General features: G+C 57.2%; 7 protein-coding genes and 2 long non-coding RNA genes across 25 annotated transcripts in view; 2 read left to right on the top strand and 7 right to left on the bottom strand.

The window, feature by feature from the left end:
- Positions 1 to 1,487, bottom strand: part of POLR2J (RNA polymerase II subunit J) — a 4,598-nt gene extending 3,111 nt beyond the window's left edge. The window contains exons 1-2 of the mRNA XM_047714189.1: positions 1,332 to 1,487; positions 65 to 154 (exon numbers count right to left, since the gene is read on the bottom strand). Coding sequence (XP_047570145.1) covers positions 65 to 154; positions 1,332 to 1,384 — 143 coding nt within the window. The 5' untranslated portion in view covers positions 1,385 to 1,487. The remainder of the gene's footprint in view (positions 1 to 64; positions 155 to 1,331) is intronic.
- Positions 1,488 to 3,087: 1,600 nt separating this feature from the next.
- On the bottom strand, positions 3,088 to 24,308 carry RASA4B (RAS p21 protein activator 4B). Of its 3 annotated transcripts, none has more exons than XM_047714170.1 (21): positions 24,120 to 24,306; positions 18,918 to 18,974; positions 17,514 to 17,627; positions 16,896 to 16,957; positions 15,633 to 15,762; positions 13,918 to 13,999; positions 13,260 to 13,391; positions 12,993 to 13,084; positions 11,566 to 11,683; positions 11,167 to 11,317; positions 10,826 to 10,890; positions 10,441 to 10,553; positions 10,023 to 10,215; positions 9,734 to 9,871; positions 9,043 to 9,187; positions 8,604 to 8,770; positions 8,237 to 8,374; positions 7,095 to 7,230; positions 5,635 to 5,755; positions 3,857 to 3,921; positions 3,088 to 3,730 (listed from the first exon to the last, which is right to left on the bottom strand). In XM_047714170.1, the coding sequence occupies exons 1-21, from the start codon at positions 24,182 to 24,184 to the stop codon at positions 3,609 to 3,611; spliced, it is 2,406 nt and encodes an 801-aa protein (XP_047570126.1). In that variant the 5' UTR covers positions 24,185 to 24,306; the 3' UTR covers positions 3,088 to 3,608. The 3 variants fall into 3 exon arrangements, with proteins under 3 accessions (XP_047570126.1, XP_047570128.1, XP_047570127.1); XM_047714172.1 differs by lacking the exon at positions 24,120 to 24,306 and adding an exon at positions 23,958 to 24,027; XM_047714171.1 differs by lacking the exon at positions 9,734 to 9,871 and having other exon boundaries at positions 24,120 to 24,308.
- On the top strand, positions 18,440 to 20,195 carry LOC125090929 (uncharacterized). Its single transcript, XR_007124523.1, has 3 exons — positions 18,440 to 18,771; positions 19,677 to 19,741; positions 19,960 to 20,195. It is a non-coding gene; the product is annotated as an uncharacterized LOC125090929 (long non-coding RNA).
- Positions 24,309 to 38,542: 14,234 nt separating the features above from the next.
- Positions 38,543 to 44,794, bottom strand: LOC125090927 (uroplakin-3b-like protein 1). The gene is made up of 8 exons (XM_047714190.1): positions 44,489 to 44,794; positions 42,647 to 42,942; positions 42,469 to 42,485; positions 40,934 to 41,168; positions 40,520 to 40,739; positions 39,961 to 40,037; positions 39,589 to 39,709; positions 38,543 to 38,804 (listed from the first exon to the last, which is right to left on the bottom strand). The coding sequence occupies exons 2-8, from the start codon at positions 42,765 to 42,767 to the stop codon at positions 38,696 to 38,698; spliced, it is 900 nt and encodes a 299-aa protein (XP_047570146.1). The 5' UTR covers positions 42,768 to 42,942; positions 44,489 to 44,794; the 3' UTR covers positions 38,543 to 38,695.
- An 8,549-nt stretch (positions 44,795 to 53,343) lies between these two features.
- Positions 53,344 to 57,670, bottom strand: UPK3B (uroplakin 3B). 4 transcript variants are annotated; one of them, XM_047714147.1, is made up of 6 exons: positions 57,519 to 57,670; positions 56,949 to 57,075; positions 56,487 to 56,724; positions 55,205 to 55,284; positions 54,285 to 54,414; positions 53,344 to 54,022 (listed from the first exon to the last, which is right to left on the bottom strand). In XM_047714147.1, the coding sequence occupies exons 1-6, from the start codon at positions 57,627 to 57,629 to the stop codon at positions 53,752 to 53,754; spliced, it is 957 nt and encodes a 318-aa protein (XP_047570103.1). In that variant the 5' UTR covers positions 57,630 to 57,670; the 3' UTR covers positions 53,344 to 53,751. The 4 variants fall into 4 exon arrangements, with proteins under 4 accessions (XP_047570103.1, XP_047570100.1, XP_047570101.1 ...); XM_047714144.1 differs by having other exon boundaries at positions 57,510 to 57,659; XM_047714145.1 differs by lacking the exon at positions 57,519 to 57,670 and adding an exon at positions 57,245 to 57,475 and having other exon boundaries at positions 56,949 to 57,098.
- Positions 57,671 to 59,795: 2,125 nt separating this feature from the next.
- DTX2 (deltex E3 ubiquitin ligase 2) lies at positions 59,796 to 96,449 on the bottom strand. 6 transcript variants are annotated; one of them, XM_047714133.1, is made up of 12 exons: positions 96,295 to 96,449; positions 94,961 to 95,126; positions 87,354 to 87,420; positions 82,229 to 82,585; positions 79,458 to 80,094; positions 72,961 to 73,061; positions 68,055 to 68,195; positions 65,042 to 65,115; positions 63,507 to 63,665; positions 62,770 to 62,931; positions 61,447 to 61,536; positions 59,796 to 60,431 (listed from the first exon to the last, which is right to left on the bottom strand). In XM_047714133.1, exons 4-12 carry the CDS (start codon positions 82,494 to 82,496, stop codon positions 60,204 to 60,206), a joined length of 1,860 nt encoding a protein of 619 aa, XP_047570089.1. In that variant the 5' UTR covers positions 82,497 to 82,585; positions 87,354 to 87,420; positions 94,961 to 95,126; positions 96,295 to 96,449; the 3' UTR covers positions 59,796 to 60,203. The 6 variants fall into 6 exon arrangements, with proteins under 6 accessions (XP_047570089.1, XP_047570086.1, XP_047570088.1 ...); XM_047714130.1 differs by lacking the exon at positions 87,354 to 87,420; XM_047714132.1 differs by lacking the exons at positions 87,354 to 87,420; positions 96,295 to 96,449 and adding an exon at positions 96,054 to 96,188.
- An 88-nt stretch (positions 96,450 to 96,537) lies between these two features.
- Positions 96,538 to 101,243, bottom strand: LOC125090913 (uncharacterized). Its single transcript, XR_007124519.1, has 3 exons — positions 101,130 to 101,243; positions 99,661 to 99,809; positions 96,538 to 96,899 (listed from the first exon to the last, which is right to left on the bottom strand). It is a non-coding gene; the product is annotated as an uncharacterized LOC125090913 (long non-coding RNA).
- Positions 101,244 to 106,400: 5,157 nt separating this feature from the next.
- Positions 106,401 to 113,545, bottom strand: ZP3 (zona pellucida glycoprotein 3). The gene is made up of 8 exons (XM_047714143.1): positions 113,240 to 113,545; positions 111,529 to 111,647; positions 110,571 to 110,674; positions 110,314 to 110,491; positions 110,108 to 110,225; positions 107,273 to 107,364; positions 106,992 to 107,134; positions 106,401 to 106,621 (listed from the first exon to the last, which is right to left on the bottom strand). The coding sequence occupies exons 1-8, from the start codon at positions 113,543 to 113,545 to the stop codon at positions 106,401 to 106,403; spliced, it is 1,281 nt and encodes a 426-aa protein (XP_047570099.1).
- Positions 113,546 to 118,270: 4,725 nt separating this feature from the next.
- SSC4D (scavenger receptor cysteine rich family member with 4 domains) lies at positions 118,271 to 133,016 on the top strand. 7 transcript variants are annotated; one of them, XM_047714137.1, is made up of 13 exons: positions 118,293 to 118,373; positions 120,140 to 120,294; positions 123,012 to 123,210; positions 124,804 to 124,839; positions 125,108 to 125,413; positions 125,931 to 125,975; positions 126,081 to 126,158; positions 126,936 to 127,250; positions 128,633 to 128,710; positions 129,279 to 129,353; positions 129,465 to 129,776; positions 130,773 to 130,850; positions 131,472 to 133,016. In XM_047714137.1, the coding sequence occupies exons 3-13, from the start codon at positions 123,045 to 123,047 to the stop codon at positions 131,786 to 131,788; spliced, it is 1,806 nt and encodes a 601-aa protein (XP_047570093.1). In that variant the 5' UTR covers positions 118,293 to 118,373; positions 120,140 to 120,294; positions 123,012 to 123,044; the 3' UTR covers positions 131,789 to 133,016. The 7 variants fall into 7 exon arrangements, with proteins under 7 accessions (XP_047570095.1, XP_047570093.1, XP_047570097.1 ...); XM_047714139.1 differs by lacking the exon at positions 120,140 to 120,294 and having other exon boundaries at positions 118,271 to 118,373; XM_047714138.1 differs by lacking the exon at positions 118,293 to 118,373 and having other exon boundaries at positions 119,973 to 120,164.
- The last annotated feature ends 1,505 nt before the right edge of the window (positions 133,017 to 134,521 follow it).

Raw genomic sequence — 134,521 nt, 5'->3', positions numbered from 1 at the left:
ATGTGTGCTTTGCCTCAAAGACCCCCAATAAACGCTTTCCAAGAGCCTTTGACGTGGAACTTACGACTTAATGATGTTTCCTAGCGTGTGGTCTTCTTTATTGATGGTGAACAAACAGGCATTGGGTACCTTGGTGTCCTTGTTAATGGTAATCCTGGGAAGAGGACGAAGCAACAGGTGAGGACACAATCTCTTCAGCCATAAAGACCTCTCGGACTCAGAGCAGCAGAGGGGCTACACCCTGATTCTGCAAGACCCTCACCTGCTCTGGACTGCTCCTTGGCACCAGTGACATTTTAGGGTGGATAATTCCACTCTGTAGGGAGCTGTCTTGTACACCGTAGGATATGAGCACCATTTCCCGGTCTGTACTCACGAGCAGCACCCCCTTTGTGACCATCAGAACTGTTGGCAGACATTGAAAAAGTCCCCTGGGGAGCAAAATGGCCCCAGATGCCAACCACTGTTCTCAAGGACGACGAAGAGGCTGGCAAGGGCTAGACCGCAGAGCCCTGCATACCAGGCTGTTAAGAAAAAGCCAGCGTTGGGGCATCTGGGTGGCTCAGTGGGTTAAGCCTCTGCCTTCCACTCGGGTCATGATCTCAGGGGCCTGGGATCGAGCCCGGCATCGGGCTCTCTGCTCAGTGGGGAGCCTGCTTCCCCCTCTCTCTCTGCCTGCCTCTCTGCCTACTTGTGATCGTTCTGTCAAGTAAATAAAATCTTAAAAAAGAAAAAGCCAGTGTTTCAGAGGGTCTTCTGGTGCTGAGCCCTGGCCTAAGCACTTTCAGTAAATTACCTCGTTAAGCTCCCCTCGGAGAACATCCTGTGATTGAATGCAGCAGGAAGCCTGTTTACCAGAGAAGGAAAACACGCCTCGAGCAGCTTAAGTCACTTGCCCAAAGACATGGAGACGTTAAGTGAGGGAGCCAGGCGGAGAGACCAGGGGACCACATTCCCTTGCTCGCTGCAGGCAAGGAGCCCCTGTAAGCTCCTCACAGGCCACTGAGGATCGGTCGTGAGCCGGAGAGCCAGCCCTTGGCTTGCAAAGGCGGCGGCCAGGAAACTGCCGGATCCCACAGGGAAAGCACTGTGGCGCCGGGCACCCTGGTTCCCATACACACCGCCACTTCCCGTGGGCCCAGGCAGGTCCCTAGCCTCTTCGCGCCTCGGGTTCCTCCTCTGCAGCACGGGGCCACTGACCACCGCCCCGCAGGGCTGGCTCAAGTCCGCAGACACAGTAAAAGCTGCTTCCGTCTCCCCGCTGTGGACGAGCCCGAGAAGCCCCAGAGTCCGCCTGCGACCCCGGCCCACCCCTCGCCGGCTCCACTTACTTTTTCTCGCCCTCGAAGAGCAAGAACGACTCGAAGGCGGGAGGCGCGTTCATCCTAGCGCCGCACCAACCTCCAAAGTCGCAACAGCCGCCACCACCGCCAGCAAAGCCCTATAACACCACCTCTTCCGGGTTAGCGACTGCTTCCGGGTTGCGGCTCCGCACGCCCCCAACGCCCTCCCCACCCGTGAAGTCCGGCTGCTTGCCCCCTAGCGGCCCGGGGGATGTAGTGCAGGCGCGAGAAAAGCCCGGGGACGGCGGGGGGGCCGGTGGTTCTGCGCATGGGTGAACCGGGTTGCATCCACGCGTTCGCCGCCCGGTAGCTGTGCTTGGGGTCCCGCCGGCAGCGCCCGGGACTGCTCTGTGCGCGGTGCAACGGCCTTTCTCCGCTCCCCGTGATCATTCTTTGGAAATGTGCCCTTGGAACACCCAGCGCGGGGCCCTCAAGTGGAGAATGGAGCCGCGGCGCAGGGGGACCGGCGCGGGTGGGGGAGCCTCGTGGGCGTCCGGGCCCCGATCGGGGCGGGTGCTGTTAAACCCCCTGCCGAGGCTGCCTGCCACCAGAGGCCCCCTCCTCCCCGACCGTGTTGTCGCCGGCTTGCCCAGTGGGCAGGTGGCCTGATGAGCCGCTTTGTCGCTTGTCGGGCGGACAGTAGGTGAGGGCGGAGGTCAGGCAGGTGTACCCAGCGGGGAGAGAGGAGCTTGGAGGGCCCAGTGTCGGAGCCCGCTGGGAATGGCGGGTAGTTTGCAGACTGCAGTTTGTAATCAAGGCCCCACCGCGCTGTCTGAAGGAAGGGACTGGGTCTCCCGTTAGCTGCTGGAGCCACAGCAGCTGAGGACCCGCGAAGGAAACCAGAAGCTTCCACACCACTTCCTGAGAAGAGCCATCCCCTACTTGAGCCTTGGGCCCTGGGCCGAGGAAGTGTCATTCCCCCTGAGACCCACACCAGCCTTGACTCTCCAGGCCAAGTGGTGGAGGGGGGGGGCTCTTTAACTGGGAAGGGACAGAAGGCACTGAGGGGATGGTGCCCTAGGGCTGGAACCTCCACCCTCTGGGCCATCCTGGCCAAGTCTGGGCCAAGGATGCTATTAACTGGGCTGGCTGGGGGGAGGGGACCTCACTCTCTGCCTGGTAGAACCCAGGGGGCAGCGGGGGGTACATGGGCAGCAGGGACAGTGCCAGGCACTTACTATAACCCCTCTTCAGGCTGCAGCGGCCACCCCACGCCAGGACCATTCTGGAGGAGAGGGTGGAAGGTGTCGCCACTGGGTGGCTGTGTGTGCATCCCCATTCCGGCTCCAGTGGCAGCCCCATAAAGGCACGCCTCTCTTGTCCCTTCATGTTCTGTATTAGGGCGCAGTAGACCCTGGGGTCTGTACTTCCTGACCACAAGGTCCTGGAAACCCAAGGAGGCTGAACAGACATGAGGGCTTGTGTGAGGCCCTGAAGAAGGAGCCAGAGAACAGGGTGTTGTTGGCGATGGGGGAGGGGCGGTGCAGACTCAGCAGCCCCAGGGCCAGGAAGGGAAGGTGAGGCACATTCAGGCTCTACCCTGTGAGGGATGGAGCAGTGGGACCCAGGGATATGGTGGGGACAGCAGTTGGGGGGAGAAATGAGACCCCCTGCGATGTGGGGAGGTGGGCAGATGGGATACACAAAGGCTAAGGCTGTGGTGCCGGTCGTTGGCCAACCCCAAGGAGCCACGGGAGTCCCCAGGCCCAGGCCCTCCACCGACCCCCGTCACAAGACCCCAGAGCCCAGCAGTCACAGCAGGTTTATTGTCAGCAACAGAGCACCAGCGAAGCTCTCCCAGGGCGCCCAGCTGGTGGCTGGAGGGGAGAGGGGGCGTGGCAGCCAGGAGCTAGGGGATGCTGAGGTCAAGGCCTGGGCGCCTGCGCTCCGTGTTCCCTTCCACCTCTCTGGGTCCAAGGAGCATCAGTTCCCCTGGGTTCGGGCCATCCTAGGGGTGGTTTCTGGCCAGGTCTGCCCTGGGCAGGAGGGAGGGTCCCTGGAGAGTCTGGGCTAGCGCCAGCGACGCCCACAAGAGCCGTGGGGAACAGCGAGGCTTCACAGAAGAGCAAGAGCACGCCAAGTCCCCTAGAGACTTCGGGCAGCCAATGACGGGCCTTCTGGACCCCCTGGACCTCCAACTCACCCAGCCCATGACAGCCCTAAGCCCTGCTCCCCCAGGAGTGGGAGTGAAGAGCCAAAAGCGCACCAGGGGTCTCCAAGCACCCGGCAGGGGGCTCGGCGAGGGCACAGGGCAGGGGGCAGGCCTCACGTCTGCAGTGGCCCGGGGCGGTGGGGCTCTGAGGGCGGCAGGCTGGCCGGGCCGGAGCGGTGGGCCTCCTGGAGGTCCTGCAGCACCTGCAGAAGCTGGGCCAGTGCGTCTTCGGGGGCTGGAGGCAGAGGCACGATGAGGGCAGAGCAGCCAGGGCCAGAGGCTCCCGGGGGGTGCGGCCCCGCCCACAGCACCCCAAAATGGAGCTCAGGCCACTGTGGGAGTCCAGCTGGGAGCAACCTACCTTCCCCCGGGCCAGTGTGCACAGAGCCTGCCTCTGTGCCCGCACTCAGCTCCCGGTGCTTCTCTCTGCAGGGGAGGACAGAGGGACAGCTCGTGGAGCCCTTGCCAAGAAGGCCAGGGAACCCCATGTGGGCCTCCTGAGCCGGAGGGGATTCTGGGAGGGAGGGGCTGACCCCTTCAATCTGGGGGTAAGTAACAGAGGCCCAGGTCGTGGTCCCCCGGCCACCTGCCACCTTCCCTCTTCCAGCCTCCTCGGGTCCTCCCCACCTCCGCAACAGTAGGATGGCGGAAGGCGCTGTGGAAACCAAGTTCGAACCACAGAGGATCCTGGGGGAAAGGGCCAACTGGGGCCCGAAAGTCCCCAGTATTAACTGGCCGTGAAACGACTTTCATTCTTAGGGGAGTAGGAGACAATGACAATTTAAGCACGATTCCTAACCAGGGTTCACCGGAGATCCCCGAGCCCTCTGAGGTACGATCCTGGGAGCTTACATGAAGGGAGAACCAGCAGCCACGGGGACCCCAGGCTTGAAGCTCCTTACTTAGGAATTCTACTGGCTTGGTCCTTTGGACGGTCTCCCTGACCCGTTTGGGAAGAGCTGTGTCCCTCTGCTAAGATCTAACACGCTCCTCCTCCCTCAGATGCCTTCTAGGCTGTGGGGTCGGTCCCTGACCCGCTCCGCTCATTTGTTAACTCAACCCTGACTGCAAGAGAAGACATCTGGGTCATTCCCAGCCAAGCGTCCAGTGATCAGTTACAGCAGCCCCAGGCCACTGCGTCAGGGGACCAGATGAGCCGGTGGGGCAGAAGGGCCGGGCCAGACGCTGCAGGATGGCAAGGAGGTGAGGCCAAACGAGAGAAGGGGGCCAAGCGATTCCATAAGTGCGGAGGTTCTCAAGGCACGGGGCTGTGGTCAGGCCCATGGCACTGGGCCCATGGCACTGGTCCCATGGCGGGAACCACCTGAACCCAAGGTAGCCTGGGATCGAGTCTTTGCTCTGCTGCTTCCTGGCTTAAATGGGGGACACAACTGTGGGTCCCCAGAACAGAGCAGACAGGGTGGTGGCTGTATCTGGTAGGTGGAGGACGATGTCCCCGAGCCAGGGGGCCAGACGAGGGGTGGAGAGGGGGCCGGTGACAGGAGTGACCTGGAAGCTACTGGACACTGCGGCTCCCAGGGGAGTGCGCGGTTCTCGTCCGACCCCATGAGCCCCAGAAGGGTTTCTGAGGACGAAATAACGCCCTGGAAAAGTGGATGAGGAACAAGGACAACAGCCACCACCCCTCCAGGACGCAGGCATGAGGGTGTACGACAGAAAACCGCCCCAAGGGCACCTGGGTGGCTCAGTAGGTTAAGCCTCTGCCTTCAGCTCGGGTCATGTTCTCAGAGTCCTGGGATCGAGCCCCACATCGGGCTCTCTGCTCAGCGGGGAGCCTGCTTCCCCCTCTCTCTCTGACTGCCTCTCGGCCTGCTTGTAATCTCTACCGAATAAATAAATAAAATCTTAAAAAAAAAAAAGAAAAAGAAAAAGAAAAAGAAAAGAAAACCGCCCCGATCCCAGCACGCTTAGGGAAGCAGGGGCTACTCGGAGGTAAGCCCACACAGCACTGCGCCTCCAGAAATTCTGAGTTCGTGGGGGCGGCCACAGGCATTCTGGTTGTTTCTGTGCGGGAGCCAGTACCTCCTCTTCGTCCTGATGTACAGCAGGAGACCAGCCTCTGGGCCCCAGCTCCTGCCCTCTCCCGTCACACTCCCCAGGCCACACAGGCCTCCTCACCGCAGTGCGGCCTCCACGCCCAGCAGGTGCCGGCAGATAAGCTGGGCCTCCAGGTCATGGTCCAGAGGGTCATTCCACTCCTGGAGGGTCACCCGCGACCGGGTCTTGTCGCAGCCCAGATCTGGGGACACAAAGAGGGCAGGGTTGCAGATAGGCCCCGTGAGAGCTTATGTTCAACTTCGTGGCAGTACAGGTGGGGACACCGAGGCCTGCAGAGGGACAGGAACGGGCTCAGGGGCCCCAGGAGGGGCAGCGGCTCATCTCTGTTGGGGGCAGCCCCGGAGCCCAGAGATGCACAACGGCCGAGCACGGGAACCACACAGGAGACAGCTCAGGGGGCTGGACAGCTTTCCCGGTGGCTGCCGGCCTAGAAGGAAGAAGGGAGTGGCCTGGGACAGTAAGACCATGGGGACGGAAGCTGGAATGAGCTGGTCTTACGACCTTGGCAGAGGCATTGGCCCCTCCATGAAGCCTCCGTTTTCTCCTCCATAGAATGGGTTACCAGACCCTGCCTCCTAGTGCCCTAGGGAGCCCCCCTTACCAATAACAAAGGCCATCGCCACAAAGGTCAAAGCCAGCGGCCAACCAACCAGTGACACTGTTGTACAGAGCAGCTGCTGTCCCCTCCCAGACCCGGGGCCGGGCTGCAGCAGGTGCGGCGGCTTCCCAGGGACTCCCCGTGTAGCAGGCTCCGGGGGCCGGGTCTCTTCTGAGACCAGGGAGCAAGAGTTTTGCAAAGCAGATGAAGGTAAGAGAAGGTAGGTCTTAACTGAGCTGTCCCACAGGGAAGCCAGCTGACAACATAATGCCACTTAAATGCAAAATCATTAAAATTACATAAATTAAAACGAACTTAAGTCTCAGCTCCTGGGCCACACTGGGCACACTTTAAGTCTGGTCACAGGTGTTCGTGACAAGCACACGCACAGTCCTGGGCACCGCTGCCACCATCACGGAAAGTTCTAGCAGCAGCTTGTCTCCACCGTCCCTCTGGTGTCTGGGGACCACCCCCACCCCCGCAGCTCCAGCATCAGGCCGTCAGGTGGGAACGTGAAGCTCAGGGGCCCTCCTGTGCCCGAGGCAGCAAGGAGTCCCTACGGTGTGTCCCTAGAAGCCCTAGTTCACAGACACCTCCCTCCCTGGGCAAGAGAGGGTCCCTGTCATGTGGGCGAGGGAGTGCTGCGTTACACAGCGTGACGGAGGGCACTCCAACTCGTTTCCAAGCCTCCTCAGAGCCTTTGATGAACACAAGCGCGGCACCCTCACCACAGCATTTCCCAAACTCCTGTCCCGGAACCCTTCCCGCCTGGAATCCCTGCAGGGACCGACCTGCCACCACTGACTTCCCCCAGGTGCACAGGTGGCCCCCCAGCCAGGCCAGCCAGCCAGGGCTTGGAAGCCCCGTGCCCCGGCCAGGGAGCCCAGGTGCCGTGTAGGGGGGCCCAGGCCTCCGCTCCCACCTGACTTATCCTTCTGGTGGCAACAGCTCCACTTGTCCCCGCGGAAGACGCCAGGGTGGTAGGAGCCCAGCAGGCCGGGGTTGCTGATGCTCACCTTCCGCAGCGCAGACAGCCACTGGTTCAGCTCGTTCACACACTGCAGGGGTGTAGGGGGGACATCAGCGTTCACCTCCTCCAGGAAGCCTGCCCTCCCTTCCTGGAGCTCCCCGGCACATGGCCTGATGAGCAGAGTGGCAGGTGGATGTCAGCTGCCACTGCTCCCCATGGCCGTGCCTTGAGCAGTGTACAACCTGCCAACTGTACAGGGTAGGCACCATTTTACCCTGTGGCTCTGGACAGTCCCTCTCGGGGATAAGCCAAACCCCTCTGACTTCAGCCTTCCTTCTTGCTCTCCGTGTGCTGCCCCTAGATGTTTTTCCCTTCACGATGCCCCTGCTCAGAGGCCACCTGCCAGAGACCCTCCCACCCACACTTTAGAGAGTAGTAACCCCCTACTGAATGCTACTCTGTCCTCTCCCTCTCCCCTTTAGTCTCCTCTGTGCCCTTCAAGGCGCTGCCACCCTCTGACATGTGAAGTACTGACTTAGCGGTCCATCCGCCTCCCTGGGAGACAGCCCCATGAGGGCAGGGCAGTTTCACCTGCTGCTGTACCCCCCCACCACAACCCGCGCCTGGAGCCTTGTGGGCGCTCTGCAAATACTTCTCAGATGAATGGATGAGTTAATACATAAAGAGACGAGACTTGGAGAGCATGCACCCAGAGTCACACGCCTGCACGAACGAGATGACTGCGTGTCGACTGCACCGCAAACACACAGGCACCAACAAAGATACTCACAAAACCAGTTTCTAATGAACATGCACAATGTGTGACGCTCCGACTGATGGGAACGTACACGTCCTATACCGGACCATGCAGACCTAGATGTGGGTGCTTAGGCTCAGGGAAAGCCACGGGCACAGGGCCCCAGGCCCCCCAGAGCCCACGACACACACACACACACACATCAGATCTCACACCTGCTGGGCCTGACAGAGCTGACACGGGGTAGTAGGCTCACCGGGGCCTCCTTCTAGCTGCGCCCCCCCAGGCGGACATTCCCCCAGCAGCCCTCCCCAAGTGCGCGCCACACGGCCCCCACCTTGCACTGCAGGTACACGGTCTGGGGCTTGCCCGCATCGTCCTCATAGATGACCTGCATGACATGCGAGCTGCCGAAGCTCTTCTCCTCCACCTTCTCCGCTGCCCGGATGTTGGCTAGCTTGATCAGGGCACTTTTCTGGAGTGGGCCGAGACAGGGAGACTCAGGGTCCAAGCCAGGGCCCCTCTATGTCCCAGTTCTGGGCCTTAGTCTCCCCTTCTACAGCCTGGGGAGTTAGCATCAGGGACCCGGCTCTGTAAGTGACCCCAATGACTCTGTGAGTGACCCCAGCCACACAGAGCACGGGTGCTTCCTAGCTGTTATAAACCCCTCTCATCCCCACTTGCCCACCTCCTTCCTCACCCACCTTAGAGCCGGGCGTCTTGGCGAAGCTGAGGGCCTCGGTGGTAAGGGAAAAGTGGAGTTTCTTGAAGGAGGACATGAGGGGACCCTTGCCCTTGGTCCTGTGGATGAAGAGCGGCCCCTCCTTCACCGGCGGGGCCTGCAAACTCAGGGTCCGCTGCAGGTCCAGCTCTGCGGGGCCGGGAGGGGGATAAAATGTGAGCCCAGGGATGTAGTGGGAGGTGGGCAGAGACGCAAGGGGAGGGGCACAGGCAGCAGGTGGGCAAGGCCGTGCAAGCAGATGAAGAGGCTGTGGGTGCGACCAAAAAGCCACAGAGATAAGATAAGTGGGGGCCTGGGCCAGAGGACAGAGCAAACTGGACAGGGAGGCTGTGGGCGGGGCCATAGGAGGGGCCAGTGTGGGTGGGGCCGCTGGGGGGGCGGGGCAAACCGGGAGTGCTCACCCTCCTTCTCCTCGATGTCCACCAGTTTCGTGATGAAGTCCTTCAGCTGAGCTACGCCCTGGCGCACCGTGGGCTGCAGCGGCTCCATCCAAGCCTCCTTGGCTCTGGAAGCCGGCGTGTCCATGTTGCCCACGTTCTGGACTGCCTGCAGGGGACGGCAGCAAGGGCCAGGCCCTGCTGGGTCAACCCCCCCCCCGCCCCCACAACCTCCCCCCGCCCCCACAACCTCCCCCACCCCGCCACCAAATCGGGTGCCACTCCCGTAGTAGAACCCGAGGCAGCAGCAGCAGCAGCACAAGCTCTGCTCAGGGGCTCGTTCCATCCCTACTGCGGCTCGGGGCTGAACCGACACGGGGTGTGAGGCCTTTCGGGACCGGACGGTTGAGGCTACTTGAGACCAACCCGCCGGCCTTCCTCGGCAAGTTTAAGAGGAGACTGCTCCCCTGGGTACGCCGGCCCCAGCCTGGGGGCCGCCTGGGAATAAGAGGCCGATCTGGGGGCTAAAGGGCCCGCGTTCACACACACACAAGCTCCGGGGCCGAATCTCCTTCCCCGCAGGGACCCGCTTCCTTGTCCATGGGCTCGGGTGACCACGAGAAAGCTTTGTCCAATGTCAAATGTGGTGGCACAGGCGACCCTGGAGCCAGTCGGGGACACACTGCCGTGCGGACGGGGCCCCGCGGGCACCCACCTTGGCCAGCAGCAGCAGGGTGCGGCTGGTGCGCGCGTCCGCGTGCCGCTCCCGCAGGTGGAAGAGCTTGGGCGCCATGATGGCGGGAGACAAGAAGCGCAGGCACAGGAAGCTGGTGACGGCGATGAACGGCACGTTCTGGGGGGCGCGGGAGAGCGGGGCTGGGCTGCCCGCGGGCCTTCGGTGCTGTCCGGGCCTCTGCCTGCCCCCTTGCCCCCGCCTGCGGTTCCAACCAACCCCGCAACACTGCTTCCTTCCCTCCGCCCGGCCCCACCGACAGGGGGCGCACCTCGTGCTGGGCGCCGGGGAAGCGCTCGCGCACGCGCCGGAAAAGCTGCCGGAAGGTGGCGCGGACCACGGCGGGGCAGGCGCGAACGGAGCGGCTGAGCGCGCTCAGCAGCGCCCCCAGGTGGATGCGCAGCGTCTGCGCGCTCTGCTCTAGCACCTCGGCCTCGGTCTGTGGGCGGTGCAGCCCGGAGCACCTGAGTGGATCCCGCATAGAGGATGGAGGTCAGCGCCCCTGCACGGGACTCTCGCGGGGTTCCCGGAGACAGGCGCAATAAGGCGTCAGCAGAGGCAGGGACAAAGGCAACGCACAGGTGGGCAGAGCGACGGAAAAGTAGACCCGGGCAGAGGAGCCAAAACATCCACTTGCAAAAAGGACCTGGCACCGCCGCCCCCGCCCCAGGGATCACATCCGGCCTCACCCTACGTCCTTGACCTCCACTTTGCTGGGGTCCAGCTCCACGTACTTCTTCTCCTCAAACACCCTGTCGATGATGGGGCCCAGGACGCCATGCAGATACCGCATCCCCACCACCTGGGGGCCGTGGGGGGTGGCATTGGTCCCGCCTCCCGCCTCCAGCTCCCGGGGGGCCGTCTCCGGGCAGCTGGCCTCCGCCCCCCCCCCCCCGGGCGCCATCTGCCTGCTGTGTCCACTCGGGGTAGAGCCAGGCCCACAAAGGGGACAGCGAGACCAACCGCTGCTGCGCGAATGAACACGCGAGTAGATGCATGAACTTATATCTCTTGGCCCTTCTGAACCTCGGTCTCCTCATCTAGGCAACAAAGACGTATACCACTCAATCTCACCTTCAGAAAAGATTCCATGGACTTTGAGGCAAGAGAGTTGCTCCGGAACAGGGTGTTAGCCTCACCTGCAAGCAGAGGTTCTAGTGGGTACGGGGTTGGGGAAGGGAGGACCACGGGGCTGGGGGCCCTGAGCTGGCCCCTCTGTAAGGACCTTCCTTGCCCCTTCCCAGCACACTGCCCCACCTATGCCTTTTGCTCTTTCCTTTGCCTCCTAATCGGACCCAGCAGCTTCCTACAGGAAGCCTTCCCAGATTTCTCCGCTCTCAGCATCTCTGCAGTCCTTGGCTCCTGGCCCCCTCTCCACCACACCCTCAGACAGGCCACCCCCTCCCAGGCCTCACTGGTGCGACCCAGCTCCAGCTGGAAGAGCAGGTCCAGGAAGTCTTTGGCCAGTCCCTGCCCCAGGAAGAGCTTGAGCAGGTTGGTGGCCACCTCCTGGCGGCACTCTGTGCTCGTTGTCTCCTCTATAAGAGGTATCAGCTTCCCTGGGCCCTGCAGGAAGCAGCAAGGAGAGACAGGGTTGGAGGACCCACAGGGGAACCCAAACCCTTCACTCTGAGGACCTCAGAGGACCGCGGGGAAGGGAGGTGCTTTCCCAAGGGATGGCAAGGGGCCCTGGGTACTGGCTAGTTCCTTACCGTCCTGAGAACCGAGAGCTTTGCTCTTCAGAGCGGGTGTAGGACAGGGAGGACTGGCCTACTGGCCCCGGACCCTCCCACCTTCCCCCGGGGCCCCCTCACCTGGGTGCCCAGCTTCACCTCACGGCACAGCAGCTGCACCAGGGGCTGGTAGCAGCCGGAGGGCAGTACCGTCTCGTCCCGCAGCCGCACCTCCAGCTGCAAGGAGCCCAGGCTGCCCCTGGAACGGGCAGCCTGTGACCTCTCCACCAGGGACCCAGGCCGCCTGCGCCGGGCCCCTCCCCGCTGGCTCCATATTCCCTACTCAGGGCCAGCCTGTCTCTCGGCTCGTACCCTCCACCTGCCCACCCCCTGCATGGCCCAGCTCCTGTTCTTTCCCCCCAAGCTGCTTTCCTTCCCTGCTGGGCAAGCCCGTCCCGCCTCCAGCCATCTCTACCGCCTGGCTCCCTGCTCCCTCTAGACCCCTTGGACTCCGAGCTTGACCCATGCGAACATGCTGGGCTGCCCAGCCTCAGATCTGTAAACTCTCAGAGAACAGCTCCTTCGTGTACACGCTTTAAGCTGGAAGCAAGTCCCCAATGGTTGTAACAACCTGCCGGGGCAACTGAGGCTCGAGCAGGCTGGAGAACTTGCCACAACAGATCTAACTGCCAAGCTCCCCTGCTCGGATCCCTCCTGGCGGATCCCTCCTGTCGGGGGTGCTGACCAAGCCTCAGCAGTCTCTCAGCGGCACCCCCCTTCCAGAAGCACAGTGCAGTTCACTAAGTTTGCTGCTCAGCACGGCCTCATCCCCAGAAGCCCTCCAAACGGTCCCGGCTGGTTCTCTGGATATGCCTTGCGGCTGGACACAGCTGTCTGCCCCTGCCCCCGCCCTGTCCATGGTAGGGATGGGGGGTCTGGGACTTTCTGCAGAGAGACGGAGCTGAACCATCCACAGTGGGGGACACTTGACCCTCCACTTCCGGGTTGAGTGGTGGGCAAGGAAGCCAGAGGGCTACCTTGATAGGGTTGCCACATTTAACCAAAATAAAACTACAAGACGCCCAGTGAAGTTTGAGTATCTTTAGCCTAAGTCTGTCTCCGACGCTGCACCGAAGTACCACACGGAAAAATGATTCACTGTTTGCCTGAAATCCAGCTTTACGTGGACATCCTATATTTTATCTGGCAACCTCATTCCTGGAAAATCTGGGGGGGGAGTCAGACCTCTGGGGACTTGAACCCTGGTATGAGGTCTGCTGGGAAAGCCTTAAAGGGAAAAAGTCTGATGGCCTATTCCAGAATCTGCCAGAAGGTAGAAAGCAGGAGACCTGTACTGCCTTGGAGCTTAGAGGACAGGGCCAAGTCCACGGCTGCGAGAAGGGCCAGGCCGCAGGACCCGTCAGGATAAGAGTCTGGCCCGGAGGGCAAGGGTCTGCCCCCCACTGTGCAGCCTGCCTGCTGGAGCCAACTGTCAGCTCTCCCCGCCCCCCACCCAGCCCCCTGGGGCCCGGAGCCCACCAGCCCCACTGCCAAGCCCAGGCACTCACTCTCCCCGCCGACTCTTGGATTGGTCGGGCTGCAGCCGGAACCAGCCCTCCTCCTGCTGGGCCGCCCACAGTCTCTGGACATTGAACACCACCTGGGGGGTAAGGCAGAGTCAACTACTGTTCCTTTTGGGGGAGTCCCTCCTCGGGGTCCCTGAGCACCAGTGGCTGGTTCTGGGGAGTGCCCCTCCGGGGCAGTGGGGGGCAGGGGGAGACTGGGGGCGGTGCCGGAATGGAGGCAGGTGCAGCCCGAAGGAGTGGGGCACTCACTTTGCCCAAGAAGTCATTCCGGCTGACAAGGTCCCAGTCCCAGGCTTCCACACACAACGACCCCGCGGCCCCCTCTTCCAGATCAAACTCAAATGTCTCATTCCAGCGTGGGTAGCATGATTTCTTCACAATCTGTCCAGAATGGGGTGAGTAGAGGTGGGCTGACCCCAAGGGGGCCCCCAAGCAAGGCCCAGCCAAGGGCACAGCCACTCCAAACACCCCACTTGGGATCCCTGCAGGGGCCTTCCAACAGCAGAGGTATAACCTTCCTGTCCAAATTCCTGCTCATTTCTCCAGGGGGGAATGGAGGCCCAGAGTGGGCAAGGTACTTGTCCAAGGCCACACAGCACAAAGGTAGCAGCAAACTGCACTGAGAAACCAGGCCTCCACCCCTGGCCCACCCCAGGGCTACGCCCACCACCCTGGCTGTTTCCTAGGGGAGAACAATGCGGGGGTAGCTATCGGACTGTGCAGCTGAACCCCACACCGGCTGTCTTGGGCCAGGAGGCCGGGAGTGAAAGGCAGCTGGGGCTGTAGGGGTTGGTGACCTGCTATGCCCCAGGGTCACCCAGCCTTTCTTAAATCTCTTCTGTGAGACCACAGTCCCAGCCTGACCACCCAGCTGATGAGGGCTCCCCGCCCCCCTCAGCCCCCTCACCGAGGTCTCCTGTGTCCGGCCGTTGTAGCGCACTCGGACGAAGGGGTCAGATGCACCGTTCCGGTCCTTGGGGGCCAGGTCCCTGGGAGGGAAGCAGGGCATCCACCTCTCACACTCCCTCCCCAGACTGTCATCTGACCGCTGTGGGGTCACCTCACCGCGCTGGGCTCAATCTGTGCCCAGCGCCTCTCCCCGGGATGCTGATTCCCCCAGTGTTCCCCCCACAGGCCTCTACGGGGCACCCACACCAGACAAGGCCCCCGCCATGGCTCCTCTGGGTTGACAGCCGCAGGTGGGCTGTGAGCTTATGGTCTGCTCTGGGGAGTCAGGGAGGCAAGTACATCGTGGAACAGCCCGGGCTGTGTCCCCCACCCACCCACCCCCAATTGCCACGCAGCCCTGAGCTGGGGCCATCTCTCCAAGCCTCGGTTTCCCCTTTGCAGAGTATAGAAGATAACCCCCACAACTGAGATCACGGGCTTCTAGAAGGCCTGCCCCACAGTGGGGGAGGTGGGTCTTGGGGAGCAGTCCTGCTGGGCCATCCTGCCAATGCTCTGCAAAGCCCAAACCCGCTCACAGCACCCTAGCACCCAGCTCGGAGCCCTTCGTGGGGCAACAGCAAAGCCCACCCCTCTTCTTTTTGCTGTAAGTACTATTTTCTGCTCTTCTCCATATTTTTAGTTTAAAGCCTCTTGTGCTGGCTTTTCTTGCCTCCTCAGAGCCAAGAGAATTCCAGAACATGAACTTGAGAATCTGCCCAGAAAGATGAGAAGAAACGTTCTTTCTGCACAGACAGCTTCTCGGGCCTCCAGGAATGCCAGTGGGGTCTGAGCGGGGGGCGGTGGGGGCCGAGACCCCCCCACGCTCCACACAGAGGTCTGGACAGACGGCTCCTCCCGTCCAGGCACCTGCTGAGTGGAGGCCAGGCTGGGCCAGCCCCCGCATCCCCAGGAGTGTCAGTAGTACGTGCGTGTGAGCCAGAGAGCGGGAAGGGCCGAGTGTGAGGGTGTGAGCGGCCCCTGCCCAAGTCTGCACATTCTCCCGCTGCCTCCTCATCCACACTCCAGCCTCAGGACAGGGAATCCGGCTGGGGAGCCACCGTCCCCACCTGCTGGAGAGAGATCTTCGCCACCCTGCTCCCCCTGCAAGCTGACAGCCCTCACCCCCTCACCCCTGTGGGGACCGGCTCCCCCACAGGCGCTGGCCCGGCCCTGCCCTCCTGCCCCAGAGGCAGCCAAGGGACCCTGTGGAGGCGGCCTGGAGCCACAAGGGAAGGAGCTCCTCAGGGAGCGTGTGTGACTCACACTCAGGCCCCAACGGGAGGGGAGCCCACAGCTAAAAATACCGGGGATGGGGAGGGGAGGGAGGCCTGTCGTAGGTGACTCAGGCCCACCTTTCTGCCCAAGTCACTGTTCCTCCTGGAGAGAACCACACCCCATCCCCCGCAACACACACACACACACACACCAGGCCAAGTTCATACTGTAGTTAAACCCCAGGGGAAGCCCAGGCTTGGCACGGGGGCTGCATGTGCAGAGCTTGGGATCTCCTCTCACCTGCTACGCCTCCTGCTTTACGATGCCCGAAGTCCCACCATTAGAACATCACCCTGTCCCTTAAGAGACATGGCATCCTCGGCCGGGTCACCCAGGAAACACCTTGAGGTCAGGCAACCTCCCCAGCCCGCCCACCCGCAGGGGCCCCTCCCGTCTCACCTGGCCTCGAGCACAGAGCAGCGCAGCCGGCCAGCCGGCGTCCCCGGGACCACCTCAAGGCGCAAGTGGATCTCTCCTTGCACCTCCTCGTCAGGGTCGACCTCCGTCAGGTGGGCCCAGCCACTGAAACCTGTGGGACTAGCGGCTCAGCCCCGCCGGGCACCACAGCGCCCCTGCACCGGCCGCTCGGGGTCGTCTCCAACTCCGGGGGGGCAGGGGCCATCGTCCCCAGGGACAGATGGGGACACGGGACAGAAGCTGAGCAGCGGCTCTTGGAAGAAGCTTGATGCGAACCCAAGTCCAGCGACCCCTGTGTCCTTCCTCTCGTGCCCCCCGCCCCCGAACCTAACTTGTGATAGAACCGCTTTCTCTGGCCTCAGTTTCTCCATCATAAAACAGCGGCCCTTGCCTGGGGCTGCCGGAGGAGGGGCCGAGCCCAGGTGGGGAAGCATTAAGGGCCCAGCATCCCCTGGGCCACTGGACCCCGAGGGGCTTGCGGGGGCCTCGGGCAGGAGAGGCCTCTGGGCCTGGCAGGGGCGGAGAGGCTCCATGAGTCAGCAAAGTCCCCCACCCCCGCATGCCCGCCCCGGCCTCACAGACAGGAGCAGGTGTGTGCTGGGAAGGCCCGGGAGGAGTCACGGGGGCTGCACAAGCCAAACCTGAACCGCCTGAGAGTTCCAGGTTGGAACCCTCACTGGCAGCCAGGAAGCCAGCCTGGAGGAGGCAGCAGCTACCCTAGGTCCCACAGTGAGGATGGGGCAGGGCTGACCCCTCAAAACAGTGTCAGCATCCCAGCCATCATCCAAGGGGCCTAGCCCAGCCGCAGGCCCACCACTTTGGCCGGGAGGGCTTAGGGCAGAGCAGCCCCGGGGCCCAGGCTAAGGGGACGCCAAGGGTACCAGAAGAGCCAGCCCGATGGCAGGAGGGGTCTCTGCACCTCTGCAAGTGTGGAGAGGCTCCTTCTTGTGCCTGCAGAGGCCTCAGATCCCAGCACTGGCAACCTTTCTTTGCCCTAGAGGCACGCAGTCCCAGCAGGGGACAGAATGGGGCCCAGGACATTGAGGCCAGGGCCAGGAGATGGGCCAGAGGCCCTTCTAGGGAGGGCACACATGGCTTTCCCTGAGCATGGGCTGTGAAGGAGCCTAGAGGAAGCACCTCTGAGTTGGGGGAAGGCCAGGGATGGGGCCTCCAGTAAGGGGAGACAGGAGGGAGCGGGGGAGAGGAAGCAGGAGCAGGCCGTGGGCTCCCTCCCAGGAATCTTACCCTTCGGGTGAGCAGCCAGGGTGTCCCTGGTAAGGCAGACCTTCCCGATAACGTCGTCCCGACTGGAGGATGGAAAGGGGGCCAGAGCTGGGCAGGGCTCCGCAGGGAGCCTGGGACCCCCCCCCCCCCCCCCCCCCCCCCGCCCAGTTCAGGGGCCCTGTGGGAAGCAGGGAGGCTGACACGCCACTCATTTGCAGGAGCCGATCAGAGCAGGACCCGTGACCCTCCTGTGGGCCCTGCATTCTGGACACGCTCATGGGCATGTGCTAGGTTGCTACACGTGGACAGACACACGGGCTCACATATATGCCAAGTTTGTCCTGGGTTCCCTAGCTCGCACGCCCCCACGCACAGCCCAGCACACCTGTGCCTTTACTCCCGCACGTGCACAAGGGTGATGTGGTGTGAGCAGTGTGAACAACTCCGCCCCCATAGACCCCTGCTCACTCAAATCCTGAGCCCTTCCAGACCCTCCCAGGGCTCCCCCCAGCTCCAGGCCAACAAAGAGGACACAAAGTGACCGGCAGGTCCGGCAGGCCCAGCAGGCCCAGCAATGACATGGGCTGGGGGGTCAGCTGGCAGGGTCAGGGCCCCATTTGAAGGGTGGGGCCCACCCACCTGAGGGCGTCCTCATCCATGATGTAGAAGGCCACTGCATGGAAGGTGGGAGGCAGGTGCACCTGATACTCCTCGCCCCAGAATGGACACAGGGTCTTCCACACAGTGGCTGTCCTACAGCAAAGGACCCTCAGTGCCTGGCCGGGCCACCCGCAGGCCCCAGGCCCACCCAAGGGATTTGACAATTCTCCTTGTCCTCGACCCCACTGCCCACCATCAGCCCTTCCCTCCTGACCGTCCTCTCTGCCCTGGGTGGGGCACAGGGCTGCATCTAGCAGGCCATTTTCCATTTGGGGAAACTGAGACCACAGGGGGCCATAGCTAGCCTCAGGTCACATGAACAGGACGGTGGCAGAGCCTGACCCAGAGCGGTGTTACGTGGCCAGACCCAGGACAGAGCCTTCAGCCCAGGGGACTCAGCAGGGAATGCTGGGGGCTGGGGAGCCAAAACCCCCAAGGCGGGCCAAGGACCCGGACGAAAGCTCAAATAATCACCTTGACCCCAAGCACTTCTCTGACAGGCGACTTGAACGCTGGGGCCTCAGTTTCCCTGTCTGTCACAGAGACAATCAGAGCTATCCTGCCCACCCCCCTCTTGGTATCGTGGTTTGGACAAAATGTGGAAGAAGGACCTGGGGTCCTATTTGCAAGGGGGAAGAACCACGAGCCCGACAGCCTCGGCTGGCCGTCAGCAACGGGCATTCCGGTGGGCAGAACTGCGGGGCAGCTCTGGTCATGAAGTTCAAGGTCGAGGCCAGAGACACAAAAGGAACGGGACCTCAAAGAGCCTGCCCAGAATCGTGGAGCCCAGGGACAAAAGCACATCCAGGGAAAGTGGCCCTTCTGGGTACAGGCTGGGGCCCCCTTGCCTGAAGCAGCCTTTCCGGGGTATAACCATGGTGGGCATCTCTCAGGGCACAGGAAACCCGAGGGAAAGCCAGGATAAGAGAGGGGGACGAGGCTCGGGCTTTGGGGTCAGCCAGATTTGGGCTCCAGTCTGACTTGCCCTGAGCAAGTTACCCTCTCTCAGTCCCCGGGTTCCTCCTCCTCTGTAAATGCAACTTAATAAAAGCACATCGAGCTCCTTGCAAGTTATGAATGGGCTGCGAAAGGTTCAGCACAGGGCCCGGCGGGGCCTCCAGAAGCCACAGGCGCTGTTACTAATCATCATCCTGTCCCTTCCGAGGGCCGTAAAGATCACAGAAAGGAACAGCGCTGGCGAGAGGCCCTTGGATCCAACGCCTGGATGGGCGCTCAGGTCAGTAATCAGCAGGAGGAGTCAGAGGTGGGTGCGTCAGGGCAGGGGGCCGGCCTGGGGATCGGCTGCTCTCGGAGCCCGCCCCCTCCCCTACCGGGGTGTGAGCGGGAAGCGTGGGGAGGAGCAGGTGCTGGGGGGGGGCGTACCGGATGATGGGCTCATTGTCCACCTTCACGATGCAGTAGGGGTCACTGCTGCCAGTGCTGTAAGACACAAGAGCAGGGCGGGGCTGGCCGGCAGCCGGCGGCAGGTGGGGAGAGGGTAGGAGCGCCCAGGGGCTCCCAGGCAGCTCGGCCCTCGGTGACCCCAGGGAAAGGACAATCAAGTCTGAGGCAAGGGGGCCTGGGCTGGGGTCCAACGGCTCAAAACGTGTACCCCGTGCCCTCCATCTGTCTGGGAGGCCGGTGGTAAGCAAAAGGCAGGAAGCTGCGTGAGGCCCCCTGCACCAGGGGAGCAAGGGCTCCTGCGCCTGCTCCTGCAGGGGGATAAGGACGCTCCTGCCCGCCACCCCTTCCCCCCCACACCCTGCTATATGCCCCAAGGAGGACAGAAACAGCCCCAGGCCAGGTCCAGAAACCCCATCCTCAACACCCAAGTGGGCGCCTTGTTCTCTCTCCCTGGAGCCCTTGCTCCTGCTGCCCGCCCCCCCAAGCCTTGGCCCCGGCCTCTCAGAGCCCGGCCCCGCCCCAAAGGCAGGGAGTACGGTCTCCTCTGCGGGCCCAGTGCCTGCAAACTCTCTGTCTTTCCCTCCATCCCAGGTCTGCTAGCGATGCACTGTCCTCAGCTGCCACCACCGTCCCCACACCACCTGAGGGAGGGGCCGCTTCTGTGTCTCCAGGGTCTAGGACAGGGCACAAGACAGGGGGTCCGGGGGTGTTTGCTGGATAAATGAACAAATTTAACAGGCTGGCCTCAAGCTCTTAGCCATCTGGGAAAGAAGGAAGAGGAAGACGAACCTGGGACTGCTCAGGTGCCCTGGTCTCCCTGGTCTCGGTTGGTAGGGGTTCCTGGGGTGGGTTGGGGGGCACTCCCAGCCGGGCCTAGGGCTGGTCCCAGGCAAGAAAGGAGGTAAGGACTGTTTCCAGGAGTGCCTTTCAGACTACGTCCATAAAAAGGAAATGATTTGCATGTGGGAGGCTGGGGAATTCCAGGCTCCACTTCTCATCTCAAAAGGGGTTCTTCCTACAGAGGAAGCCCTGATCTCTGAAGGTCCTCCCGATGCTGACCAGAAACTGACCTGACTGGAAACTGACCAGAAACGTCTGCCAGGACTCAGTTCCCCACACAGAGCAGTGGGGCACGGAATGACCACCCACAGGGTGGCTGCCCTAGGTGCCCGGTCTGACGGGAGGGCCTGCCCATGACAAGTGTTCAATAAATGTTCGCATGGCCCTAGACTCCCTGCTCTTCTGCCTGCCACCCCTTTCCCTGTCACTTAGGAGCCCTCTCCTCCAGAAAGCCCCTTGGGAACACCTCAGCTTGCATCCTACCCCCCCAAATCTGGGGGACTCCGGACCTCCAGCAATCAGGCCCCTGTGCACTCCCAGAGCTGGGCTGGGTAGCAGGCCCCAGCAGCTGCACGCATATTTGCACAAGGAACTGGGAAGGAAGAAGATGTCCGTGCGCTCTGAAAAGTGGTGGGGTGGGGGTGGGGGACGGGCCTCCTCTACCCTGCCGCTGGCACCCCTGTGAGCCCAACTTTGCCCACGGTGCAGCTCTCACTCAATGAATGAATCTCTGAATGAACTGTGAGGTTTGGACTTTGGGTTCGGGGCCAGGTCACGGGGTGGGCAAAGGCCCAGAGGCAGGAACAGACCTGGGTGTGCAGGGGCTATGAGAAGCTGGGTGGCTGGATCAGAGGGGGGCAAAGGGGACAGTGTCAGGAGCAGGCTGAGGCCAGAGGCCCACCCATGATCCCCGGCCAGCTGTTGGGACCTGTGCCCCTGCCTAGTGCCCTCTGTCCTGATGAGGCCCTGGGACTGGTCCCCTGCCCCACTTCCCCTTCCCCTTCCCCAAGCCGCTTGGGGAAGCCAGCCTGGCTACTTGCGAGTCCTCTATATTTAGCCCCTTGGCAGTTTCCAGGCTGTGGAAGGGGAAGGATCAGGGTAAACCCTGAAATAGTCCTGGGCCCGTCCCCAAGGCCACTGGGCGTGGGAGCCAGTCGGTCACCGGTCATTATGAGACTTAGCTCCTGTCTGGCTGATCCAGGCACGCAAGGATGGGAGACAGTGGATGGCAACAGAACGGGAACAGGTGGGCTCTGAAAACGGTCAGTGACAGGGAGCACAGCTGTGCTCTGTGCCCTTAAGAGAACTAAAAGCCCATGAGTGGAAATGGCAGCTGTGATGATGTGTCCCTCCTCAGAACTATCTCTGTTGAGATGAGTCACTATGAAAGGTGGTGAGCTCCCCGTCCTCAGAGGTGTGCAAGTCCTGGCTGGAAAGAAGGCTGCTCAGGAGACAGGATGATGAGGCACAGTGAGGCAGGCCCACCCCCTTCCCAGCCTCTGCCCCCTTCCCAGCCTCCGGCACCCAGTGATGGCCTCCTGGGGTCTCTGAACCCCTGCTGTCCCTGAGCCAAGTGGTCTGCATGGCATTTGCAAGGCTCAGTCCCCACTGAAGCCCATGGTAAGGCTGCAGCCTCGGCCCAGCTAGGATTCTCGGCCTGTCAGCAGCAGAAAGAGTGGGTTTGAATCCCAGCTTCTCTCCCTAAACGCTATGTGGCCTTGGCAAGGGACTTACCCACCCTGAGCCTCAGTTTCCCCTTCTGCAAACTGAGCATATCTACCTTGTAGAACTAATACAAGGATTGAATGGAAGGGTCCTCCACAACCCTTAGTCTCCTCTGCCACGAGCCAGGAGCCCCCCCTAGGGCTCCTGGAATGCCAAGACGAATGAGTCACGGTCCCTACCCTTCATGGTCACACAGCATGGCAGCGACTGCTACCAAGAGCACCCTCCTGACTCCTGAGGGCACAAGACGGGGGCACGAGAACCAGTGCTGCTGGAGGGCACCAGGGAAAACCCTGGAACACAGCCTAAGTTTGAGAGGGGTCCTGAAGGATGAACAGTTTTCTGGAGGACTCCGAGTGGGAATGTCTGAAGACAGAAGCCCCTTAAAACTGTGCAAAGGCAGGGCTTCGAATGTGGGGGGTTGGGGGGGGAGTTACAGCTGGATTTAGGAACCAGGTGACAGGAAGCCCTCTGACCAGAGGCTTCAGGAGGTGACAGAGGTCAGCAGGCAGGGGGCCAGGCCATGAAAGGCTAAACCAACAGGACTTAGTGGCGACCCCCCAGGGATGGAGCTCCAGGGTCCCCGGGCTGGGCAGAGGCGGGCTGGGCCGAGACCCTGGCACCTTGGCTCCCAGGAAGACCCAGTCCTTGGCTTCACTGCCCCGGGGCTGGGGAAAGCCTAGAGCCAGGCACTAGGGCCTGCGGGGATGGGGAGGGAGGCGACAGACGGAGGGGCTGCTCCTCCCAGCAGCCACCAGCCAGAGGAGGCCAAGCTGACCTAGTTAGCAGTGCCAGCCTGGGGGGGGGGCTGCTTAGAGGCTGGGCCGGGAGTCTGAGACCCTCCTCAGAGCTCATCCGCCTGGCTCTCCTGGGAGACCGCATTCCCAGCGTCCACCCCACCTAGCCCCGAGACCAGAAACCCACCAGGAGACAGCCTGCCCAGCCCCCTCCCTTACCCATTGCCATAGCAACTGCTGAGCCTGGCCTCACCAGGCCCAGGGGGCCTTGAACTAGAACTGCTCAAGGCGTTGAGTGAGAAGGCTAACTCACAAGGGCCACTGTCCGGGTGAGAGAGACGCCCTCGCCCTGGCCTCCTGCACCCCTCCCCATTCGCCACCTCTTGGCATCCAGGAGCCGGCTGAGAAGCCCTGGGCCGGCAGGGGAAGGGCGTGGGGGGGGGGCATTCCAGACAGTGGACTTTGGACCCTATGCAGCCTCTGGGCTCCCCTTCCCCCATTCCCTGCTCCAGGAGGCCAGTGCACCTAGAGCCTTGTGCTCAAGGGATTTTTTTTTTTTTTTTTTTTTTTTTTTTTTAAGGATTTCAGGGGCATCTGGGTGGCTCAGTCGTTAAGCGTCTGTCTTTGGCTCAGGTCGTGATCCCAGGGTCCTGGGATCAAGCCCCACATCAAGCTCCACATCAAGCCCCACATCGGGCTCCCTGCTCCGTGGGAAACCTGCTTCTCCCTCTCCCACTCCCCCTGCTTGTGTTCCCTCTCTCGCTGTGTCTCTCTCTGTCAAATAAATTAATACAATCTTTTTAAATAAATAAATAAATAAATAAGATTTCATTTTTAAGTAATCTCTACACCCAACTTGGGGCTCTAACTCACAACCCCGTGACCAAGAGTCCCATGCTCTACCAACTGAGCCAGCCAACATCCCTGTGCTTAAGGGATTTTGACCTCCAGTCTACAGAAAGGCAAACTGAGGCTTCAGAGCTAAGATGCTGCCTAAGGCTGTATACAAGCAAGCCAGGGATGAGATGGGGAACCTCAGCTCTGGGACTACTGAGAAAGGCGCTGGGACAAGGGGCTCGGGAAACCTCTTCAAATCTGGCCAGGGACCAGGGAATGCCCTAGATGTTGGCGGGCGTTAGGAGCTCTGGCCCCAAGCCCTTCCTCTGCCATTTGGAGCTGGCATTTTCAGGTCTCCCAGCCTCAGTTTCCTTATCTGTAAAATGGAATGATGAGAACTGCCTTGCTAAATCCTTGTGAGGAGGTAAAGCCACCGCAGGGCTCAGATAAAGCCCAGGGCACAAGGAACAGCTGCTCCCCGGCCACCCCATCTTTGCACGGTCCCAGCCTCCTGACCTACCGGTTCACCCTTCACTCCGGCGCACAGCTGGAAGCCCCGGGACAGGCCCGGCCCCCGGGGGCTTTTTTCAGGTGCACACTCTCGGGTCCTAAGGTTCCGGAACTACCGAGGAAGACCCCTCGTTTCCCAGGGGCTTCCCCCACCCCTTCCAGCCACACCCCCGCAGTTCACGGAGACATCTCCCTGCGAGGTGCCCCCCACGCTCAGTCCCTGTCCTATTAAAGCCCCTTCCCTTCTTGAGCGTCGTTCGCTAGTTCCCTGCTAGCTCATGCCCCTTACTGACCCCCGTCCCCTCCCCTGTCCACGAACCTTCCTTGTCCCCCCGCCCCACCCCCGCCCCGTGCTCGCAACAAATCTTACCGTCCCCATTCCCTTCCAGTCCCCCACGGCGGCCACACTCGCCACACCCTCGCCGCTGCTCCACTTGCGGGCGGGCCGTGTGGACCCTAGAAAGGTGTGGCTTAAGGAAGGGGCAGTGCCCCTCCCCAAAAAGTTGGGGCCCCCACCCCCGGCAGCGCTCACATGTCCTTGGCGGGCAGGTTCTTCCCCTCCACGATGCGGATGAACAGCGAGCTGCGCTTGGCCATCGCGGGTCCGCGACGCGGGGTCGGCGCCCGAGGGAGCCGGACCGCAGGGTCGCGTGCAGCCGGCGGGCAGGCGGGCGCGGGACTGGGCGCCGCGGGGGGCGGGCCGCGCAGGGCTCGGGAGGTAAGCGCGGGGGCGGGGGAATCGCTTCCACTTCATTCACCCCCGCCCCCGCCCCACGTGCGGGGGCCTCAGCGCCGGGGCCCGCCAATGGGCGGCCGGGGCCCCCGGGTGGGCGGGGCCGGATCGGGTCGGGGCGCTCATTGGCCGCCTGGGGGTAGGGGCGGGGCCTGCGCCCAGGGCTGTTACCCTGCTGGCTCGCCGCGGGCTGGTGGTCACAGTGGGGTGAGGGCGCGACGGCCGGCGCGCGTGGGCGGCAGGCGTGGTCCCAGAGTGCCAGTCTCCAGGTGCACGGGGGCTATGGGCCCTAGTATGTGCTCAGAGGCGTGGGCAAGTGCGGGGACACGCGGGCCGGGGACGCGCACGGCGGACCGCCCTGGCCACCTGAGTCTGGCGCGTGGGACACCCTGCGTAGGTGTAAGATGAATGAATGCACAATCGGACGCACTTAGCAAACAGTATGTCTGTTTGTGTTAGAGCCACCTGGACCCAGAAGGAGGCATCGAGAGCCAGGGCAGTTCAGAGCTTTGGGGACCACGCTTTTGAGTCTGAAAGATCGGGTTTATTTTTGGGAACCTGCCCCGGAGGAGGAGGGGGCTTTCTCAGTTGTCACCTCACTTAGGCCTCCTGCCTTCCCAGCAGTGGGAATTTGGATGAGGCGCTCAGGTTCACAGAGGGAAAATCACTTGCTAGAGGTCACGCGTTTTGCGGGATCAGAGCTAGGCTTGGCCTCCCTGCTACTCCATGAGCACCGGCCTTTCCGTGAGGGGCACCATCCTTCTCCTAGACTCAGTGTCCAGAGCTGGGTTTCTAGGAGCAACCCCTTCGTGGTTTTCTTCCAGATGGAGAGGTCACAGTCCTGAGGCCCACCCAGCCACAGCTGGCCCTAGGCATCTGTCTGCCCTGGAAGGCACTGCCCCAAACATCACTGCACACTTGGGTCCCAGACCCAGCTTCACCACTCCCTTGCCAGTCACTCACTCTGAGTGGCTTTCTGATCTTCTATGAGCTGAATTCATTTCATCACCCGCAAAGAGGGAGCAGTGGCACCTGCCACTGACATCCAGGAAACACTGTATGTGTGGGTGCCTAGCACCGGTTCTATTTTTCTCTTACTTTCTGTTTTCTTTTCCTGTTTTGTTATGTATACAACACATGCACACTTGGCTAAATGCAAAAGATATTAAATGTTTACAATGTTTTCAATAGTTACTTAAAAAAAAAGTGTGCCTGGCTGGCTCAGCATGTGACTCTTGGTCTGGGAATTGTGAGTTCGAGCTCCACCTTAGGTTTTTGTTTTTTGTTTTTTGGGTTTTTTTTTTAGATTTTATTTATTTATTTGACAAAGACACAGCAAGAGAGGGAACACAAGCAGGGGGAGTGGGACAGGGAGAAGCGGGCTTCCCACCAAGCAGGGAGCCTGCTGCGGGGCTCGATCCCAGGACGCTGGGATCATGACCTGAGCTGAAGGCAGATGCTTAATGACTGAGCCACCTAGGCACCCCTAGAGGTTACTTTTAAAAGATGCTTTTGGGGGCGCCTGGGTGGCTCAGTCAGTTAAGCGTGTGCTTTCTGCTCAGGTCCTGATCCTGGGGTCTTGGGATTGATCCCTACATGGGGGGGGTCCCATGCTCAGTGGGGAGTCTGCTTCTCCCCCTCCCACTGGCCCCCACCCCCGGTTCGTGCACTCTCTCACTCTCTTTCAAATACGTAAAAAATCTTTAAAAAAAAAAAATAGGGGCACCTGGGTGGTTCAGTTGGTTGGGCCTCCGACTCTTGGTTTCGGCTCAGGTCATAATCTCAGGGATGGTGGGATGGAGCCCCACGTGGGGCTCCCTGCTCAGTGGAGAGCCTGAGTGAGATTCTCTCCCTCTGCCACTGTCTCTGTCTTTCTCTCAAATGAATAAATCTTAAAAAAAAATAATAAATTTTTAAAAGTTAAAGGATGCTTTCAGGGCGTTTGGCTGACTCAGTTGGTAAAGTACGCAACTCCTTTTTTTTTTTAAGATTTTATTTATTTATTTGAAAGACAAAGATCACAAGAAGGCAGAGAGGCAGGCAGAGAGAGAGGAGGAAGCAGGCTCCCCGCTGAACAGAGAGCCCGATGCAGGGCTCGATCCCAGGACCCTGAGATCATGACCTGAGCCAAAGGCAGAGGATTAACCCACTGAGCCACCCAGGCACCCCTAGTATGCAATGCTTAATCTCAAGGTTGTGAGTTCAAGCCCCACACTGGGCACTAGAGCCTACTTTATATATATAATAAAAGTAAAAAGTAAATAAATGTTTTCAATGAAAAGTCAGTCTCTCGTCTCTCCCAGCCACACACATTCCCTCCCCCAAGGCACCCACATGCCCCGATTCCTTGCACAGCCTGCTGGAGACATTCTCTGACTACAAGGCGAGAGCAGACATATGTGTCTGCCTTTTACATGCAAATAATGGCTAACGGATTCTGCTTACAGTTTCTCTTACTTTATCTTGGAAAGCCATACATATTTATACATTAAACAGATTCTCATTCTCTGCCAAACTGCCCCATTTTCCAGTGTGGGGACGCACCCCCATCCCTTCCACAGCTCTGCCGTGCGTGGATGGGCTGTTCTTTTCACCAGACAATAGCCTGGCTCACACATCATTTCATATGTTAGCAAATGCAGCCAAGGATAAATTCCTAGAAGCGGAATCCCTGGGCCAGAAGATGTGCGTACGCGGGATGCAGATTTCTGGCCACGGTGGTGGTTCCGAGGACACAGGACCTCCAGGAGCGTGCCGGCTCCCCCTTGTTGTCGCCAGCATGCCCCGTTATCAATCTGTGATCTTTATCTGCATCATCCATGGGAAAATGATGGTTTCTCAGGGTACCCAAGGCTATGTCTTCAGGTAGTTTATCAGGGACATCTTCAGTCTTCATGGTCACTGAGATTTGCCCCCTCTGCCTTGTCATTCTTTAGGCGTGTTCCAACCCCCAGGTCACCTGGAGAGTGAGAAGCAGCTTTGTTGGCTTCTTGGTAGATGGGGGTCTCACTCCCTGCCTTCCCCACACTGTGGGCTGTTATGGAGACCTGGTTGGTGAGTGGTGGACAACGGAGCTTCTGTCAAGTCTGATGTTTGGGGGCTACTACAGGCTGATATCTCCCCTACCCTGGAGACCCACACCCTCAAGCGGAGCCAGGGAAGAGGCTGGGCTCTTTTGTCCACTTCAGGATCCAACCTTGTTTACCTCCAAAACTGGGGAGCTCACCTTCTCCCGAGGCAGCTCTGTCCATCTTCAAACTATTCCAGCTGTGAGCCAGGCCTGCCACCGCCCTCCACCCCACTAAGCTACCAGAGTGGACTTTTGGAGCCTAAACCATGGCTGTTCTCCCCAGAGCCTTCTGCCTACTCAGCTCCAAGCCAGGCTCCCTTCTCCTGCCATGAGTTCTAGATCCCACGCTGACCTGGTCATTGTCCCTAGAAAGCCTCCAGTTTGTCACAGGCCTTTCTGGAGTGTGGCTTCTGGAGAAGGGTTGAGCCTCCCTGCTGTGCTGTGCTGCACAGAGCAAACACGAACAGACCAAACCCTCCTTTTGTCTGGGCACTAGACCTTTAATGATGCCACCCACAACCCCCTTAGCTTTTTTGGGCCACGCTGCTCTGGTTTCTGGTTCCAAGCAACAGAAACCAGCTCTGACTAATTTAAACCAAAAGGGATTCTTTAGAAGGCTATGGAGTGTGTCACAGATTCTCTAGGAGGACAAGAACCAGGCCCAAAGGTTGTACCCATCCAAGAACAACCTCTCAAAGCAAATGCCAAAAGTGGCTTTGTTAGGACACCCCCGGCACTGGCCCTAACCACGGACCCCTTATTTCAGGCTGACACCGGATGCCAGGGTGTTGCTGTCACAAGTACCTCTCTGTGGCATCCCCCCCACTGCCCTGCCCCATCAATGCAGGGTGAGAAGGCCAGTGACAGCGCCATCAGCACCTGCGCCGGGAGGGACCTACCTCAGAAGATGGGGCAGGGGAGAGGAGGACAGCCCCGGATAGAGGAAGCGGGTTCAGGTGCCGTCACCCCCTTTTCCCTGAGCTTCCCATGGCATCTCGGGAGGGGAGGCTTGGCATCCAGCAGTGAGCCCCACTTTGCAGGAAGGCAGAGGCTCTGTGGGGGCTGCAGCTGGCTGGCCTCGTGCTCCGCCTTCCCCCTGCCATTCTGCCCCCCTCCCCACCTACGGTCCCTGCCGCAGACACATGAGCACTCCCCCCAGCCCCCAGCCACCACTGTCTCGGCCTTGGCCATGCACCCTGGGAGCACTGCCGCTGAGCACTGAGACTCCCCGGGAAGAACATGGTCAATAGAGAGGATTCAGCCAGGGAGGCCTGCCAAGCTGTCATTGCGTTCCCAGAAACCAGTCTCTGGGGAGGGGTGAGTCAGAGGGCGGGGCCATGAGGGGTGCCCAGCCCTGGCTCCACCACCCCAGGGTCCAGACCCTTCCTCTGTGGAGGACGGCAGAGCAGACCCCTTTACGGGGCCCTTGTGTTTCCTATGCTCCTCGTTCATTTGGTCCTTTACTCAGCCACCTGCTTATGGACTCAGCACTCATTGAGCACCTGCTGTGTGCAAGGCCCTGGTCCCTGCCCTCAAGGGGTTCACAGTCGAAGGAAAGAAATGTGCATAGAGGGGTGGGTAAGTGCTAGAGCACGAATGGGGAGTATGGAGGAGGGAGGTGTGCTCAGGAGACCTCACAGAGAAGGTGGCATTTGAGCCGGGTCAGGGAGGACCGGGAGACGTGTCTGCTATGTGGTCGCAGGTGGGAAGGCAACACTCTCCATGCGGGGAGCAGCCTGAGCCCAGGTGAGGAGGTGTGATGAAGCCTGGAATGTTCTGGAAACATCCAAGAGGGCAGAGTAGGAAGCGAGGGCCCAGGAGACTGGGAAAGCAGATAGGAAGTGGCCGGTGGAGGGCCTCAACTGTGGGGAGAGCTCTGACGTTTTCCTGGGCAGGGTTTGGAGCAGGGGAGTGACATGGGTGGTCGTGGGTGCTAGAAATACACAAGGTTGACATTCTGAAGTGTTAGCAGGGGGGTCTCCTTCCCACCCTAAACGTACTGTACCCCCAACCCACCGGCTCAGTTGAATGGAGTATCTCCGCCCACGTATTTTTAGGGACCCACAAAAATGTTTTAATTTCTTTTTAATCAGACAAAAACGTGAGTATAATAGTGAAGAATATGAAACAAAAGAATCCAGCATGGGTTGTACTCATCGTTATACCAAAGCAGCAGAAAATACAGGGTGCAATCCTGACCCCCGCCAGTCAGAAGTGCCCAGGGCTCAGGCAAGCCAAGACAGGGGCAGGTCTTGAGTTCCAATTCACAGCCGGCGGGTCATGTTGGTAGAAGAATGTGTTGGGAGTTACAGGGTCTGGGTCTTCCAGCTTCCAGGGAGCCTTGGCAGGGGAGGCAGGACCAACAACCCCTCCAGCTCCCTCAGGGATGGGGAAGGAGCCTTGGACAAGGATGAGCCCCTTGTGTGCTACCCTAGGGGGGGGACTCAGAGGTCATACCCACCGTCCTCACTGCAGTTAACAGTACCAGGCTGTGTGTTTTTAAGTTCATAAGAGAGTAGATCTTAAAAGTGGACATCACAAGAAAAAAATAATTACGTGAGGTATACACATATATCAGATCGTCATATTGTACAGCTAACACTAACACAAAGTTCTAAGTCGATCGTATCTCAAGAAAACTGGAACAATGGGTGTCTCGGTGGCTCAGTGGGTTAAGCCTCTGCCTTCGGCTCAGGTCATGATCCCAGGGTCCTGGGATTGAGCCCCGCATCGGGCTCACTGCTCAGCGGGGAGCCTGCTTCCCCCTCTCTCTGCCTGCCTCTCTGCCTACTTGTGATCTCTCTCTCTCTGTCAAATAAATAAATAAAATCTTAAAAAAAAAAAAAAAAGAACAGAAAACAGGGTCTTGTAAAGATATCTGCACCGCCATGTTCACAGCTGTGTTATTCACAATAGCCAAGAATTAGAAGCAACCTTAATGCCCATCAATGGTGAATGGACAAGATAATAGGGTACACATTCACGCATGCGCAATGCCGTATTACCTTGCCTTGCAAAAGACGGGACTCCTGGGGGTGCCTGGCTGGCTCAGTCGGTAGAGCATGTGACTCTTGATCTCAGGATCCTGAGTTCAAGCCCCAAACTGGATGTTAGTGTTTACTGGAAAAAAAAAAAAAAGAAAGAAAGAAAAGGAGGAAATCCTGTCATGTGCTACAGCATGAATGAAGCCTGAAGCCATCACGTTCCGTGAAATAAACCAGTCGCAACAAGGCAAACACCGCATGCTTCCCTTTTACATGTGAGACCTCCAGTCGTCAGGATCTTAGAAATAGAAAGCAGGATGGTGGTTGCCAGGGGCTGGAGATGGAAGGAGGGGGCATGGGACTTGTTGTTTAGTGGGTATAGAGTTTCAGTTTCGCAAGAAGAGAAAGTTCTGGAGTGTGTTGCACAACGGTGTGAATGTACTTCTCCCTGCTGAGCCGTTTCCTTAAAAACTTATTTGGATGGGGGCGCCTGAGTGGCTCAGTGGGTTGAGCTTCTGCCTTCAGCTCAGGTCATGATCTCAGGGTCCTGGGATCGAGTCCCGCATCGGGCTCTCTGCTCAGTGGGGAGCCTGCTTCCTCCTCTCTCTGCCTGCTTCTCTGCCTACTTGTGATCTCGCTCTCTCTCTCTGTCAAATAAATAAGTAAAATCTTAAAAAAAAAATGCAGATATACCCCAACTTCGTATGTGTATTTTGGTCATAGGAACGTTTGAAAACGATGTTCTAACTTAGCTTCTGGAAACCATTTGGGTACCAATCACTCCTATGATTTGCTGCTGGCCTAGATTTTTCTACAAACATCATGCATTCTTGGGAAGCTTGGGAATTTTTCCCAAGTGAGAAAATGTGACCTACAAATTGTTTTCGTGCCCAGGGACATGTTTTAAAACACTAAATGTAACAGTAAGGGAAGCTGATGTGGTGTGACATTTAGAAGAAATTTAAGTAAACCTTTGTTATCTTTTTACATTTGGGGGTTTTAATTTTTTTTTTTTTTTTTTTTTTTTTGGCCCCAACCGGACCATGTGCATTTGTGCATTTTCCTGAGCTGGAGGCCCCAAGCCCACTGTCACTTGGAGACAACTGTTGCTGCCCAGAAGAAAGGTCTTTTCGTGACACCCTACCATCCTCCCTGCTGAGGCTGTGACTGCTGGTGCCTGTCCAGTCCACTGGGAGGTGACAGGCCGGGGGAAGGGGGCACTAAGGCATTACCATTAAGGGGTATCAGAGAAAGTGGGTCAGAGGAAGGAGCAGGGAATGGCAAGGCAGCTTGGCAGATGTGCTGAAGGAGGTAAGGACAGCCCCCACACAAAGGTTAGAGGGGCCCAGCTGCACCCCCGCAAATTCTGGGCACAGGACCCTGGACTGAACCCGGAGTCACCAGGAGCCCTGGCAGGCTCTGGGCTGGGTGGCAGCAGTGTGCCGAGAAATCTGGACTTGCCAGCTGTGAGAAGCCCAGAGGGACGGACTAGGAGGCCTTCGCAGGCCAGATGGGGGGCTCTGTCCCCAGCTTCCCCCTGTCTCCCACTGGTCTTGACACGCCACCCCCCCCATGCAGAAAGAGAGCACTAACCACAATTTTTAAAACCGAGGCCCACAGTGAAGAGGGTGGGTCCTAGAGACGCGACGCTGGGTTCAAATCCTGAATCTGCCGCTCCGATAGGATTTGCTGTGTGGTTCTGGGCAAGTAACTCTGTCTCTCTGGGCCTCACCTGCCTAATGTATAAAGTGCACCCCAGAGAGTGTCACTCTCTGTCCCACTCATCAGAGCAGGCTGATGTCACCAAATGTCTGGAGGCACCTTCGAAGGCTGAGCACACGAGGGCCATTCTCTGTCATCCCCCCTTCCTGGCTGAGGAAAGCTCAGAGTGAGCCCCTGCTGCGTGAGGGCCGGCCCTTGTCACCCCGGGTCCCCTCCATGGAGCTGCCCCCTCCTCGCATGGCCCCCACCTCCCTGAGGGGACAGAGAAGAGACCCCACTCAGAGAGAAAGACAGAGAGAACTAAGTAGAGAAAGAAGTGGAGAGAGACCGGAAGTCAGAACGGGAAAAGACAGGAACGGGGGAACTTCCTGACCCCCGGACTGAGGTGGGGGCAGAGGGAAGGAGAATATTGTCCCCCTACCCAAGTGTCCCCAGGGACGCCTTGCTGGGAGGTGAAGGGACAACAGCTTGCAGGCCTCTCTGGGCATCCCCAGGTGGCCAAGAATGGTCTTGGGCAAAAGTCAAGGTGGGCAGAGGCAGGCATAGGGCTGGTGACAAGTGTCCCTCAGGTGCCCTATGTGCACGGGGGTCCCAATGGCAGCAAAGGGTGGCTGCCAGCAGGAAGGTCAGAGGCCCCTTTCTGTTAACCCCCTCAGCCTCCACCCCTGTGGGTGAAAACTACTTTTCCGCCTCCCCAAAGTGGGAAACTGAGGCATGGCAAGACAAGTGAGAAACCAGGAGCTCCCGGTGTTGAAAGCTGCAGGCAGGTAGTGCACTGCCTTGGGTCTGGGAGCAACCAAAAGCACAGCCTTCCTATGGAGGGTAGAGGTGTTCCTGGTGGGCTTCCTGGAAGAGGTGGCCCGAGACTGACCTTGAAGAAGTGGGGATAGGGCCAGGAAATGCGGGTGAAGGGGCCAGGCTCAGGTCTCAAGCAGGGACAGCCCAAGGCTGTGGGGAGAGCGTGACTGCAAGGAGACCCTGGCTCAAAGGGCCCTGACGGGGCCTCTCCGGGCTCTGAAGGGAGAAAGGTGTCGTGTGAGGCAGGGACTTGGCTTGAGAGCAGCGCGGCGGCAGCCGGAACGTAAACCTGCTGTGGCTTCTGGCGCCACCGGCTCCCGGCTCCAGCTCGGCACAGGCCCAGGCCGGGCTGACAGGAACCAGGAGTCCTGGGGGACAGGACGTGGGGGCAGCTCCCCGGTCTGGGCCTGACTCCTGCGCAGAGAGCTCCCGCACACCCTTCACGCGCCAACGCCCCTCCAGGCAGTGCTCCCCATCACCCCTCCTCCACTCCTCTAGCTCGGGGGGCCCTGGCTTCGGCTCACTGGGGTCCCCTGCCCTAGCAACCCCAGAAGGACCCCCACTGACCTCCTACACCTTCTGTGTGACTGTCCCCCCTTCCCCTGCTGGACCCCCACACACTCTTCCCAACCCACATGTCTCCGGCCTGTGCCTGGGCAAGGGGCAGCCCGGCCGATGGGGTGAGCAGGGCGGGGTGGGGGGGGACCAGCTCCTGTCAGGGCAGGGCCTCAGCCTGCTGGCCTGTGTGTCTGTGATGCTGCTCAGTGCGGGCTCCTTGAACGCTCACGAATAAAAACAGGCCCTTTCTCAGGCAGTAAAACACACACGTCTTAACTGTACAGCTGGAAGGATTTCTACGCATGCTTACACCTGGGTAACCTCCGCCAGGCCAAGGTCTAGAACATTCCCAGCCCTGAGCTGGCTTCCTCGTGCCCCAGTCCAGTCACTGCCACCCACCATGGACAACCTCTGTCCTGACAGTGAGTCTTGCCTGCTTCTGACCTTTATCTGGATGGAATCTCACGGAATACAGCCTCCGTGCCTGGCTTCTCACGATCTCCTTCTCCCATGGCCCGTGCAGGGACCCCTGTGCTGTGTTCAGCCTGGGGCTGTCATGGATAAGACAGCTGTGAATGTGAGTCCTTCACGTGTCTTCTGCTGGACACTCAAGCTGCCTTCTCTCAGGGAAATACCTTTGAGCAGCATCGCGGGGTTCTAGGGTAGAACCCTGAACAGGTCAACTCTAAAGGCCCCTCCCCGGGCATCGCACACCTGTCCCCACCTCTCCCCAGTGGGCCCACCAGATGGCCTCTCCACCTCCCTCCAATGGCCCAGTAGAGGAAACTCAAGCTATTTCCACCTTGTTGGGCAGAGCTGATCTGATCTCGCCCCCACCGTCCTGTGGTCCAAGGGCCCCCCCACCCCCGTCATAGCTGAAGGGCCCACCAGATGGGTCGGCAAACACAGAGCCCTTCCTTACCCCGAACAGGACACAAAACTCTTCCCTGAGCACCTCCTGTGGCACTTCAGGACGGTCTACCTGGGGTCTGTCTACTTGGGGTCTGTCCCTCTGTCCTGGCCACCCTCCTTCGCATAGGACAGGGACTATGGCTAAGCTGTTCCTGCCCCCAGTGCCCAGCACACAGCCTGGGGAGGACGACAGACATCTGGGGACAGGTCTGGAGACGAACGTCTGCACCTTGGGGACCAAGCCTGAAGATGGAAACTCGAGGTCCAGTCTGCTGCTTTCAATGTCCTGGGTCCCTTTTTTTTTTTTTTTTTTAAAGATTTATTTATTTATTTGTTTGACAGACAGAGACCACAAGTATGCAGAGAGGCAGGCAGAGAGAGAGAGGAGGAAGAGGCTCCCCGCTGAGCAGAGAGCCCGATGTGGGGCTCGGTCCCAGGACCCTGAGATCATGACCTGAGCCAAAGGCAGAGGCTTAACCCACTGAGCCACCCAGGCGCCCCAATGTCCTGGGTCCTTAAGGCAGGCCTGGCATCCCTCTGGGGTCAGAACCCGTTCTTCCCTTCCACCTGCCAACCAAGCCTTAGGCTCAAGGCTGGTGAGTTAGGGACCACCAAAGCCATGTCAGCCCACCTCCCAGCAACCCTGGTTGGAGCAGGTGAGCCATGGGGACAGAAGAGGTCTCTGACATTTTTGGAGACTCCCCAGTTGGGGGGACGTGCCCCTGACCAGTGGGAGGGGCCTGGCAGTGGCCCTAGGGACACGGGCAGTCAGGTTCCGTGACCAGAGGTGCCCTCGCCCACCCCACCCTTGGCCTTCAGCCCAGACCATGGTTCCTGACTTCCCAGAAGTGCATCTCCTGAGTGGAGTTCCGTGCTTTGCTCTCATTAACCTCCTGAACCCTGCAGAAAGGGGTGGAAACGCCCTGCTTCATCCTCCCACTACGGAAGCTGGGGGTGGGAGCTGAGGGAAGGTAAGGGGACCGTCCAGGCTGCTGTCCAGATCGGAGGCAGGGGTGGGAGGGCTGGGCACCCCTGTCTCCCCTCCGAGAGCCCTGTGGCTGAGCTCTGAGACCCTCTCTGCCCTCCCCCCAACCCCTGAGCTGGGTTTCCTCCCCTGATGGCCCTCATCATGCATCTATTTCTTCATCTCTAAAATGAGGCTATCACAGCCTTGCCTGAGGATTTGGAGGTTCACATGTGAATTGTTTGGTAGATACTGTGTAGTAGGTCCCGTGCAAGAGTCAGCTGGTCCTCTGACTCACTGTGCCCTCCATGTGTGGCATCCGATGGGCTGGGCTGGAGGGGCCGGGGGTGGCCGACAAGGCTGTGTAAGTCTCCCGTCTGTTTCCACCACTCCCCATCTGTCTCTCCTGGCCCCTTCACCCCACCAGGGGTGGATGGGGTCCCCCCGCTTTGGGAGCAATCAGGAGATATTCTTGGAGTACTTGAGATTCAGCGGAGGGACAAACTTGCCGTGGAAGGGGTCACAGGTGGCCAAAAGGAGAAGGCAACATTTAAGCCAAGCTTGAATGACGGGGAGGGTTTGGGCTCCCTGTGAAGCTGATGGGAGGTGGGACTAGCAGCAGGAGAGCAAGGGGAACATCATATGTGAGCCCTTGGCCCATCAAGATGGCACGGGGACCTTGGATGTGACTCTGGGCAGCTCAAACCCCGGCACCCCAGCAAGGAGAGATTTTGGCCCCGTAACAGCACGTCCCCAGGGGGACCCCAGGAGAGCCTGCTTCTTGGCCTGGGACTCACCAATGGGTCCTGGGACAGTGGAGGAGATGACCTCCTTGGCTGGACTGTCTTCCTGGAGAGAGGCCTCCCAATTAGGTGGGTGGGATCCCGGAGAGACCCGTCTCTCAAGTGGGGTTGCATTTTTGTGCCCCAGGATGGAAACACCCCCGAAGAAGCTTAAGTTGGTGGGGTCAGATACAGAAGCAGCCCACCCCCGGACTCCAGGACTTGCTGATCCCTTCCTCTCCAGGGCCTCATCGCCCTTCCTGCCTGCCTGACTTCTGGCACACCCCTCTGTGTAAGCCAGCATTCCCAGCAGAGCCCTAGGTCCCACGCTAGGAACGGGGTACAAATGCACACTTGCAGGGAGTGGGGGGTGGAGCCCCCTGATTTCCCATGACTGTCCACTTGGCCCCTTGGGTTCCTGCTGCAGGGACAACCAGGGTCTGGATGGGGCCAGGGCATGGAGATGGGGAGGCTGGAGGCTGCAAAGGGCACTGGGAGCAGGGCCCGTGGGTGAGGGGCTCAGAGGAGAGGCTCTGAGATCATGACCTGAGCCGAGATCAAGAGTCAGACGCCCAACCGACTGAGCCACCCAGGAGCCCCGGAACATCTTATGTTTTTGTAACATGTTCTTGTCAACCACACCTGAGGCCACGCTGATGGGATGACCTTCATGAGAGGCTGGAAGTTGAGTTCCATCACCAACGGCCAATGATTTCATCAGTCCCACCTCCGTGAGGGAAGCCCCCACAAAGACCCTAGCCAATGGGTTCAGAGAGCTTCTGGGTTGGTGGCCCCACTGGGAGGGCGGTGCGCCCAGAAAGGGCATGCAAACTCCACGCCCCCGCCCCTCCGACCTCTCCCTATGCATCTCTTCTAGTCTGCCCCTGAGTTGTAGCCTTTATAATAACCCAGTAACGGCAAGGAGACTGTTTTCCTGAGTTCTGTGCGCCCTTCTAGCAAGTGACCCAGTCCGAGAATGGGACCATGGGAATCCCTGCATCGTAGCCAAGTCGGACAGAAGTGGGGGTATCCTGGGCACCCAGTTCTTGTTACCACTGTCTGAAGTGGGGGGGCAGTCTTGGGGTGCAGTCCTCTGGCTTCTGGTTCAGTGAGGGGTGCTCACTTCCTCACTTCCAGCACCCTTCCTGCTGGAGCCACCAGCGTGAGGGGTATTTCTCCCCTGCCCCCGCTTCTGGTGGTTGCGTTCTTTTATCTACAGCCCCTAGTGCTGGGGAGCAGACCCTCCCCCAGGACTCCTGCTCACTGGCTCTGGAAGCACCACTCCCTCCTGTGGGCCCCTCGGGTACGGGAGGGCTGGGCAGCCCCAGTCAGGGCCCTCTTCTGTTGGCTCCCTTAGCGCGCTGACCTCACCTTTGTAAACATTTCCTGCACGACAGCGTGCCATCTGTCTCCTGCCAGGCCTGACCCTACAGGACGTTGATCTGTGCAGTGAAGAACTTAGTCGCCCAGCTCAACCCTCCCTTTTTACATAAGGGAAAACTGAGGACCAGAGAGGGTAACCAATATGTCCAGAGTCACCCAGCCCCGGGGTTGGGGCTCATGGCTGCTCCAGAAAGGCTCTGGCGAGGCCAAGGCTGACCTAGGCAAGGTGTGGAAGCCCGTTTGCCCCCCTCCCCTCCCTGCCCCTCTCAGCCTGACTCCCCCATGGTCATGTGAGCACTTCCTCCAGAGCAGAACCCGATGTGTCTGCAAGGGCTAGTAAACCAATTAAGGCCATTCGCACCTCCCCTCCCGGAAAGAGGCACCTGGGAACCCAGCCACTGCCTTCCTTCCCTGCCTCCAGCCCCCAGGGCAGGCAGCACAGGCTGTCCTCCAGCCTCCCTGCCATCCCTTACCCTAACCTCAAGCCACCCAAAACCCGCCCATCCACCAGCCCCTGGTGGCTCCCAGGGCTTTGCATATGCTGTTTCTCCCACCTGAGCACCCTTCCTGCATCACCTGGCACAGGGCTGCTCCTTCTCCAACGCTACACATGCCCAGAAAGCCTCTCCTGAAGCCCCATCTGGATCTCTGGTACCTGCGTCCCCGCCATTCTTGAAGGGCTGGTGTCCCTCTCCTCCCAGTACAGCACGGGGCATCTTGAGGGCAGGACACTGTGTGGGGCATCTCCTGCCCTGGGGAGCCTGGCACAGAGTGGGGCTGATGGTCACAAATGCGGGACGCCCCAAAACTCAGTTTGGAGCCAGAGTCGGCTTCACTTGAGTACCCTGCCCCCCACGCCCAGAGTGAGCCTCGGGCTGGCCGGCAAGCTTAGAGGTTCTGAGCCCTCCAGCCAGAGGGGGGCCACAGGGAGGACGCTGGGAGGATGGGGCAGCCAGTGCCAGACACACGCAGCCTCCCAGAGAGGCTGGGGACAGGAGTTCAGGGGGACTGCTCAGCCTCTCAACAACTCAGATGAGCACGGAGATGCTGGGGACATTTATTTCTGACAAGGACAGGCCCAATTGGGGGCCAAGGACACCTCCCCCCACCCTCACTCTGAAATGCTCTCTTCCCAGGGCTCCGGAAGAGGCAGGATCTGTAGCCGGGACCAGGGCGGAGGCTGCGGGGTAGACGAGGACTCCTCAGGAGCCCCCCGTGGCCGGAGGGCTGGTCACGTGGTGGGTGTCATATCTTCTCATGCACACCGACTGCTCTGGGCCCGAAATGGGAGTGCTCCCGCAGGTGTCATAGCTTCAGGGGAGGGGAGACGAGATGAACTTAGGGCCCAATCCAAGTCCTACAGCTTGGAGCTCTAGGCATAGGAGCATTGGGGAAACTGAGGCTCCGCTGGCCAGGCTGGGAATACCAAAGGGAACCAGGCTATTCCTTGAAACTTCACAAATCCAGCTGTGCCCTCCCAGCACCCCATTCTCCTCTACTCCCTGCACCCCAGGAGCTGCTTGTCTCCCCTGATTGAAGCCCACCACTGGCTCCCTCAGGACACAGCTCTTTTTCTCAGCGGGGAATCAAGACCCCTGCTTTCCTGGCTGCCAGAAACCGTCCCCCACCAGGCAGCCCCTCTCCCTCCCAGAACTGCTCTCCTCCTCCCTTCCCCAAATCCAACCCACACCGGCCTTCCCCTTTCCTCGAGGAAGTTGCAGGCACCTCCGGTTCACCAGGCCCCAGCATCCGAGCTCCAGATGAAGTTTTGAGGCAAAACTCAGGACTTGGACTAAAAGCAATTCTCCCCTTGGATGCATCCCACTGGGGTGTCTGCTGCGAGCCCCCCAGTCGCAATTCCGGCTGCTGCCGCCAGGGGGCGAGTGGTGCGCCCTCCAGTGTGGACACGCCCCTGCCACTACCGTCTCCCACAGGGCAACAGGCCGGCAGAGGGGGACAAAGGAGGAGGGGTTCATGCCGGCACACACACCCCCCGCCACCTGCGGTCTTCTGGGTAGGGAGGGGGAGGGGCATAAGAGGTGGTTCCAGCCAGAGACCCCACCCCTCCCAGGGGGCCGAGACCCTGTCCACTTACCAGGTGTAGATGAGCACAGCAAGGAGGGCAGTGAGGAGGACAGCCAGCAGGACAGACAGAATGGCGATGATGACCACGGTGCCCGCGCTTTGGGGCCCTGGGGCAGCCTGCAGTGCCTCAGCTGAGGGGCGTGAAGAGGGCACCCCAGGGAGGAGAGACCTGACCTGAGCAAGGGGACCTGGAACAGCCTCCAGACCAGCCCTCCCTCTCCCCAGCTCCGGGCTCCCAGCACCTGCAGACAGCTCAGTGGTAGTGGTGCCTCTGATGGGGGGCTGGCCCACTCTCCCCAGCCCAGCCCAGCCTTGGGAGCCCCCCTCGGGCCCCGCGGCCCCCAGCCCCAGTGTTTGACCTGCTCATTTGGCTCCCCCATACCTTGCTGCAAGCGGGTCTCGCTGGACCACTCCGTCTCAGCCACAGGTCCCCTGTCACTCATCACCAGGAACTTCACTCTGAGAAAGAGACCCAGGATCGGGGGTGAGGCCTCTGGCCCCTGGTACCTGTCCGTGTGACCCCTTGACTCCCAGGGCCTGGGGACTGGGGGGGAATAGGAGACAGGACCTAAAAGCCAGCCTTAGAACCCTCCAGAAGGGGCTCCAATTCCAGCTGTGACATTTCCCAGCTGTGTAGCCCTGGGTGCCTCCTTCACCCTCTCTGGGCCTTTAAAGTCCTCACGTAGGAAATGTGTGTGTGGAATGGTCTAGAGCGCCAGCACTCAGCATCCATGACTCAAGCCCCAAGTGAGGGGAGATGGGGCTGGGGCACACCCTGTCTGGACAGAGAAACTCCACCTGCCGGGTCCAGAAGGCCTGTGGGGGCAGAGGCTCAAGTGGGGGGCCCTCTGCTGGAGAAAGAAGGGAGACTTTCCCCAAGACCTCCCTGCGGACCACTGGGAGCTGCCCCAGGCTCAGGTTAGGGCCCGGAGGTAGCTCACCGGTAGGGGCCCGGGCCTGGCAGCGGGGCGTTGCAGCCCCGTTTGCCCAGGGAGCAGCTGGTGTCATTGCCAACGCGGAGGACCCGGAGCTGGTTCCCAGTCTGGTTGCCCGGATAGAGGGCCCGGTGGGCCATCAATGTGAGGTAGTAGCCCCTCCGGGTGAAGTCGGCAGGGGCTGGGATGTCCTCAACCCTCTGTGGGGCTGTGAAGCTCTGGGTGGCTGAGGGTAGCCGCCGGTCAGATGGCGTGGGCTGCCGTGGCAAGGGGTCCACCCCCTCCCGCCAGGCCAGACAGCCCTCCTGCCACATCCCACCCCCAGACCTGCCTCCCCTCCCCCCATACCTGCGGCTCCTCCCAGGCTTCCTGCCCATCTCACAGAGGGAAAACCAAGGCCTGTGCCCCCGCAGCACCCACCATTGCTGTGGGCCACCACCAGCCAGATGGCGTCCAAGTCAGAGATGTTGAGGCGACTGAACTGGCCCTTTGGCTGCTCCAGTGTGAAGGTAGACTGGGTGAGGGTCCCTGCCAGGCTGGGGCTTGCGAGCTGGGGCACATAGCGGATGCGCTCTGGGGCAGACAGAAGAGTCTCAACAGGACAAACAAGCTCCCACAGCCCAGTCTGAGGGAGGAGTCGTGGTCCTGGAAGCCCCTGTCTGAGGGAGGAGTCGTGGTCCTGGAAGCCCCTGCCTGAGGGAGGGGTCGTGGTCCTGGAAGCCCCAGTCTGAGGGGAAAGGCACAGACCAAATTTGGGATCCCCGATCTGAGGGAGGCCTGGAGGCTTCTCCTGGAAGCTGCGGGCAATCACTAATCGGGAGGGCTCACCTAACAAGTCTGTGCCCGTGGGACACAGGTGGGTGGCCTGAGTCCGGCCCCTGCCCCCTGCCTTGCTGGCTTACTAGGGGTAGGCACAGCAGGAGGCCAGGAGGGAGGTCCTGCCCCACCTGTCACTGGGGTCCCTGCCTCTGGTGGGGCCTGGGGAAGGCTTGGAGGCACAGGAGGCCCCGCCCCCAGCAGCATACACAGTTGTGGGGAAGGGGTCTTAAGCCTTGTTGGGGTGAGACTACAATTTCGGGGAGCCTGAGCCTAAACCCTAGACTGGACTTGACAGGGTCCAGTGACCTTGAGCTCTGGCACTCTCTGGGTGTCCGTTTACCGGCCTCTCCAGTCCCTCCAGCTCCAGCCCCATGATCCGGGCTGGTTTGCTTGAAGAGAGGAATGAGTGGCTTGGGAGGGTGGGGGTGACACAGGAAGGTCCCCACCAAGACCCCAGGCCCAGACGCGTGCCTCTGGAAGGTGTCCTGCCTGAGAGGGAGGATATCCTCTTCTCCCCACCCAGTGCTGTGCCACGTCCCACCCCGCCCCAGGCACCGTCCCCTTCTGGATCTTATCCTCCTCTCAGCCCCTCACAGCCTTGCTTGGGGAAGGGCAGGGAAGCCTGGGCCGGAGATGGGGCGGCGGGACTCAACCTCAGTGCCCAGAAGGCTCCCCTGAGGGCACTGCCCCTCCTCTCTCCAGCCCCCAACACTGGAGGGCAGCAGAAAGGGGAGGCGACTTTCCCGCCAGTCTCCAGAAGCCTCTCCCTCTCTCGGTTCTGTGTGATTCATTTCCACTTCATTCTGCTCCAAAGGGTCAAGGCCAGACCTCTCCTTCCTCAGAGCCCCCGCTTCTGTCCCTGAGGTCCTGGGGGGACCCTGCATACAGCAGGCACTTACTGTCCACTTAACGAGGGAGAAGGAGGGGAGAAGCCCAGATGGGGGGGGGACTACCCCTCTAAGCCCCTCCAGTTTAAGAGCCCACAGTGACCTGCACCCCAGGAAAGCTTCCTTGGGGGCGTTGTCCTTGTCTTTAAGTCTCCCCTCAGGGACAGGAAGGAGGGGAAGGAGAGGTGGGAACTGGCGAGAATGGATGGGGGTTCAGGATGCGTGGGGATGAGAACCCCAAAAAGAGGCAGAAAGCATTGCCCACTCTCCCGTGGGGACAGGTGTCTGTCTTGTGACCTCTCTGGTGGGCCATCTCCCCTGACCCACCCAGGACCCAGTCCCCACACTTGGGGCTCGGGAGGTGGCTGGGGGAGGTGGGTCTGTCTCCTGAAGCCAGAGGCACCGTGCCCTGGCCCCCTTCACTCACCCAGGCCTGTCCCCTGATGGAGGCGGGCCAGCAGCAGCAACAGTGGCATCAGCGACCAATACGGACCCCCACTGAGCCCCATGGGCAGGCTGAGCATCTGACCGGCTGTCTGTCCCAGCATCTGTCTCCGGCGTCCCAGAGTCCCAGAGCCTCGGCTGTCAGCTAGGGGATGGAGGAGTCTGCTTCTGGCACTTTCCACCGCTCCTCCCAGGTGCCCCCTCTCCCCAAACAACTGGTTGGACAGGTTCGGGGGCAGAATCTGCTGGCCCTACGGATCTGGCATCTCAGGGAGGGGTCTGAAAAGAACAATCAGCAGCTGCAGCCCAGGACAAGCCCGGACCCTCCCAACCCTGACTCCAGGAGGGCCTGGCCAGGGAGGGCCCCCAGGAAGGAGGTGGTAGCTCCCTGTAAGGGAGCCCCAGTGACAGTCCTGCCAACAGTCCCAGCCCGGCACCTAGAGCGCCACCCCCCACCGTGCTGAAGGGAGTTACCCTCTAGGGGCATGTCCAGCGCGGGGCAGAGCCTGGATGGGACAATCACACCCAAAGGCAAGCTCGGGGGCACTCCCTGCAGTCCGGGCTCTGGAGGGGAACTCCCCAACACCACCCGTCCTCCTCTCCTTATCCAGGTGACCCGCCCTCTCTTCTTCCTCCAGTTCTGGCTGCGGCCAGGACAGGGCAATTCTTCCCGGGACAGAAGGGTCCCAGATGGGGTCTGGGGCAAGGAGAGCGGGTGAGGCTGAGCGCATACTGACCGTCTTTGATCCGGATTGGAGCAGAAGCCCCTTCATGGGGTTCCCCTGCCCCAAGCACCAGCCCTCTTCAGCCCAACCTCTGCCCCTGGACAGAGCCAATGTCCTAAAACCCAAACTCCTTTGGGGACTGCTTTAAAAAACATTTACTTATTTATTTATCTATTTTTTTCTCCTGAATATTTATTTATTTATTTGAGACACAGAGGGAGAGAGAGAGAGAGAGCGAGCACGTGAGCATGAGTGGGAGGGGCACCGAGAGAGGGAAAGAGAGAATCCCAGGCAGACTCCACACTGAAGCTCCACACAGGGCCCAATGCGGGGCTCAATCTCGTGACCCCGAGATCACAACCGCAGCTGAAACCAAGAGTCAGACCCCTAGGCAATTGCAGGACCCAGACGCCCCTCAAACACATTTTTGAAACAATTATAAATATTCTCGAGTTATTATAATGCATTTACATGCTATTGGATTGCCAGCCCACATACCCTATTTTTTTCCCCCAAAGTTCTTACATGATGTCAATTACCTATTACGGTGAACTTCACAAGGCTTAAACACTCCTACCAGCTAAGTAATTGCCTGCTGGATTTTTTTTTTTAAAGATTTTATTTATTTATTTGACAAAGAGAGAGATCGCAAGTAGGCAGAGAAGCAGAGAGAGAGAGGGGGAAGAGGCTCCCTGGTGAGCAGAGAGCCCGATGAGGGGCTCGATCCCAGGACCCTGAGATCATGACCTGAGCCGAAGGCAGAGACTATAACCCACTGAACCACCCAGGCGCCCCAAGCCTGCTAGATTTTTTGTGACCACCTCTACTCAGACATGCCAGCAGAACGTTTCAGACTTTTCAAGATTTGAAATCACAGCATTTCCATTCGTGATCGACTCAATGCCAGGAAACTGGGGGCCAAAACCAGAGCAAAAGCTCAGGGAAGGCCGAGGAGGGCAGGGTGAGTCCGGGTGGGCATGGGGGTGGGTATCCGCCGAAGGGCCACCGAGAGGACCTCTTCAAGGCTCCTACCACTCAGCCAGTCTCTTCCCCCAGGCCCTGCTACATTGCAGATCCCAGCGACCTTCAGTTCTACTTACCCCAGGAGTTGGTGCTGCCAGAAACGAGCTCTGGTTGGCCTTGGCGTCTCCCCCAAACACTCACCTGGCCCCAGGCACGCATCTCCGTGTCTTCCAGTCGCTGTGAGGTCACGTGCTGTTAACCTCAAGTGCATCATCACTGCATACACCTGTTCCCTGCTCCTGCTTCAGGCCCTGGCCCTCCCATACTCGAGGGGTGCAGGGAGGGAAGGGGAGAGTGGGGGGCCAACCTGAGGGTCTGGGTCAAGACCCAGCCCTGGGAGGGCTTTAAGTCCCCCGCTTTTTATTTTTGTAAACTTCTTTTTTCTTAAGATTTTATGTATTTGTTGGACAGAGAGAGATCACAAGTAGGCAGAGAGGCAGACTGAGAGAGAGAGGGAGAAGCAGGCTCCCCGCTGAGCAGAGAGCCCCATGCGGGGCTTGATCCCAGGATCCCGGGATCATGACCGGAGCCACAGTCAGGCTCGCTCTACCTTTTAAAGGCATTGAGAGCAGACATCGTAACGGGGAGAGTTTGCTTTATCTTCTTGAAGGCGACTCATCTCCTGGGCTCCCCAGAAGTGGGCAGGGCGGGCGTTCTGACTGATCTCATTACACAGATGAGAAACCAGGGCCCAACCGAGAGAGAGGCCCTTCCTGCCGCCCGGTGGAGACTGGCCCCAGGTCCAGGTCCGGCCGACGCAGGACTCTGTCCCTTTTATTTTTTTTTTATTTTTTTTTTTTAAGATTTTTTATTTATTTATTTGACAGAGAGAAATCACAAGTAGGCAGAGAGGCAGGCAGAGAGAGAGGAGGAAGCAGGCTCCCTGCTGAGCAGAGAGCCCGATGTGGGGCTCGAACCCAGGACCTGGGATCATGACCTGAGCCGAAGGCAGCGGCTTAACCCACTGAGCCACCCAGGCGCCCGACTCTGTCCCTTTTAGATCTGTGTTGCCCTGGGGGACCTGTGGGAACGTAGTGGCCCATACTCTTTACTGCTCTGCACGTGGCCCTGAGCTTCCTTTTGTATTTTCCCTCTTCCTACCCGTGTCCCTCCCTCTCCTGCCCCTACCGCCAGGCCCCCTGTGTCCTTGGTTTGGTGTGTGTTCCCATATCACTCACCTGTGGCTGCTGGGAGATACACCGTGGTCTTGGTCTGTGGCGCGCCACACAAAGAACCCAGAGGGGTATCTTTGGTTCCCTCAAAGAGCTCTGCCGTGGTAAACGGGAAATACGCTTCTGTTTTTCATAACGAGCCCCTCTCAACCAGACCTGAGTTTATGTCAACAAGGTGACATTTGGAAAGCTCCTAGGGAACCCCAGGACGGGGGCTGGTGGCCCAGGGAAGCAGCCTGAGGAAAGGACTGGAACTTTCTGCCCCTTCCTTCCTACTCCCAGAGAGAGGACTTGGGCTGGTGGTTGAATTAATCCCCAGTTGCCAATGGCTTAATCGATTATGCCTACGTAATGAAGCCTCCATAAAAACCCCCAAACTGCGACGCCTGGCTGGCTCAGTGCATAGAGCACGTGGCTATTGATCGTGGGGTCGTGAGTTCAAGCCCCATGTTGGGTATAGAGCTTACTTTAAAAAAAAGAAAAAGGCAAAAACAAAAAACAAAACAAAAAAGCCCAAACTAGAAAAACGTGCAAAAAATATTCTTTTTCCCCTAGTGATTTGAAATGCCATTTTTCTCATGCACCAAGGACAGAGGCAATTCTCAGGGTCCCCTCTCAGCTTAGCCCAGGACAAGCTCCCATATATACCAGGGGTGTCCACAGCCCACTTGGGGTACCACCGGCTCACTTTGTCCTGCCAAGCACAGGTATGAGGTCCCGATGCAGGGCTGGATCCCAGGACCCTGGGATCAGGACCTGAGCCGAAGGTGGACGTTTAACAACTGAGCCACCCAGGCGCCCCATCTGGGCATTTCAGCCACAGCAACTTTACCCTACATGCTACTCGACCACAGTATAAATGATTTCCCCCAACTATACTAACTGTCTGTATTGTTATTTGATGGATGCATCTCTTCTCCGTTAATGGTAACTCCCGCACCATATCCCCAGCGCCAGGTCCGGGGTTTGGCACCGTAGCTGTGCTCAGTGGTGACTTTGACTACAAATATGGAGCCCTCCCTGCTCTGTGTACCCGGCCAATTGGCCCGTGGGTACCATCTTGCTTTACAGGATTGGACTGACAACTACCATGTTGTGGCCTCAGGGTAGAACCCAGCTTCTCTGCTGTGTCCCCGCTTCCTGGTCCAGATGTCCCCAGCCCCTGTGAGTCCTAGCATAAAGGGTGCGAGCCCAGAATGCCCAGAGGGACTGGGCGGGGGTAGGGGGGCATGCCAAGCCCAATCGAATGGTCTGTTCCCAAGGACCTACCTTGCCTTGTACCTTTGGAGTGACTCATGGGACGAGGCGGGTCTTCCTCCAGCCCCCCCAGACACAGAGCAGCCCACCCAACTCCATGTCGCCAAACAGGCCCCAGCTCCGTGGCAGCCATCACAGCCTGTCCTGTGGAGGTGCACAGGGAGAAGTGGGACCCTTCCAGGGGCGGCCAGGCTCTTCTCCGCCCTCCCCAGCAGAGCGATGCCCCAGTTAGGCAGTCTGGGGCTTCCGCTGTGCAGACAGCGGGAGTGCAGGTGACCCAGGCCCTTCCGCCTGCCCCAGCGTGCCCTTGGGGCCAATCAATGAACGCTGACAGAGACCCCTCTGTGCCAGTATCACAGGGGGGAAAGACCCCAGAGTTCATTGACCCCACCCTGGTCCTGAATCTTTCTACTGCCTGGTGGTCCAGCCCCTCCCAGGTCTGCTTGAACACCCCTCAAGACAGGCAGCTCACCACCTACCAGGGCTCATTAAAGCATCACACACCTGCAATCATAAACCAGAAGGCTCTTTAAGAAGGGGAATGCCTCTTCTGAGCGAAATCTCACAATTTGGGGGCCAAGAGGCCAGCGACCCGGGCTCATCCCTGACCCACCTAAGCCTTGGGTCAAGTCCTCCCTGCTCCGGGCCTACATCTCCCCAGCCTGTCACAGGGCAGCTGGAGGTTGGAAAACTGGGGCCTTTTTAGTCACTATGTTCAGTGCACCTGCTGCACTGTTTACTGAGGGGCTACTACGTGCCAGGACTGCTGTGGGCAGCAGCTCTAGAGGCAAAGTGGGGGCTGGGAAAAGGGTGGGCATCTTACCCACTCCTCCCTCCAATAGGCCATCAGAAGACCCCACTCAAAAGAGACACCCGGGGATGTCTGATGACCTGAGCCCCCTCTCAGCGCCCCATCCCTCCTGCCCATCCCCCCCACCTGTACCCCATAGCACTCTGTGCCTTTGGGGCTCTCCCACTGCCCCGGCTCAGACAAGGACGGGGTTCCAGGCACAGGGGTCGGAGGTCAAGGCTGAGCCTGGGGGTTCCATGAAACTCTCGTAGGGGCTCTGAGCCGCCTCCGCTGGTGAGCAGAGGGAGCAGGGCTGGAGACCAGGAGGGAGAGGCCAAGATGACTAATGAGGCATTCCTCTCTGTCCCTCAGGGAGAGAAGTCAGGGAGAAGAATGGTTGTCAAGGGCAACACATTCTTTCCCGTGGGTAACTCTAGCCTGTGTCACACACAGGGAGTGGGGTTTCGGGGAGGCGGACTGGATGGAGTGTCTGAGCCTAGGAGCTGGGAGGTCTTCACTCATTTTGTGGAGGAGAAACTGAGGCCAGAGCAGGGCTATCTGGTAGGGCTCCCCCAGTAAATTCGGCAGAAAGGAGAGCCCCGGGCTTGTGTTTCGTGCTCTGGGCTCTGCCCTGGGAGTCAGGGGCGTCCAGGCGGGGAGCAGTGCAGGGATGGAAGGAGAGGGACGGGGCATGGCTGTAGAGGCTTCTGGCTTCTGTGAAGGTTGGGAGGCCACCCAGGAAGCTGGGCCAGGACAGTGAGCAGGCGGATCCCGGCCTACACCCAAGTGCTCTACCTCCACGAATGTTCTCGCCCACCAGGCTGCATGGCGGGGGAATTAGTCCTCTCGGGCGGCTGTAGCTCGATGCTGCAGAACGGGGTGCTCCAACAAGACTCGGGGTGCCGGGCCGGCCCAGTCCGTAGAGCCTGCCGTCCTTGTCTCGGGGTTGTGAGGTCAAGCCCCATGTTGGGCCTGGAGCTTACTCAAAACCAAACACCGAGTATCTGTTTTCTCACTCTGGAAGCCCACGCTCCAGGGGACATGGCTGGGTTCTCTGGAGATCTCGCTCCTTGGCGACCTCACGGCTGCCCACTGGGGGCCTGGTCCCACGGTCTCTCCTCTGCACATGCACCGCTGGTGCCCGTGTCCTCATTTTTTTTTAAGATTTTATTTATTTATTTGACAGGCAGAGATCACAAGCAGGCAGAGAGGCAGGCAGAGAGAGAAGGAGAAGCAGGCTCCCCGCTGAGCAGGGAGCCTGACGTGGGGTTCGATCCCAGGACCCTGAGATCATGACCTGAGCCGAAGGCAGAGGCTTTAACCCACTGAGCCACCCAGGTGCCCCCGTGTCCTCGTCTTTTATTGAGACGCCGGTAGGATTAGATGATGTCCCAGTCTAAAGGCCTTACTTAATTCCCTCTTTAGAGACCCTACCTCCAAATACAGGTGCATTCTGAGGCACTAGGGCTTACAGCTTCCACATAAGAATTTTCCACAATTCCGGCTCTCAAGTGCATGCGCCTCCCCTGCGTGGGGGACACTCCCTAAGGACAGGGACTGGATCTGAGCCCTCTGTATGGCTTGGAAGGGGGAGGTCTCTGGGCTGGGTCCCCGGGGCCGTTGTCCTTCCCAGAAGTGGGGACTCCAGTAACCACCCCCTCAGTCCCCACACCACTCCCCACTTCCCTGCGAGGGAGCGACTGGGTGGGGTAGGCAGGCTGCGGAGTGAGGAGAGAGGTGTGACAAGTCCAAGGGCTGGACCCTGGGGAGGCCCTTGCCCCCCCGCAACTGGCCCTGGGGGCCCTCCTAGAAGGCCGACAGTCACGGAACCCAGCAAAGTTCCAAAGAGCCCCCAGCGTATAAAGCACATCCCCCATCCGCCTGGGGCGCAGCCGCCTTCCTAGAGTGACAACTGGCTGCCATTCTGTCTGTCTAGCTCCTGCCACTCCCTTCGTATGTCTGGGACACTGCCTTTCTCCTCTTTGTCCTCCTAGACCCAGCCCTGGAGAGTTCATGAAAAGGTATCCCTCCTCCACAAGGACTCGGTCAGCCCCTCACCCACACCCAGGCCCGCCAGCATGGCCCAGGCTCCCAGGCAGCCAGGCTGCCCACCAGCCATGCACCCACCCCAGACAGAGGAGTGGGTGTCGCGGCGAGCCCTTCCGGCCCAGGCCGCGGCCGCTATGCCCAGCTTCTGGACATGACTAGCCCAGAAGCTCCCACCAGAGGACCCAAGGAATGTGTTTGTTCTACACTGGGATTCCCAGCATGATCTCCAACCCTGGCTCCTTCAGGGTTTCCAGGAGCTTCCTAATCTCTTCTAGAACATTCCTTCCCCACTGAGCTCGCCAAGGTTGGTTCCTGCTCTTTGTGGCTGAGAACACGCCGGGGCCTGGGGGCTGGAGAGGGGTTTCCAGGCCCTGTGGAGATGGTTTCCTGGGTGGGTGAGAGACCCCACTTTTCCCACCAGTGGAATGTAGTTCTACCCAGTGAAAAATGATTAAGAAGCGATTTATCCAAATGAGAGGAACAGCGAGTGAGGGGACCCGTGACAGGCAAATAAATGTCGGGACTTCTGGTTTTCTTCCCCCCAAATTTTGCCAGTCACAAATTTTTGCTGGTCACGGGGTTTTTCAGGATGATTCAAATGTTCTGAAGTTGGTTCTGATGCGCAACTCTGTGAACATGCTAGAAATCAGCAAACTGAACACTTTAGGTAGGTACATTGCATGGGATTTGAATTATATCTCAACGAAGCTGGTATTTTTTTAAAAGAAGGCAAAGATTTATTTGTCTTTTACAAAGTGGTCAGTCAACAAACATTCATTAAGCACCTGCTGGGGAGCGAGGCACTGTGCGAGCTCTAGCGGTGCCACGGTAAGCAAACCAGACACACGGTCTCTGTCCTGGAGTTTCCAGTCCTGTGGGAGAGGCAAAACTCACCCTTTTAAATGTCTAATTATAAAATAAAAAACATGCAGCGAAGGGAAAGAACAGGAATCCCAAGATTGCTGAAGGGTCAGGAAGAGCTTTCCTGAAGAGGAGACACGGGAGCTAAGGGATGATCTGGAGGAGCAAAGGAGAGAAGTGTTTTACACTGAGAGATGAAAGCAAGTGCAAAGGTCCTGTGGCAGGAGGGCTAACTAGACACCCATGTGTCTGGAACACAGGGAGCAAGGGATGGACTGACGGGGTTTCAAAACCGAGATGGTGTATCTAGATTCTGGTCTTGCAGTGGGAAGACTCTGCAAGTTTTGAGCAAAGGTGGACACAATCAAGTTCATAGTCCGGCCCCTCTGCATGCTGGGAGGAGGATGGGTGTGGAGGTCAGGAACACTGATGTGGAGAGACCAGCTAGAGACGGGGTGGCTGGCTGGGGGATTGCAGAGATGATGGGCAGGAACGCGTGGTTCAGAGGCAAAGAGGAACAAAGTGAACCTAGAGGGTGAGAGGGAGCGCTGGTGCCCCCCTCCCCTGGTTTCCACCTGCTGTCATCCTGATTCCTTTGATTTTTGGCCTCATGAGTCATCTGTGAGTCATCATCCCCACAATCTCCGCTGTTTTTTCCTTTTTTAACAATGAACTTGTTTTTAGCCACTGGATTTGGAGGCCTTTCCTCAAATACAGTCCTGGGGACAATTTAAAAGGCCATTTAATAAAAGATTCGCCATAACATGGCTGTCATTACAGACTCTGCTCAAGGCTATCATGGGCTGGCCTGTGCAGTGTGGGGTCCAGCTGGCGACCCTCTCTGGAGCATGACTAGGGGGCCTGGTCTTGTCTCCCCGGGGCCCAGTCAGGTGGGGCCCATGCTGGGCCATGACCAGTCCTGCTTCCCCTTCTCTACGTGGCTTCTGCGACACCCTGGCATGCCTGCCGTCACAGCCCTGAGCCAGAAGACCACCGTCTGCAGGGCTCCCAGGAAAGCCTCCCGCTGACCTGGGGTAGGTGGCCATCCATGTAAAATATTAACTTATGAACGTTCTTCTGAACTCCCCCATTTGCTAAGGTGGCATCCCCAGAACCCCCTTTTTTGGGGGGTTTGCTCTGAGGCAGGCTGGGGGGCAGAACCCCTTGTAGGACATAAAGCGCGTCCATTTTGCAGTCACAGACCCCCTACCCCCGAAACCCAAGAATGGCCTCTCCTGCGGCCTCTCCTTCATCTACGAAGTCCCTGTTCCTCTGGCCACCTCCCGAATATTCTGGAATCCACCCCCTCCTTTCCAACTCCCTTTGTCTGCCCTGGTTCAGGCCTGGTTCCATGTGCCTAGAACACCAGGTCAGTCCCCCTCATCCTGGCCTCCAGGCCCCTCATCCCTGCTGCCAGCTGCTGCCCCCACAGGATGAGCCCTTTTACCCCTGGACTCCCTGACTCTCTCACTCTCTCTGCCTCCCTCCTTCCGCCCCTACATGACTCACTTCCATGTGCCCCTCAAGACTCCTCTCCAAAGCCACCCTCGGGAAGCCCCCTTGACCTCCAGGTGGGATTGCTTTCTTCCCCTGGGCTATGCGTTACACACTGTGCTGTGATGTGTGCCCTGGGCACACATGGGGCATGGCTGGGGCTGTGTCTAGGATCAGTATAAGCCATGAGAGGGCCCTGGAACACATAAAAGCTTGGGGCCGGGCAATTCCTGTTCCTGCTCCATCCTCCCGCCCTAGGCTGGCTCATTCCCGTCTTCCTCCTCACCACACCCACCCTGGGCAGGCCCTGAGCTGGGTGTCCGAGCGTAGAGCCCCTCTCCCTCTGGTGTTGGGAGCCAGGCCTGGACAGGACAGTGGGAGGCGGGCTCTGCCGGACAGAGCTGGTGAGCGTGGGGGGCACTTTGAACCCTTCTCCGATTCCAAGAGCCCCAGACGGTCCCAGGTTCCACAGCAGCAGAATTTCAAAGGGGCTGCCCACTATGGCCCATGTCACCCAGGACCCTGGAGCCTGAGCTCCTGACTGCATTTGAATCCGCTTCTGCCTGCACCTGGAGGAGGGCTTGCGGCTGGTGGGGGTGGACGAGTCAAGGAGCCCCGACCTCCGGGGACCCCACTGAGTGGCGGCTACTCCGACACTGCCGCAGCCCGCCAGCCCCTGTCCCGCCGCTCTGTGAATGGGAGCGCGCAAGTGCGGGGCTGGACGGCTGCGGCGCGTCGGCGCCCCCGTGTGGCCACAGCAAGAACTACCGGCCTCGCCAACAGCCGGGCGCTAGCGGGGATGCGGGTGATGGGGCGGATAGACAGAGGGAGGCTCAGGCCCGGTACACTCTGTGGGCCCAGCCCTGTCCCCTGCACAGAGCAGAGCAAGGCTCCCTGCACCCCGCTCCCGGAGCCTGGAAGCTCCTGGTCAAGGCGGCCTCTGCATATTACCTCTAGCCTCTCCCTGATCCTCGCTGGGGAGGGCGGAACAGGAAAGGCAAAGGCGGGGCCGCTAGCGCTGGTGATGTGGGAAACCAAGGCAGAAGAAAAATTATTAAATTTCCTTACTACTCACAGCGCACTGACAAGTCCTTGAAACAGGCAGAGTGAGATTCCTGTGGGGCCCCAGCTGCCTGGATGTTGACATTCTGCTAAGGGCAAAGGGCAATCTTAGCTTGACCCCCCAGGACCCCGTAAGTCTACTTCACGCATAAAAATTCATTTGGAAACTTCCTTTATCTCTAAACCCTCAAGATACATGTTGGCAATTATCCTCCAAGCATATGACGCACAGATACACATCGAAGAGTCTTGTGACGGTTTTTACTAAACAGTAATAAATGACCTTTTCCTAACAACAGCTGGCCCCCTCAGGACCCTGGAGACCTTGCTTCCAAAATTCCTGAGAGACTTACGCTCTCCCTAAGCCCTCCCAACTCGAAAGTATATATAACGGGCCACTCCTCACCACCCCAGTGCTGCTCTTCCTGCCCATGGGTCCTGTCCCTGTGCTTGAATATAACCACCTTTTTGCACCAAAGACGTCTTGAACCCTGACATCTGTCCTACATCAGTGGGACTGTAGGCAGGGGTGGGGAGGAGTGTGCAGGGCCTGGGAATGACCACCGTGTCCTTGCCCCCCACAATGGCCGCAGCCGCGCCCCAGCCAGAAGGGCCAGGCTAGGGGCTGAGGCTGGGGAGGGGGTCCAGGCCAGGCTCACAGCCCACGGGCAGGGTGGCGGCTTCGCTGGGTGGGATGTGGTGGGTCATGTAGCGCTTCCCCATGAAGGAGCCAATTCTCAGCTGCTCCGGGGCCTCCTCCGGCCACCACAGGCTGGAGCTGGATGGGGAGAGGAGGCAGCACTGGGTCCCCGGTTCTCCCACAGTCTCTCCCTTTCCTTCCTTCTAGAACCAGCTGCTGGCCCACCTCCTTCCAGGTGGTTGCCCTGACTACCCTGGTATCAGGTCTCTGAAGTGACGGAGGGCTCCTTGGAGAGAAAACAAGGCCCAGGAGGAGAAAGGCCGGGGGCCAAGGGCACAGTGAAGGGCGGGGCAGAGGGAGGTGACCCCTTCTCTGAACCTGGCTTCTGAGGAGCTGCTGGGCCACCTCCCTGTCCTCCAGGTGAGGCAGACTGGGGATGGAAATTCCTGGAACATCCCTGGAAAAGGGGGCGTCCCAGGAGCTGGGACCAGTGAGAAGAGAGGGGCCCCCTGGGGTGGGGGAGAGGCCCCGGGGCTATCAGCACTCACAAGCGCGCGGTGGACGCTGCCAGGAAGGCCAGGAGCAGGAGGCCGGCCAGGGAGGAGAGAATAGAGGTGATGACGATCATACCACCACTGCGTCGCCCTGGCCACGTGTCGATGGAGGCTGGCGACTTCCCTGCGCACAGCAGCCGCTCAGAGGCTGCCCCGTGACCCCAGGGCAGTCCCTTCCCCACCCAGGCTGCCTCTCAAGGCCTGAGAGCCTCCTGAGCCCACCCTTCTGTCCATCTCAGCCAGGCATGTGTGCCCTGACAGCCTGTACCCCCCACGGCCCCGGCCTCTTAGTCCCACCTTCTAGGCTGTTCCTGCCAATGTGCCCGCCCGCGGCCCTGCCCATGGCAGCAGAGCGCAGCAGACCTCAGGACCGACCACGTGGCTGCCCCGATCCCTGGAGCCTGGCATTCAAGGCCTTCAGACAACAAGACCCCCACCCGCTCCGCTCCCTCTCCCCTCCCCCTCCAACACCCCTGGCCTCTGCAGCCTGACTCCCAGGTGTCCTTCACAGCGGACACTGGCCTCCCCTCATGGGCAGTTTCCTTAGCCCAGTGAATCCCGGGTCCTGCTGAGGGAAATCTCCCAGAACCCACCGCCCTGACTCTGAGCCCGGCCTCCTTCATGTCTCAGCCCTTCTCCACCTGCAGGGCTTGGCCCAGGGCGTTGGAGGGGAAGGCTGCTTCTGCCCACGAGTGGGCTGGGACCTGGGCACCTGAGCGTTGACCAACATTTGAGCATGGACAGACCCGTTGTCTCTGCCAGTGGGGCTGACCCAGTGCCCCGCCTCCCCTGCACAAGCTTTCCGCTTGAGGGGACGGGCTGGACTTGGACACTGCGTCCAGGACCCTGGTCTCCCTAGTGTTGTGGTGGCAGGGGTAGGCAGGAGCCAGAGCAGTCCGTTCCCCCAAAGCTACCTTGGTGAAGAGCGATGGGGTCGGACCACCTGGTCTCGGCCTGGGGTGAGCCCCTGGCGTCCATCAGGAGGAACTTCACCCTGTGGAGAGGAGAAGAGGGGGAGGTCAGAGCCCCGGCTGCCTGCCCACAGCAGCCAAGCTCTAGGCGGTTCTGGGCCAGGCTCTTCTGGGGCACATTGGGGGGGATCCTCTGAGACCGCTGACCACAGTGACCCCGGCCAGCAGGTCCCAGTGTGTCTGAGCAGCTGCTCTCCAGAAACCCCATCCGGTTTAGGGGGACCCCAGTCAGTAACTGTCACATGCAGAGGCCTCAGGGTGACTCAGCAGGCCAGATGGAGCTGGGAACCCCAGGACTTCCAGAGAAAATGGCTGGCCAAGTGGCATCTAGGAAGCCATACAAGGCTCCCCGGTAGGCTCTGGCACCCTAAGCAAATGTCCAGGGAGAGAGGGAGGGGTGAGGTCAGGGAGCACTCAGAGCCTGGGATCCCAGGGAGGAGGTGGGCTGAGCACTGAGGGCACCAGAGGCCGCGCATAGGAGCTCAGGTTGTATCTTTGCTCCAGGAGGAGAGCCGTGAAGGCGTCTGAGCGTGGAGGGACCCAGACCGGCAGGCACGGAGGGCAGCCGGCTCTGGTGGCTGCTGGGGATGGGGGCAGGAGGTGAGAGGAGGCTGAGCCAAGAAGATGGCAGCGGGGAGGTGGGAGGGCAGTCCTGTCAGGGCGGGGGCCTGGCGGGGGCCAGGCAGGGCCAGGCCACAGGGAGGCTGTGGATGGAAGGGCCGGTCCCGCTCGCACCATGCCCATCCACCTTCCCTGCGCCCCGAGCTGGTCCTCTCGGCCCGTTTGGACTCCCTGAGGACCCCGGGCAGCCGCCATCTGGACACTTGCTCTCCCACTTTGGCTCTCCCCGTGACCCTGGCAAACCCTCGCTGCCCTGTGTCTCAGCTCCTTCACCTGAAAAAGCGGGTGCTGGTCTGCTTGCGCGCCTCGTCCCCGCTGACTGGGTCTGAACTCAGCCAGGGGCCCGGCGCCCGCACCCAGTCCCCAACTCTGGGCCTGAGACCCCAGCCTGTCCCCACCTGTCATGGGCAGGCCTCCTGGAAAAGCCACATTTTGCCTGCCCCCAAGCTGGGATGAGTGCTCCTCGACCCCACAGAGGCCTAAACCAGAGCTTGTGAAGGGGAAAGCTCTGGGGAGAGGCCGGGAAAGGCAGCTCACCTCCCCGCGACCCCCCTCTCCCCCAGCACAGCCCCTGTGTGTCCCAGGATCCAGGCAGGTAACCCACCTGTAAGGCCCGGGGCTGGGGAGCGGGCTGTTGCAGTGGGGTGGCTGGAGGAGGTCAGCACGGCAGCCGGGGTCATTGCCCACCCGCAGCAAGGGGACGTCCCTGCCGCCGCCCGCGGGGTCCTGACAGGGCAGCTGGTCCAGGGACAGGGGCAGTGTCATATAGTGCCCCTCCGTCAGCAGCCGTGGGAAGGCTGGGATCTCAGCTCGTGTCTGTGGGTTCTGGAAGTCCCTGGAGGCTGCGGGAGAAAGGGACAGACAGGTGGGGCTAGGGAGCCTAGCCCCTTGCTGGGTCCAAGGCCCCCCCAAAACCTGGCCTTTCATGCCTCAGGGCCCAGAGGCTCCCTCCAGGCACAAACCAGGTAACTTTGTCACCCTCTCAGAGCCCGGCAGGATAAGGCCCAATGCCTGGTCCACCACCGTGGACTCTCCTCCGCCACGCCAGACCCACACCATGACCCACCGTTGCTGAAGGCCACCACCAGCCAGATGGTGCTGGCAACGCCGGCAAGCCCGTCCAGGACACAGCGAGGCTGCTCCAGGGAGAACGTGGTGGCTGTGACCTTTCCTTCTAGGTCCCAGGCTGTTATCTGTGGCGTGTAGGGGATCAGCTCTGTGGCCACAGAGATAGGCATGAGGGTCCCAGAACCTGCTCTTCCCCGTTGGCAGGGGTGGGGGGTCCCAGGATCCAGTCACCCCAGCGGGTGTCCCAGCTCCTTGGGTCCGGCCAAGTGAATTCATCCCAGGACCCCCACTCACCCAGGCTCATACAAGGCAGGGGCCAGACCAGTGCCCCCGCGAGGAGGAGCAGCCGCGATAGGCCAGGCTGCCTCTGGGGGAACCCCATGATGGCCCCCAGAGCTCGCCCTTCTCCCACATCCACAGCCTGGGGCTGATCTGGCTTCCTCCTGCCACACCCCCACCCCCAGTGCCTGGAGAGCTGGTTAGTCCGGCTGCAGAGGGAGGCTGGCTGAGGCCTGGAAAGACCTGAAAATGTAAATGTGCCCCACCCTCTTCCTCTCATCCAGCCTACCCTAAGGGAGCTGGGCAGGCCTGTAGGGTGCTTCGGACCAGGGCCCAATGCCAGGACTGAGGGGGATGCCCCCAGACCTCCAGATGCCAGCCAAGCCCCCCAGAGTCCCATGTCTGAATTGGGGTCCTGGCCAGCCTCTCTGCCCCAGAGAGGACCCAGTCTCTGGAAACTTGGGCACAGGGCCACATGCCTGAGATTCCCGCACCCCAGGTGCCAGGAGCCGCCCTCTGGCCTTCTATCCCCACCCGGGGAGTGAGAGCAGGCTGGGGGATGCAGAGGCCCCACCTGACCTGTCCAGCTCCAGCCCCTTGGCCAATCCCCCTGCCCTCCTTGCACAAGGCCACGTTCTTGTCTAACAAGAGTCTGGAGTCAGCGAAAGGCCCTTTGACAGCTGACAAGCCTCCCACTTACTTGACTCTTTTTGGTTCTATTTTTTTATAAGAGAATTTAAAAAAAAAAAGATAATTCACATAAAACTCATCCGTTTAAAGTGTACTGCTCAGCGGGCTTTCACAAGGTTGCGCAAACACCACCACTCAGTTCGGAACGTGCGGATCACCCCGAGAGGACACGCTGTACCCATTCAAAGTCCCTCCCCATTCCCCGCTCCCCCTGCAACCAGGCATCTGCTCTCAGCCTCCATGGACTTCCCTGTCCTGAACACTTTGCAGGGACAGAATCACACCAGTGGCGAGCTGGGGATGGCTTCTTCCCCTTAGCGTCCCTTTGTAGCCTGTGACCAGCCTCTGTTCTTAGGGTTCCAGAACTTTCCCTCCACTGTACGGAGACCAGGCATTTTGTTTCCCGGCTCCTCAGTGGACGGACAGTTGGGCTGTTGGCTGTTACAAATGATGCTGCCACGAGCGTTCATGTACAAGTTTTGTGTGGACCTGTTTTCTGTTCTTGGATACACGCCCAAGGGTGAAATCGCTGATTCATAGGGTAACTATCTTTTTTTTTTTATAATCTTAGTTTTAAGTCATCTCCACACCCAACATGAGGCTCAAACTCCAGATCCTGAGATCAAGAATCACATGCTCCACTGGCTGACTGAGCCAGCCCGGCCCTACTGCCGCAAAACTCAAATTTATAGACGGAAGAAAAATGCTTTTGATGAGGGAGCAGGAGGCTGGCTGAGGACAAAGCAAAAGCTGGCACCGTGCACCCCGTCTCCACCCGCTCCCCTTGGTAATGTGTGTCACATTCCTCAGGACCCCTGACTGCCATAAGCGAGAAACAAAGAGTTAACTTGCAGAGATCACAATCCTGCAAGACTGGAGTCTCCCTTGGTTTACAAATGTCCTAGAGATCTACAAACAAAGAAGTTACCTTATCAATAGCCCAATTTCCAGAGGCAAATAACTCAGTTCCTCAAGCCCTAATGTCACCCCCTTCCCTCCATAAACAAAACTGAAGGAGGCTGAGGTAGAAGGGAACGTAAATATAGTTAAATCTCTTCTGAACCTCAATCTCACCAACAAAGACGCTTGATAGCAGGATTGTGACATCCCACCAAGAATCTCCCAACTATCTTGATGTGAATGGCTGGCCAAAAGATAACATTGATCAAGCCGCAAGGCCTCAGCAAGGCCTCCAGTATCCCGGCACCTCGTAGGCCCTCTTTAGCATATGAAAACTCCATTGAAACTCCCTTCCCCTCACCTTTCCCCCAACCGCAGGGTCCATAACCTGCCGTCTCTCACAACCCGGGGCAAGGGCATCTCCGTCTGCCCACGGGTCCTGTCCTGTCCGGTGCTTTAATAAACCACCTTTTTGCCCCAAAGACGTCTTAAGAATTCTTTCTTAGCTGTCGGCTCCGAACCTCACCCCACCGAACCTCACCTAGGTTCTGGGACTTCATCACTTTAATATATAATATACTCATCTTTAGGCCAACACACAAAATAGACTTCAATTGTTTTTTTTTTTCTTGTGGAGAAAAGGGGATTAATGGAGGCAAAAGTACCTCTGGCCCACTCAGGATGCGGCCGGTGTCCCTGGAGCCCCAGGCCACAACCCAGGTGGATGGCAGGCCGGGGTACTGGATCCTCCTAAGAGGATCGAGAAATTAGAACTTTGAGGATGGGGTTAGGGGCCGGGGTAGCAGCCCAGCTGGGTGGGGGGGTGGGCTCTCGGGCCTCACCGCAGCCTTGGTCACTGGGGCATGCGGGTCGGATGGGCAGTCGGCGGGCTCCCTCCTGCTCGGACGCAGCAGCACACACGCGCGTGTGCACACGCGCAGCCTCTCCGCCGACAAACACACCAGGGCCTGCTGACTTTGGCTATAGGGCATTTATTGCAAACAGAACATCTGAGGTATGAGAAGCTGACCCGGAACCACGGCTGCCCGGGCTACGATGGGGCAGTCTCGCCTCACCCCACGCTGGGCCCCCAGCACTACGGACCCAAAGCAGCCCAAGGGCGGGGCCCCACGCTCTGAGGTAGCTGCATCTTAAGCCCCCACGAGTAGAACTCCCAGGCTTGCCCAACTCCCACGCAGATCCAGGCCTGGAGGGGAGGAGGGGGGCGGAAGGCAGGCCCCCGACAAACGCCGTAGCCTCCGAGGAAAGGCACCTTCCGGCCTGCCCATCCCAGGGACAGCCCAGCCGGCAGCGCAGAAGGGGGCCGCTGGTGGCCGGAGGCAGGCAGGTGGGGCAGGGTGGGGCCCGGCCAGGCTTGGGGGGGTCACTGCTGCTCCAGGCAGTCCTCGGTCACCCCCTGGGCCGCCAGCTCAGCCAGCACATTCTGCAGGTAGTTGGGGTCAGGGTAGCCGTGGCCTGTCACATTGCGGTCCATCTCCGTCTTGTGGTGGATCTCATTCCACACCACCGTGTCCGTCTCTCCCGTGGTGCTGGACGTCCCCACTGTGAAGATGAGTCGCCTCTTCCAGGCCACCTTCAGCAGCTCCAGGACCTGCAGTGGGGGAGGGGAAAGGAGGAGGGGCTAATGAGCGAGCCCAAGCCTGTGAATGGTTTTCTCACCCGCGGAGCAGCAGGGGGCCAGAATCCACTGGCCGCTCCCCTTCCCTGGTCTGACCTGCCCCACCAGTGGGGACCAGGGAGGCATAGCGGGCACCTGCCCGGTCTGTTCGACCTGTACCGTGAACCGCTGGCAGGGCCCGGGCTGGCCGCTCTCCTAAGTGACCCGATCCAAGTGAGCCCCATCTGCTGGGGTCCCCAGCCTCCAGCTCCAGTCCTGACGCCCCTCCCAGAACTCCCCCTGCTGACCTGATGGCCCAAGAGGTCCCCCCCACATCGGAGGGTGCCGCCTTTTGCTGCTCAAGCCGCACCTGGGGCCAGGCTAACTCTGCCCAAAGTCCAGTCAGGGAACCCCCACCTCTCCGTCCCCCCCCCCCCCCCCCCCCAGCTACCTGCAGGCCGAGCTCACAGCAGCCAGAGGGAGCATTTTCAAACCTCCCATCGGCAACACCCAGGGCGGCCTAGGGGCGCCTGATGCTCCACTGACTCCACACCCGGGCTCTGGTCCTCCCCCAGACTCCTCCCAGCCTCCAGCCGGGCCCACCGGCTGCCACTCCCGAGCGGTTCCGTCTGCGGGGAATGCTCCCCCTAGTCCCAGTGCCAGAGGTAGCTCCACTGCTGTCCCAATCTCCCAGTCCTCTCCTGTCCCTTCCTCCCCTCCACCGCCCCCACCCACCAATGTCGTCACACTAGCCTGACTGAAGAACAGGTGACCTGGCCAGAGAGGTTGCTGGAAAAGGCCTCCTCTCCAGTCACCTCTCCCGGGGGAGCGCGCCCAATGCACAGAGACCCATGGGAAGGAGGGGCCAGCACCCCAGCAGCCCCAGAAGAAGAAGAAGCAGATGAGCAGGGCAGAGCTGGCATGACCACCAGGCTGGGCCCTCCCCACCCACCTGCTCCAACCGCCCACAGGCAGCCGGGCCCCTACCAGCCGGGGCACCCTGCCTCACCTTGCGGCCCTGGGCATTGTCTGGAAGGTAGCACTGGCGGGGAAATCCCCTGGCGGTGAACGGCTTCCCAGGGTTGGGGTGTTCCGGGCCCTGCAGGAGGAACAGAGACACGGCCTGGGAGGGTCCTGAGAGGTACCCAGCAGCCCAGCCCACCCTTTGCCTCTCTGGCCAGGGCTATTCGTACACCCGTGACCAGCCCAATCCGTGTCACAGACCCCGCCCCTCAGAGACCCAACGTGACACCGCATCCCCCCAGCGACCACCTTCCCTGACCCCGTGACACTCGATTTGGCATCAGATGCTCCTGCTAGTGTCCCACCCCTCCCTGATGAGATGGGGATTCATCCAAGGCCAGGACACACACTCCCACCCCACTAGTGCCCCTGCGGGCACTGGGCTCTGTGGCCATGATGGCCGGGCCTCCTTCCGGATGCCCTTGCTTGAGATGGGCCTGCAGCGGGGCACGGGGCAGGGACCGCAAACAGGACGGAAGGGGAGCGCGCGGTGATGGTGGAAGGTCCTTGCTCGTGCCCTCTGCCACTCAGAGGCACACCACACACACCTCCACACTCCCCCTGCTCTGGGGCTCTGAGGCTGTCAGGGATGTTTTTAAAATTCACTATGACCCACTGATAAGAAATGGAGGGAAACCACGGGAAAGCAAAGCACGTGGTTGAACAAAACAGGGACACCCCACCTGTCACAGAGAGGCCCCCGTGGGTCCTAGTCTCCACTGCCCTGGACCGTGCCCACCTGCCACCAGCTCTGAGGGCAACCCAGGCCCAAGCAGGAGACTGAAGGGCCTAAGGCTCCTATTTGGGTCTCTACTAGGACCCTGGGACCTTTTGCTCGGGTTCTTGTCTTGCTCCTGCCATCAGAGCCGGCACCACCACACCCAAAGCAGGCCTGGATCTGGCCACTGAGCTGGCCTCCCAAGCTGGCCTCCTCTCTGCGGGCACCTCCCTGCCCTGGGGGATCCCCCGTTATTCAGCCCAACACAAACATACTTCCTGCTTTAGACACTTGGCCTTCTACCCAGTACAAGTGGAGCTGCGATGTCTCCGCCTCCAGGACGCCCTCCCTGCATTAGGAAAGGGCTGAAGGCCACCTCTTCGCTCCCGCGGCTCTAAGAGCTTGTTTTAGCCCCAGACACCGGTGCCTCCTGGTTCCTGAGAGCCTGAAATCGGGAGACTGGTGCCTCCCGACTGCCCCAGGGGCTGGACTGCTGAGAGAGGGGCAGCGTAGGAAGAAGAGTGCCCCAGACCAAGAAGGACCCATTCCAGAATGGTCCAAGGAGGCTCCTCTCATGCCAGGGCCCTTTACCTGGATGCCGTGAGGAATGTTGTAAACTATGAGTATTGTCCCGCAGTCCTCATGGCCAGGGAGGGACACTTGGAACTTGAACACCTCCATCTTCCCCTGGGGCTGGGTCCCAGTTTTCTCCCCGTAGATGGTCTTGCAGGAAGGACACTGCAAACTTCCATCCTGAGACAAAGCAGAGCACCACAGACTGAGCCAGTGGCCCCGAGAGAGCGCCTAGCATGGCCCCCTACATCAGGTCCCTGGCTCGCCCCCCCAATTCCCTCCCAGCACAGAAACCTAACCGCTTCCCTGGAGCGGTGGTCAGCACAGGGGCGAGGTACTGGGAGACCAGCATTGAGGAGGCAAATCGGGTTGGTGCACAAAAGTCTTCATGGTGGAACAGGTTTCAAACCCAACAAAAGATCCCAGGCCCAGCCCACTGCTGGCACAGGCCCCCTGGCTGGCGCAGGCGGCCCAGGGGGTGCTGCAGGAGAGGCCACGCCATGCCCCGAGGTCTGCCTCCCTGTCCTCCCAACCTCTGTCCATTCCGGCTAAGTGCCACCAAAGGACAGCGACCAGGGGTCACTTGCCACCTCCAGCCCTCCAGCAGCCGACCTCCATCCTGCCACGGGCCCAGGCCCACAGACAGCTCGATGCTGCCTCCGAGAATATCCTGGGCCCCCCGCAGAACAGCAGCAGGAGCGGGGAAGGACTGTGGGCAGGTGACCCCGCTCCTGCGGGGGCAGACGTGCAAGTACCTTATTCCCGTTACAGTACATGGCCAGCAGACACAGCAGGTGGAAGGCATGGCTGCACTTGGCAAGGCGGCCCACGGCCACTGGCCCAATGGTCTTGCTGTCGGTCACGTCGCTGTAGCCGGACACCACAGCCAGTTTCTCCATACAGATGATGCAGTCCTGGAGGGAGACCAGCACAGGGCACGCTCATTGACGGCCCACTGCGCCACAGGGCGGTGGCGGGGGGGGGTGGTCCTAATAGGAAAAGGCTTTTGCTGCTGAAACACCAGGATTAAGGGCAGTCAGTCCTTCAGTCAGCTGGTCCAAAGGCAGGAAGACAGATGAGTCACCAGGATCTACGCCCTCAGAGGGCCCGTCACAGCAGAGGGGACGACAGATGGCCACAAGCACAGGGGCCACAGGGGCCGCAGGGGCCTTAGCACTGACAGCAGCACAGGCCAAAGACAGCAGACACGGGCCAGAAGACAGGAAATAGCAGGGCAGGAAATGGAGAGAACAGGGCCACAAAGCTGGCTGTCACAGGGGAAAGGGGCAAGGTGGACAAGGACGGGAACGGACACAGCAGGGAAAGGGAAGAGAATGTTCTGAAGCAGAAACCAGATCCCGAAGGCTCTGATGGCCGAGCTCAGGAGCAGGACTTTGTCTCCCACATCAGGGGACCCTGCCAAGGGGTTTCAAGGTGCAGCTACCAGCACTATCACAGCTGTCTGGAGGCTGTCCAGCTGGCAGCCCGGAGGCCAGGAGGCTGGTGCAGAGCAGGCAAGTTATGCCAGGGGTGGGGGGCACAAGGTGAAGGTAAGAACAGAGACTGGTGTGCTGTCCCCTGGGGGCACAGACAGCGCTGGAGGGAGGGTGGGAGACATGGAGACGACCTCCAGGTTACTAACCCTTTACCAGCCAGAGCTGCGGGAAAAAAAGGGGAGAAGCCTCCGTTCTATCTTTGCACGACTGCCCTTTAACCCACGACCCACCCCACCCCTCCCCGCCCCAGAGTCCTTGGGACTCTTCACTCAAATCAGAGACCAGGGGCACAGCAGCCCCCAAAACACAGCTCAGCACAGAAGCTTGGGTCCAACCGAAGCTGCTATGAGGGTCTGGCAGGCCCCATAATGACAGCAAGGCCAACCGGTTCTCCCCATAGCCAGAGGGGCAGGACTGCTATGGGGACAAAGCCTCTTCGCTTTTCCCCAGCTCGGTCCTCGGACAGTGGGGCGGGCTCTCCCATCCCTCGTCTCCAGGATGGCACAGGGAGAGGGCGACGCGGAGGCCCGGTGAGGAGCCCTGCTCAGAACCACCGCTCGTGAGTGGCGCAGCTAAGATCAGAATGCAGGCCTCTGAGGCCAGGCCGCCTCCCCTTGGGAAGGCCTGCCTCCTCCGGGACGCGGGAGATCACACCACAGGACCCGGAGCACGGCCGGCACCCAGCGGCACCTCGGTCAGTGCCCGCCCAGCAGAGAAAAGGCTGATACCCTCCTGCGGAGCCACCCCTCGTCTCCAAAGCAAACCAGAAGCAGCACGGCTCCCGTGACACGTGCCTCATCTGGGGCCGCTTTCAGCTCCTCCGTGTACTTCTTTATCACCTGCTCAGGCTCCGGCTTTGGAGTCCCTCCTGCAAGAAAGAAGAGCGTCAGCGGTGTCCCGAGGAGGACGCACTGGGGTCGTGGAGTCCAGAGAGGAAGGAAGACAAGGGAGAGGCCCAAGCTGCCAGGAGGGACCCGGAGAGGGGCGAGTGTGCAAGAGGAGAGACGCGGCGTCAGCGCGGACGCTCGGAGCTCGGCCAGGCAGAGCCCTATGGGTCCACCCGTGGGAGGCCCGGCCCCAGGAGCCCTGGAGGCGACGCACGAGGACCAGGGACAGCTGCTGGGCCCAGCCCTCAGGAGCCGCGTCCTGGGCCTCCACCGCATCCCCGCGCACATTCGCTCGGGAGGCTGGGCCCAGGCACTTCCGAGGACACACAGAGAAGTCAAACGGCAGCTTCGACCACAAACTGCTCCGGAGCATGTCCCGGCACCACCATTTCACCCAACCTCCGTTACTCCTGTGAGAAAGCCAAGGCGAGAGAAGGTCCAGGAGCTGAACGTGCAGCGGGTGCCTGCCCGGCGGGCGTCTGTGTGCACTCCGACTGGGGACGATGCCACACGGATACGGTCACGACAAGCCTTGGTTTTCTCTCGCCTGGCCCTGGACTGTGGGGTCTCAGCGACACACCAAGTCCGGGAAGGAGCCCCGATGCAGGAAGAGGGGCGCCCTGGCCACCCCATTCTTCTCGAGAGCACCCACGTGCACAAAGCTGGGAGGGTGGCCCGCGCCGGCATCAACCCTGAGCCTGGCCCCACACGGGCACCCCCACACCCCCAAAACGAGAGACTCCCCCAGCCAGGGAGAGACCTGGGCAGACCCAGGGCTTCTCCAGCCAGAGGCAGCGGCAGAATGACAGAGAATGGCAGCAAAGCCGTGCGGGAGCAGAAAGGATGGCCAGGGAAGACCAGTGCAGCCAGGGAAAGCTCCTCTTCCTGCCTCGGGGTCGTTGGGCAGGTCCAGCTCTGAGCCTCTGTCACCAGAGGGAACCTGGCCTGAACTTAAGCTCAGAGCCACAGGGTGTGGCTGCCAAGACAGACAAGCCTGAGGGCTCCACAGCCAAGGGCCCTCAAAACCAGAGAAGGCCAGGGGACACCGAGGAGGGGAGCGGAGGCTGGGGGCAGGCAACGTCAGGTTTGATTCTGGCTGTCACGCAGGGACCAACGCATATCACCTGAACCTCCCCTCACCTAGAAATGGAGACGTCATCCTGACCCAGAGCGTGAGTGTTGTGAGAGGCAGCTACAGACAAAAGACCACCCCCCCACCAACACAGAGACAACCCCCCGACAAACATCTCCCCAAACCCTCACACCCCCCACAATGCACCTCCACCCACCTCACACACATACCCCCCACACAAGCATCCCCCCACCCTGACATATATACCCCCCTCAAAACACACACGCACACACACACAAATGTCCCTTCACCCCATCAGACATGTATCCCACACACACCCAAATGTCCCTCACACATGTGCCCTACACACCCCTACACAAACATCCATTCCAACCCCCTCACACACACACACCTCCACACAAATGTACCTCCATCCCTTCACACACATAGCACACACACACACATCCCCCCATACTCCCAACACAGAAACGTGTCACGCGCACACACACACACACACACACACACACACACGCACCTTTCCCCCAACACATACACACAGATTTCTAGGCCACTGACTGGTCACTGGGGAGAAAGCCAGGCCAAAGCACAAGGACCACCAGCTACTGGCAGCCATCCCGGGAGCTATTCAGAGTGAGGGGAGAAGCATTTCAGAAAAGCATAGGAACCCCAGGACCCCATCTGCTAGGACTAGCCACAGGCCCACCTCTGGTGGGGTCTAGCTCAGCATCCATTTCCACGCCACTTGTCCTTGCCCGGACAGCCTTTTAGAACCCAAGGTAGCCCAGGAGCCACACTTCTCTTAAGGGGGCCAGCCAGGGGACCACCAACCCCAAGAAAGGGACATCTGAGCCCAGGAAGGAAGATCAGAGTGTCTGCCAAGAGCGTGTGTTCTTCCCAGGCAAGTCAGAGTGTCTCCGGAAACTCCAGGCCCGCCCTGCCCAGCTGCCGGATAGGGGTGAGGTGGGGAACGGGGTGTAAAGCCCCGCCACTCCCTGGCCCTCCCTGCCACCTGTGGGGCTCGGGTTAGGCAGGCAGTGGGCATGATCAAAGCCCGCCAATGACTACATGCTGGACGCCTCATGTGTGCCCTTCTCATTCCGTCCACTACCAACCTGCGAAGCAGGAGATGCCAGCTCACGAACAGAGACACCGGTGTGGGACATGAAGCCGGAACCAAGACCAGAACCCAAGCCGGCTGGGCCATGGCCATGCTCCCTGCTCACCACACCCACACTCAGGGTCACAGGGCTTTCCATGCTCTGTGCGTCTCCACCCCAAGGATGGAAGCATCAGCTTTCAAAAAGGCAGGTTTAGAACTCACTACCCACAGGCCCCTTCACGTAAGTCTGCCTAAAACCCACAGCACCTGCCACGGTTCTGAAACCCCTTCCTCCCCAGGCGTGTGATGGGCAGGGCAGCGCCACTGCAGGACCCCTCCGAAGTAGCCCTTCGTGGTGGCCAGACGGCCGGGGCCCTTTCCTGAGATGCATGCTGGCCCTGCTGAGAGGGAGAGAGTCACCCCCTTCCCGAGCTGGCCTCACCCCACACTTGTGTTTATACAGTCACAGAGTCCTTAAGAACAGGCCCCTCACACTCCAGCTGTGCCAGAAGACAGGAGCTGAACTCTGGGTTTTCGGGGGAAAGTGGCTTCCAGGGCCCACCTCTGCGCCGAGGGCAGGCAGAAGGGCCACTGAGCCCCTCCCCTGGGGTAAAGGAAGCAAAGAAGGGCCATGGGGGTCAGAGAAGAGCGATTGATGCAGGAGAGTCAGAGGCAGCAAGACTCGGAGGCTTAGCAGAGGCCAGAGAGCACTTGTGAGCGGGAACTACCTTTCATGGGCATTTTCCTCAATCTCTTAACTGAGCTGTGACTTTTAGAGGCCAGACAGGAGGCGGGAGGGCTGGCGGGCTGGGGTGCGCGGCTAAGACACACAGGGAGTCCAATGGCTGACAGCAGAGTACTCGTCATGCCTACACGGGGTGCGAGATCAGACATGCAGAGAAGGGAGAAACGTTAGAAGGAGTCATTCGGCATGTGACGTCCACAAACCCCGCTGAGTCCAGGTGGCACCGTGAACGGCCAGCAGGACCCACGGGTCTTCCCGAGGAATTGGCCGCTCGAGGCTCGAGGCAGCTGAGCCCCAGGCCAGGAACCAGGGAAATGCCTGGCTCATCAGATCCCCACAGGGGTCTGTCCGAGCCACCAGCTGGCCCGCGCTCCGGGCGTCGGGGAAGGGGGCGGGACGAGGCCTTCTGCTTCAGGGGGGCACGATGCCATTCCAGGTGGGAGCTGCCGGTGCCAGGTGCGAGGAGAGCAAAGGGGTGATGTGGAAGGATGCGGGCAAGCTATGGAGACACGGACAGAGTCTTGCGCTCAGTCCTTCCCCTGTGCTCCTCCTGGCCATGCCCTCTGGGCTCCTGGTCACCCTCCCTCCAGTGGGGTGCTATCTGCTTTCCATATGGCCCTTCTAGATGCTTCCGGTGCCGTTGCTAGGGTGGGTGAGCCGGAATACTGGCCTCGGGCCTGCTCCCCAACAGGCCTCCCCGTGGCCTCTGTGGCCGCTCCTCTGGAGCAGCAAAGGTCTTGGGCTGCCGCTCCCGTCTCCGCCCTCAGTCCAGGCTCGAACAGTCTGCTCTGTCCTGGAGGGCAGCACCGTGGGCACACCCACGGGGGTAGGCCTCACTCCTCAGCCTGGTGTTCCACACACACCCTAGGTGGACCCTCAGGCCTGCTGCTCCCTTGGCACTCTCCGAGGCCCCGGTGCTCCCTGGAACACAGCACAGTCTCCCACGGGAGCCCCGGCTCCTGCCACACCCTTGGCCTGCCTCGCTGTGCAATCCCCCTGCCACCCGTCCCGCTCAGTGACACCTCTGCCAAGGGCTAAGGGAGCCTTTCCGAGCGCTCAGAATCAGGCTCGGGCTCTGGGTCCCGAGGGCAGCCTGGGGCAGGAAGTGGGGACCCTGGGTGGGCCCGGCAGATGGCGCTGCCCACGCTGGAGGTGATGCAGGCGGGTAAGGGGAGACCTGCCCCTGGAGCCCCATCCAGGCCTGCCACCACGGCCTCTAAGAGCAAAGACTCCAAGTGGCGAGCGCGCCCGGTCAGGGACGGAAGCAGAGGCCAGCCAGCGGCCTGGGCGGCACAGCGCAGTGGGGCAGGGTGCACGGCGGCAGCCACTCGCAACAGACCCCAGAGCACCCGCCAGAAGAGCAAGGCTGCACGCCAGGCACCTGCTCATGCAATGCCACCAGCGTCTCCACGTTGCTCGCTCCTGAGCTCAGAAGTGGGTTTGAACTAAATGTCAGGCAGACCGCAGGACAAGCAGGCGAGGGAAGAGGGCCGGGAGCACAACGATGGAGGGGACAGGAGCAATGCTTGCTTTAGTTGAACCCTGGCCTTGGCCCTGACTGTGACCTCCTCCCCCAACACTCTCTGCTCCACTTCCGCCAGACCCCTCCCCACGCGTGAGCTACAAGGCAGCCCTTCCCTGACCGCCCCACCTGAAAGGGCCGCGTCCCCTCCGTCTGTGTCCTTTACCCTGGTTAGCTTTCTTACTCCCTGAAAGGACTCGCATATGGGTGTCGTGACAGCTGTCCTCCCCGCGCTGAGCACCGAGGGCAGGGCCCGGTCACAGCAGGTGCACAGAATCCGTCTGCTGGGGAACCCAGATACCCCCGAGCACTGCCGGGTGGCCTCGGTGAGGCTGGCACGAACAAGGCTTCTGCCCTCATCAGTGCAGGGCTCGCCCTCGAGCTCCAGTCACAGACACAGAAATCTCAACAGAGAAGCCTGCAGAGTAGGGGCCCCTGCTCCGCGGGTCTGCCTTCCTGGGAGCAAGTGTGAGAATCCCCCCACACCTACACTTCGCAAAAGCAACACCCAACGGACAGGATGGCTGGGTGGGAACGCCAAGAGCGGGCCGTCATGTCTTCCCAACAGCAGGGCTTAAGGACAGCCCCCCCAAATCCCAACATCCTCAAATAACTATGGCAGCCCGCACAGCCACAGCTCCCCCACCTGTCTGAGAGGGTCCCACTTATCCGCTGGACCCCCAGAGAGAGCAGCCTCCGCAGCGGCCGGATGTGCAAACACCTCCTTTCGGACACCGGGAGTTGGCTCTTTGTCTAGTGACGGGGCTCTGGCCCACGCCCAGCCTCTGACAGGTCTTACAGAGCTGCCTCCCAGCTCCACTCGGCCCTGGCTGCCTGGCCTTGGGCAGGCTGTGGCAGCATGAAACACAGACACTCCAAGGACAGGGCTGGGCCAGACAGCAGCCAGAGAGGCTGTCACCCGAGGCCCTGCCAGCCTGACCTGGAGGCGGCTCCTCTGTGACCATCCTCTGCCCGCACAGAAGGGTACCCAGGCCCTCCACAGCGTTACCTTTGGTTTGTAAACCCACCCGCAAAACCCTCCCCGTCCACCTCATGGAGGCTGAGTATTCCCAAATCCACAAATGTGGCTCAGGGAAAGAAGACATTCTCCAGACCCTACTTCCTGGGCTGGCTCGGGATGTCTCCTTCCCCGCACCTCAGATTCCCACCAACAGGTCCAAGGCAGAGCCTGTGTTAAGAAAACGCGGCATCTGGCCATGGGCTCCGGTCTCCACTCCTTGCTGGCCAGGACCGTGCTCCCCAATCTCCGAGGTCTGTTTCCCCAGTGAATAAAATGGAAGTTAAAAGATCTGCCTACCTCCAGGATTGATGTAAGAGCCAAGGGGACAGGGGACATGGAGGACACCCTGGGATGCAGGCTAAGAGGTCCTCAGCCTTGGGAGCAGAGGAAAGGGAGCAAGTGCTTCTCCATCCCGGACGGCTTCTGAGCTGCGCTTAGGAAGGTTTTTATAGTGTCTGTATTTAAGTCTCAGCGATTACAGAGCTGAATGGAGCTTAGCCATGTGCCGGCCACGCCTGGTCACCCACAACCTCTCTCCAGTGGTCACCAACCACCCCACACAGAAGCCCACAGGAAGACCTAATTGGGCAGGAACTCTGCAGTCACCACATCTCTGCCCCAGCAGAGGGCTGATGGCTGAGCGCCTGAAGCAGGGTCCAGAGGGCCCCACTCTCCTGGCTCCTACCACCCCCTTGACTGATCCCTCCATCTCCCTCCAGGGCCCTCCCGGCATCCCACCCGCAGTCTCTGTGAGCTCATACACCCACCCCAAGGGGGCAGAGGCCACCCCAATGCACCCTAGACGGCTCTTCTGAGCTGCACATCCAAATGCCCACTGCCCCCAGGGCCCGGCCCTGCTACAACCTAGCAGCACCCCTGCCCCTCCCCATGCTCCCCCTGCCCCTCCCCATGCTCCCACTGGGCTGGGAAGCGACACAGTGTGACACTGCTGACAACCCAGGTCCTGGGGCCCGGAATGCCTGGGGCTGAGTCCCAGCTCTGCCAAGGGCTGGTCGGTTGATCATGAGAAGTTTCTGGAACTCTCTGAGGCTCAGTTTCCTCAGGTATAAAATGGGAATAAAAGTTCCTACCTCGAAGAGCTGGTACTGGGAAGAAATGAAGGAAGATACACGCAAAGCCCCTCCTGAGTGTCCCAGTAACGTTGACAGCCACACCTGGGCCTCAACCCATTCCCCCTCTCTCGCGACCCACCGACCCACCCAGTCAGAAGCTCTTACCGCCACCAGTGCCGAGGCCTGCGGTCAGGCCCTGGCTTGCTCCCCCGAGCCATGAAGTCAGGCTCCGCACGGGTCTCCCTGCCTCAGGCCTGTCCCCTTGAGCCCCCTGTGCTACCACAGTGACTCACTCAACACACAGACTCCGGTTAGCTCAGTCGCCTGCTTCAACCTCGCTACTCTCCCTTCTATGACACCTGGCTTTTCCCACTTATTAAAAAGTAACTTTCAGTAACTCCCTAACCTATAAAAGGAATTTTTAAAACAGTTCAAAGGCGTCTGGTTAACAAAAGATTTACGTGGACGCAAAGTCATTTATTCAAAGCATAACTCCAGCCAAAACAGCTGAGCTCCCCAGCGGGCCCCTTCAGGGAAATGCATAAAGCATTTCAGGACAGACAAGTGACGTGAACCATAATTAAAGTGACATGGAGGGGCACCTGGGTAGCTCAGTGGGTTAAAGCCTCTGCCTTCGGCTCAGGTCATGATCTCAGAGTCCTGGGATCAAGCCCTGCTTCGGGCTCTCTGCTCAGCGGGGAGCCTGCTTCCCCCCCCCCCCGGCCTGCCTCTCTGCCTACTTGTGATCTCTGTCAAATAAATAAATAAAATCTTAAAAAAAAAAAAGTGACATGGAGGGGCGCCTGGGTGGCTCAGTCAGTTAAGCGTCTGCCTTCGGCTCAGGTCATGATGCCGGGGTCCTGGGATTGAGCCCAGCATTGGGCTCCTTGCTCAGCGGGGAGCCTGCTTCTCCCTCTCCCTCTGCTGCTCCCCCTGCTTGTGCTCGCTCACTCGCTCTCTCCTGCCCTTTGCCAAATAAACAAAATCTTTATGAAAAAAATAAATAAATAGAATGACGTGGAAATTTCAAAGATGGGGAAAGGTCCACACCAGGGGACCCACTGTCATCAGGCAGGCCGCCCCGTGAGACAGGCTCACTCACTGAGGGCATGCCATCGTGGCAAAGAGGCACTGGCCCTCCCGGGAGCCGCTGTGGTAACCAGGCGCCCGTCCCACGGTCTCCTCCCCTGCCCACGGATTCTCCCACCGCCTCCGTGTCTTGCCCTGTCAGACACAGCCTGTTCTGGAACCCAGGACCCAGCAGGGTGCCTACCTGCAAGGGCTTGCTGGACCCGGCTGGGCTTCGGCATCTGCACGGGCACCGAGGCGGGGACGCTCCCAGGGCTGCTCACAGGACCACTGGGGAGGGAGGCACTTAGGGAGAAGAGAGAAACAAAGCTGAATGTAGGAGCCAACTTGGCGGAAACGAGAGCCAGAGCCGGCCCGAGGTGCGAGTATGCTGGTGCGGCCGGGGCCCCTTTACAGCTTCACTCCACCCGGCCGGCCGCCACTGTGTGAGCGAGGACTTCCTGTTTTTTGTGGGTTTTGTTTGTTTGTTTTTAAGGAAAGACCGTGATACCTGGAAAGAGGAGCAAAGAAATGTGAAGTGCACCGCTCTCAGACTCCAATTAACCTAGAAAAGCGGAACACTGAGGATGTGAAGCCCAGAGCCTGGCCCACCGTCACAGCCACAATCAAGTCGGGAGAGTCCAACTCCAAGCCAGGCGGAGAGGACGGAGCACTGGCGGGGCCGGAGCCGGGATGGGAAAGAACCCTGCTGGGCTGTGAGACTGGGCAGTTTGCAAAGCGATCAAGAAGGAAGCCTTAACTGTCAAAAAGGTGTTTTTTTTTCTGGGCAACTCAAACTCTGAAGACAATCCTGAAAGAATTTTGAGCTCGCTAGCTTTGTCGGAATGAGGGCTCTATGGTACCTGGAGAGGGGATATCTGGCAGAAACCACTCTAACGTGTACTCCAGACCGGTATCACCGGTAATATGGCCAATCAGCATCGGCAACCCCAAGAAACAGCGCTCTGAGGACGAAACACCTCTTTTGTGGTTCCTGCCACACGGCATAACCTCAAGCATGAGAAAGCAACTGAACAGACCCAAACTGAGGAACACTGGACAAAGTAGCTCTTCAGAAGGGTCAAGGTTACGGGCTTGATAAAGACAGCGGAACTCCTACTGAAGGAAGGGTGGGGAGGAGAGAGGACAGCTGGATGTGAGGCGGGAATCCCACAGGATCCCTGGACAGAACCGGGAGCAGCAGTGGACAAACAAGGCAAGGATCGAGAAAAGTCTAGGTTAACAGTAACGTCCCCCTGATGGCAACTGTCTGGCTTGACAAGATAAGTCGAGGAAGGGGGTGATGCGAACTTGCTGGAATATTTTTGTAACTTTACTGTAAATCTAAAATTAGTTCAAAATTAAGGGGTTCGGGGGCATCTGGGGGGCTCAGTTGGTTAAGCGACTGCCTTCTGCTTAGGTTAGGATCCTGGAGTCCCAGCATCAAGTCCGCACCCAGCTTCTTGCTCAGCAGGGAGTCTGCTTCTCCCTCTGACCCTCCCCCACCCTTATGCTCGCTCTCTCTCTCAAATAATAAATAAAATCTTTTTTAAAAATTCAGGTTTTTTTTTTAAATGAGGGTCTTGCTTCCGATAATAACTATATTTGGGTCATTTATTTGGTTTTAAGCCACTGTATTTTCCAAGTGATAATGAATCTATGCCACTGTGGTCTGGGGGGACACCCCCGACTGGAGAATGGTTGGTGTAGGCGGCCTGAGATGCCTGGCAAACAACCCCGCCGCCGCCGACCTGCCACCCCAGTTCCTGTGTCTTCGGCTCCATCCCTGCCCACGTTAAAGATGGCGCCAAGAGAAGGTTTATGAAACCCTTTCCCGCAGTCCCCACGCCGGAACTCCCCAAGGACAGGGTCAGGCTGCTTTCGTCTGTCTCACTGGCCTAGCCGGGAGCCAGGACGGTGCTCGGGAAATGCCGGACAGCTCCGATCTGCTGTGCTGCCCTGGCAGCCGCCAGCAAACCAACAACCCGCCTGGTCTACAGTGAGCGCTTCTGGAAGCTGCCCCAGATCCTTCCCCACCACCAGCCAGGGGACACAGGTCCTGCCCGTAGAAACGACATGGAGCTGGCCAGTTGTGACCCAAATCAGAACCTTACACTCAGCTGGTACTAAAGCTGCCCCCCCACCCCCCCACCCCGGCACAGGGCTGGGAGCAGAGCAGGCACTCCCCTATTTGTGTGAGTAGACGTTGTTCTGCTTTCACTTCTGGATTGTTCTCCCGGAAGAGAACCACCTGTGTGGCACGGCCCAGATCAGGGCTTCTTGCCCTCCTCAGCTATTCTCAAGCCCAAGAAAACAAAAGCCCTGACTCTGCAGAGCTCCGATAATGCCGCGGAAAAGCCGGGCGTGCAGAACAACTGCACCAATGAAGCTTCTGGCCCCACTAAACCATCTAATTTGGAGCAAACCCCACCCACCCACCCCAAGCCTGTCTCTCCACTTTGGTTTTTTAAAGGTCAGTAGGGGGCGCCTGGGTGGCTCAGTGGGTTGAAGCCTCTGCCTTTGGCTCAGGTCATGATCTCAGGGTCCTGGGATGGAGCCCCGCGTCGGGCTCTCTGCTCGGCGGGGAGCCTGCTTCCTCCTCTCTCTCTGCCTCCCTCTCTGCCTACTTGTGATCTTTGCCAGTCAAATAAATAAATAAAAATCTTTAAAAAAAAAAAAAAGGTCAGTAGATAATCTCTGACAGTCTTTGTAATTCTCAGGTTCTAGAAAAGCGAAGGAGTCCCAGATGACAGAGCCCTTCCAGGCACCCTCCATCTCCCAAGCCAGCTCTGCAGGGGACACGGAGCTTGAGCCCTCAGCCGGGGAGCCGGAAAGCCGAAGCCTGGCTCGACAACTCCCCCACATTAGTGGGTTACTCATCGCTGATCCAGAGGGGTCCCAGAAGCAGGGTCCTCCTTTGCTGGGGAGGAGCACATATCTGAAGGAGAAGGCCTTAGGTTCCACCAACAATAACTGGAGCAGAACGCAGACAGGCATTAAGGCTCCCCCTGGGAAGCTCACCCTGGAACTGGGGCCAGGGTGTGACTAAGTTCTGTGGGTCTCACACTGTTGCCACTTCCCCTATCCCTCATCCCAGTTCCTCCCCCAGATGTTTCCCTGCAGTCATGAGAGCAGTAAAAGGACACAGAGGTTCCCAAGATGGGGACTCTCAGGATGGAGAGAACCTCAGATATCACCGATCCCCCTCCACTATCCTCAAAGGGCCCAGACGACCAGAATGTTCCCCAACATGGGCACTATTTGCCCCATGGAGTGCCCTTCTCCGAGAATTCCTTCCAGTCGCAGCCTCCCCTGTTCGTGGGTCTAACTACTAGGCCCAACCTGGCTTTCCTGTCTGGGACTATCTCCAGGAGCTTCCGAATGGCGCTCAGGACAGGAGACATGAGGACTTCAGTGTTCTATGGAGGCAGCACACAGCAGTCCCAGGCAAGGGGCAGAGGCGGGAGGCTGGAGCAAGGAAACGCAATGCCTCCCACCAGCTCCGCACGGGCCATCGAGCAAGCCCTGCAGGCAGGTACCCTATAAGGAGCCCTAGATGTGCAATCTGGAGCTCCCCCGCTTCCAGCGCCCCCTCTGGCTCCGAGCTGCGTGCCCTCTGCCAGGTGGAGTTCCCTTTCTGGGCTTCAAATTCTCTATCTGCCCTTTCTCTATCTGCAAGATGAGAATAATTCCAAAAGGCCCTCAGGGCGGTTGTGAGGCTTCATCTACAGCCCATTACCAATGTCCACGGTTACCCTGTTCTCAGAGCAGTTCAGGGGACATACTGGAAAGCCGAAGGGCCGCCAGGCACCCCCCCACAGAAATCCCAAAAACCACAATACTAGAGCAAAAGGAACTTCCGACTTCCCAGACCAAATCCTTAATCTGACTTAAGAGGGGAAAGGAGAGACATGGCAAGGGAACAGAGCTGACCCAAGGGCCTATAGCCAGTCAGCACCCCTTAAGCCCCCTCGCCCCGGGACTCTGAGCATGCGAGCCAGGCGGACAGCAGGAGGGAGCCCTTCTGGAAGCTGGGAGAACAGCAGCAGCAAAAACGGAGCAGATGGAAGCAAACTGGGAGAGCCGTATCCTAGGGCCACTCAGGGCGGGGTCACGTCTCCCCAGGCCTAGCCACACCTAAGCGGTGACAGACAGCCGGCTTGATCATCACCTCCAGCCATCAAAACGTTAAGCCACCACACCCTCTACTAAAGAAGACTGCGCATGACACATTTGGAAAGTTTTCTGTCCAACGTCGTTAACACACAAGTTCTGGTGCTTTAAAGGGACCAAGTTCAGCTACCAGGAAATTTTCTCAAACCCGGCAGCTGAGCGCATTACTGCCTACTCAGAAAGCTTCCCCGGCCACAGAGAAGTCCGACAGCCAAGGTTTTACCCAGGTTGAGCAAGAAGCGATCTGAAACCTCACGGCCTCCCAAATAAAAACCACACGGGTTCCACAGATTTTGATCTCGCTCACTCTCGCATGTCCTTTCCGGTGGCCGCCAGTGAATACAGCTGCTTCCCAGGCTTCCCCAGCCCAGGGCCCCACCAGCCCTGCCGCCCCCTGGGAGATTGCCACCTAACTTGGCTGATGTTCACTCGGCCTAGAGAACCATACCAAGGCCCCTAGGGAGACCAAGGGGTGAAGCATTTTGGTTCTCCTGGCTCTGCTGGGTCAAGAGGACAGGATTCATTAAGCAGCGCCCCCGCCTCGGCTCTCCAACACCCATCAGAAAGGGGTTCACAGAAGAGGGCCACCCTACATATAAGACATGGGGAAACCCTGTTTTTCAAAACAGGGAGGGATAGGCCCAGGCGAGTGAACGGTGCCTCTCCCAGCTCCTAAAAAGCTGGAGGAGATAAAGATAACACCACCTCATGAGGCAGGCCCCCTTTGAGATGGTTTCAACTAACAGAGCCAGCTGGCCTGGTTCCCTTCCTGGCTGACAACCAAGGCAGGCAGGGCAAGTAGCAACACGCACGGCCCAGAAGCAGAGGTAAGGCCGTCTGGCCCAGCCACCTTCCCCTCTGGAACTTGCCTGGCCGGTACCAGGAGGCCCCACTCTGGCAGTCTCCCGGGGCCTCAGGCGGGGGAGGGGGGACGCCAGGGAAGTATCAGGGGAGACGGATGGGAGCCCCGTACCAGCAGAAAGCAACGAAGCCCATGAATTAAGTCACCTGGCTTGATCCCAGAATCCTAGCTCTGGAACTGTCTAGAAATGTCCCTCAAAATAATTTGTAAGAACTTAAGGAGCCCCAGGAGGCCCAGCAAAACTGACCTAGTAGAAGCAGCTCTAGCCCTGCTGATACCCATTCTAGGCTGGCAGACAGCACACTTTTCTCTGAAGGCTTCTGGCCGGCATCCTGGAGGAGGGGGCCTCACGGGACGCTGGGTAGGGCTGAGATAGCTCAGAGCCGTGCTTGCTAATGCCTATGTGAAAATCCAGGGAGGAGGCCAAGCGAAAGTTCTGGTCACCCTGTTCCCAGAGAGACCTCTGGTCCACATGCCCACAAGGAGCAGATGCCCAGGATGACGGCCTGGCCCACACCCTCCAGTCTACGGACGCCGCCACACCCTCTCTCAGGACGCCTCTGCCTACCTCTCACTCCACCTTTAAGAGAGCTTCGAGATCTCCGTGGGTCCTTCATGGCCTGCTCTGCGCCCTGGGTTGAATCCCGGCTCTGCCACTTGCTGGGGCCCCTGCCAGCTTTGGTGTGCTCCCCCGTAAGCTCGGGACAGATGGCCTTTGCGAGGATTACTGCCGTCACTCACACAGCCCAGCTATATGCACTCAGTGAACAGCAGTAGTCGCCGTGTTGTACAGAAGCCCACAGAGTCCTCTGAAACCCAGCTTTCAAAGATGCCAGACGCCAACATCAGCCCCACCCAACAGGGGGGCGAGGCAGAGCAGCCACAGGCCTGGGACAGGCCCCATGTCCAGTCACCAGTCACCCTCTCAGAAACCAGCCCCCCCGCCCTCCCGGCTAACACTCAGCAGTCTCTGAATGTCCCCCAAGCCCAATGCCTTCAATCACGCGCGCCCTGACGATGCTCCTTGTGAGGCGACAGGTCTCCCGCCACCCCAGGAACAAGACCCCACTGGCCACCCCAGGGCTACCCCGACTGTTCGGTGCCCTCCGGTCCTGGTGGGGCTCCTTTCCCCATCCTCCCGCAGGTGCAAGAGCTCCACGAGACACTGGGCCGGCCGCGCCAGCGTGCAAGCAACCCGTGGCCACCCACCACACACCCGCCACACTGCTCTCCGCTCAAGCGACGGTGAAGCACCAAACTGGGCTCCCAGCCTTCCCCGGGCCAAGCTGGCGGGGACCGCACCCTCCACGTCTGTGTCTTCGGTGCCCGGCACAGAGGGGTCAACGAAACGTCCTCAGGCCCACAGCAGAGCTATGCGGCCCGCAGGAGCAGCCCCCAGGCTCTACATCAGCCCGGACTCCGCTGAGCGAACGAGACCCACGAGGCAACCGCCGGCACTGAGGCACCGGAGCTCAGGCGGGCTCTGTGCAAGGCAGAGCTGTGGACGGCCGGCCCCTGGGCACCAGAAGCCGCTGCAGGGAGAAGCCAGGAGGCAGGGCCCAGGCCTGCAGGTACGAGGGCGCGTCTTCCCAGCGGAATAAAAGCAGAAACCCAAGCCTGCTGACATGGCGCGCGGGTGGACAAGCTGACCCTCCACGACACGATACCTGGCTCCACCGGCCGTGGACAGTCGTGGGGGCTGGTGCTGCGGTCCCAGGTGGGAGAGGCTGGAGCGGTAGAGGGGCTGGCTCCCCAGGGAGGGTGGCACCCCACCCCAGGGGTTGGTGGTGTTCAGCCGGGGTGCAGACCTAGCCCCAGAGAGCGAGGGCTTGTTGTACGGGGCAAAAGCCTGGTGGGCCCCAAAGACGATGGCGGTCCTGTGGGGGGGCTGGGGGACAGGGTACGCGGGGAGGTTGGTCATGGAGTGGCGGTAGCGGCCTGACACCGGGCCAGTTCCACCGCCATTGAGGCACTGATGGCAAGAGCAGGCGACTGCCGTGTGGCCTGGGGGAGCGATGATGGTGGTCATCGGGTATTGGGCTCCCGCCTGGCGCCGCACACTGCGGCAGAAGCTTGAAGTCTTGTTGGTCTGCGTGTGGGTGGCGTAGTTGACGGTGTAGTTGTACCCCAGGGGAGCCAAGTCCACAAGCTGGTTGCCCTTGGCCACCTGCTGCTCCAGGAAGTCACACACACTGGCTTCGTAAGCCGTCCAGGAGCCATCATCACTCAACCACTCCCAGACGATGCCCCGGCCAGGGGCCGAATGCTGGGGGAACAGGTGCCTCCGCACGGCCCGCATGGTGCCTGTTCGAAAAGGAGGAGGATACATGAATGGTGAACCTGCTAGCCCCCCCAAAAGAGAAGGCGTTTAAAAATTCTCTTCCTACAACCAAAATAAACCAGTGTGGTCACAGTGTGTATAGGGTTGTGCTGCCGTTTGACCTTGAGGCTGGCACCGGCTGTGCTTTCCACATCTGGGGCAGGAGGGGCAGAAAGCTCCCTCTATGTGAAGAAACTAGGTGGGGGGGTGGCGCCAGGGCGGCTCAGTTGGCTGAGCGTCTGCCTTCAGCTCAGGTCATGATCTCAGGGTCCTGGGATCGAGACCCACATCGGGCTCCCTGCTCAGCGGGGAGTCTGCTTCTCCCTCTCTCTCTGCCCCTCCCCCCAAGCTTGTGCTCACTCAAACACGCTCTCAAATAAACTCTAAAAAAAAAAAAAGAAGAAGAAGAAGAAGAAAAAAACTGGGCCCACAGGGCTCTCGTGGCAGAACGGGGCCCTGTGTTCCTCAGCAGAAGTGGGGGATGCTGGGAACTTGGGTCAAAGAACAGCTACGGCTCAGACTCCAGAGGGTTTTTCAAAATATTTCTAGTGATGAAGAATATGCAGCCCACTTAAAAAAAAAAAAAAAAAAAAAAAACTGGAACAAAAACAAAACCAAAATTAAACCATCCATAATCCGGCGATCAAGACCAGCCGACCACACGGCTTATGTGGCCGTGCACTTCCTCCCATCTGGTCTCCTCCGCACAGACACTTAGGGAGCTGACGACCACGCCGAAAACTTTTCGGGCTGTTTCCTTGTATTAGGCCGTGAGTCTTTCTTATGTCTCTAAAACTTTATAAGACTCATTATTCATGGTTACATAAGTCCCTTACATGGATGTCCCATTCCCTCTGATATCTCAAGGAGCAACTGTCAGGAAACACCCTGTGGTTGGCTTATATGCTATTAATAAGCCAAACCCGAAGATTACACAGAAAAAGAAGAAAATGAACTTGGGCCATGCTTCCAACAGCACTTGCCAAAAGATGACCACCACAATTCGTTTCTACTGGTCTCCTGACCTCTCCCCGCCACCCTCCCCCCGCCCATGCCTTGCCTACATGGCAGCCGGAAGGATACTCTTCACCTCCAAATCAGACCAGGGCACTCCTCTGCCCAAATCCTCCCAGCGCTCCCCCTTTCAGCATAAAAGCCAAAGTCCCTTCAAGGGACAACCTGCCCTTCCTTGGGCCTGTCTTCATTCTTTCCTGGTGACCCGGCCACCTGAGTTCAAACTTTGATCTCTCCCAACACTTTATGGCTCCATTCCCTGAATGACACCCACTGTGACCTCATGCAATGCACAATTTCCACACGATGCATCTTGCTTGCTGCCTTGCTCAGTGGACTGCAAACACCTGGAAGGCAGGGACCTCCCTCTGCAGCCAGCTGACCAGAAGCCTTAGCCCATGCACTCCCGAGGACCCTGGTGCAGGGATCAGAGCGGCATTTCTCAGTCCCAGCACCGTGACATCCTGGGCCAAGAATTCTTTGGCAAGGGGCTAGTCCTATGCGTCTTTGCAACATCCCCGGCCTCTACCAGTCAGAAGCCAGTGGCTCCCTGCCCCGCATGTGTGACCATCAAAAATGTCTCCAAACACTGTCAAGTGTCCTGGGGGACAATCACCTCCAGTTGAGAACCGCTGGGTTAGAGGGACAGGGCACAGCTCTAGGAGGAAGTTGGTGGTTCCAGTCTCTGTAATATGGATCAAAACACACAAAAAGCGCCCCCTTGAGCGCACGGGCGAGTGCAGTAACCCATGTAACCTGGTCACACAGACACGTGCAGCGGCGGCAGGACTCGTTCCTGGGCCCTCCTTACTAGCATCCCACATCCATGCCGGCCTATCTGTGAGACCCTCCGAACTCTGCCAGTGGAAGCAGGCCTTCTGGGTTTGGAAAACAAGGTGGGGGTCCAGGAGGGCCCCTGCGTGGTGCTCTCAAGGCACTCCCTACTACTGAGAAGTACCTTCTTCACACTGCGCCTGTACTATTCACAGCACCTGCCTCCCAAGCCGATGCGTTTCAGGGACAGGACAAAGCTGTGAGAGTCACTCCTATGTATAACCCCAACACGGGCACTCGGACGCGTACTAGAGGCAGAAAGTGTCTTACCAGTGTCCTGGCGGAACTGGGTCCAGCTGGGGAGGTCAATGATGTAAGGGGCCAGCGAGGGGTCAGCTTGGCCCAAGGGGATGCTGTGGGCCAGGCTCCCCACCCCAAAGCGCTGGCCTTTCTGCTGGACGAACTGCTGCTCGATGTAGCTGCAGACGGTGGCACTGTACGGGTGCCAGGTGCCCAGCCCGTCCTGCCATTCCCACACGGCCACCGCCGCGGGGCTGGCATACACCTGAGCCAGGGAAGGGCTTGGGGCCATGGCCATCTTCCCCAGAACTCCCTCTGCTTTCCCAAACGGTTTCAGACCACTCTGGGCTGGAGTCTCGGGGTCATTGCCCAGTGCTTCCGGAAGACCTGTAAAAAGGACAAACAGTTACCAACATACAGGGCGTCCCCTGAGAGTCGGCCTTAGCACAGGGGCAAAAAAATTCTACTTTTCCACAATTACTTTTCCCCAATACCTTAAGAGCACTGAGTCGAGGACCTGATCCCGTCTCTTTGCTCCGGCAGCAAGGAAGAATTCAGTCAATCAAGCATTCTTCCTGCCTCTTCAAACCTCCAGGGAGATCCAGTGGAGTGAATTTTGGATGCTAATCCCCAGCCAGCTTCTTTTCACCAGTCATTTCCCTCTGACCTAACTACTGAGTGTATCCTTTTCTCCTGCATTTTCATGAGTAAGCCCAAATCCCTCGAGCGCTGAGGCCGTGGCCACCCCTCACTTACACTGTGCGGTGGAGACTCTACTGTGTCCGAAGCAGGTGTGTTTGTGAGACACCTGCTATGCTACAGACATGAAAGGACTGGGGAGGGGAGGGCTCGGGGACACCTAGAGGGTCAACCACAGAGCTGGGACTCAAAGTACCCCGGTCCGAGCTCCGCCCAGGGCTCCACGCTGTCCCGGGAGGCATCATTAGCCGCGAAGGGTACCCTAGCTAAACATTACAATCTCACAGATGCTAAAGCCTGGCCTCTCTGCACCCCAATCTGGGCCTCATGGCCACCGGTCAGGCCAGAGGGTTTGCATCCATCTCTGGAGACGCTCCTGTCCTGGCCACCTCAGCCCATCCTCTGCCCCTGTCAAGCCTACTCAGCCTTGAGGCCCAGACTGCGTGGTTCAGGGACGCTTTCCCTGGCCGCCCATCATGTAAGCTTCTCCCTTGCAGCACCAACCAGAACTCTGATGCCTACAGACACACACAGGTAGGATGACGTTCCAGATCTTACTGCCTCCCCAGAGAGCAGTAAACCGGGAGTCTGCCTTGTGCACAGTCTTACTACCAGCCCCGGCAGAGGCCTTGTCCTAAGTGTTGTATACATATTAGTTCAAAACACTGCTGAGTGGGAAGTAGCCCGCAGCTGTTTGGAGAAGAGCGCTACACGGTACCGTGGCAGGCCCCCAGAGTACCAGAGGAACAGGACCAATTTAGTGACAAATGCCAAATATACTTGTTTCGTGTATGCCTAACAGGCTGACAAAGTGACACTTTCACTTTGTGACAAGGCTCAAAAGAGATCAAGGTCTTACTGAAGGGCACACAAATACAGCTAAGCGACAAAAGAGAGCAAACCAGATCAGCCCAGCTCCAATGCCCATTTCCTGGACAGGAAAGCTCAGCTCGACTCTACCTCGGGCTCCACTTATAGGAGGCAGGACAGAGGAGACCCTGTCCGAAGTCCTGAGCACTGTCAACTGTTACAGCATAATCCTCCCCAGCCCACAGGGCCCAGGGTTCCCAGTCACAGCATCTGCTCTGATTTCTACACAAACCCCTCACAGACACTGAACTGTCTCCCCATCTTGCAGATGAGGAAACTGAGGCCCACGGAGTGGCGGTGACTTGCTTACACAGCTGGTAACAAGGCTGGGACCCTGGGCTTTTGCTGCTGTCCCTGAGACGACACTGTACTACCAAGGTTTCGAGAAGGCCCAAGACACCTGCCCCACACGGAAGGCAGATCTGAGCAGTGGCGTGAGAAGGAACAGGCACTGGCTTACTCTACTCGCTGTATCATCTTTTTTTTTTTTTTTTAAGATTTTATTTATTTGACTGACAGAGATCACAAGTAGGCAGAGAGGCAGGCAGAGAGAGAGGAAGGGAAGCAGGCTCCCTGCTGAACAGAGAGCCCGATGCGGGGCTCGATCCCAGCACCCTGGGATCATGACCTGAGCCAAAGGCAGAGGCTTTAACCCACTGAGCCACCCAGGCACCCCCTCCCTGTATCATCTTGATGAAGGTACCTAAACTCACCCAGTTTGCTTTCTCCCACCTGAAAATGATGACACCAACATCTGTTCTCAGTGCTTCTCACTGGTGTTCCACCATCTCTGTACAGAGCACCCAGCATAGGCCCGGCACACAGCAGAGCAGCCAAGCCTGTCTTCCCTCCCTTTCCCTGCCACCCCACCCCCCACTCCAGGACCTCCATCCCCACCCTTCAAGTCTGAGGGAGGAGCTGTGGCCCGGGGTGGCACTGAGCACAAGAACGCCGGCAATGGATGAGTCAGGCCTGCAAGAACTCGGGAGCACACCTGCGGGTGCCCGGGCGGCCGACTGCTCCAACGAAAGCACATCTCCCACTCAGGAGGATCAGACCTGAGATGCCCGCGGGCGGGCTGGCTTATTAGTTCCGTGACTGCAATTAGAAGTCTCTGTAACCACATCCAGGTACAAATCACAGGACTGGTTTCAGAGCCCATTAATCCCGAGCCCAGACTTTCCTCCTAGCACCTCCTGGCAGGCATCACTCGTCTCTCAGGCAGCGGGGGCCGCGCGTGTATCAGCACACGTGGTATGTTCCAGCATGTCCGCGCATCCCCAGATGAACCAACGCGCAGAACTCTGCCAGACAGCCTGAGAGATACCAGCTAGAACAGCAGCTGAGGTTCCCATGAATGCGTCTGGCCAACACACACCAAGGGCCCAGTCTCACCCAGGCACTGCTGGGGTACTGGAGACCCCAAGAGGAAGAGGACATGGCAAACTGCTACTGTCCCTCATCAGACCACGGCCTCCTCCTTAGGTCCAGCCTAAGGTCCAGCCTAACTCTAGCAAGTGCCAGAACATTCAAAGCCACTGCCCACCACCTCCCATCTGTTCATCCTGGTGCTACATGTGTCCAGACTCTGGTCCTCTCTCTACCAAGGAACCCAAGCGAATGCACCCATCTTTCTAGACTCAGCCGCAGCAGCTCCCTCTCCTGAGCCCTCTGACCCATACCCTCACCAGAAAAGCGCCGACTCCAACCCCTACCCCACCCCGGGCATCTTCCCGGCCTGTTGCACTTATCCCAACACGAACAACTACATTTATTGGTTTCGGTGTGTCTCCCCACTGGAACAGGAACTCCCCGAGGGCAGAGCTAGGGCTGACCCGAAGCTGGGGCTTCAGCTCTTCAAATGCCCAATATCCCCAAGGGTCTGAAACACCAGCGGACAAAACAGAGGAGAACCTTCTGCTCCCGGGGGCCTGGGGCACATTTGAAGCGAGGCCCAGCAACGCCCACCAGTTTTGCACTTGAACTCTGCAATTACGGGCACACAAGGGCCGTGTCAAGGTGCCCGCTCCCTACAACCACCTCAGCCATCGTGAAGCTGTGCTTCAAAAACCTAATTTGTTTCGGCTCTTAATGACAGGGGCTACTGAGGGTGTCCTTAATTATGAAAATAATAATTGCTATAATTGGCCATGGAAAAAAAAGCCTCCATCTGGAACTAAACACCTACAATAAGGGACTTCTTAAAGAAGTTACAGTATAACCTAATGATGGAATAGGAGTCTTCAAAGATGTTTACAAAAGGCTTACGGACCTAGGGTAATGCTCACGACAAACACGAAATACAGGACACAGAAAAGCAACCGCTCCGCTGTTGGCCAAGAAGGTGTGTCGTTTACTGTGCACCTACTGTGGGACGCTCTGGTCCTCCAGGCTCTCTCATCCCTCAAACGCCCTTGAAGGTAGGGTGTGTCCCCCATTTTATGAGGGAGAGAACTAAGGCCAAAAGAAATAAAGAACTGAGGCACCTGGCTGGTTCAGTCAGAAGAACGTGCGACTCCTGATCTCGGGGTCATGTGCTCGAGCCTTACAGGGGGTAGAGAACTTAAAAAAAAAAAAAAAGAAAGAAAGAAAGAAAGAAGGGGACACCTGGATGTCTCAGTTGGTTAAGCGACTGCCTTCAGCTCTGGTCATGATCCCAGGGTTCTGGGATCGAGCCCCACATTGGGCTCCTTGCTCAGCGGAGAGCCTGCGTCTCCCTCTACCTGCTACTCTGCCTACTTGTGTGCTCTCTCTCTATATATAAAATTAATAAACTTAAATAAATTAATAAAACAATTTAATATAATAATTATTAAATTAAATTAAATTTTAAATTAAATAAAATTTAATAAATAATAAATTTATTATTAATTAAATTAATAAATTTAATAAAATTAAATTAAATAATAAAATTAAATTTAAAAAAGAAAGAAAGAAAGAAAAAAGGCTAGGGGCACCTGGGGAGCTCAGTCAGTTAAGCATCCACCTTCAGGCACACAGGGGATAGCCGCCAAGTCCCAGGGTCCTGGGACCAAGCCTTGCATAGGGTTTCCTGGGCAGGAAGCCTGCTTCTCCCTGTCCCTCTGCCTGCTCCCCCAGCTTGTGCTCTGTCAAATAAATAAATAAAATCTTAAGAAGAAAAGAAAAGAAAAGAAGAGAAAAGAAAAGAAAAGAAAAGGTGTGCCTGGGTGGTTCAGTCAGTTAAGCATCTTTGGCTCCCAGGGTCCTGGGATCAAACCCCATATCAGGCTCCCTGCTCAGTGGGGGAGCCTGCTTCTCCCTCTCTCTCTGCTACTCCCCCTGCTTGTACACTTACTCTCTCTGTGTCAAAGAAAGAAAAGAGAAAGAGAGAGAGAAAATCTTTTAAATAAATAAATAAAGGCTGGAAGGAACAACTCTAAAACGTTAACAGGAGTGAGGGAATTATGGTTTGGTTTGGTTTGACCCCTTTGTGTACCTGTAAATGTTCCACAATGGTCATATTACTTCTTAGGATGAGCCCAAAGTTACTTTCTAAAAAATATCAACAACTTTGACCATGAGAAAAATCTTCTTGCTTTCCTTCACATTCTCTTGCCAGATTTACCTGCAAATCCTGTCCACGGGCGCCGCGCTGAGGCACAGAGGACTGCGGCTGTCCTACCGCGGACGTACTGTCACACAAAAAAGTTACATGTGTCCCAGAGTCTTCCTGTCCGCAGAGGATTTAGAAGAGCTTTAGAACAAGGTCTGAGCTAGCACGAGAATCTTAACGAAAATCACCCTGCCGAACTGTGGGCCTCCGGGTGGGAGAATCACACAAGCGGATCCCACAATGGCTGCGGCCTCTGGGAAGAGGTGTTTTTGGGTCTTTTGGGTTTTTGGTGGGTGTGGGTTTTTTGGGGTTTTTTTAAAGATTTTATTTATTTATTTATTTGACAGAGACAGTGAGAGAAAGAATACAAGCAGGGGGAGTGGGCAGAGGGAGAAGCAGGCTTCCCACCGAGCAGGGAGCCTGAAGCGGGGCTCCATCCCAGGACTCTGGGATCATGCACGACCTGAGCTGAAGGCAGCCGCTTAGTGACTGAGCCACCCAGGTGCACCCTGAGTATGGTTTTTTGTTGTTTTTTTTTTTAAGATTTTATTTATTTGACAGAGAGAGATCACAAGCAGGCAGAGAGGCAAGCAGAGAGAGAGAGGAGGAAGCAGGCTCCCTGCAGAGCAGAGAGCCCGATGCGGGACTTGATCCCAGGACCCTGAGATCATGACCTGAGCCGAAGGCAGAGGCTCAACCACTGAGCCACCCAGGTGCCCCCCCTGAGTATGGTTTTTAAGGCAGTGCTCAGGCTGAGTGATTGTCACCTTGCCAACATGTGAGGACCCCATTCCATTCCTCCAAAGCCCACCGAAATAGGTACTGGCTTCATGCATGCCTGGGCTCAGTGGTTCACCTTTCCGTCCACTCAGACACAGTGGCCGGCCCCCACCCTCCACTGTCCCGAGGGGAGATGGAGATAGCAGTCAGAACCCACGCACAGACAAGCATGCCCCACCCTTGGTGACTTTGGGACAATCACCTTCCCCACTCAGGTGGCTGGATGGGTTTTCCCTGGAGTCTGATGAGCAAGGGAATCTATTTGCAAATGGGATGGCAAGCTGCTCACTGATATGTAAAATGCAAGAATGTGGTGTGCTCTGGACACAGAAATGGCCTCCACGCCCACTTCTCCAGCGGCCCAGGATGCTCTCCTGCAGAACGGAAGAGTTCTGGGGAGCATGGACGGGAAGCCAGCGGCCTATTTCCTAAGCCGCCTCTCCTTCAGGGCCTTTCCAAGAAGCTCGGCCTGAAACTCCACACCCACCAGCTGACACGCGGAGAATGACCTTCCAAGACCTCGGGGACAGCGCAGCCAGCCACCCGGGGGCCCTGGCAGGAAGCCTTCTCACTGACCCGGGAAAGGCCACTCCTGCACACAAACACGGCTAAGAAATGTCCTACCTGACTAGAAATGTTGCTTTTAATGCAAATTTAAAACAATGGGACATTATTTTTTTTGCCTATCAAAATAGTTTAAAAAAAAAAAAAAAAACCCAAAGCTTAATTTCAACAACTTGATGCCTGCCAGAGTACACGGAGTCCTCCCACCCCTGGGAAGGCTAAACCCTTTCCAGAAAAGTGTGCTACTATGTATGGAGTGGTTTAGAAATGTTCACTTGCTTGGCCCCATACTCTATCTAAGGAGATTGTAGAAAACCTCTGGCATAAAGATACTTGCCATATTTTGACCAGGTAAGAGAAGCATAGAGGAAATTCCACAGAAACCCACTTAAGTGTTTACACCGGCCGCCTTTCAACAAGAGAAACTGTAGACCGCCTCTGGATTGACTTTCTTACCTACCTGAACGCTTCACATTTTCTAAAGTGGGAAAGTATTACTTCCGTTATGAGCAACACATCTCTTTCAAATGCCCAGCACTTTTTTTTTTTTTTAACATTTTATTTATTTATTTGACAGAGAGAGAGATCACAAATAGGCAGAGAGGCAGGCGGGGGCGGGGGGGGGGGGAATGCAGGCTCCCTGCTGAGCAGAGAGCTCCACTCGGGGCTTGATCCCAGGACCCCGAGATCATGACCTGAGCTGAAGGCAGAGGCTTAACCCACTGAGCCACCCAGGTGCCCCTGCCCAGCACTTTTAAAAGACCATAAATATAAACCAACCCCCCACCCCCACCACCATGACTTAGCACCATTACTCTGAAGGCTGCTAACGACCCCAGGGCGGTTTCACAAGCACACTTCTGCGAAATACCATGGCACCTCTTTGCCAGGACACATCCCCATCTCTGAGTTCCAAGAAAAGGCATAAAACAGACCATCCACGTCCCTGAACTACCTCAACAGGCGGGCACGGCAGAAGGGGCTTTTGTCTCAAAAACAGATCGCTCAAGCCAGTGCCACCCAGAGCGTACTAGGCTTCTGAGAGACGCAAGGACACGAACACTTGATCTGTCCCTTACACATGGGGCTGCGGGACAGGAAGGGACAACTCCTCTTCTAGGGGGTGCCCGCCTAAGCCTTCCAGGGGCAGGTCAGAGCAGAACCTTCCAAACAGGGTTCAGAAAGCCAACAGGTGGGGCACCTGGCTGGCTCAGTCGGTTGATTTCAGCTCAGGTCATGATCTCAGGGTTGTGAGATCGTGCCCAACCTCAGGCTCTGTGCCGAAGCGGGGGTGGGGGCGCTTTTTTTGGTATTTTTCCCTCTCCTTCTGCCCCTCCCCCTGCTGTCAATATAAATACATAAAAATCAAGCCATGGGGTAGGCAGGGGGCAGGCCCTAGCAACCTTCAATTCCCTGTAGCCAACGTCCTCCACCCGCACAAGAACCACTACGCTGATCTTCCTCCGCTAGGAGCGAGGTGACCACTAGCAGCTTGTCAGGACAGAGCCCTGGGCCCCAGGCCTCCCCAGGGGGTCAAAATGGGGAGCTGTGGAAGCAGTGGCAGGAGTTACAGCAATGGCCACCAACCAAGGACTTACAAGGCACCACACGCTGAGCACTTTACATGGGTTCTTGTTCAAGCCCTGTGGTCCCAGGCACGGGTCTTCGCTTGACTCTACAGATGAGGACGGGAGGCCAGAGAAGATAAGCAACCTGCCCAAGAATCCACAGGCCTAAGGCAACCCAAATCTGTTTCCAGAGTCCACCAAGACACAAGGGGTATGCTGATGCTGGACACATCAGCCAGCCAGACAGGTTTTTCCTCGCCAACACAGTTTCCAAGTTTTTTTGTTTTGCTTTGTTTTTTTAAACTGAGCTGTTGTTTAAAAATTGGAATATTCTGGGTGCCTGGGTGGCTCAGTTGGTTGAGCAACTGCCTTCAGCTCAGGTCATGATCCTGGACTTCTAGGATCGAGTCCCGCATCGGGCTCCCAGCTCCTTGGGGAGTCTGCTTCTCCCTCTGACCTTCTCCTCTCTCATGCTCTCACTCACTCTCCCTCAAATAAATAAATAAAATCTTAAAAAAAAAAAAAATTGGAATATTCACCATTAAAAAAAAAAAAAATCCAAATTTCCAGCTTCTGGAAAGCAGAAAAACGGGCAACATTTGCAGCGCTGACCTAGACTCATTACCCATCCAGCAACAACCAGCTGAACCACCATGGTGGCTGGGACACACTGGTCAGGTTACTGCAGTTACCGTGACGCCCCGCGACAGCGGTCGGCAAGCTCTTCCCTATGGGCCGAAGAGGACAGGTTCCAGGCTTTTGCAGAGCACTGGGTGTCTGAGGCAACTATGCGACTCTGCCCCGAGAGTGGGAAACCGGCCACAGACGACGTGCAAACTAACTGGTTAGTCTACAGCTCCCCGCCCCCCAACCCATCACCGCGCTGCCCCCGTCCTGGACCTACTCTCTGAGACAAATACTCCTCTGACTCCATTTCTCTGTCAAAAAGTAGGAAAGTGCCTCTCCCTCTACAGACACGGCTTTCCCCAGCAACTTAGGAGGAACTACGGCTTGAGGCTCTCCACCCTGTGAAATCTTTCCTACACCCACTCCTGCCCACAGGCAGAAGGGGGCACTTCTTTTTTCTTTTTCTAAGATTTTATTTATTTATTTATTTGACAGAGATCACAAGTAGGCAGAGAGGCAGGCCGGGAGGTCGGGTGGGGAAGCAGGCTCCCGGCCGAGCAGAGACATGCAGGGCTCCATCCCGGGGTCCTGGGATCATGACCCGAGCTGAAGGCAGAAGCTTTAACCCACTGAGCCACCCAGGCGCCCCAGAAGGGGGCTCTTCTAACAACCAATGTCCATGTAACATCTGAGCCCAAGTGTCTCCTGGCCCTCCGCTAGGACACAGGGTCCTAAAGGCAAGGACTAAGGTCAGGAAAAGAGGTATTAACGAGACACAGAGGGGCAGCTGGGTGGCTCAGTCTGTTAAGCCTCTGCCTTCGGCTCAGGTCATGATCTCAGGGTCCTGGGATGGAGCCCCGCATCGGGCTCTCTGCTCATCGGGGAGCCTGATTCTCCCTCTCCCTCTGCTGTTGCTCCCCTTGCTTGTTGTCTCTGACAAACAAATAAAACCTTGACAAAAAATAAAATAAATTAAATAAACACGACATAGAATACGGACTACAAAAGAAAACAGCGAGCAACAAAATTTCACTATGTTAAAATTAAGAATGGCTCAACAAAAGACGGCTTAAATCAAGAAGAAAAATGAAAACATTCACAATATGAACAAACGGATCAAAATCAAGAATCTGTAAAGAACCCTTACGATCAGTACATAACAAAATGTTGGCAAAAATCGCGAGCAAATATTTCACAGGAAACACGAATGCCAATGAGCTTATTTTTATCCCATGTCAGGGTCAGGCACACAGAAATCACAATCCCAATGATCCCGTTTTATACCCATTCCGTCGGCAAAAATAGAGTCGGCCTGTAGTGAGTGACGGCAGGAACGGGAACACACACGCTGGTACAACCACTTGAGAAAACAGTCTGGCTCTGTCCGTGAGAGCGGCGCCTTTATCTACCCTATAACCCAGCAAACTGTCACCCCGAAGTTCACACCCAAGAACACTTCCTGCACATGTGGTACAGATGTGCCTGGAAATGTCCAGAGCAGCACATCTGCAACAGCAGAAATCTAGGAACAACCCCGTGCCCATCAGCGGGAGATTAGATGCATGACTGTGGTGTGTTCACTCCACGGGATTACTTGGCAGTGAAAACAAATGAACCAGACAACGACATGCAGTAATTCAGATAAATCTCAACCATGTATTTTTTTTTTCCCTTAGAAACACACAGGTATGATAAAACTACCCCAAGGGGATACTGGTTAGCTCAGGACGGGGAGAAAGATCAAAGTATACACGTATACTTTCCTTTCAAGCTTTTGGTTTGGGTCAATGGAACGCAGGCGCTGGCTACATTCATTAAAAATCCCTTAGGAGGGGCGCCTGGGTGGCTTAGTGGGTTAAAGCCTCTGCCTTCGGCTCAGGTCATGGTCCCAGGGTCCTGGGATGGAGCCCCGCATCGGGCTCTCTGCTCAGCAGGGAGCCTGCTTCCCTTCCTCTCTCTCTGCCTGCTTCTCTGCCTACCGGTGATCTCTGTCTGTCAAATAAATAAATAAAATCTTTAAAAATAAAAAAAATCCCTTAGGAAAGAAATAAAAGCAAGCCACGCGTGAATGGTGATGAGTGTGAATTAACCCAGCTCTGTGTTTACCCAAGGTAAACATTAAAAGAAACATCTTACCCCAAGCGCCAAACACTAGCCCTGGCACCCAGTTTCTGTGGGGCCCGTGGCCCCATTCCTGTTGGCCCCTTGGGCACCTTCCATGTCTGAAGCCTGACTCACCTTCCTTCCTAATTCTGCCCCCCCACCCCCGGAGTCCCTGCCCCAGGCAGTTAGGAGAAAAACCTGGACTTCTAGCTCTTCACCACCTTTCCCTGATAGCCCTGCAGCCGCCATGGCTTGCTCTCTCCTCTTTCCTCATCTCCTCAGCCCCTGCTGCCGGCATCGGCTTTGGACCTTAATGCCTCTCACCCTGGTAAGTATTCTCTTCCAAGTGGCTTCTCCAGCGGTCCCTCCTGGTCCACCTGAGAGCCACGTGCAAGACCGAGCCTCCCGAAGTATACTTCCAGAACACATTTCAAGTTCCTTGGGTTGACACTGAAAGCCCATCGCGATCTGGTCCCTCCCTATCACCAGTATTTGCTAGCGCGCTTGCCTTCAGTACCCTCTTTTGGTCTACACCTCCCCTTCCCCAACCCAACTGTCCCCAACAGTTTAAGTGACAACGCCCCCCTCCTCCCCCCATACACCCAGCTGTCCCACCTCCACGCCTTGGCTCCATGCAGAATTTGCCCACCTGGCCGCTCGTCCTCCCCTACCCATACTTCCAAGACCCAGTTTAAATAGCACGGCCATGGGTGCCCGGGTGGCTCAGTTGGTTAAGCAACTGCCTTCGGCTCGGGTCATGACCCCGGGGTCCTGGGATCCAGCCCCGAACTGGGCTCCCTGCTCAGTGGGGAGCCTGCTTCTCCCTCTCTCTCTGCCTGCTGCTCTGCCTGCTTGTGCTCTCTCGCTGTGTCATATAAATAAATAAAATCTTAAAAAACAAAACAAAACAACAGTTTAAACAGCATGGCCATGATGCCTCAAGGCACCCAACTAAAAGAAAACACCCTCTTATCAACCTCCACAGCCCTTGTCTGCCCCGTATGGTTCTCTACGTCCATTCTATCTCTTCAAGGCGGCTATAAGCAAACCGAAGGCAACGTCTCATGTCTAACTCCCCGTCTATCAGAAGCTGGCGTGGTGTAAGCTAAGAGTCACAAAGAGCATAACCCGGTCTAATCCATCCCATACTTTCCAGCCCGTGAGCTCGTTTAAAATGCCCTCATGGAATTCTGCTAAAATCCTGCTCCCTAGAGCCTTGGCACAGCCCACAAAACCCTCCACACTCAGCTCTCTGCCTATCTCACCAGCCTCCTCGACCCCACACCCAGCCCTAGTTGGCCCAGCCACACGGAGCTACTTCCGGTGGCCTAGGCGCACCAGGTAACTTGCGGACTCTGCAGACGCCAACTCCTCTGCTGGGCTTCTCCCCTCCTTTTCAAGTCTACTCCTTCACAACTCACCTTAATTATCCTCTTCCGGAACCTTCCCTCCTACCGCTTCCTGAACAAATGGGGTTAGCGGACCGGGGGCTGGGGCTCTGCCCTGTGATTCCTTCTGCCTCAACACACAGCACACCGCCAACACCTTTCCACCGTCTACGGTCCGTCTGTCTGTTCCACCAAAGATGACCTCCAAGGTAACAGAGCCCTTGTCGCTCATCAGGGTGTCCCACCACTGAGTATGGGGCTTGACACAAACAAGGCACCCAGTTTTGTTCGTGCAACAAAAGAAATACCAATTTCCAGTTCAGATGCAGAAATCATGACTTGCGTCCTTCACCCCGTAAAGCATGCCTTGAGTGGAAACTGTGGAAAGCATCTTCTAGGACTGGTTAAACAGGAGAAGCCCTTGGCAAGAAAGCACTTGACTTTATTTGAGACCGTTGGCAATCAACATTCGACTCCCAAGGCTGACTTTCAAAGCGAAGGCCTCAAATTCTACCCTCCCCGGTCTCCACCCCCTCTACTGAAAAACCAGATCCAGAAGGCAGCAATGAGAAGTCCCCGTGGCTCTTACCTTTTCTCTCTGGAGGGCCAGCACAAACGGTCTCTTCGCGACGAAGACACTAGATCCTTAGAAGGAATGACTTGTTTGAGTTCCCATCTTGACAGAAAACGCAAACAACAGAAACTGAGCAAATCGGAAAGCCTTGGGGGACGCGGCCAGGCAAATTCCAGGGCACCTTTGCCAACAAGGAAAAAGATGATCAGGTTTTAAACTGAGAAACAGCAGTCAGTGAAAACGAATGCACAGATGTTGGGTCTGTGCGCTGCGGATGGGGACTGGAAACCACCGGATTTATTTTCCGACAGCCTGGGCAGGGCAAAAGGTGCAACAGTCTCCCTCTCTACCTGCTCAATAATCAAGACGACGGAGGGGGAAAACAAACATCTCAGCTCTTTCATGGGAAGGCCTAAACAGACTTCATAAGCCAGTGTACAGCGTAAGCATCCAGGAAAATGAGCACACCAGAGAGGGTAAAAGTTTGCCCAAGGTCACACAGCGAATGAACAAGAGACCTCGTTATAGTGAGCACGATGGTAAAGCCTGACTTTGGCTCCCAGAAAGTCCGCCTTACAGAACTCTAGACGAGTCAGGATGGCAGGCAAAAATATTCTGAGTTAATTGTTAACGGTCCAAGCGCCTGTGCACACACTATTTCCATTGTTACTGGCACTTAGGGAGTGGAACCAGTGTGGAGGAGAGCAGCTGGCTTGGGGGGGGGGCGGGGAGCACACGAAAGGACGGCTTCAGAAAAGAGCGTCTTCTAAACCCTCTTCAACATACATTATGCACCCTTCAAAAGTAACCCAGGGCCCCAAGAAACAGGAGTTTCCTGGAGGGGTGACCGCTACTTGAGGCGAGGGAAGCGGAGTTCGGGGGCAAACTCTTCCAAAGTACAGCCCCGGGCTCTAGCGAGTCGTCCACCCGGAGTCAGAGCCCAACAGAACCCACACCCCGAACCACGCAGCTCGGTGACAATATCCCTACCGCCTCGACCCCCGTCCTCTGGGAAGGAGTACCCTCCTCGCGACCGCCCCAAACTCCCAGGGTCTGCGCCCCTCCCCCTTCCAGCCCTTCGCCTTCCACCGGGCGTTCACCCTCGCACCTAGTCCTGTCCTAAGCTGCCAGCGCGTCCGATTTCCCCAGCTGCCGCCTCCTGCTGCCCCAGCCCTGCGGCGGGTCCTCCCAATCCCCCCGGACCTCACCCCGGGGCTCTTCCCCGGCCCGGCCCAGCCCTCCCTCACTCCCACGCCCGCCCCCTTCCGGTCCCAGCTCGGCTCCGTCTCCCCCGCGTCCCCGGGACCCCAGCCCTGGCGACAGGCAAGTGACCTGCCCGCCCCTCTCACCGAAGCTGAGGAAGGCGGGGGGGCAAGCAGAGGGCACCGCCGCGCTCGGGCTACAGCTCGGGTTCGGCCTGGGCACGGCTCTGACTGAAGCTCCGACTCTGAGGAGGTAGCCAGAGTGAAACTCGGCGTCGCAGCTTCCTAGCGCTAGGGTGCGCATGCGCCGGACGCGCGGCCTTCTGGGAAATGTAGTTCCGTGGGTTGGGGGCGGGGCGGGGCGGGACCCAACCCAACACGCACCTGTTCAGGTGTATGCATTCTTCCTTCTTAGTCTGCTCACTCACTGATTTCATTAACTTATTGACTCATTTTAGATCGTCTTTACCGTACATACGTAGTGCCAGGCCCTGTGCTGGACACTGGGGATTAAAACATGAGTCAGAAACTTGGTTTCTCTCCTTGGAGAGCTTCATCTCTACCTGGGGAGACAGACACTCAAACACGTAATCACAGTTCAGTGGGATAAATGTGTTTAAGCACAAGAGCTGGAGCACAAAGGGTGTGGTTAATTTGGGGGAGGTGTCAAGGAGACATCACAAAGGGGTCGGACGCCTGAGTTGGATTTTGAGGCACATACAGGATTTGTCAGATGGAGTACAGGGAAGTTCCTGCAAAGGAAGAGAGTTGTGAAAGTGCTTGACGCATTCAGGAAGCAGAGAAACGTTCCCTGTGGCCAGGGCAGGAGACGACACAGAGGGGTTGAGGACAGAGAAAATAGATTAGAATGCACCAGGATATGAGCGTGGGGAGCAGGCTTGGTGAGATCATGATTGTCTTTAAATGCCCATGCAAGGAATTTAGGCAACTAGAGCCAGTAGGAAGATTCAAGCAAGGGAATGACAGCCAGCGTTGCAGTTTAGAAGGATACCCTGTGTGGTAGGTGGAGGATAGGTTTAAAGGACAGAGAAAGGAGCAGGGAGACCAATTTGGAGGCTGTTGCTGTAGTCCAGATAGAAGGCCTGAACCAGGATGGTAACTATTCTTCTGGGATCACAGACCTCCTTTACAGAGCTAAAGAAAGCTATTCCCAAAATATGCTCAGACAGAAATGCTCACACCCGTGTACATACAGGTCACACATATAATCTTGCACACAGTTCCAGGGGGGTTGGATTTCTCTGAATCTTGGACTAAAGTTGAGTATCTTTACATAATATAATGTCACTCAGATTTCATCAGGGATTTAAGGAAGAGACATCTCCTCCCACCGCTACCCCCATCACTCAGTTCAAAACTTTATTTTATAGAAAAGGGAAAAAAAATGGGGCACCTGTGTGGCTCAGTGGGTTAAAGCCTCTGCCTTTGGCTCTGGTCCTGATCCCAGGGTTCTAGGATAGAGCCCCACATCAGGCTCTCTGCCTCATAGGGAGCCTGCTTCCTCCTCTCTCTCTTTCTGCCTCTCTTCCTACTTGTGATCTGTCAAATAAATAAATAAAATCTTAAAAAAAAAAAAGAAAGAAAGAAAAGGAAGCCAGAGAAGGGGACTAATCCACCCAAAGTCAGTGAAACCGGGGAAGGAGTGCCTGTGGCCGGCCCTCTTCTGGGACCATAGGCCAGGACTCTTCATGACCCAGGACCCGACTTTGAGGATATAAACCTTGAGTCTGGGGAGGCACCAAAGTCAGGTTCTCCCCCATGATGCCAGCCCTCTTTCTAGAACTGAAGGGTGACTTTCTAGCTGTGATTTACACTAGGTGACTGCAGTGGCTACAGGTTGGAAGGGGGACATATCCTTTCTCTCAGAATCTCCGTATTCTGAGCCAAAACCATCTACATTTCCAAAGCACCTAGTATGTGGCAAGCACTAAACATGCATCACCTCACAGTAAATCCTCTGCATGAGGTAGGTACTAACATCAGCCTGTTTTTTTGTTTTTTTTTTTTTTAAGTAGGCTCCACGCCCCACATGGGGCTTGAACTCACAACCTTGAGATCAGGAGTCGCACACTGTACTGAATGAGCCAGCCAGGTGCCCTCTTGTTATCCTCATTTTAAAGATGGGGACACTGAGACAGTTTAAGCGATGTGTCTAAGGTCACAGAGCTAGCAACTGGCAGAGCTGGTCGTGTCTAAGCCCAGACTTGAGCAGCCCGATGTGACTGGCCTCGTTGGGGCATGGTGGGGGCGGGGAGGGTGGAGCAGAAGAAATGGTCTGAAGCATTAGAAAAGCCTTCCCACCCTGAAAAGGTGTTCTCTTAAATGTTTCCTTTCTCTTCAGTGAAATGCTTGAGTGATAGCTATTGTCTCCTACATTCCACTGCGCACACCACACACCCACAGCTCTAAACAGAACAATGGTGGCAGGCTGGGCTCAGAAGGTTCTGGAACCTAGGCTCTGGAAAAGGGAGGACATCTAAACTCGGACAGCAGGAGGAGCTGCAGCTCTGAGGGTGGCTGGATGGGGCTACCCAGGTTGGGACCAGTATGGGAGCCAGGGGCAACGCCAAGGTGGAGAAGTTTCCCAGAAGCAGGAAGTAGGACACAGCCTGGAAGGCTGGGTGCATGGAGTGTCTTCCCCTGAGGTGGCGCAGGAAAGAAAAGGGGAGGGGAGGGGCGCCTGGGTGGCTCAGCAGGTTAAGCTTCTGCCTTCAGCTCAGGTCATGATCCCAGGGTCCCGGGATCAGGATTGAGCCCATTGGGCTCTCTGCTCAGCAGGGAGCCTGCTTCCCTCCTACCCCTCTGCCTGCCTCTCTGCCTACTTGTGATCTCTGTCTGTCAAATAAATTAATAAAATATTAAAAAAAAAAAAAAGGGGGAGGGGGGTTTCAGTCAACAAGTTGGGTGTGCGGTAGGGAGGCAAGCAAATCCAGACATCTGGGTAGAGATAGGGATTCGGGAGTCCCGGGCAATGAGATGGAGATCACCTGGAAAGACTATGGAAGATAAGAAAAGGTGGGTCCAGGGCTAAGGAACACTGACTTTGAAGAACAGAGGAGACCTAGAAGTGTCCAGAAAGCAGGCTGGACTGTGGGGGGAGCCCGGCGTGAGCGTGGTGGCAGAGAATCAAGAAGAATGTCCCACAAAGGCGGCACCCAGTGGTGACAGACCCTTCTGAGAGGCCCAACAAGGTAGTCTGCGGGGAGGGGTGCCTATTCCAGATCCCAGGGCCCCTGCCTCCCAGTTCTGGGCTCTGTCATATCTTGCAGTCTTCAGGAAATGCGCCCAAACCTCCAGCTTTGCCACAGGAAGGCCACTGGGGACTGGACTGGTTTCCACAAGAATCATGGGCTCGAGCATGTAGATGCACTCTGGGAAGGTTGTGCAGTCCAGGAGTGCAGCCCGCTCTTCCAAGAACAACTTTTGTGTGGCACACATCAGGGCAGGGGGCAGAAGAGGCTGTACTGGCATGTGCGGAATGAGGCTGCTTACGTAAGGTCGCCCGTGACCGGATGTACCAGGAAGGACACTAGCCAACACAGTCACGTCTGATGAGCAGGAGAGCAGGTGACTTTCGCTTTCTTTGTACTCTTCTTGGATCATTTGAGTGTGTCCCAAAGAATAGTTTCCTTTTTTATAACCTGAAAAGAAAGACTATTTTTATTTGGGAAAAATAAAGAGTTTGGGTCGTGAAAAGAAGCGAAATAGGGCAACAGCAAGAGGAAGAATGTGGGGGGAGAGGGAGGGAGGGCACGGACTTTAAATTTTTAGGTAGGAGGGAGTGAGTGTGCTGTGTTCCGAGGCTGCAGCGGGATGTCCGGGATGTCCGAGGGGAGCTGGAAAGGAGGGAAAACGGGATTGGCCACTTGCAAACTGAACTTTAAACCAATGTCCGTGGCAAAGGACCGGAAGCAGTAGGGGGATGGTTAAATGACCTTGGAACACTGGTAGGAAGAATGAGGAAGAGTCACAGGAACTAATAGAACGGTGGCCAAGGGCTATTGTTAAGTAAAAAAAGGAACTTATAGAGCGTAGAGAATGTGCACCTGTTTGTGTGGTTGGTTTGAAAAATATGAGCGTGCCCCCCCTCCGCCGTCCATACACACACACACACACAGTACAGAAGGGAAGGTTAGGGATGCCGGGTAGAGTGTTCCTAGGAGAGGAGCTGCCACATTCCTGGCATTGGTTCTCTGTCCTAACGAAACCGTCTGCCCAGAAGGGGAGCTTTGTTTTTGTCGTTGTTGTTTTTCATGTCTCAAAAACTGGAGTTTGTGCCATCGCCCATAGGCCTCCAAAGGCTCCCTAGCAACTGAGAATGAATGACGTGGCCCGAGAAAGAATGTGGCTCTTGGCCACAGAATGGGGAGAGGTGGTGGCCAAAGAAACTTAATTTTTTTTCCCCCCAGAAAGTCCTCAGACTCCACTCCAGGGACCAGGGTTTACTGCTTCCGAAGGTCCCAATCCTGGAACCGGCCCCCAGCTCACCCGGGAACAAGAAAAGATCAGCGTAAATGTGGGAAAAGGCTAGACTCGGGGGCCCGGCCTCTCCGCTGAGGGGCTCGAGTACTTTCTGATGTTTTGCTTGGAAAGGCAGAATTTTGTTGCTTGGTGCCTCAGCTAATTGGCTTCCATCTGACACTCTGGGGGGATTGTCTGATTAGAAACCACAGCTGCCTGGCTCATTAATTCTGATTAATAGACAGCACCTGGCATCTCTGGGCAACGGTGCCCGCTCAGGACCCAGGTGTGACCTACACAGCCAACAAAGGCATGATGGCTTTGCAGTCCCAGGAGTGAAGCCCCTAAAGCATTATATTATGTCAGTCCTGGCCCCTTGGAACATGTTCTGAGCTGGCTTGTCCTTTTTGCTGGTTCCCTTGCTGCGAGTCTGAAATAACGGATGTACTCAGCTAATTCATCCGAGAAGTTTGTTTTAACACTGGGCAATCTCACTCGACCTCTGCCCTCTGCCGCAGTCGTTCTCATTGTAAGTTAATACTCTGGCATTCTGGTTTGGGAGCCGGAGTTGCTCAAGACAGGGCTCAGGGTGTTGTGTGGACAAGCCAGGTTTCCTAAAGGCTGAGGGCAAGAGCCCCCCTGCAACCGAGAGACAGAGTCATCTTTCTGGTGGTGTCCATCCTCCCCACCCCCGCCAAAACTTCCATTAGTCCCTAGGAGCTGCTTAGAATCTCTTGCTAAAAATGCCTGATACATCTAACACCCATCAGGCAAAAGTGTGAGTCTTGGACATGGGCAAAAACACGACTTGATGTCCTCTAGCAACCTTCCAGATTATCTGATTCTATAAAAGCCTGCCTTGCGTACTCTTTTACTTTTTTTTTTCCCCCTTTAAAGATTATAGAGAGCACGAATGGGGAGGCAGAAGAAGGGGGGAGGGAGAGGAAGAAGGAGAAGCAGACTCTGCTCTGCAGGGACCCCGACTCAAGGTTCGATCCCAGGACCCCCAATATCACATCTGCGCCAAAGGCAGCCTCTTAACCCGTGGAGCCACCCAGGCACCCCTAAGGTATTTAAATTAAATACCCCTAAGGTATTCTGCATATTGTAGAAAGCTTGTAGTAATGTAAATGATTGCAAAGGATTCCCAGCCCCTCTGTGAAGATGCAATTGATTTTTGCCGTTTGGAGGAAGCCAAGTTTGCATCCATCAGCAAATTCATTTCTGCATTCCTGATTATCTTTATGTAAGTCTTCAGATTCTCCTTTGAACTGGTTTTCACATCTTGCGGTTTCCCTCAAAAAAGGAGTTACTGGACCTTGGACACATTTTCATTTTGTATTTGTGCAATCGTGATTTTTACCCACCCTGCCCAGCCTGGTCCCTTTTAGCAACCTCATTTCCTTTTTCCCCCTGACTACCAGGAAGCCCAAAGGCAAAGTTTGAAACCCAGGAAGGACTGAGCCACAGGATGTGTGAGGTAGGAAACTGCCCCAAAGACCAGGGCCACAGTGGTTGTTAGCAATGGAAATCCAGACAACCCTCAGGGGATGGCTATCTTCTGCACTTCCCCAGACTTCCCCCGAAGTCTGGAAGGCAGGGACCTCTGCCCTCACCGCTGGAGGCCGTCTGTCCCGCCCTGCCCTGCCCTGCCCCGAAGCCAGCTTCGCCCCTAGCAGAGGCCGGTCTAGAACTGGCTGGGGCTGACATCCTGGGTCACATTCTAGTCACACTTCCTCCCCCATCACCATATACAGCCACTTCCTGTTCATTCTGAGGACCGCAGAAGTTGAATGAGAGGAGTTCCCAGGATGTCGCAAGCCCCAGAAACAGGAGGGCAGATAACGGATGGGTGGTTGTCCCGGGGACAGTCCCCTCGGCATCATGTCCTGGAAGTAGCCGTAGCTTGTGGAAGCCTTCTGTCCCAACACATGCTGGTTGGAGGCGGGGGTGGGTGGGGGAGTGAAAATTCTCCTGTCTCCAAAAGGTCTCAAATCTGGCTGGTCTAAGAATTTTGTCATTAGTTAGACCCCAAGACCTGACCTTTCACTATGCACCTGCTCAAACTCAACTTTGTCTTACACTTCCCCCCATACTCTTCTCGACCCTTCTTTTGGTTTATCTCTCAGCTCAGGCAAATGAAACCCAAAACCACCCCTCTAGTGATGGGATGATGGGGTGATGGCAGCTGCCCAGACCAGACCTCCCACAGGCCCAGACCACCCCGACCTTTTTTTTTTTAAGGTTTTTTGACAGAGAGACAGAGAGACAGAGAGAGGGAACACAAGCAGTGGGAGAGGGAGAACAGGCTTCCCGCCCGGTGTTCCATCCCAGGACCCTGGGATAATGACCTGAGCCCGAGGGAGAGGCTTTAACCCACTGAGCCACCCAGGGGTCCCACCACCCAGACGTTTTTGAGGGAAACCTGACTCTCTGTTTTGAGGGAAACCTGATGGCCCATGGGGCGGTGACCTCTGGACCAATCCACAATCACCTTTTACCTCGTTAGAGCACTAAAATCTCCACCCAGCCTCATTTACATAAAGTACAAGGTAGGCCTTGGGCATGTTTCCTTCAGACGCATGCATCAAGTCACGTTACACCCACCCTGTATAGGAAGCAAAGCTTCCTCATCTAGTCATCTTAGGTCTAAATAAAGGGAACCCACCCACCCGGCCGCTGTCTCCAGCAGTCCTGTTGTCGTTGTAAGCCGTTTTGCCTGATCTCCTTATTTGCTCAGCCTGCTGCCGTTTGACATCCCAGCGTGCAAACCGACGTGGGTAAATTACAGGTTGACAGGAGATGGATGAACGGGAGAAAAATCAGATTGCATTTTGTAGGAAGAAAGCGCTCCGGTATGCGTAGATCCCCAAGACAAAGGTGACATGGAGTATACGGGACATCCTGAGCTAAGGAAGGGGGTGGGCAGGGTTAGGCAATTCACAGGGCAAGAATCACAGAGGGATGGGGCCCTGCATGGCTCAGTCAGCTAAGTGTCTGCCTTTGGCTCAGGTCATGATCCTGGGGTCCTGGGATCAAGTCCTGCATCAGGCTCCTTGCTCAGCAGGGAGCCTGCTTCTCCCTCAGCCTGCCGCTCCCCCTGCTTGGGCGCTCTGACAATATCTTAGAAAAAAAAGTTTGTCCCTCCACCTCACCCCCCCCCACACACACAGATGGGTCACTCAGATAAAATTTCTGGTAAAACTCCCATTTTGGGAAAGACACTCCCCCCGCCCACCCAAATTTCAATACCTCTAGGTAGCTAAGGGAAGGGAAAAAATTTCTCTTAAGCTGTTGGCTCTCCATTGGCATGTGGCGGATCTTGGGCTGAAGGCTGAGAAACACACGTCGGGGATACTCATCCGGAGTCCCTTCATTGGACCCCAAGTACCACATTGCTCCTCCCCAGAGCCCTGAAGGCTGGAGAACTCCATCTGAAACACGGTGATGCTAAGTGGGAGGAAACAGGCTGGGTGAGGAGTTGTGCCGGGTGGGATGGGACACAATCCCCCCCACCCTGCCCTGAGTCCTGCTGCGTGAACCAGGAGGCCATCAAGCACCCTCCTCATTCAGCCTCTGGACAGTGTGTCTCACACACGAAGGGACCCACCGCGCCGGGCCAGCAGTGGCAAAGAGACAGGCTGCTTCTCTGCCTCCAGGCCATGTTCTGCTGTTCCTGAGTCTTTTTTTTAAGATTTTATTTATCTGACAGATAGACATCACAAGCAGGCAGAGAGGCAGGCAGAGAGAGAGGAGGAAGCAGGCTCCCTGAACAGAGAGCCTGATGCGGGGCTCGATCCCAGGACCCTGGGATCGTGACCTGAGCCGAAGGCAGAGGCTTAACCCACTGAGCCACCCAGGTGCCTCGTTCCTGAGTCTTCTTGACATGGACTGTTCATTTGGTGGCTTCTCGTGCTGTGACTCATTTTTTTTTTTTTAAGATTTTATTTATTTGTCAGAGAGAGAGGAGAGAGAGCGAGCACAGGCAGACAGAATGGCAGGCAGAGGCAGAGGGAGAAGCAGGCTCCCCGCCAAGCAAGGAGCCCGATGTGGGACTCGATCCCAGGATGCTGGGATCATGACCTGAGCCAAAGGCAGCTGCTTAACCAACTGAGCCACCCAGGCGTCCCTGTGACTCATTTTTTAGGAGGCCTCCCTTCCTCCCCGCTCTTACAGGCATCCAGGCCGTCCATTCTTCCATGAGAAAGTGTTCTCCCTTCCTCTCCTCCCTCCACACCCACCTCTCCCATTTTGTCCAGCCAGGACCTGCTGGTTCTTCATGGATTTGCTCCAGGATCACCAGCTCCGGGAAGCCCCCCTCCTACCTCCAATCTTTTACTCCCTCTCATAGCACACCCAGATCTGCTTGGGGTGGGGGGGATAGTGTGGGGTAGGATTCCTTCCTGATGCAAATCCCCCCCCCGCCCCTCTGCACTTTAACACACCCGAATCACCTGGAGATTTTTAAATGTAGATTCGATCTGGGATGGGGCCCCAGGTTCTGCCTTTCCCCTAATCGCCTGGTGATGCTGAGTGTTCACACCCCACACTTTGAGAGGCAAGAACCAAAACCAAGGCAGACCCACAATCACAAAACCTTGTTCTGAAGGTACCTTAAAGGTCTGACAGAGAGCGAGAGCACAGGCAGGGGGAGTGGCAGAGGGAGAAGCAGGCTCCCCACGGAGCTGAGAACCTGATGTGGGGCTCCATACCAAGACTCCAAGATCATGACCTGAGCCGAAGGCAAACACTTAACTGAACCACCCCAGCATCCCCTGAATGTACTCAAAACCTGTCTCTAGGCCTCTGCCAACACATCCGAGCCCCTGCCCTCAGCCCGGCCCCAGACTGCAAAGATGGAACTATCCCAGAGGCACAATTAAGCTCCTTTTGGTTCCAGTACATTTATGTCCAATAAGCCTGCCCCACAGGTACCAGTCCCATTTTGCCAACGAGCCTCAGGCTCACAGAAGGTATTGGCAAGGCTGGGATCTTCAAGTCAGGGGGCCCTTGACCCCGTCGGGAGAAGGAGTTGGGGTCTGGGGTAAGGTTGGAGCCAGCTAAGGGCCATAGCTGTCAGAGGAAGAGGATCCCCCACTCCTGCCCTGGAGAGGGGCCCATAAGCTGCTCGGGCATCCCTGGGGCCTAAGAGGGGAAAGCAGCTCCCCGCAGTGACAGGAAGCTTCAGGCCATCTTAGGACCCTACATCGTCGGAGTAGGGGACTTGGCCACAGCCTACTCCCACTAACCCTACACCACAGACATGCTCCCCTCTGGCAGGCTCGGGCCCAAGCTGACCACTGTCCAGACCACTGCCCTGGACCCGGTCACCTCTAGGTCTCCAGCATGCTGTCCCTAGAGAAGCCGACTCTGTCCTTTCTGCCCCACCCCAACCCCATCTCAGGTGCACGGGGTCCAGAGGCACACCAGGCCCTCTGCTAGCTCAGAAGCCCGGCTGGCAAGGCCCACCGCCCCGCTTTTGTCCCCAGTAGCTGACATCTTGGCCTCCTTGGAGCCACAGGATGATTGTCGCCTGGAAAGGTGAGCCCCGCTCCCGGGAAGGCCCTGTTGCCCAAAGCCAGGAAGAGGCAGGCTTGCCTTCACCACCCAGTCCGGCCTCTCCGCTGCGGACAGACTGGCCCATGCCAGACACAGCAGTCCTTGCTGGAGGGTGCTACTTGAGCCCACAGCACTGTTCTCCCGTCTGTCCCCCTCCCCACTCCCCCCTGTATGAAATCACTGCACCGCACCCCAGAGCTCACTTTCTTCTTTTATTGGGGAACAGACACAGGGCAGATCACAGAATGGGAAGCAGCGCGGCGCCTCTGGGCAAGGACCAGGACGAGGGTAGCCAGAGTCAGGGATAGCACCGTGGCCAGGCCCAAGCCCAGCATCACAGAGGCGTAAGGGGAGGTGGACCCCTCCGCCCCAGGATCACCAGCCTTTCCCAGGAAGATCAGAGGCCCCACGGTGATCTCTGCTTCTTCGGTCACTGAAAGACACAGGACACCTAAGGGTCACCTTAGTCCCAAAGCAGGGGTCAGATTGAGGGTTTTGCTCTGTTTTAGCAGATCAAACTAGGTCTTCCTCTAAAAGCCATGTTATCTCCCCACACTGCTGATCACACCCTACTCTGAATCCCTGGCTGATGCTGGGGTGGGGGTTGAGTCCCCCCATAAGCCCCCCCAAGGCTTCTATGTAAGAAAGCCCAGATCAGCCTTCCCCCCCCAGCAATGAGCAGCCTTCCCCCCAGCAATGAGCAGCCTCACGTGGGGCACCAAGGAGGAATGTCACCCTGCCGGGACAGCAGGTACCCTAGACAGAGGGGAAGATAAGAGCCCCAGAGGGGTCCTAACACCTACCATGCCTGCGATTTCGGGTTTGGGAAGCAGACTTGCGCCCCCTTCTCTCTAGATGGGACAGCCTCCTGGAATGGCCTGGAAGGCCACAGCTGCCTTTGTTACAACAGCGACAGATGTCAGCAGTGCCTTCTACGGGGGACCACCTGAGCAGGGGGAGACAGCAAGATGGGATGGCTGTGTTGCCCTCAGGAAGCAGCGGGCTGCTGATGTACATAATAGGGGAACAGACCCCAGGGAGGCCACTCGGGCTTTCCACCCCCATGTCTCAGTCTATCCCTCACCTCCTGCTGGACTTGATAAAGGAACAGGCTTTGTTTAGCTGGTCCGGGACTCGGTCTGCCAGAGTGACCTTCAGATGGCATGTGATATAGATCTAGAGGCAAGAGAGCCATTACTTGGTGGAATTCTAGGCTGCACCAGTGACTTGAGTAAGCCTGTTCTTTGGAACTTCCCCCAGAGCTACTGGTTATTTTAGAGAGACAGGAGTAGAGAATCAGAGGAGAAGCTGTCCAGATTTGAGCAAATGGCAGATCAGATTCTAGATTGCAACCCACCAGCTTTATACACACAGCCCGCTTCTTCCCCAAATTCCATCCAATCACTTACTGCCCTACTACCTGGGTGGGATCGGGGAATTTTTGACACAAAGCCAGGGCTCAGGTTAACCCCGGGTCCTCTTGGCAGAGGCATCCCCAGGCAGAGGTTTCCCCCTTCATCCTCCAGGTAGTGTCTTGGCACCCCCTGCCAACCCCACAAGGGCACAGAAGTTCTACCACCTTCTCTGAAGTCTTCTGCAGAGCCACAAACCTTGGCCACCACCTAGTGGCTGAGCACTCCAGCAGGGAAGCCACTTCAGGAATTTGAACAAAAGGGAGGATGTACTTTTAGCCACCGGCTTTTTTAATTATTATTTTTTAAATTTTTAAAGTGAACTCTACATCCAACATGAGGCTTAGAACTCAACCCCAAGGTCAAGAGTCCTACGTCCCACCAACTGAGCCAGCCAGGCACCCTAGGCCACCAGCTTTCTATCTGCCCCAGCAGAGGGCTCTTGGGTCCCTTAGAATCCTTATTTCAGAGGTGCCTGGGTGGCTCAGTGGGTTAAAGCCTCAGGTCATGATCCCAGGGTCCTGGGATTGAGCCCCACATTGGGCTCTCTGCTTAGCAGGGAGCCTGCTTCCTCCTTGATCTCTCAAATAAATCTTTTTAAAAAAATCCCTATTTCAGGAAACCACTGCTTTTATCCTCAAGCTTCTTCCCAGCCATTTGATGTTAACTGGGGCCTAGGACTCTGAGATGGTTCTCTGTTCCTCTTGAATCGAGGTTTACTTCTCTGTGCCTGCGACACAGTCAGCCAAACCACCCCACTTACTGGGAGAATCTTCCCAGAACTCAGGCTACCTTCCATCGATCAGCATCATCCTCTGGTCTCTGGTGCCCCGCCCCTCCCCCCCCCACCCCCCAAATCCCTAGAGATGCAGATACCAGCTCAGGTTGCACCTGTGCTGACCACCACCCACATGAAACCTTATCCCCTTTCTCCTCCCCACTAGGACACCTCTGAAGTCAGGTACACTCCCCACCCAACTAGGGTCCTCTCCCATAGGACATACAAGGTCACTGATCTGGGTGATAAGGACCCTTTCTCACAATCTGTCCTTGATCCCCAGCCCCACCCAACCCATCAGGAGCTTCCGGGCATCTCCCCAATAGCCTTGATTCACACCCCTCATGTTATCAACCCATCTGTATCAAACTTCATGTTCTCAGGACAGAACTGGGGCAGAGTAGGGGGGGGCAGTTTCAATGTCATCTACAAATTCACCGTGTTCACCCCTTAATGCCCCTCGGCTATATGAGCCTTTGGTTTAGTGGTTTGTAACCCCAGCTGCATATTAGAGTCCCCTAGGAGCTTAAGTAGTTTTTGATCATTTCCAAGTAAAAGAATATTTTATGGTCATTCATTCAGTAGTCTAATGGTAGAAATCTAGATGATAGGTGTATAGGTATTTGCTGTAAGATTCTTTCATCATATGAGGATTTCCATTATAAATTAGAAAAGGGATGCTAGTTCTCACCCCAAAATCAGTGAAGATACAGGATTATATAACCTTTCCAGGTGCTTAGTACAGAGCCAGAATTTAGGGGAAAAAAAAAATCCCTGCTCCAATCACTTCCTGACCAGCAATTCCAAACTTTGCATCCCCTGCTCCTAGCTCAGGAAACTTAAGATCTACTTGATTTTTATTTGTAAAATTTTACCAGCACTTTCTGGCTAGAGACCAGCCCTACCTGTGCTTCCTGCCCCAGCCATCGGAAGCAGTCCACACTTTAGCTCCCTCCCCGTCTACCCCCCAGGTTTCAGGCTGGGCTTTCTAGCTTAGCAGTTCAAGCGGTAGTTCCCAGAGCAGCAACATCAGCAACACCTGGAGATGTGTTAGGAACACAGAACCAAGTTCTAGGGGTGGGGCCCAACATATTTCAGGAAACCCCCAGATGCTGCTGATGCACTCCAGTTTCAAGAAGTCACTAGTCTAGTTTATGATCAAGTTCAAGAGACTACTGTAGGAAAAGAAATTCATATCTGCTTTCCTTGCCCTTCCAGAAAACCTCCAGGAAGGCTGACACCTGTTTTTGTCAACCCTTCCATCTGGCCTCTGGCCCTATGCACCCTGGCAAAAACCAGGTTAGTGACCTAGCTCCCAAATGCCACGGTGGGTGGTCCTCACTTCATCTGAGCCATCAGCTCCTCCCCTGGTTTGTTCTATTTCTAAGACCCCAGATTCTCTCCACCTTTCATGGGTTTCCACCACCCATTCTTCTTCCTTGAAGATCTCACTAGATCCCACAGCTTTATCTGCTGAGTTCAGAGTTTTGGGACAGGGACAGAGCTATCAAGTCATTGCTAAAGGAGGTAGCTGATGACCCACTGACAGTAAGGCTGGTCAGCCTGCCCTATGGCTCAATCTTATTCCAAGTCCCGCCCCCAGAGCAGGCACCACACCCAGCGTGGGGCTTGAACTCACAACACTGAGATCAAGAGTCACATGCTCTACTGACTGAGCCAGCCAACTGGCCGCCCCCCGCCCCCCAGTTATTTTTTGAAGGTTCATTACCATGTTTCTGGAGTCATTAGCAAAGTGGAACATGTCCACTGTGAACTGCAGGGTCTCTGGCCTGGGTCTGGGCTCTTTGAAGGACGAAGAGGCATCGGAAAGACCATCCACAAGACAGCTTTGAAGAGAAGGAGGGGACAGGAGTTAGGGGCTGAGGAAGGCAGTAGAGGTCAGGTTGCTCCCTAGTGAGGTGGCCCAGCCCTCACCCGTGGAAGTCCACGATGGTGTGATGAGGGGAGGCACTGCGGTCCGGTGTCAGCGTGGCCACACAGTGGTCCACAAACAGTCGCAGTGGCACGTGGCTACCAGTGTGGACTTCGGCCTGGAGGTGGGCTACGTCTCCCAGCTGGAAGGTGGGGGACCGCTTCTCAGAGCCCCAGTCCTCTGAAAGGCACACAGTCCGGGATGAGACCACCAGAGCACTCCCTGCCAGCCCCCTTCCCTGCCGGCCCTCCCTGCTTACCCTCCATCAGGCGGAGGGAGAAAACCAGCTTCTCCTCTGAGAGCATCGTGGTCCTAAAGGGCACCCAGGTGGGCAGGATGGCCTGGCTGCTCACGTTCCTGTGCCTGTGGAGAAGAGCAGCCGTCCACACGGTCCCACGCTCACCCCATCCGGCTTCGATGGAGTGGGGGTGTGTCTCTCGTTTCTACCTCACGGCAGAGTTCTCAGCTGGGGCCCACCCAAGCAGCGAGTCCAAGGCCACGGAACAGACACAGAAGTCTGAGCCCACCCCTCGGGCCGAACTCCACACCTTCGAGGTGTGAGGCCATCGCAGCTGAGGCATAAAAATGGGATACACCTGAGTTCGGAGTTGGGCCTCTAGACCCAGATCGGCTGATCAGGGTTAACCCCAGAGGCTCAGGTTTGGGTCTGAGGAAGCCAGCCCTCCCTGCTAAGGCTTGATGGGTTTCCCTCACCTGAATGCATGTGTTGGGGGAAGCCAGTGGGCTGTGATTACCCAAGCCTTGAACCACCCCTGTGTGGAGGTTTTTTTTTTTTTTTTAAGATTTTCTTTATTTAACAGAGATCACAAGGAGGCAGAGAGAGAGAGAGAGAGAGGAGGAAGCAGGTTCCCTGCTGACCAGAGAGCCTGCTTCCTCCTCCCAGGACCCTGAGATCATGACCTGAGCCGAAGGCAGAGGGTTTAACCCACCGAGCCACCCAGGCGCCCCGCCCCTGCACGGAGTTTTCCCCTGAACTTCCAACTTTGAACTTTAAGATGGCCCTGGGCTGGGCAGCCCTGCAGCTTCCAAGAGACAGCGGCAACCCGGCCGCATTTCAGAGGCTCCAGGTGGACTCCGCAGGCTCACCGCCCCCTCCTGGGGCAGAGGACAGTGACCTCAACCTGAGGACTCACTTAGACCTTTGGCAGTCAGGCTGCCAGACGCCGCTGATGGGAGGGGTGCTGCCCCACACTCACCTGGGATAGTGGCACTCGATGGGAATCTGGGCACGGTTAGTCCTCAGGATGGACAGGTTTCCCGCAGGGCGGGGGCTGTGGAGCAGGAAGGTGGTGTACACCAGAGCACTGTCGGTCACCTGAACGGAATGGGAGGGGTTAACCCCACCAGCATCACTGGCTCACCAGACGGTGAGAGGGTGCTGGGAGCACAGCCCAGGGGAGCGGGGAGAGCCCAGGCCCTGGCCTCAAAGCCCACCCTCCTGCGGACTCATGGGAAAGCCTGAACAGGTCCCACCCTTGAACCTCCGTTTCCCGCCCCCCAACCCCAAAATTATGATGCCACCCCAAGGGTTTTGGATGGGCTGTGTCAGACCCAAGTGGTGCCCACCGGCCAGAGGTCTCGGGCACAGGTTCCCCATCCCAGGCTGCCACCCCCACCTCAACACAGTTTCCTTTTGGGGGTAGAAGGCTGGCGGGGAAGGCCTGGAACCAAGAAAGACATCTTGAAGAACCCAGAAAGTTCCAGGAGTTTTTAATTCATGGCCACAGCCGTGAAGACGCAAATTGCCCTTCCTTTTCTGACTTCTTCTCATACCCACATCACAGAAGGGGAAACTGGGTCAGCAGTTGTCTGAGGCAGGAAGAGCTCAGGCAGGTGCTGCCCTTACTGACATCCTCCAAGCCTCCCCCCACCAGGGGTGACCTGCCCAAACCACGCAGTCAGTAGGGGAGACTCTTCGCTTTCTGTTAGTTGGGGCCCCGGATGGACCGGCAGCATCATTTGTGGCCTGCCCAGTTCAGAATTTCAGGGCATCAAACCAACTACAGCCGTGGCCCCAAGGGATAATCTGGCAGGAATGGGAGACCCCGCCCTGGAAAAAGGCGTGACCAGGTTGTGCTGGTCTGGTTTAGCACAGGAGATGGGAATCGGGGTTTTCAAATGCTCCTCCGATGGTTTTAATGCCCAAGGTTTGGAAGTTACTCAGTTAGAATAATTCCTCAAATAACCCCTGGAGTTCTCTGGGCTCTTCCTAAGGAAACAAGAGCCAGGAGGCCTCAGGGGAAGCCCTGGGGTGGGGATGGGAGGGCAGCATAGAGGATCAGAGCCCCAGGAGGCCTCCAGGTACTTACTGGGCTTGCCTCCGCCCTAGCCAAGCTGAGTCCAAGGCCTGGCGGGCAAGAGCCCAGGACAGGGGAGAGGCCAGGGCTGGGGGATGGCAGGAAAGTGTTCAGGGAATCGTGGACCAGCTAGGGGTCCTGCGCCCAGTCCAGCCCTGCCTCGCTGGAAGCCCCTCCTTGTGCCTGAATTACTTAGCTCTTACCTGCCTCCTGCATTAAATGTCCCCACCTCCCTTCCTGTGGCTACCTCCAGGGGCCCAGTTTGTGCCTTGAGGTTCCTTAACACAGAGGTGATCAAGAAGCCCTTTGCCCCCTCCCTCAAAGCCACATCTCTCCTGGATGCCTTCCAGGGGTTCAGGGACTCTCGGGAATCAGAGTGGGGGATGCCCTGTCTGGCCCCAAGTGCAAGGGGCTCTCTGGCCTCCACCCCACCTACCTGACTCCCATCACTAGAGGTGAGCACTTTCAACCAGCCCCCAAGCCACCGATCCCAAACTTTAAGCCTCAGCAGCTCCCCACCCCCAGCAAGCAAGAGGGCTCCGGCCCAGCCCCACCTCTCCCTGGCCCTGTGTCCATACTCCCCACAGCCACCAAGGGGGCCAAGTCTCACCTGCACCCCATTGCCACACTCGTGCAGCCCGACCTCAAACCTGACCACATCCTCCGTGTCTGCGGAGACCAGGGGCTCACAGTTCTCTGGACCCAGAGTGAGGTCTGCAGGCCGGACGAGCTTCCCAGTACCAAAAAGGTCTTTGCTGACAGTGACCACCAGCTGGGCCTCCAGACACTCCACCACCACGGGGGGCCTAGATGGCAACGGGGAGTTGGTCTCACCACTCCAAATGGTCTGCGAGTAGCATAGCTCTGTGCCTCCCAAGAGCAGAAAGCAGATGAAGACCCCACAGCTGAGGCCCATGGCTGCTCCCATCACTCCCCCTGGTAATGCCCGGGTGCCACCACCCAGCCATCTTATACCCCCGATGATGCCACCTGCACCTGGGCTCCCACGTGCCTCCTTTCCCCAACCAATCAATGGGCCAGTCCCCCACCTATCAGCTTCGCATCACCTGGGAGCTTGTTAGAACAGCAGACTCTCAGTCCCACCCCCGATCTACCAAGTCAGAATCTGGTGTTTAATTCTCTCCCCAAGTGATCTGTGTTCAAGTTACATCGGACAAGCGTGGGCGGACCGTCTTGCCCCTTCCCTACTCCCGCTGCCATGTGTCAGCCCTCTGCTGGCCCATCGAGGGAGTTAAGAGTGGTCCCAGGTCTACGGGGGAGATCGGGAGAAAGGTCTCGATTGGAGGGTGGGGAGGACGACTGATCCGGGGCGGCAGGGAGCTCATCCCAAGTGAGAGAACAGGAGGAGGGCTCGTTAGGAGACCAGGGAATTTTAGGGGTCGTTGCTCAATTTTACAGGAGATAGGAGTGGGGGGTCAGTGTAGGTGGAGGCAGCTGTGTGAACAGAGGAGAAGAGAGGGGACTAGGCGGGCTTGGGAGAAAAGCCCTGGGGGCTCATAGGTGCTGGAGTCTCAGTTCCCCAGGAGTGAGGGTAGCAGTTTAGGGGGCTGGGGAGGTGCGTGGGGCGGTCTGGGGGACTCTGGTTGGATAGGGGTAGGACCAGAGAAGGGGGGTCAGAGGGTTACTGTATCAGTCCTGGTGGGAGAAGGTGAAGAAGGACTGTCAGGGCTGACATTTACATTTACGCTGCCAGGAAGCAGGGGAGGAGAACTATACAGATGAACAGCGCTGGGGCGCCTGGCTGGCTCAGTGGAGCACGGGAGGCTTCATGTCAGGGTCATGAGTTTGAGCCCCACATTGGGTGTGGAGATTACCTAAAAATAAAAATAAAAAATTAATGGCACCTAATCCCTAGGGACAGGTGTGTGTGGACTCACTTGCAAATGCTTACTTCTGAAGTAATGAAACCATAGATTTAAGTTGCTTAAACAGCTGAGTGCGGAATCTGATATGAGGCTGGATCCCACCACCCATCAGACCTTGACCTTAGTCGAAACCCAATTGGATGCTTAACCGACTGAGCCATTCAGGTGCCCCAAAGATTTTATTTTTAAGTGATCTCTATACCGAATGTGGGGCTCGAACTTGCAACCCCAGGATCAAGAATCGCATGCACCACTGACTGAGCCAGCCAGGCACCCCAACTCGGGAAATTTTAAAGAGCTAATTGGCTTTATTATTTGGTTCATGAATCATGTAGCACACCATCTAACAGGTAAAGGAGAACCCCAAAGGGCCACAGGAAATGAAAGGTTTTTAAAAATAGGAAGCGGGGTGCCAGGGTGGCTTAGTGGGTTGAAGCCTCTGCCTTCAGCTCAGGTCATGGTCTCAGGGTCCTGGAATCGAGCTCCGCATCGGGCTCTCTGCTCAGCAGGGAGCCTGCTTCCCCCCCCCCCCGTCCCCCACCTGCCTCTCTGCGTAATTGTGATCTCTGTCTGTCAAATAAATGAATAAAATCTTAAAAAAAAAAAAAGAGAGAGAGAGAGAGGAAGGGGCACCTGGGTGGCTTAGGGAGCTAAGCGTCTGACTTTGGCTCAGGTCATCATCTCAGGGTCCTGGGATCAGGTTCTGAATTGGGCTCTGTGGTCAGTGGGGGTGTGCCTGTCTCTCTCCCTCTCCCTCTCTCCTTCTCCCCCCACCCCGCTCATGTTCTCTCTCTCTCTTTTTCAAATAGATAAATAAAATCTTAAAAAAAAAAAAAAAACAACACAGGGGCGCCTGGGTGGCTCAGTGGGTTAAAGCCTCTGCCTTCGGCTCAGGTCATGGTCCCAGGGTCCTGGGATGGAGCCCCGCGTCGGGCTCTCTGCTCTGCGGGGAGCCTGCTTCCTCCCCTCTCTCTCTCTCTCTGCCTGCCTCTGCCTACTTGTGATTTCTCTCTCTCTGTCAAATAAATAAAATCTTTTAAAAAATAAATAAATAAATAAACAAACACAGGGAGTAGAACAAAGGAAATCGTTAGAAAGAATTCATTGTTTTAGGCAAGATTGCCCTCCGAAGGGGAATGGAAGGGATCTTTCAGTAAATGTTCTAGTGCTGACCCTAGCGCAGGAAATTCCTAGGTTGGCTGGTTAAAGGTTACATTTCTGGGGTGCCTGGGTGGCTCAGTCGGTTAGGTGTCTGACTCTGGATTTCAACTCAGGAGGTCATGATCTCAGGTTCATGGGACTGAGTCCCAAGTCCAGCTCTATGCTCCGCAGGGAGTCCGCTTCTCTCCCTCTGCCCCTCCCTCCCATGTGCTCTCTCTCCCTCTCTCTATAAAATAAATAAATAAATCTTTTGGGGGTGCCTGGATGGCTCCATCTGTTGAATCTCTGACTTGGTTTTGACTTGGATCCTGATCTCAGCATAGTGAGGTTAAGCCCCACATCAGGCTCTGGGCTCAGCGGGAGCCTGCTTGAGAGTCTCTCTCTCCCTCTGCCCACCCCCCTTGCAGTCTCTCTCACTGTCTCTAAAATAAATCTTAAAAATAAATAAATACTTTTAAAAAAGTTACATTTCGGGGTACCTGGGTGGCTCAGTGGGTTAAGCCGCTGCCTTCAGCTCAGGTCAGGATCCCAGGTCCTGGGTTCAAGCCCCACATCGGGCTTTCTGCTCAGCGGGGAGCCTGCTTCCTCCTCTCTCTCTGTCTGCCTCTCTGCCTACTTGTGATTTCTCTCTGTCAAATAAATAAATAAAATCTTTAAAAAAAATTTTAAAAAGTTACATTTCTGAGGGGTTGAAACTGCAGATAGATTAGGTATTAAATCTTGGTTTACTGACTTGGGTCCTTAACAGAAGTGATGCCTTTTGGGGCCTGTGGTTTTCTTTTTAACCTACCTACCAGGGCCAGAGAAAGGGAGCCAGCTGTGGCCCGTGGCCCCGAAGAACAGCTAATTGGAGACACTCTGTCTTAGGAGTGGTGGCCCTCTGGGGAAGAGGCCTCTCCATGCTTGTAGCTCACAGCTGTGTTTGTGGACTGTGCTGGAAATAGGCTAGGGTGGACTTGGGGACTAGAAATGAGGGCGTCCTTGAAACCTTGGGATCCATCCCCTCTCCCTCTATGCCCCGGAACCAACCCCTTCTAGAAGGATCCAGGATAAAAGGACATGGGACACCTGGCTGGGTCGGTTGGTGGGGCATGTGATTCTTGATCTCAGGGTGGTGGGTTTAAGCTCCATGTTGGGCTTAGAGTTTACAAACAAAAAACAAGACAGGAAGAAATTGGGGAGGGGGTGAGGGCGGAGGAGTGTATGCACTTGAAGTGCTAGTAAGTTTGTGTGTCCCCTTTCCAGAAAAAGGACCATGGAGGAGACTGGCCAGTCCAGCCCCCAATCTCCCCAACTAGCCCAGATTCTGGGTCTTTTCTATTTTTCTGAGAAGTGCTGCTCCCTGGTGGCCAAAATCACCAAAGGCGGAGCCACCAGCCCAGAGGGTTTCCCTTAAAATTCCTTAGAGCCCGGACACTGGTCTCTAAATGCTAATCCTTTGTAACTGGGGGACCCAGGGCTCCTTGGAGGACTGGCTGATTCCAGAGCAAGGGCCAGGAAAGTACAAGATCAATCTGGAGTATCTTGTTATGGCAAAAAAATGATCACAAAATGATGAGGATGCGTCAAAAGGACACAAGCCAAATTGAATGGGGGGTGGGGGGAGGTGGTCCCACTGGCCAAGCTGGGGACAACTGTGCATCAAATGAATGAGGACAACAAGGACTCCACATCGAAGTAAGAATAAGTAAGAATCCATGGGCATCCATTCTGACAATGCATAAAAACACAAAAATGGAAATATTTTTCCATGAAAGGGAAGAAGCTTCCTTACAGTAGAACACTATCATAGGAGGAAGGATCGTTTAGAAAATGATCATTTGGGGGCACCTGGGTGGCACAGTCGGTTGAGCATCCTACTCTTGGTTTTTGGCTCTGGTCCAGATATCAGCATTGTGAGATCAAGCCTGGTGTCTAGGGCTCTGTGCTCAGCAGCCAAGTCTGCTTGAGATTCTACCTTTGCTCTCTCTCTCTCTCTCTCAAATAAATAAATACAATATTTTTTAAAAACCTGGAAATAGGGGCAACTGGGTGGCTCAGTGGGTTAAAGCCTCTGCCTTCGGCTCAGGTCATGATCCCAGGTTCCTGGAATGAGCCTCACATCGGGCTTTCTGCTCAGCGGGGAACCTGCTTCCCTTCCTCTTTCTGTCTGCCTCTCTACCTACTTGTGATCTCTGTCTGTCAAATAAATAAATAAAATCTATTCAAAAGAAAGAAAGAAAGAAAGAAATACCTGGAAATATATGTTCAACCTCTAGGTGATAGGATGTTTTGAAAATCTACAGTACTTAAAAAAAAAAAAGTCACGTGTTCTTTTAACTGAGCCAGCCAGGTGCCCCACTTTTATGGATTTATCCATTTAATTTCATTTTTAAAGACTTATTTATTTATTTAACAGGGAGAGAGGACCACAGGGAGTACAGCAGAGGGAGAGGGAGAAGCAAGCTCCCCACTGAGCAGGGAGCCTGACGTGGGGCTCAATTCTAGAACCCTGAGACCATGACCAGAACCAAAGGCAGATGCGTAACTGACTGAGCCACCCAGACACCCCCAGAGCTCCTATTCTAACTAAAACAAGGAATAAAAATCTTCCCTGGGATCTCAGGGCACAGAGGTCACTGGTGACCTTAGGAAGAGTTGCTTCAGCGGAGTGGTGAGCACCGAAGGCAGACCAGAGCAAGCCAGGCCTGGAGAGAGGTAAGCAGGTGGACATGCGTGTGCGTGCAGCATTTTTGTGGAGTCTGGCTGTGATGGGGAGGAGAAGGATGGCGCACCGGCTGCAGGAGGGGGGCCCGCGGTGTCTCCTGGCTGCACTCATGCCAATGCTTGCCTACTCCGATCTCCCTGCTAGAAAGAACTTGCTGATGAACCGTGAGGAGCTCAGGCAACGGGCAGCCTCTAGTTCCAGCACCTTCTAAGGCTAGAGCATCAGAGCCAAGGTGTCACTCCTGGGGCATCCTCCAGCCAGGGACAGACACGAAAACTAGGGCCTGACCATTTCTACCCTGAGGACCTACCAACCACAGGTTGAAAGGGTTTTCTGTCACTTGCTTTTCTTTTCTTTTTTTTTTTTAAGATTTTATTTATTTATTTGACAGACAGAGATCACAAGTAGGCAGAGCAGCAGTGCAGAGAGAGGGTGGGGGAAGCAGGCTCCCTGCTGAGCAGAGAGCCTGATGCAGGGCTTCATCCCAGGACCCTGAGACCATGACCTGAGCCAAAGGCAGAGGCTTTAACCCACTGAGCCACCTAGGAGCCGCTGTCACTTGCTTTTCATGACAGAGACCAGAGGATGCTCAGATGCCCTGTGTGAAGCATCCAGTTGGGAAAGAGCAGCTGAATATGGGGGAGAAGATGCACAGATGGAGAGAGGGAGGTCCTTGATGAGGCAGAAGGACCGGGGTCTGGACTGCGGGGGAGCCGTTTGGTCAGGCCAGGGGAGGAAGAAAGAGCCAGGAGGGAAGGAGGGCTGGGTGCAGACACACGAGGGCGAATAGATTTGGGAGCAGGGTGACGGCAGACCTCCCTGCAGAGAGTTTTCTCTTTCTCTGAGAGATGGGAAGCAGGATCAGGCCCCAGAGCCAGGAAATTAAGCCCTTCCTGGAGCCTGGGCTGTGTTTCCGTTTTCCTCTCTTAGCCTCGTCTTCCCACCTGCAGGATAAACGGTTTGAACGAAACCCCTGATCCCCAAACACGTTTGATCCCCAGGAGCTTTTCAGAAGTACACTTTTGGGGGACCCTATCTGTGAATGTCCATAGCAGAATGGTGGGGGCAGGAATTTGTATATATTTTTAAGGAGCCCCCCGCTTCCCCGGGGCGGATGTGGGTGCACAGCCAGGTTGGGGAAGTGCCCTGCGGGGGCGCTCTGGCTTTGAGAGTTTGTGGTTCAGGAGGGAAGGTGTACAGTTCCAGCAAAGCATTATGGAAGCCTCAAGCTATAGAAGCCACATGCCTGTTCCCGTCACCGATAACTAGAAAAGCCTCAAAGCTCAAAAGGCACCAGGAGTCAAGGGACTAACAGGAAGGCAAAACGAGCAGCGAGATCAGAGGCCCTACCTGCATGGAGAGCCCACCGCACACACTCTGGGGCCATGTTTCCAACCCCACCGCAGGACGTGGGTCAGGGCTCGATGGAGGGGACTCCCTGGGGCAACCGGAGTCAGGGCTGGATCAGGCCTGTTGCAGGAGCTCAGGGACGCTTGGCTGAGCTGCCTTTCTGAAACCCGAGCCCTGGGGTAGGAGGAAGGGGAAGGAGGGGCTGCCTGGCCCTGAGAGTCCACGCCTGTCCCCCCACCCCGGAGCTCCTCCTCTGCCTGGGTGCCCCTTCTCTGGGGCTGCTCCAGACCGTGCGGGTCACCTCCACTCTCCCTTTGCCTCCCTCTGCCCCCGAGGTCGGGTGGGGACAGGCTGGGGCCACCAGCCAGCTCCATGGACGGGGACTTTGCCTCTGCTCACCTTCCAGCTCTGGAAAGAAAAGAAGAAAAAAGGTCTGTGTTGATTTGCTTTTGGGGGATCCTTCCCCCTCCTAAACTCCTGGGGGCAGAAAAAGTGATTTGAAATTTGACCTTGGAAAGACTGTGGAAGAGGGGACAGAAAGAGCCTAGACCATTCCCCCAGGTATGAATACTTCACTTTTGCTGGTGTGTGTGTGTGTGTGTGTGTGTGTGTGTGTGTGTATGTGTGTGTGTGTGTGAGAGAGAGAGAGAGAGAGAGAGAGAGAGAGAGAGAATGGCAAGTTTTCTACTGGTCAGACGTGGAATTACCCTTGATGATCTCCCAGGCCCCTTTGGACAGCTTCATTCTATGATTCTGCAGCCCTAAACGTCACTCAGTCATTCAACAAACATTTCTCAAGTACCCACCCTGTGCCAGATGCTGCCGTTGGATAAGATCTTGCCTCTGCCCTCAAAGGTCCACAGAGAGTAGTAACAGTAAAATAGGTACCAAGTGTAGGGTGGGCCGGGCATTGGGCTAAACCTTTTATAAACTTTAGCTCCTTTAACCCAGCAACAATGGTTGGAGCAAAGTGTATTCCTAAGTCCATTTCACAGATGAGGACAGTGAGGGCACACAGCTAGTAGGTGTAGAGATGAGCATTGAGTTATGCTGCCTGCCCCCCCCCCGAAGCTATAAAGGTAAAAGGTGCACTAATAAAGGGAGGGGAGGGAGTGTGAGAGCTTCAGAGAGTCACAGTTCACGGAGGGCAGGGAACAGTTAAGCCTCACTTCCACCTGGGGTCCCGGAGGTGAGGCAGGGCCAGGCCCCGATCACTATGGAGCCCCTCAGCAAAGATTGGCCCATGGCTGCCCCTCCTCCAGTCCTCTACTCCCCATCTCCCAGCTGTTCCCAGGTCAGGCAGAGGGAGGACAAAAGCTGATTATTCCACTGGGGGCTGTCCTGGGCCCCATGAATGGAGCATTGAAAACCCCGTGCCCACATGCAGATAGGTTTTCAGTCCTTCCCCAACCAGACTGTTTGTATGCCAGGACGGAGGCCAAGCCAGGGGGAGAGGGGGGCTCTCTCCCGCTGGGAGGTATCTCCCTCTCAGTACATCTCAGACCCGTCCACTAAACCAGACTCCCATCTCCCCCATACAAACCATCCCACTGCTGTCCAGGCACTGTATCAGACTCCTGCAGAAGGTCTGCCAGGAAGGGGGACATGGGGTCTCACCGGGACGCCACTTACATGGGGCAAATGTTCGCTGAGCACTACACGTCCAATTTATGCACTTTGGGGCTTGTATACCTCGATCCAAAATTTATTTATTTATTTAAGGTTTTGTCCACTCATCTTCTTGAGAGGGGATGGGGAGAGGGACAAGGACACTGCGCTGAGCATAGAGCCTGACGTGGGACTCGATCCCATGACCCTGAGACCAGGACCTGAGCTGAAATCAACAGAGGCTTAACTGACTGAGCTGCCCAGACAACCCCCGCACAAATTTATTTACTTATTTTTAAGTCATCGCTGCACCCAACATGGGGCTCAAACTCATGACCCTGAGATCACAAGTCACGAGCTCTTCCAATTGAGCCAGCCAGGAGCCCCTCCTCAATCCAAAAAAAAATTTTTTTTTAAAGATTTTATTTATTTGTCAGAGAGAGAGAGCAAGAGTGAGCACAGGCAGATAGAATGGCAGGCAGAGGCAGAGGGAGAAGCAGGCTTCCCGCTGAGCAAGGAGCCCGATGTGGGACTCGATCCCAGGACACTGGGATCATGACCTGAGCCGAAGGCAGCCACTCAACCAACTGAGCCACCCAGGCGTCCCCCAAAATTTTTTTTTAAGATTTTTTTTTAATTTATTTATTTGACAGAGATCACAAGCAGGCAGAGAGGCAGGCAGAGAGAGAGGAGGAAGCAGGCTCCCTGCTGAGCAGAGAGCCTGATGCGGGGCTCGATCCCAGGACCCTAAGATCATGACCTGAGCCAAAAGGTAGAGGCTTTAACCTGCTGAGCCACCCAGGCACCCCCTCAATCCAAAACTTAAACAAGCGTCTTCAAGGGCTTCCTACTCCAGAGGGATAGAACATCCCACGTGGCATTTAGTCTCCCACCCCTTCCCCATTTTGGCATATTTGAGAGTCATGGGAACCATGTTTCCTTGATTTCCCCCCCCCTTAATTTGACTCATTTCTTCTTACTTAAATTAACTTTATTATTTACACTTATATATATATTTCAAAGATATTTTTTATTTATTTATCAGAGAGAGACAGAGAGAGTGCACATGCAGGGGGAGTGAGAGAGGGAGAAGCAGGCTCCCCGCTGAGCAGGGAGCCCAAGGCCGGGCTCGATCCCAGGACCCCGGGATCATGACCTGAGCTGAAGGCAGACTCTTAACCGACTGAGCCAAGCGTCCCTTTAAATTAACTCTAAAGAGAAACTTTATATTGCTCCAAGTAAATGGAAAACCAGAAGCCTTTGGCATAAATAGAAAGCACTGTTGAAAGAAAGAAAGAAGAAAAGGAAAAGAATAGAGTAAACATCCTTTTATCACCCACTAAAATTATGTGGATTACCACCCGTGGCACCAACACCGGGCTTTGGGATGTGCTGAGCCCTCTGCAAGACCTCCAGGCCCATGTTGGCCTGGGACCAGGCAACCCTCCAGCTTTGCCTCCTCCCACTTGCTCTCACACACCCTCCACTCCTGCCAGACCTACCTGCTCACTAGAGTCCTGTGCTCTCTCCTGTCCTTTCCAGTGGTCTCCGCCATTGCCCCTGCTCCTGTCTCCACTCAGAATGCCAGATGCAAGCAGAAATGTCACATCCCGCTGAAGCTCTCGCTGGGCCCCTTCCAGCTGGAAGTGACTGGGGATCTTTAATTCCAGATGTTTCAGCTGTGACTTCTCCACCGCCCCTTGATGGGACCCTCCGAAAGGCCATCCCCTGGCTGGATGCTCCCGGAAGCAGAGATGCGAATTGATCCCCAGCGGACAGAGAGGAGCAGGGGTTGGAGGCCAGGAGACAGGAGCAACTCCCCTTTACCCCTACCCCCAGCCCTGTCCTTCCTCCTCCTCTTGCCCCTGGGTGAGTGCCCTCCCCTAACTCCTGACCTGTCCCCTTTCTGGCTCTCGGGTTTTCCCAGCTGTGATTTGTCAGTGAGGTGGTTTCCGAAGTTCTTTCCAGCTGACACTTGTTCAGGGTTGAGTTAAGGGTCCTCATTGGGGAAATGGAGGGCTCAGTGCTGGAGGTGAGGGCTCAGCCTACACAGACTCTGGGCAGGTAGGGGACATTGGAAATAGGGAAGGAGGGACAGGAGTGGGCTCAGCAGTGGCTATTCGAAAGGCAGGGTTGATCCTAGAGATGATCCTAACTTGAGAAAGGAAGAAACTCAGTCTCAGTTTCTTCATCTGTAAAATGGGTACAGTAGTACACACCTCGGAGCACTGTTGTAAGGATTATATGAAGTAACGTACATGAACGTGTCTGGGACCTATAATACCCTGCATGCAAGCGAGGAGCTGTTAGGGGTTTTCCATTTCCCATGCCAGGACAGTTTCCCTGCTTACCTCCCCGCCTCTCAGGCCATGTGCCCAGAATTGTGTGGTGAAGAAGAGTGTGCCCGTCTGGGTTGGAATCCCAGCTCTACTCCCTGTTCACTGTATGGCCTTGAGCGAGTTGCCTAAACTCATGAAACCTGACCTTCCCCATGTGCACAACCCTACCCACCACCTCATACGTCATCTTAGTGGTTTAGTGAGCCAGGCACATAAAATGAGCACAGTGCCTGGTGTATACAGACATGAGGGTTCAAGCAGAAGGTCTTGTATAGGTAAATGTTTTGGGGGATATCCTAATGAATCCCAAAAGCACTTAAGGCAGAGCTAGTGACCATGGCTTGGGGCGGGGGGGGGGCGAAGGGGTGGGGCCGGGAAACACCGAGATGAGACTGGCACAGCCACATCACCAGGCAGAAGGCCCAGAAAGGGGCATGTAGCTGGTGACCAGGGGTTTGGAGGAAACCGAGAGCACTTCTAGCTGAGGGCTCCAGGAAGGCTTCCCGGAGGAGGGGGTTCCAAGCTGTATCTGGAAGGAGCTGCAGGGCTGTAATGAGCAGAACTGTTCAAGCAGAGGACACTGCAGGGTTGAAGACCCAGAGATAAGACTGATGGGATATAAAGAAGTCGGAGGTGGGGGGATGCTGGGGGCCTGGTTGGCTCAGCAGGTATAGCGTGTGACTCTTGATCTCGGGGTTGTGAGTTCCAGCCCCACTTTGGGTCAAGATTACTTAAAAAATTTATAAAAATTTAAATTTCATTTAAAAATATAATTTAAAAAAAAGTCAGGGGAAGCTGGTCAGAAGGTACTAGAAGGCTTTGCAGAGAAAGCTCAGGGTCGGGGACTCCTGCGGGAAATGTGGAGTCTTGCAGTAGAGGGAGATAAAAAGACCCCTGTTTCAGGCAGATCTCTCTGGGGTGACGGGAGATGGGTGAAGCAAGAAGGCCCACTGGGGCAGTCGCGGGGAGAGAGAGGAGAAGCTTGGAGAAGGCAGGGGAAGTGAAGAGGAGGGGGGTGGTGGTAAGGATGGCAGTGGGGAGTTGGGGGGGAGGCTGTGTCCCCAGGGCCAGGAGTCCCGGGGAGGGTGTAGAGGGGCCAATGCTCCTCCTCGTTCTGTTTCAGCCGGTGCCCTACAGCCCGCCCCACTGCCCTTTCCAGGTAGGTGTCTCTGCCCCTCCTGCCCACACCCTGCCCTGCCCCCACATACTCAGAGGCTAAAACAGATCCTCGGGGAGTGATGACTAACCAGCCCACCGTAACTCTAGAGGCCCCCAAATGGATTGCGCTGGTCTCCCCATTGGACCGAGAGGGAGAAATGAGGCCCCAAAGGGACTGATCCTCAGGATCCCACAGCTTCACAGCAAGGTGGGAGTCCTGCCCATCAGGCCCTGCGATCCCTCTGGTGCCAGCTCAACCCTCTCCACAGAGCTGAGGCTGGTGGGGGGCCCGAGCCGTTGCCGGGGGCGCCTGGAGGTCTTGCACAGCAGCTCCTGGGGCAGTGTCTGTGATGATGACTGGGATGTGGTGGATGCCAACGTGGTGTGTCGACAGCTGGGCTGCGGCCTGGCGCTGCCCGTGCCGCGGCCCCTAGCCTTCGGCCAAGGCCGAGGCCCCATCCTGCTGGACAACGTGGAGTGTGGCGGGCAGGAAGCCTCGCTGAGCCAGTGCCGCAGCCAAGGCTGGGGCGTCCACAATTGCTTCCACTACGAAGACGTGGCTGTCCTATGCGATGGTAAGCAGAGACCTGTGGCCAGGGAGGGCAGGCAGCAGGGCTGCAGGCAGGATGAATGAAGGGACTTCCACGCGGGAGGCCACATCAGGGGTGGCATTGGCTAGTCCTGGTTGTCAGCGTCCCAGTGGTCCTTCCGCTTCATGGTGTGATCTTGGCTGAAGGAGAACCAGCGTTCTTGTTTCTGTGTAGGGCTTTGATGGTTCCAGCAGAGGCCTCTCCCATTTTTTAAATCAAACAAGTGGGGTCAGTGCTGGCAGCGAGGTCCATTTGCTGTGGAACTGCAGCAGAAATCTCTGAGAGGCATTGACCTTGAGAGTAAGGGTTCTAGTTTTCCAAGAAAATCACCTGGTGGGCTCATTAAAACACAGACCGTGGGTTTCTGATTCTGCAGGTCTGGGGTGGGGCCTGGAAATTTGCGTTTCCAGTATGTTCTCAAGTAATGGGATGTTGCTCTAAGAAGTCATCTGAAGCTATGGCTTTCTGGACTCAGGGGGCCCCTTCTCCTCTCATACCCCAGGGTTCCTGGCTTTGACCCTTTGTGTGGCCAGAGGCCCTATGGCAGGTACCTTAGGGGTCCATGCCCTGCTGCTCAGACAACCGTGGGTGTGAGGATGAAGAACAGAAAGATCCATGTATCCTCCTCCCTCCCACCCTGCTTCCTTCCCAGAATTCTTGCCCACGCAGCCTCCAACAAGGAAAGTGTTCACGAGTAGGGTGCCCCCTACAACTCCCCAGCATGGGAAAGGTAAGTAAGGGCAACATGGGGGATCACCTGGGCCTTAAGAACCCCAAGGGGAGTCTCCCATATCTACCCTTGATGGTGGGAAGAGAGGGATAACCACTGGGTGAGCTGAGTCATTCCCTCCCCATCCAGCCCCTCGCAGCCCCCCAGGCTGCTCACAGGCTGGAGAGGGAGAGAGGAATCCATTCCCGTGGGATGAGTAAAAATAGCACAAGTTTAGTGAAAGAGCTGAATACCAGAGCTTAATGCGATGGGAAAGTCAGATATGTACAGAAACGTGGGTAATGATGTAGAGCAAGAAAATGGAAAGTGCCCTAAAGGATGGACAGATAAACAGGCAACAAGTCCAGAGGAGGAAGTGGGTCTCATCTATCGGAGATCAAGGAGGGCTTCCTAGAGGAAGAGTTGTTGGCAATGCACCTGGAAAGGTGAGGCGGCTTTCACTGAAGTAGTAAGTGAGGAAACAGCATATGCTATAGGGTTAGGATTGCTTAGAAGCGCATGGACCAGGGCTAGGAAGGTTGGTTTTAGGCAGGAAATGACACACGCAAAGCCAGTCTGTCCCGATCCCACAAACCTCCCCCAATCTGGGACTGTGAGGAGGCAGTGCCCTGGGGTAACTGGGTGAACAGCTCCTCCTTGGTTTTGGGTCCTGGGGCACCATGCACTGTGGGTACGTGCGGGGCCTGAGGCACTGTGGGCGCGTCGGGTCAGGTGCACTGATGGTGAGGGAGGCAGAGCCCTGTGGGAGATGCGCCCTGTCCCCACCCCCCCCACCAGGTGAGGGCAGCGTGCGCCTGGTGGGGGGCACGGGCCCGTGTCAGGGCAGGGTGGAGATCCTGCACGGCGGCCTGTGGGGCACCGTGTGCGACGACGACTGGGGGCTGCCGGATGCTGCCGTGGTCTGCCGCCAGCTGGGCTGTGGGGCCGCCCTGGCCGCCACCACCAACGCCTTCTTCGGCTATGGCACGGGGCACATCCTGCTGGACAACGTACACTGCGAAGGCGGGGAGTCCCGCCTGGCAGCCTGCCTAAGCCTGGGCTGGGGTGTGCATAACTGCGGCCACCATGAGGACGCCGGCGCGCTCTGCGCAGGTGCGGACTGGGCGCGGGGGCGGACTCCGGGCGGGGACCGGGACGGGGACGGGGCGGGCCGGGGGAAGGCTGGGGTCGAGGTGCCTCAATGCTCCCTGGTGCTTTCCAGGAAGACTCCGAAATTACCTTTAATGTCCGTCTCAGTACTGCTCTAGTAGTGCCTCCGTAAGTCTTTGTGGTAGGTTTCACAGTATTGTGCCAGCAATGCTCCAGAATTATCTAGCAGCACCCCAAGAATGCCCCAGGAATTTTCTAGCAATTTCTAGGTACTCTTCATGGAATACTAAAGAGTAAAGTAATATTACTCTAGAATTGCACCAGAGAGTGGGTGCCTGGGTGGCTCAGTGGGTTAAGCCGCTGCCTTCAGCCCAGGTCGTGATCTCGGGGTCCTGGGATCGAGTCCCGCATTGGGCTCTCTGCTCAGCGGGGAGCCTGCTTCCCTCTCTCTCTCTCTCTGCCTGCCTCTCCGTCTACTTGCGATCTCTCTCTCTGTCAAATAAATAAATAAAATCTTAAAAAAAAAAAAAAAAGAAGAATTGCACCAGAGATACTCCTGAATTCTCTCACTGTAGTCCAGCGATGTATCCAGATTCTGGATGCTCTTATAATAGCATTATAATACCAGCAATACCACCTGGTCCTTCTCCCATTTTAAGAGTTTTTTGAGGAAATAAGAATAATAGGACCAGGGGCGCCTGAGTGGCTCAGTGGGTTAAGCCTCTGCCTTTGGCTCAGGTCATGATCCCCGGGTCCTGGGATAGAGCCCCCGGTGGGGCTTTCTGCTCAGCAGGGAACCTGCTCCCCGCCCCCCCCCCCCACCTGCCTCTCTGCCTACTTGTGATCTCTATCTGTCAAATAAATAAATAAATAAAATCTTTAAAAAAAAAAAAAAGAATAGGACCAGTAATGGCACTTCACAGCTGTACTCCAGTCTACAAGATACAAATTGTTTGCCCATGTCTCACGGCAAACCAGGGGCCCTCATTCTGGTTTACAGATGGGAGAGCGTAGGCCCCTTGAGGCAAAGCCTGACCCATGTTCATATACCGAACCCGGGCAAAGCCACAGCTAACCTTGCTGCCCAGTCTCCAGCATGACCCTTGCTCTTTCTAGTCCTATTTTGTCTTTAATATGGGAGTGAATCTTGTTTTGCAAGCTCCTTATAAACAGTGGAATGTACAACAGGGCACCCCAAGTAAATTACATACACGGTCAAGCAGGGCAGACCTCCTTGGACCCCAGGGGGGTTGAGCCCCACTGGGCTTTTTACTGGAAGTAAAATCTTTTGTCTTCTCCAGGGACACCCTCCCATTCTCCCCTGACAGCCCAAGGCTGACCAGGAACCTTGGCCTCTGACCCTGCTCCCTTCTCTCCTGCTCTAGTGCTGGGCCTCCCGACTCTCACAGTACTACCACCCTTGGCCACAAGAGAGGACTGGGCCTGGCACACGGAGCCAGAAGGTAAGGAGCCCAGCCTTCCAGGCTGGAATGGTAGGGGCAAGGTAGGCAGGGCTGGGAATTAGAAAGGCTGTTCTGGATCTACTAGAAGGGGGCCCTGGCACCCCGACCAGGTCTTTTGGCCAGATGGTGAAGAGGTGGGTGAGAGAACGAGGAGCAGATGAAGCAAGGATGAAATCCAGAGCTCTGGAAAGTTCAGCAAGGTGGGAGGAGACAGTAAGGGATTGCTTTGAAGCTCTGAGGTAACATTTGGGTGGGTGCTGAGGTTGGCAATGGAGTGGCCTTGAGAGGGTTGAGCTGAAGGTCGAACGCAGGCTGCCTGCACATTTGGAATTTGGTCTGGAACTATCATTAGGATCGAAATTAGGATAATGCCTGGAAATAGGATTCTGTTCATTCCAGTTAAGTTTCCCAAGCACCACAGATGACCGACATGGCGACACTAGGATTGAAGCTGTGTGGGGTACAGGTGTGGTGCAGCCGGGGGATCTCGTAGGCATCCCTGTGCCCTGCTGCAGGCCAGAAGGCCTCTTTGTCCCCTTCAAGTGCTCTAGATACCCTGTCTCTGCAGCTACAGGAGTTGGTGCCCTGCCTTCCAGGGAGATGGCACTGTTCACCACCGCTACCTGGGCCGCGGGGAAGAAAAGTAAGTGGCAGGGCCAGGGTTCTGGGGAAGGTGGGCGACGGTGGGGCTGGGGCTCTGGAAGCCAGAGGCCGCAGCCCAGCCCCTATGCCCGCGGGCCTGTGCGCCCCGCAGGCGGGCGGCTGCGGCTGGTGGGCGGCCCGGGCCCGTGCCGCGGCCGCGTGGAGGTGATGTACGCCGGGGGCTGGGGTACCGTGTGCGACGATGACTGGGACTTCGCGGATGCACGCGTGGCCTGCCGCGAGGCGGGTTGTGGGCCTGCGTTGGGCGCCACCGGCCTGGGCCACTTCGGCTACGGGCGCGGCCCGGTGCTGCTGGACAACGTGGGCTGCGCCGGAACGGAGGCCCGCCTGAGCGACTGCTTTCACCTGGGCTGGGGTCAGCACAACTGCGGCCACCACGAAGACGCCGGGGCGCTCTGCTCAGGTAAGGCCGCCGCGGGACCGAGCAGAGGCACGTACTTCGGCGCGGGCGGGGCCGCGCAGCACGGCCTCCGCGGAATGGGCGGGGCCGCGCGCAGGCGCGTACTGCAGCGCAGGCGGGACTAGGCGGGCTGTAGAGAATGGGCGTGGGTCAGGCGTGGGGACTCTCTGCGGCACGGCAGCGTGAGCGGGACCGGAGAGGACGCGCGCACTGCGCAGAGGGAGGCGGAGCCCGACCATGGACGCGCTCTGCGGCTGCGCGGCGCGGGCGGAGCCGGGAAGGGAGCGCCCTCTGCAGTGGGAGTGGGGTGGGGCTTGGTGAGGGCGTGCGCTCTGCGGCAGGGAGGGGCGGGCCGGAGGTGAGAGGCGGGAAGCCCCGGACAAAGTCTGGAAATCTGTGTTAAGGCAGGGGCCGCGGTACTTTGGCTCTGCTGAGTCAAGGGCCCACAAAGCTCTAGTAAGCAGAGAGAGTTCATCAGCCTTCTGGGAGCAAGCGTCTGACCTTCGGGAGGAATCAGTGGAAAGGGGTGTTTGTAGAGTCTGACCTATTTTTAAATGCTTCTGTTCATTGATTGGGGTGGAAATTGATAACTTCACCCTCCTTTGGTGCTCTGGGCCTAATAGCTTTGGCCGCAAAGGGGTAGCTTCAAAGGCTTCTGCTTTGGGTCCCAGGGTAAAAGAAAAACAATTCTCATTTATTGATTTGAGAGAGAGAGAGCATGAGCAGGGGGGGAACGGGCAGAGGGGAGAGAGAGTGGGGAGACCCACCACGACCCTGAGATCCTGACCCCAGTGGAAACCGAGAGTCCGACTGAGCCTCCCAGGCGGCCCAGCAAACCCCATTTCTGATCCAAGTGGCAGAGAGCAGTTGTCCTTCAGGACTTTTCTCTACCCCTAAATCAGGCTTCCCTTGGGAGGCCGGGAGGTAACCTGGCCTCAAGGAACGTGTTCCCTAATGTGATGGCCACCTCTTTCTTTTTCTTTGTCCTTGCTGAGCCAGGCCCAGAGGAGCTAGGACTGCAAGTCCAGCAGGATAGTTCTGAGACCACCCGGGTACCCACTCCTCGGCCAAGGGACGGTAGGTGCTCACAGCCCTAAAGATGGAAGTAGAGGCATCAGGATAGGAAGGGCCAGAATCCAGGGAGAGCATAGCCTGAGGTTACACAGCTCAACAGATTTGCACCAGGTTTGATAATCTTTGTTCTGGGCTAGTCTCTGTTTTCATTAATAGGGATATGGTGTCCAAAAAGAGGTAGGGGGGTTTCAAGGGAGCGATCTTCAGGATTCCTAGGGACAGGAACCAAAATAAGGGAATGTGGCTCCTTCCTGAAGAGAGAAATGAAAGGATTCACTTTTAAACCTGTGAGTGAGTGGAGATGATGACCTTCAGGGGACACAATCTCAGTCTCCAGAGAGCAGCGCTGGGGCTAAGGGTCTGGGATTATGAACAGAGGACTAAGAACAGACATGGAGCACTCGGGATGTGCACAGCACCCCACAAAGGCTTGGGCATGCTCTTCCAGTCCAGAGACTGAGTCTGGACTGCTGCCCATCCTATTTTAATCTGATTTGTCTGCCGTTATCCATCAGCCCCTAGAGCAATGCTGTGTCTCAGACCACCACCATTTGCCTCTTCTGTCTACCCCTTCATGGCCTGGCATGGGCCAGCCCCTGCAAGCCCTGATCCTTGTCTCCACAGGGCACCTGCGTCTGGTCAATGGAGCCCATCAATGTGAGGGGCGTGTAGAACTCTTCCTAGGGCAACGGTGGGGCACTGTTTGCGATGACGCCTGGGACCTGCGGGCAGCCACTGTCCTGTGCCGCCAGCTGGGCTGTGGCCAGGCCCTGGCAGCTCCCGGCGAGGCCCACTTTGGCCAAGGCCGAGGCCCTATCCTCCTGGACAATGTCAAATGCCGAGGGGATGAGAGTACTCTTCTGCTCTGTTCTCACATACGCTGGGATGCCCACAACTGTGACCACAGTGAGGATGCCAGTGTCCTGTGCCGGTCATTGTGACCCAGCCCGTTCTGCAGACCATCTCTTCTGGGAGCCTGCTGTGGCTTCTCCCTCTTCCTCCAGGAAGCCCTCCTCCTGTGACAACTTCAGTTCACCCTACCCTTTCCTCCTCTTGCCTGGGAGAGAACCCACTCAGACAGTGTGGTCCTGCCTGGAGGAGCCTAGAGCCTGACTCTACCCATCAACCTTCTTTGTGACCTCACCTGTCATCAACTACCATGGGCCCGGTTCAGTGAGAGCTCCCATTTTCTGCACAGCCAAAACATAAAATGGGGGGAAGGGAATGACTTAACTCTCTTCTTTGGTGGGGCTCCTGTTATAGCATCTTCCTGGACCCTGGTCCAGGAGGCTCAGGGGCTCTCTGTAAATGGGGTATCTCCCTTACCCCCACCCATATTGGGATTCTCCAAGAAGAGGGAAGGCAAGAGAGGCCCACAGCTCTTACCTTTGACTGTCTGGGGCTGCAGAAGAACCCCGGTCATTGCCCTGGCCTTCTCCAAGAGGGCCCAGACTCAGATGGTGCTTGGCTGGACAAGGGGACTGGAGGGGCCAAAGCAGGGACAGTGGCCCCTCCGAGCAGCTGGAACCAGCATCTCTGATTTATGCTGCCCCCACCACAGAGCCCCCACTTTGCAGCAGCAAAGAACCCTGGGGGCCTGTAGCCACCTGTTCATAGGTGCCAAGTCAATAAAGCATTGTCCCCCCCCGCCCCATCTTTTAACTTGTGGGCACAAGTGCATCATTTGTAGCAGCAGGAAAGACTGGTTAGGACTCTGGAGAAAACTGGCTTGGGAATGGAGGGTAGTTCAAAAGCATCTTAGGAGAGCTCTCAGCAGGCCCCCACATCTTGGAAATGCTGACTCATGATACAAGGCCTGGGAGGCCCCATAGGGTCTCAGAGCCCATCTCTGCCTTTCTTTTGCATGTAGAGAAATTTTTCCACTGAAGGGAAAGGGTCTGCTCCAAGACACATTGCAAGATGGGCAGGGTCACAAGAAGCAAAACTCGAGAAGAGGCAGGGAGATAAGAGCAGAACAGCACTGGGGCATTCCCAGGGCCTGCTCCTGGGGCAGCTCACCCAGAGCTCCAGGGGCAGAGAGAAGTGGGGGATCTTGCCAGAGCCCCTCTCAGGCTCAGAGTGAGTAAAAGCAACTCTCGTGGTCAAGCCTCTGTCTTCCATGCCTGGCCTGCAGGCTCTCTGCTTTCGCGTGGCTGCTGTACCCTGTTATCATAAACGAAGTGGCTTAAAACAACACAAATGTATTATCCTATAAAGCTTCCCCCCCACTAAGGTTTTATTTATTTGAGAGAGTGAGCGGGGAGAAGAGCAGATGGGGAGGGAGAAGCAGACTCCTCGCCCACTGTGGAGACCCACTCAGGGCTCAGTTGCAGGACCCTGAGACCATGACCTGAGCTGAAACCAAGAGTCGGATGCTCAGCCGATGGCTACCCAGGCACCCCATCCTATAGTTTCTTAGGTCACCAGTCGAAGTGGGTCTTCTTGCGCTAAGCTAAAGGTATGGGCAGGTCGGTGTCCTTTCAGGAGAATCTATTTCCTTAACTTTCCAGGCTGTCCACATCCCATACCCGCTCCGGACCTCCTTGCAGCCAGCAAGTAAGTGCATCGCTCCGACCTCTGCTTCCATCACCTCATCTCCTTTCCTGATGCTTCTGCCTCCCTCTTCCATCCTCTGAAGCCCATTGTGGTTATGGGAGGCCCTGGACCATCCAGGAGACTCCCCCATCTCAAAGTCTTTAACTTAATCCCGTCTGCAAAATCTCTTTAGCCCTGTAAAGTAACCCATTCGGGAGCTCCAGGGATTAGGACAGGGGCATCTTGGGGGCAGGAGAGATGGGGGAGGGCATTATTCTGCCTCCCACAGGCTCCAGACTGGGTCCTGGCTCCCAGCCAAGGAGCGAGGCAGACACTTGAGCTCCACAGTCCATCAGCACTTGGCAGGAATGGCTTTGTCTCCATTTGTCAGGGAGCTCTGAGACCCACTGTGTCATTGGAAGGATGAGGACCCAAGCAATTGACTCAGGGAGTCCGGGCAGAGGGACGGAGACCCTCCTGCCAGCCTGAAACCCCCAGAGCTGAGTGCATGCCCCGCGCTCAGATTTCTGCTCCCCCTCTCTGGCCACACCCACATTCAGGTGTGCCACTCCCTCGTCCTGAGAAGTATCACAGCTTCCCATCCCTGGACCCCTCTCTCCCATCTAAACAAACTGCTTTCGTTGACATTCTGTCAACCCTCAAAGCAGCCCTGTGGAAGCATTATCGTTCTTTTTTTTTTTTTAAGATTTTATTTATTCATTTGAGAGAAAGAGCGAGCATGAGTTGGGGGAGGAGCAGAGGGAGAGGGAGAAGCAGGCTTCTTGCTGAGCAGGGAGTCTGATGCATGGCTGGATCCCAGGAACCCAGGATCATGACCTGAGCCAAAGGCAGATGCTTAACAACTGAACCACCCAGGCGCCCCTGGCCTATGGGGTTTATCTAAGACCTGTTTTCCACCCAGTTATCAAGGCTAGCACTGTTATGACTCTGTCGTAGGTCCTTTTTTTTTTTTTTTAAAGATTTTATTTATTTATTTGACAGAGATCACAAGTAGGCAGAGAGGCAGTCCGGGTGCGGGGGTGGGGGCCCCCCACTGAGCAGAGAGCCCGATGCTCTCCCAGGACCCTGGGATCATGACCTGAGCCAAAGGCAGAGGCTTTTACCCACTGAGACACCCA

This window comes from Lutra lutra, chromosome 18 (assembly GCF_902655055.1).
Source record: "Lutra lutra chromosome 18, mLutLut1.2, whole genome shotgun sequence".
In the NCBI taxonomy this organism is placed as follows: Eukaryota; Metazoa; Chordata; class Mammalia; order Carnivora; family Mustelidae; genus Lutra; species Lutra lutra.
Note: the sequence above shows the minus strand (reverse complement) of the source record. Positions and strands in the feature narration are given on the sequence as shown.

Bases quoted from the DNA above. Each gene is read 5' to 3' on its own strand.
- ZP3 (XM_047714143.1), bottom strand. From the start codon at position 113,545: ATGGGCCTCAGCTGTGGGGTCTTCATCTGCTTTCTGCTCTTGGGAGGC. The intron at 110,492-110,570 runs GTAAGCAGGGAG...TGTGCCTTTCAG, and splicing joins CTCCCTCCGCCTGATGGAGG to AGGACTGGGGCTCTGAGAAG. The intron at 107,135-107,272 runs GTGAGGGATAGA...CCCCCTGCTCAG, and splicing joins TTTATCAAGTCCAGCAGGAG to GTGGTCCCCCGTAGAAGGCA.
- RASA4B (XM_047714170.1), bottom strand. From the start codon at position 24,184: ATGGCCAAGCGCAGCTCGCTGTTCATCCGCATCGTGGAGGGGAAGAAC. The intron at 15,763-16,895 runs GTAAGATTCCTG...CTAGTCCCACAG, and splicing joins CCTGGCTGCTCACCCGAAGG to GTTTCAGTGGCTGGGCCCAC. The intron at 3,922-5,634 runs GTGAGGAGGCCT...CCTCCCCTGCAG, and splicing joins GGCGTGGAGGCCGCACTGCG to AGAGAAGCACCGGGAGCTGA.
- DTX2 (XM_047714133.1), bottom strand. From the start codon at position 82,496: ATGGCCATGGCCCCAAGCCCTTCCCTGGCTCAGGTGTATGCCAGCCCC. The intron at 68,196-72,960 runs GTAGGCACCCTG...CACCCCGTGTAG, and splicing joins GGTCCAGCAAGCCCTTGCAG to GCATGACGAGTACTCTGCTG. The intron at 62,932-63,506 runs GTACTTGCACGT...GCTTTGTCTCAG, and splicing joins TGTACTGTAACGGGAATAAG to GATGGAAGTTTGCAGTGTCC.
- UPK3B (XM_047714144.1), bottom strand. From the start codon at position 57,629: ATGGGACTCTGGGGGGCTTGGCTGGCATCTGGAGGTCTGGGGGCATCC. The intron at 55,285-56,486 runs GTGGGTTACCTG...TCCTCTCCACAG, and splicing joins CCCAGCCCCGGGCCTTACAG to GGTGAAGTTCCTCCTGATGG. The intron at 54,415-55,204 runs GTAGCTTTGGGG...TGCTGTGCGCAG, and splicing joins CCCCATCGCTCTTCACCAAG to GGAAGTCGCCAGCCTCCATC.
- LOC125090927 (XM_047714190.1), bottom strand. From the start codon at position 42,767: ATGCTGGGACAGACAGCCGGTCAGATGCTCAGCCTGCCCATGGGGCTC. The intron at 39,710-39,960 runs GTATGGGGGAGC...CACGCCCCTCAG, and splicing joins CGAGACCCGCTTGCAGCAAG to CTGAGGCACTGCAGGCTGCC. The intron at 38,805-39,588 runs GTAAGTGGACAG...CCTCCCCTGAAG, and splicing joins GCTGTGCTCATCTACACCTG to CTATGACACCTGCGGGAGCA.
- SSC4D (XM_047714139.1), top strand. From the start codon at position 123,045: ATGGGACCCTCCGAAAGGCCATCCCCTGGCTGGATGCTCCCGGAAGCA. The intron at 127,251-128,632 runs GTGCGGACTGGG...CTCCTGCTCTAG, and splicing joins CGCCGGCGCGCTCTGCGCAG to TGCTGGGCCTCCCGACTCTC. The intron at 129,777-130,772 runs GTAAGGCCGCCG...TTGCTGAGCCAG, and splicing joins CGCCGGGGCGCTCTGCTCAG to GCCCAGAGGAGCTAGGACTG.